At 45.2% G+C, this 143,699-nt stretch overlaps 1 protein-coding gene and 1 long non-coding RNA gene across 4 annotated transcripts in view; both read left to right on the top strand.

The window, feature by feature from the left end:
• Positions 1-2,831: 2,831 nt before the first annotated feature.
• KLHL3 (kelch like family member 3) lies at positions 2,832-120,107 on the top strand. Of its 3 annotated transcripts, XM_078067472.1 has the most exons (15): positions 2,832-3,293; positions 17,185-17,304; positions 33,180-33,286; positions 43,969-44,090; positions 52,942-53,104; positions 66,105-66,214; positions 80,337-80,453; positions 84,304-84,453; positions 99,604-99,721; positions 100,129-100,326; positions 101,806-101,907; positions 104,963-105,091; positions 109,062-109,202; positions 111,195-111,338; positions 115,485-120,107. In XM_078067472.1, exons 1-15 carry the CDS (start codon positions 3,238-3,240, stop codon positions 115,511-115,513), a joined length of 1,806 nt encoding a protein of 601 aa, XP_077923598.1. In that variant the 5' UTR covers positions 2,832-3,237; the 3' UTR covers positions 115,514-120,107. The 3 variants fall into 3 exon arrangements, with proteins under 3 accessions (XP_077923598.1, XP_077923601.1, XP_077923600.1); XM_078067475.1 differs by lacking the exon at positions 33,180-33,286; XM_078067474.1 differs by lacking the exons at positions 111,195-111,338; positions 115,485-120,107 and adding an exon at positions 109,571-109,765.
• Positions 120,108-121,869: 1,762 nt separating this feature from the next.
• LOC144381139 (uncharacterized) overlaps positions 121,870-143,699 on the top strand; it is a 107,209-nt gene continuing 85,379 nt past the window's right edge. The window contains exons 1-2 of the long non-coding RNA XR_013445834.1: positions 121,870-121,985; positions 125,030-125,106. This is a non-coding gene — a long non-coding RNA (uncharacterized LOC144381139). The remainder of the gene's footprint in view (positions 121,986-125,029; positions 125,107-143,699) is intronic.

Consider the following 143,699-nt stretch of genomic DNA (forward strand, 5'->3'; position numbering starts at 1 on the left):
TTGCAGCGACGTGGATGGAACTAGAGGGTATTATGGTAAGCGAAGTAAGTCAGAGAAATACAATTATCATATGATCTCACTCGTATGTGGAGTTTAAGAAAGAAGGCAGAGGATCATAGGGGAAGAGAGGAAAAAATAAAACAGGATGAAATCAGCGAGGGAGACAAACCCTAGGAGACTCTTAATCACAGGAAACAAACTGAGGGTTGCTGGAAGGAAGGTGGGTGGGGATGGGGTAAATGGGCGATGGACATTAAGGAGGGCACGTGATGGAATGAGCACCTGGTGTTGTAGGCAACTGATGAATCACTGACCTCTGCCTCTGGAACCAATAATAAATTATATGTTAATTAATTGAATTTAAATTAAAAAATAAATAAGAAAAAAAAAACCAGTTGGCTTTACTGTCTCTAGATAAGCTATGCTGTACTGGCTCCTTGGGGAGAGATGGAGTGTGGAGAAAAGAACTTTGTAGACCAAACCCAGTTAAAAAAAACAAAAACAAAAACCAGTTTCTTTTACTCACGTAGTTTCTTCCTGAGCCACATAAAGCTGAAGAATTCTGCACAAACTTGGTGTGGATGGCTAGGTTGATTGCTTTGGGATGGAGAGTTGGGGCCACTGGGTACTATTGGTAAACTGTGGAAGAAGCCTTGGGTGTGGGAAGGAGGGCTGGGAAGTGGGGTCAGACAGTACTGCTGGTCAGTCCAAGGATGGGACCTCTTCCTCCAGGCAGACACCTCTCTGGTTCCGTCGATTTTCCTCTGCCACAAGAATCCAGTTAGTATTTCTTCTTCATCTGAAGTTCAGGCAGGAAAATTAGCCTAAAGCAAATGAGTTCAGGCTGTGGCCCAGAGAACATTTGGGTAATAAAGTAGAAAATGGAAAATGTAGCTCTGAAGTGAGAGACGATTAGGGCAGAACTTTGTGTGAGGAATCCAGAGACTTTGATTCTTGACTCAGCTCTGCCCCTGGTTTTGCTCGATGACCTTCCCTGAGTGTTCTCTGTTCCCGGTACCTCCGTGGATAGAGCGAGTGGTTAATGAAGTGTGTAGGTGGTAGTAGTATGGTGTCAGCACAGACACCGTAGTGACACTGGTTAGGTTAGCACAGCTAAAGTAGGTTGCAAAGGCAATGCTGTGAAGTTTTTATACTGGCTGTCAAATAAAATCTGTATATCCTCAGCCTTAAGTAGTTCCTTTTCTGACCTTTTTCTTTTCTCTCTGGTTTGTTAGATGTGACATTTCCCCCCCGTTCCTGTATGGTGAAGTGGTGAATGAGGGTATAAGGTCATAAAAGAGAGACTTAGCTTAGTCTCATGTCCCTTTTATGAATCACCCAGTTGTCTTCCTGGTGGATGCCTGCACTCTGGCACGGATTCTGGGATTCAGTTTCCTTATTTGTGGTGTTGGGCTTCTCCTGGTCCCTGTGATTCACCTCAAGAGGAAATATCTGGAGCAGAGCAATAAGGCTGATTAGAGGAGGAAGGGACAGAGGGAGAAAGATACGAGGGGTATTGTTATGGAGAAGAAGTGGCGATCCGGGGCTGGAGGATGTAAATAAAATAACCCAGGCGTCTTCTCATTTGAGAGAGTTGGGGTAGTGCTCCCATCTCAGAGGACCCTGAGGGCCCGTGGGAGGTAATCTTTGAGAATAACACCCTGCCAGTCTGAGTTCAGGGAGGCTATATAAAGTTTCAGTGACTCCTCCTAGTTTCTGTTACCTCAGTGTCCCCCCACACCCTGTTCCACTGTTTCAAGGCTTTGTAGCAGTGAAGAAATTGAACAGGTCCAAATGATAACAGTCGTGGATTTAATGATCATCTCTCCCACTTTCATCCTCCCTGAAGCCCCCTACAAAATATTAGAGGCCAGTAAAAACTTCTTCTTAAGCATTCTCAGATGAACAAGAAAAATGGAACATTTCAGACATTTTCAGAATCATGTGATTTTTAGAGCTGAAAGGGACTCTGGACTGATCCTGTGTTATGGATGAAGGGCTGAGGTTCAGAGTAGGGAGAAGACTTGCTGAAGGTCACTCAGCTTGCCAGTGGTAGGTAGTACAGATCCTGAAAAGCCCAGCTGTGACATGGATGGTTTGAGAATAGAGATTTTCATGTATGATTTTTGAGGCATTAAGGAAGCTTCTGAACCCATTTCTGTGGCTAACCAATCACCAGTGGCTGATTGCTTCGGTTTCCTCTGAGCCTCTTGGCTATGGCTAGGAGACACAGACTGGCCTTGTGCCTTCCCAAGATGATGCTTTAGAGTTAAGTAAGTTTAAATTGAGGCTCAGCAGCTGGAGATTACAGGGTATGAGAGATCTTTGGCTGGAGATGGGGGTTCGGTGGGAGACTTATTAGTTGGAGCCACAGCTGAAGTTAAATTTCAGTGCTTTAGGAAGATATTTTAGGGTTGTGCTATGAAATTTGTGGTCTTTCAGTATGGGGTAGGGAAATCAATGTGTGCAGTATTCATTGTCATTCCTTTGCTGCAATAGTCTTTGGCCCCTTGAGGCAAAAGAGCGTTTGTTTCAGTTTCACCTCTGTCTCCTGTTCTCTTTATAAAATTTCTCTCCGCATTCTCAGTTCTATCCGGCTCTTTTCCCCCTAACTTCTCTCCATCTGTCAGACTCTCAGAGCTACCGGAGATTTTGTGAGGCAGAATTGGAACGTGAGCTGTGACCTACAAGCCAATTTCCCCAGGTGGATAAACTCCACTACAAGCCACAGAGGGGCCTCCTCATTCCAGCGATCTGGCCGGGCTGACGGACTTGTAGCCTATGGGGGCTGGGGAGGGGGCGGGGGCCAGTATTCTTGGGCTGGTGAGGAACTGCCTGAACCTTTGCAGGATGGGCGCAGGAGGCGGGAGCCCCCGGGGTGGGCTAGTCGCCTGAGCTGGGGATGCCTGGGCAGATGTGGAGGCAGCTGGAAAGGTGGCACCGCATTTGGGTCGCTGGAGCTGCGCTGTTCCTAGGAGACCGAGGAGCGGCAAGCCTGCGGGGGAGGGGGAGCAAGTGGGTTGCTGCTTTTAGCTGCTGAAAGGGCTGCAGGGAGCTCTGGGTAAGACATTTTCTGCTGCTGCTGCTTCTGCGGTAGAAGCTGCTGGGAGTAAGTCAGAGGAAGGAGGATCGAGAGGGAGGAGGCTTCGTTTGCAGCCATGCTGAATCACTGTTGCTGATCAGATCTCCTGTTGGTTGGCCGGGATATCGGAGAACAGAGCTAGGATCTCCGGGTGCATGCACAGTTCAGCGGCTGCCACCCCGGCTGGGCCTCGCACAATGGAGGGTGAAAGGTATGTATGTATTAAATGTGTGTTGGGGTGTGTGTGTGTGTGTGTGTGTGAACGTGTGCTTGTGGTGCAGCTTCCAGCTTTTGTATCTGCATTGGCGAGGCAGGGTCGGAAGACCTGGCCACACTGATGGATCCCAGTGGGTGGCAGAGTCAGAGCAGGGAAGCCCCCTTTTCCAGAGATCTGGCTTCTGCCAAGGCAGTTCTGGGTTTGCTGGGCATTGGAGCCCCCTGAAAGAAGGGACTTCCTGGCTGGTGTTTGGGTATAGTTTTGCATGGGCTGGATCAGGATTGCCTTTCTCAGGCTGTTTCAAGGAGGCGTTTCCCTTTCTTGGGTACTTTCTGGGAATGGTTTTTCTTTGGTGGGGGGTTCCTGATGTCACAGCAGGGCTGGCCTGGCATGGACTGCTTACATTTTCACACCGAGGTGCTCAAATCTTAAGCGTGCTGTGCTCATGTCTATCCTAAAAGGATGTGTGTGTGTGTGTGTGTGTGTGTGTGTGTGCGCTTGTATACACGCACAAGTTCAAATAAGAAGGAGAGAAACCCATTCAGATGACACTTGCTCTGAACTGACTTTCATTTTCATTGAAAAGTTTATGAATGATACTGGAATGTATGTGCTTTAGAGAAACTCTTGCTTCTTCTGTCAGGGATTCCTTATGAAATAGGAAATCCACATAAGGGAATTTAAGTACTTCTGCTGAGCTGGATCTAACTAGCAAGAGTTTATTTTCTGGCAGGCACGTGCATGTACGTTTTAAACTATTATCTGAGGGACCTGATTCTTCTATTTTGGAGGTGCTTGATGCAGTGTGGGGGCGGGTCATTCCTCTGCTAAAACGTCTCCTGTTGTGTCAGCCTCTTCGTTCTGTGCATCTGCGGCTGGCGGAGAACAAGGCTTGCCATTTTCCTTGAGGTGGGGCGACGGCAGGCGGCATCAGGCAGGGAGGGGTCAGGTGAGGCAGTGCACCACTGGGCGGGGGGGCGCTGCTCTGAGTGGCCCGGTTTTGATGCAGATGATAACTGGCTGGTGAGATGATGACCATTCACCTAACTCAGCACACTTTCCTTGGCACATACTGTCCCGGAGTCTGCATCTCACGGGGCAGGGTGATGCCATTAAACATCTCTAGACCCTGTTAGAATTGGCACGGTGGTTGGGTGTCTTCCTGCCTGAAGAGGCCCCAGAGACTGCGTTTCTTGCTGTGACTCCCACAGGAAGAGTCTGGGACTTCTAGCCTGAGTGTGCTGCAGATGCAGCTTTTCCCTCAGTGCTGTCTGCAACAGGAGCTTAGATGTTGGACTCCATTTGGCCTGCTGGGCAGCAGAGCATCTGGAGCCCTGTCTTCTAGGCTGGGCACAGAGGTGCGTAGTGTCCTCACCTCCTGTTGGTCTGATAGCTAGCAGAAGGGCAGGGGTGATGTGAATGGCGCTTTGGAGATTCTGGATCAGGCCGATTTACTTGACCGGTGGCATGTCGGTCCCGAAAGGTCCTTGTGAGTCGAGCAGCAGCAGATCAGAGTACAGCTTCCTGAGCATTTTGGGGCATCTACTGTGTTCCTGTTCTCTTTTCAGAAATGTAATGAGCCTTTGCCCTCTAGGAGATCTCTTGTTTTTCGGCACTCTGGTGCCTCTCTGCTGGGATGGCTGATGTCCTGGCCTTTATGTCCCCTGGATTTTGTTTTTCCCTTACTGGAGGCAGAGAGTAGGCAAGCAATCCAAACTGAGCAGCTTCCAGTGTTTACCACGTCACCCATCTCGCTACCTTTTGTTCCCAGCTTGCCATGTCAGGCATTCACGTCTTCTGAAATCTGGCCCCGTCTGCGTTCCCTCTGCTCGCCCATACCCCCGCCGAGTGATGTTCTGGTCTCTTTTGTGACCACACATCCTATACTGCTCTGTCTGGTCCCAGATCCTTTGTTCTTGGAGTTCCTTTTACCTGGAATGCCTTTCCCTTCTTCTTTTCCAAGTTATCCATCTAACAAGGCTGTTTTAAAACCCTACTTTGTGTTGATAACCTCCGCTTTTCTAGTTTGAGGTGATGTTCTTCTGAATTCTAGTCTCTCCAGTTTGTAGCCATAGTTGGATGCTGAATCATAGCCCCCCCTCCCCACCCCCGATGTTTTTCTGCTTTTGTTTCGTGTATCTGACAAGTCCCCGGGCTCAGAGACAGGTCCTCAAGGTTAAGGACTGTGTCCGTACCTCTGAATACTCCTTACTCATTGCTGTGCAGCTGCATGCATAGTAGGTGCCGCATAATTATTTGGCAATTAGCTGATAACTTTTGAGGGGAAAGTCTGATAACTAAGAAGAAAGTTGGTGAGAGATGAGATTGAAACCTTTGGCCAATAGGTTCATCTCTGGCTATCGGCCTTATTATCTCAGCACGGGTCATTGACCCAGTGGAATGCTTTGTAGGCGGAGAACAGGGGAAGCGGCCTTGTTTTACAAGTTACCTGGGAAACCCAGACACCCCCCCCCCCCCCGACCCCCGCCCTCAGAAGCTGAAGGACTGGCCTAGGATCACATGTCAAACCTCCAGCGACTGGAGGAATCCTGAATCTGTGCTTGTTCCACACTTAACCTGCTACAGCTTAATTGGGGCTGTTTTTAAGCATTAACATTTTTCAGCCAAGAGATTTTTAACGAACAATTTTCTTTCTTTGCCATGAGGGTATGAAAATAACTTCTCCCTTAAAAGGCTCTTAATCGAAAGCATGGGATTTAGAATAACATAGACCTTGCCGTGAATCTGCTTTATAAACCGTGTGACCTTGAGTGTGTCACATTTTTTTCACAAATAATTTTTTTTTTGGTATAAAGGGAGTAATAACAGTATCTCTCATGGAGTTGTTGTCATGATCAAATGAGGTAATATGTAGAAAGCATCTAGTAAAATTTTTGTGGCACAGACTATCAGGTAAATGGTACTTGTTATCTCTGGTATTCATCTCTTGCCCTGTTGTACCCCATGACTCGTGCTGGGATTCTAACTGAAGCTTATTTTAAGGACTTTCTATATTTATCATCTGAAGCAGACTACATGAGACTTTTCCCATGAGAAAATTGGGGAGAGCTTATCAGGCCCATTCTCTTGCTTCTACCTGAACCATCCATCTCCTCATAGTGAGATACCACAGGGGCTTGGCATTTCCTCTGCTAGGTTTCCCCAGCACCTACCTTAATCCTCCTTTTTATAGATATCCCGAGGCATCTGGATGCCTTAGTAGTTTGGAATCATGAACCCGATATACTTTTGTTCAGCCAAAATCTCAAGAAGAACCTATGAATTTGCGCTCACCTTTGCTATATCCCCCAAGCTGTCCAGCTCTCTAAAGAACCTGCTGATGCTAAGATTGCCATCTCCCTTTGTGAAGAATCAGTGTTTCTTCATCAGTCAGAGGAAGATGACCCTGCCTTCTGTTCTGTGAAGGAGAAGGGTCTCTGGCTCTCAGCTACTCCAGTGATAAATTGTGTGTGTATATGGGCCTCTGTGTTTGTAGAGCAGATAGTGAAAATGGCAAGTGCTCTTGCCATTAGGATTTTGTTTCAGTTCTCAAAATCAGCCTTGTGGGCTAAGCAGCCTTATTTATACTCCAGAGATGGATGGTGGTGATAGTTGCACAACAGCATGAATGTACTTAATGCCACTGAATACACTTAAAAGTGGTTAAAATGGAAAATGTCATGTTATATATATTGCCACAATTAAAAAAATTATTTTCCAGGGGTGCCTGGCTGGCTCAGTCGGTAGAGCATGCGACTCTTGATCTCGGGGTTATGAGTTTGAGCCCCCCATTGGGTATAGAGATTACTTAAAAATAAAATCTTATAAAATTTTTTTTCCAGGCACATATCTGTAAGACTTGCAGAGAACAACAACTTTGGGAAGAAGCATCATAAAAAGGGGGAGTTAGTTGTCCATTTTTCTTAAAATCATGGTTTTCTTCATCAGAAGCAATGGGGTGCACCTGCTTGAGAGGGGCACCATGTGCCCAGCACTATGACATGATTTGGTGGGAGCAGTTCCCAGGAGAATGGTTCATCCTTACTAAGGAAAACTTGTTCTGGACTTCAGGGAGCTTCAGAGCCAGAAGAGCTTTTTTTTCACCCTTGATCGATGAAGAGAAAGATCATATTTCTTGCGAAGACATGACTTAGCTGATATTCTCCAAATGCTGAGTTTTGCATTGCCAGGTAAAATGCTAGCAAGACCCGGGGAAGAGCCAATACTAAGCACTCTCACCTTTTCTCTCTTCCCATGGCATGTCCTTGAGTCCTTTCCCATCCCGAGTAGTCATGGATAGAAACTTTTGTAGACATTTTTGGGCATCACTGCTGCCTGAAGCAGATGTGCATTTCAACCATGGTAATTGAAAGCAAATTTTCCATTTTGAAAATATTGGCAAAGTAAGGTTTTTAACTGCAAAAAACAAAGTCAGTGAAGCCACTTGATTTCCCCATATCCAGATTTGGGTTTTCAGGATTTTGCTTGCTAGGTTTTAGATTGTTCAGACAGAGGCAGGCAAGAACATTTTGGGGTAAGTTTTCTAAAGCGAGTACTTTATTTGATGAAATTCACCATTGTAGAAGTGACCTAGTTCTTTTCAGTTGCTGGATGAACCCTAAAACTAGGTTAGACTGAAAAGAGCATTAATAAACAATAAAAAATAACTTGAACATACCTTATTCTTAGACTTTTTCCCGTTCAACAAGTTCAGTTGTTCTTAAGCTAGACATCTGTAACTTTTGATCATTTATGAGGATTTTCAAACTCTCAGCACAACTCTCCTGGACTTTTCTTTTTAACTTATGAAAGTCTGTCATAGCCTCTATCAAAACCACACGCCTGGAAGAGCTCAGCTCTCCTGTTCAACCCGAGTAGAAGCTTGGCTCCCCAAATGCCACATAACAAGGGGTGTTTTTCTCTTAGTCTTCCTCTCTCTTTGTCTCATTCTGCCTGAACACAAGTGTTTCTCTTGTGTTTTACATTTTTACACAGCCCATGCAAGAGACACCCCCCTCCCCCGCCCGAACCGCCACCCCCGCCCTGGGTTTTGAAGGAAACTGCCTATGAATTGGGCTCTTAGGAATGTGATTAGCAACATACCTATTCTTGAGCTGGTTTAGCAAGGAGCACATCGTAGGAAGGGCAGCAGCTGCTCGCCAGCTTTGACAAATCACGATGGACTTAGGTGAAGGCTCCAAGTTCAGCACCATTAATGGTATCAACTCTAATACACACGGCAGTTTGCCTGCAGTCAGTGGAGTGAAGCAGTGCTATGTCACAGGTCCTGCAGGGTTCAGTCCTTTTTGTTTGGCCTGGTTGGGCTGCACAGTGAAGAATCTCAGAGAGTGGGGCATAAGGATTGAGCTCTCTCGGCCAGATAGGCTGTGGACATTGTCCCAAGTCAATGAACATTGCTGTTAGGGGCATAGGCCCTGCAGTTGGACAGACCTGGGTTTGAGTGTTAATTGTCTAAAGTAGTTACGTGGGACTTTGAGACAAGTTTTATCTCAGTGCCTAAGGAGATAATAAGGCTGCTTAATTTTTTTATAGATTCTATTAATTTATTTGACAGAGAGAGAGAGAGAGAGCACAAGCAGGGGGAGCGGCAGGCAGAGGGAGAGGGAGAGGGAGAAGCAGGCTCCCCGCCGAGCAGAGAGCCTGAAGTGGGGCTTGATCCCAGGACCCTGGGGTCATGACCTGAGGCGAAGGCAGACGCTTAACCGACCCAGCCACCCAGGAGCCCCAAGGGCTGTTCTGAAGATAAAACGAGATCATGGAGTCAACGTGCTTTACCATATTATCAGCTTTAGTAAATGCTGTTATTAATTGTGAGCCAGGAGCTATAGCTTACAATGCACATCTTCCATGTGTCCATGTGGGCTGTTGCAGGGTGCTGTGAACAGAGGCGGCACCACTGAAAGGGTATGAAGAATAATGGGGCTTTATAGCGGCCCATGTGTAGGTGGTGGTTCTTAATGCTAGGACTGCACAGTCTAGTCCTGACTCCTGCTGCCTGGACATCTTCAAGTGACAGGTCCTTTATTAGCCCAGAGGTAGAAATTTAAATTTGGTGATTTTGGCCTTGAACTTTAAGATTGGGATACCTGCTAGATCTGTAGTTGGCCCAGAGCCCTGGAGATACAGAAACCCTGTTTTGTCACTGGCCCACTGCTGCCCAGACTTGGAGAAGCAGAGTCATGCTGATGAACTCTTCATGAGAACTGAAAGTACAACAGCCAGAATGGCACTTTATTAATTTGCAGTGAAGATGACTGGCAAGATGTTCCTGAGGGCCTGCTACCGCTTCCTCGCTTCCTTCTTGGAGGAGGACCAAATTGATCAAAGGCTGCATAGTGAGCTAGGGACTGAGTTATGGCATTCGAATGTTTACAGGCTTCAAGCTTTGTAACACGGATCCGACCTGAGGCTGAACCAGGTCAGACCATGATGATTAAATCATCTCTTTCCTAGATAGTGTGCGATGAGCTTGACAAGGGGCTTTCTCTGTCTGATTCTTGTTTTTCAGTTTCCCTTTCTAAACGAACCTTTCTTTGTTGGGGATTTTAGCGATTTGACATAGTCTTACTCTGACTCAGAGCAAGTTTTGCCTTCTTTAGGTGACTTGGCCTCTCTTTATTCTCTCTCTTCTGTAGCTTGAACATAATGTGCTTGGACTCTTTTTATGTGCCCAGCGTCAGCCCACACTCTCTGACCTTCCTTTGCGTCTCTTGAAGACTTTCAGAGGGGATGCAGTTCCTAATGCTCAGCTCAGCAGCATTTCTCGGTCTCCCCTTTCCTCTCCTCCACACTCTCTCATACCCTAGATCCTCTGGAGCTCCTCATTTGGCAGATCCCCCGAACTCCCTGCACATCCGACCGGCTCAGAGCTGCTAACATGCTTTCTATAGAAGTGTCCTCTCTTTTCTATTCTTTGTATGAATTTTCCTCAGGAATGAAAAGAGCCTAAGAACTGACACAGTAAGTAACCACCCTTCTTGCTTTCTTCCCTCTTCTCTAGTTGATGATGCCTCTCTCTCCCTGCATCCTCTTTATTCCGTATCACCAATGCAGGGGACTAGACTAGCTAAGAAAGAACCCCACCCCCTTCTATGGGGGTACAAAGAGGGGAAGTTGAGAGGGACAAAGCCATAATTATTTTAATGAGGAAAAGTGAGGAAAGATTGGAATAGTTGGTAGTTATACCTTATTCACTCACCTATCCAATCATTTACTCAGTGGTTATTTATTGAGCACCTGCCATGTGCCAGAGGCTCAGAATACAGAGGCAAATAAGACACCATCCTGGTTCTCATGGACCTCAAAGTCTAAGGTTGGCAGTGGTGTGCTGGAACCAGCACTCACCCATTTGCAAGAGCCGCTTTTTAAATTGTCAGGAATTTTGTGAGTCATTCTATGAAGTATAGCCTTTATTAAAAATAAATTCTATAACTAAAGAATAAATTATAAACGAGTATAATAAATACCCCAAACTCATCTCTTCCCAGTTATTTTACTATGGTCTGTGCCTTTCAGATCGTGTCTCTTGTGTCTCTGTAATGGAAATACTGTATAGGAGTATAATGGTGTGCTGTTACACATCGTTTTCCAACTCTACATGTTCAGTAAGATCTGTTGTTAGCTTGAAATCTGCCATGGTGGGAGTATTGACACCATGGAAATTGGCAAATGTTACAAATCAGGGCTCTCTTCCTCGCAACTAACTGTTAAACACGTCCCAGCAACGCGCTGTGTGGGAGAGACAGAAAAGTAAGAGGTAATTACAGTATTACATGGAGGGAAGCACCGAGTACTGTGGGAACACAGAAGGGAAATTAATCTAGTGGGTAGTGGAGGTGATAGGGAAGACTTCCAGCAAGAGGCTTGAAGGGCTGGTAAGAATGATAAGAATTAGTAGGGTAGGGCAAAGGAGCCTGGTATATATAGGCAGGTGAAAATATTTTAGTAGTATGGTAGCAAGAAGTCTTCAGGGCAATGATAGAGTTCTGAAGGGCCAGGCTAGGTCTCTGAGATTTATTCTGAACCCAGTGAGGAACCAGTGAGAGGTTTCACATAGAACATCCCTTGCTCACACTGACATTCTGTAAAGGTCACTCTGAAGTCAGGGAGCAGGTTATCTTAGTAAGGCAGGCAAGGGATCACGATGGCCTGGGCTATTGTTGTGGTTGCAGTTGCTGTGAGAAGGGAATGGAGTGGAGATAGATTAAAGGAGCACTTGGGGCTGTATGTGAGGGGTGTGAGAGAGAGAGGGAAGAGGTTATACCAGCCATGTCTGGGATCATAAACTGAGCATATCTGGGCCTTGAGAGAGTGGGAGTAGGCTATCTATGGGGGCTAACTAATGAAGATCTGGTACCGATGGAGGGAGAAAGATTTAGGTGGTATCTAACAACTCTTACTGAGCATGTGACCCTAGACTGAGGCATATGTGTGTGTGTGCATATATATATATACATGCTGGAGAGTGGAGTCTGTGGTGAGTATTCAAGTCAGACACCTGAGCTCAGCTTCCATCCCTGCAACTTACTATCTGTGTGATCTTGTACAAGATTCTTAACTTCTCTGAGCAGTCAGCCCCTCTCTTTCCTTACTTTCCTGTTCCCTGGAAGGTCGGTGAGCTGCCAAGAAGCTTGTACCTTCCAGAAACCAGGGATCCATAGTCTACTCCAGACTTCCCATGTTATCACAGAGGTGCAGAGCAGGGTAAGAAAGAGACCTTAGGATCTTTCTGATGTCAACCCTTGCCCCTATATCAAGGGTGGAAAGGGCTCTGGATGGAGCGGGGAGATCAGACACCCATTTCCTAACCAGCCCAATGGTCAAGCTGGCTTTGGTATGAATTGCTTTTTGCTGAACTTTAATCCTTTGAATAGACAATCTGTGTGTTTGAAACCTTTTGGTAAACACAACATTGTATTAACAGGGCTACTTCATTATTGGACCATTTTGGCAGGCCAGAAAGTGCAAAGAGCCACACAACAAGGAAGAGCAAGCCTTCCTGTTCACTAGTCACACTGGAGAGTGTTGTCAGTGTTTCCAAAATGGCCCTATTCCGTATATGTGAAACAGAACTAATAATGTCTGTCCACTGGGCTTTTAGGAGCTCTAATCTTATTAGTTCCCTGTCAAAAACCTTCCGTGGTTCTCTGATCAATACCAAATTATGTATTTTTCCCCTTGGCTTTTAAGTCTCTTTATAATTTGAAGACAGCATTTATAATGAATATTTGTGAAGTCTTTTTATAGTTTCTGGATTTATCCCAGGAATGCAAGTATGGTTTAGTTTTAGAAAATATATTAGTATCATTTACCACATTAAAAGATTAAAGGGGAAGGGACTGGATGGCTCAGTTGGTTAAGTGTCTGCCTTCGGCTCAGGTCATGATCCCAGGGTCCTGGGATTGAGTACCACATCAGGCTCCTTGCTCAGTGGGGAACCTGCTTCTCCCTTTGCCTGCTGCTCCCCCTGCTTGAGTGCTTGCTCTCTCTCTCTCTCTGACAAATAAATAAATAAAATCTTAAAAAGATTAAAGGGAAAAATCCATATGACCAGCTCATTAGATTCACAAATATATTTGATAAAATTCAGTATAATTTTATTATTAAAAACAATAAAATAAAAGGGAATTTTCTTAATTTGATTAAGGTCATCTGTAAAAATCCTACAATAAACATGAACAATAGGAAAACATTAGAAACATCATCTTTAAAATCAGGAAGATGACAAGAATATTTGTTAGCACACTTTCTGTTCAACATTCTGTGGCCATCCTAGCAGGGCAAAATTTCTTAAAAAAAAAAAATTAGAGGCCTAAACATTGGAAAGGAGAGAAAAAAAAAAACCCTCTGGCAGTATATGCAGGTTAATATGATTGTTTACATAGAACACCTTATTGAGGGGCACCTGGGTGGCCCAGTCGTTAAGCGTCTGCCTTCAGCTCAGGTCATGATCCCAGGGTCCTGGGATCGAGCCCCGCATCGGGCTCCCTGCCTGGCAGGAAGCCTGCTTCTCCCTCTCCCACTCTCCCTGCTTGTGTTCCCTCTCTCGCTGTGTCTCTCTCTGTCAAATAAATAAAATCTTTAAAAAAAAAAAAAAAAAAAGAACACCTTATTGACTCTTCAAAGAAATAGGAACGTTTGGTAAGGTGGCTGGATAGTAATTTGTGGAAATCAATGGCATTTTATAAACTGTAGCAATCAGAAAATACAATTCAAAGAAGACACCATTGCTATTGTAAAAAATCAACAAAAATCTTAAAGTACTTAATAAATTTAATTGAATATGTGTAAGGTCATCATATAGAAAAATAAAGAGGTTTGACATTAAAGAATATTAATAAATGGAGAGAGATATTCCATGTTCATGGACCAGAAGACATAATATCAGAAAGATGTCATTTCTAATCTAATTGATCTATAAATTCAATGTGGTTTCCTTCAGAATCCCATGAGTCTTTCATAGAATTGAGCAAACCGATACTAAAATTTGCATGAAAGAGTAAAGAAACTGGAATAGTGAAGACACATTTGAAGCATAATAGTAGGATTGAAGACTTGCCCTGTCAAGTATCAAGCCTTATAATGAAGTTACAGAAATAATGTGGTACTGGTGTAGAGACAGATAAACTGACCAGTGGAATAGCTTAGAGAGTCTGAAAATAGATCCCTGTATTTGGAACTTTGACATGTGACCTAAGGTGGCATGACAGATAAGTGGGAAAAATAAGTATTCAGTAAGGGGAATTTATGGGAAAAAATTAGATCCATATTTCACATCGTGACATAAAAATCAACATCAGATAAAATAACTGCCATTAGTCAAAAGCAAAATTGTTAAACTTTTAGTAGAAAATAGAAATTAATATCTTTCTAGCCTTGGTGTAGGGAAAGACACTGACTTTTTAATTTAAATTTTAGGTAGTGAACATATAGTGCAATATTGGTTTCTGGAGTAGAAATCAGTGATTCATCACTTACATACAACACCCGATGCTCATCCCAAGTGTCCTCCTTAATGCCCATCCCCCATCTAGCCCATCCCCCCCCACCTCCCTCTGTCAACCCTCAGTTTGTTCTCTGTCTTTAAGAGTCTCTTATGATTTGTTTCCCTCTCTCCTTTTTTTCTTTTCTCCCTTCCCATATGTTCCTCTTTGAAAGACACTGACTTTAAAAGAAATAATGCTTGTGGAATTTCTCATAGGAAAATTTTCACCTTTACTGGGTACTCCTTCACCTTGATCATATCTTCTTCTGTTTTTGAGATTTTTTTTTTTACCTCCTTAAACATATCATTCTAATCATATGCTTTTGTGCATCTCTTGATATTTATCTTCCTGTGCTCAGGTAACCTCCTTGGCCCAGAATTCGAATAGTCCCAAAGTTCAGATGACTGTGACCTTATATTTGTATGCTGAACTGAAGGTGGGGAAGGAAGCCAATGGAGTCTGTCATGGTCAGACAAACTGTAGGTCTTGCATGCTGGTTGTATTTGGTTTTTTTGTTTTTAAAGATTTTATTTATTTGTCAGAGAGAGAGAGACAGAGAGAGAGAGAGCACAAGCAGGGGGAGCGTCAGGCAGAGGGAGAAGCAGGCTTCCCGCTGAGCAGGGATCCTGATGCGGGACTCGATCCCAGGACCCTGGGATCATGACCTGAGCCAAAGGCAGACACTTAACCGACTGAGCCATCCAGGCGTCCCTGCTGGTTGTATTTGAATGTTCCAATAGTTCCAAATTTCACTGTAAGATCTGTAGAGATTATCAGGTCTCTGGAACATTCTCTTAACCACAGAAGCCCCTTTCTCCAGTCAGTTTGCAAGTCTAGGTGGTCGCCTGGAAGGAGGCACACCAGGCAAAGGCAAAGCAAACTATCTTTAAGCTAGAGTTTGAGTGAACTGTGAGTGCCCAAATCTACACAAGTGGAGAAGGTTCTGTTTTCCTCTTAGAACAGAGGTAACTCCAAGGTCCTGGACTTGATCTTGGAGCTGAATAGTTTCATCGGTTTGGGAAAAAAAAAAGTCCTTTTTTGGGTGTTCATTCTTTTGCTAATTTTTTCCACCCCCCCATAAAGCTGAGACATATTGCTCAGAAGTAGTTGGGCATCTAATTGGCATCCCATAGGGATTTGAGTGTTTTGTCTCCAGTACAGAGGACTTTGAAGTTATGAATGACTCTTGCTAGTCCCCACCTGCTCACTTAGCCCACACAGATAGCCCTTCTTTTCATAACAGTGACAGTCCCTTGTCATTCTATGGGATTATGGTTTCCCAGAAGCTTTCACTCCTGTGCCTTTGTTCTCCATACCCAAGCACAAATGTATTCACCTGCTTCCTGTCCCACTTCTCTCTCCTTTTGATGGCTTCTCATTGTCTCAGAAACTGCTCAGAAACCCAAACTCCTTAGCTTTGCTAATATGACACTCACAGGACTGCTCCATCTTCTAGCCTTTGCTTTTTTTTTTAAATTTTATTTTATTATGTTAGTCATCATACATTACATCATTAGTTTTTGATGTAGTGTTCCATGATTCATTGTTTGTGTATAACACCCAGTGCTCCATGCAGTACGTGCCCTCCTTAATACCCATCACTGGGCTAACCCATCCCCCCAGCCCCTTCCCCTCTAAAACACTCAGTTTGTTTCTCAGAGTCCATAGTCTCTCATGGTTCGTCTCCCTCTCCGATTTCCCCCGCTTCATATTTTCCCTTCCTACTATCTTCTTCTTCTTCTTTTTTTTTTTTAACATATAATGTATTATTTGTTTCAGAGGTACAGGTCTGTGACTCATCAGTCTTACACAATTCACAGTGCTCACCATAGCACATACCCTCCCCAATGTCCATCACCCAGCCACCCCATCCCTCCCACTCCCCACCACTCCAGCAACCCTCAGTTTGTTTCCTGAGATTAAGAATTCCTCATATCAGTGAGATCATTTGATACTTGTCTTTCTCTGATTGACTTATTTCGCTTAGCATAATACCCTCTAGTTCATCCACGTAGTTGCAAATCTAGCCTTTGCTTTTGAGACTCCTTGTTCTACTGAACTCCCTTGACTCTTTTCCTTTAGGTCTCTGTATCTCCTCTTTCCTCTGCCAGGATGCTCTCCATCTTCCTTTTACCTGCCCTTTTTTGCTCTTCCTTGAGATTTCTGCTCTCCCTCAGCTTCTGGGAAGTTTCCCCTCATCCTGTCAGCACTGCAGTCATTGCCCATCCTCTGCGCTTCTCTACCTCCTGTCCAATCACCATACTTAAGATAGGATGTTTAGGTTGTATAAGACTGATGAATCACAGACCTGTACCGCTGAAACAAATAATACATGATATGTTAATTAATTGAATTTAAATTAAAAAAATGAACATAAAAAAAGATAGGATGTTTAGGTGTTTACTTGACTTCTTCCTCTGCTGAGCTCTAAGCTTTGTGAAAGCAGCTGTCTAGACCTTGTTTGTTGTGTTTCCCTTAAATTTAAATACAGTGCCTGGCACATGGTAGGCTCCATTAAATGTTTGTTGGATGAACTTTCCCTGTGAAGTGAGTGGAATAGCACTTAATCTCCTTCCACATCCCCACCCCTTTAGGGCATGGTGGGTGGAGGATAAAGACTTCCCACAAAGTCACACAAGTGCTGGTAGAAGCTGACTGAGGACCTGGCTTCCACCAGAGGAATGTACGTTGCATTGGAAGATCCTGCAGAAATGGCTGACCCAGCGCATTTCTTTCCCTGCTGGGTCTGTGATGAAGAAAACAAGCTGACAAAGATGCTTCTGGTGGGTGGGCAGTTACGCTGAGTTGTGGCAGCTGGGTGAATGGGTTTACCAACATGTGATCCTCTCTTCACCCTCCCACTCCCTTCCTGTTCACAGCATCAAGCCGAGCTCCCAGCCCCCGGTTCAGGCCGGAGATGATGAGAAGAACCAGAGGACGATCACTGTCAACTCTGCGCATATGGGGAAGGCGTTCAAGGTTATGAATGAACTGCGGAGGTACTTTTCCTCTTTTGCCTGTGCCCTTTTGGGAAGAACTTATTGGGTGAGCGTCATCAGTGACTGAGAGCAGAAGTCAGAACACCACCTTGTGAATTCTCACTCTTCCCCACCTACTCTCAGTCACTTGGCTTCCCCTTCACGCTCCAGGCTAGATAGAAATGGCTTTCAGAAAGTGCTCTCTTTTCTTTGTATTTATTTAACACCTTTCATTTTACTCCTTAATCACAGGGGAATAATTTTTTTTATGGTTGTAGCAGCTCTGTTCATAAACTTGGTTTCCAACCAAACCAATAATAGGATGATTGCAATACTGTTATATAGTTGCAGATTAAAGATTGTGGATGCTACACATGTTTTTTTTGGCCTCCTCTCATTCCTTTGTCTAAACTTAGCTTATTACGACAGCTGAGTAAGTGGAAGAATACCTAGCTTCTTCAATGCAATTTAACTCTCCAAAGAAAGAAATGAAATGCAAATGGGCTCATCCTCTGTGAGCTAACGTTGAGGGATGTGCAAGCTATTTATAAGGCTGATAAGTACATTTGGTGAGCTTGTTGCAAGGCAGGTTCAGGACACTGGACATGTTTTTCTGTACAAAGGCTGTACACCCAATCTCCTCCTTACCAGAGAACCCAGAAGCCTCCTTTGCCCACGGCATTATTTACAGCATACTTCACCCTATTGTGAGCTATAATTGTTAATCTCCCTCTTTTCTCTGTCATTTATGAGCTCCCTGAGGGCAGGGGCAACTTCTGAATCATTCTGATCTCTAGCACCTGGTACTTCATGGGGGCCTCAAGGCATTTACTAAGGATGCCTAGAGGCACTGATGAGACTCTGGGATGGATATGAGTGAAAAATGTAAATAGTTCAATGAAAATAATTTTCTTACAGTACGGAATAGGTGTTATGAATGAGAAATGCATCAGGTGCTTGTCAGGTGACAGATATGCAATAATTATTTGTTCCCGAAAGGCTGCTATGAAAGCAAGTATGTCATACTACAACTTTGGAGAACACTTTCTAAAGGGGATGATGTTTGAGCTAAATCTTGAAAGACAAGTGAGAGTTAAAGAAATGACAAGTGGTGGGATTAGGGGGAAGTCTTCCAGGCAGAGAAAATGGCATAAGTAAAAGGTCATATAGCTAAAGATGTGTTTGTTGAGTAAGGGGTTGAACTGCTTTTAAACAAAAATTCTATCTGCTTCTGTATTTGTTTCCTCATTTCCCCTTTCTGCAGGACCCAGTCTTTGGCATTAAAAACAAGTTAAACTAAATTTGTCTTATGCACTACTGCTTGGTTTTTATTAGGCCTCCTGCCAGATTTCCTGGAAGCTCTACCTGCAGTTGTCTGAGGCAGTGGGCAGTGCTGATGTTCATGCTTACGGGTACAATTCTCTGGTCACTGAAGACTTTGTGTTTTGTTCAATGGATACTAGTGACCTTCCTCATTTAGTTCCCTTCGGTATGGTTTGTGTCGTTTGTCTGATGTAAGATTCCAGGTCTCCATACAAACAACCTAAATTTACATTTCAAGGAACTAGAAAAAGAAGAACAAGCTAAGCCCAAAGTTATCAGAAGGAAGGAAATATTGAAGATTAGAGCAGAGATGAATGAAATGAGACTGGAGAGACAATAGAAAAAAAAAATCAATGAAAGTAATAATTGGTTTTTTGAAAAGATAAATATAACTTTAGCTAGATTAACCAAGGAAAACAGAGCAAAGACTCAAAATTAGAAATGAAGGAGGATATTACAGCTGTTACCATGGAAATACAAATGATCATAAGAGGCCTCTATGAACAATTGTATGCCAACAAATTGGATAATCTAGAGGAAATGGATAATATCCTTGACACCTACAGCCTGCGAAGACTGAATCATTAAGAAATAGAAAATTTGAACAGACCAGTAATGATTAAGGAGATTGAATCAGTAATCAAAAATCTCCCAGTAAAAAAAAGCCCATGACCAGGTGGTTTCACTGGTGAATTCTACCAAATATTTAAAGAAGAATTAATGCCAGTCCTTCTCAATTCTTCCAAAAAACTGAAGAGGAGGGAATACCCTCAAACTCATTTTAACAAGGCCAGCATTACCCTGATACCAAAGCCAGATAAGGACACTACCAGATAAGAAAACTACAGGCCAGTATTCCTGATGGATATTGATGTAAAAATTCTCAACAAAATACTAGGAAACTGAATTCAACAGTACGTTAAAAGGATCATCTACCATGGTCAAGTAGGATATATCTCTGTAGTATAAGGATGGTTCGTTCAACATATGCAAATCAATAAATGTGATACATCACATTAATAGAGTGAAGGAAAAAAAATCATATGATCCTCTCAATAGATGCAGAAAGTGTTTGACAAAATTCAGTATCCTTTTATGATGAAAACTCCCAACAAATTGGAGATAGAAGGAACATACCTTAACGTAAGAAAGGCCATATATGACAAAGCTACAGCTGCCTTCATACTTGATGGTAAAAGTTTGAAAGCTTTTCTTCTGAGGTCAGGAACAAGACCAGGGTGCTTACTCTCACCATTCCTATTGAACAAAGGACTGGAAGTCCCACACAGAGCAGTTAGTCAAGAAAAAGAAAGAAAAGGCATTCATATTAAAAAGGAAGAAGTAAGGTTGTTTCTGTTTGCAGATAACATGATCCTATTTATAAAAACCCTAAAGATGCCACCAAAAAACTCTTAGAACTGAGAAACAAATTTGGTAAAGTTACAGGATACAAAATCAAAATATAAAAATCACTTGCATTTCTATACACGAACAATGAGCTATCTGAAAAAGAAAGAAAACAATTCCATTGACAGTAGCATCAAAAACCGTAACATATTTAGGAATTTAACCGAGGAGGTGAGTGATGTGTACACTGAAAACTATTATACATTTTTGAAAGAGATTGAAGAAGACAAAAATAAATAGACAGTATCCCAGTTTTATGGATTGGAAGAATTAATATTGTTAAAATGTCCGTAATACCCAAAGTCATGTATAGATTCAGTGCAACCTCTATCAAAATTCAAATGCCATTTTTTTTGCAGAAATAGAAAAAAGTTCTAAAATTGTATGGAATCAGAAATGACCCCGAATAGCCAAAGCAGTATGGTAAAGGCAGAGTGAAGTTGGAGATACCACATTTTCTGATTTCAAACTATATCACAAAGTGTAGCAATCAAAACAGTATGGTACAAACACCGACCAAGGAACAGAATTGAGAGCCCAGAAATTAACCAACACATATATGTCAACTAATATTTGACAAAGAAGCTAAAATACTTAATGGAGAAAGGTAGTCTCTTCAATCACTGGTATTAGGAAAACTGGACAGACGCATGAAAAATAATATAATTGGACCTCTTTCTTACCCCACTCACAGAAGTTAACTTGAAGTGGATTAAAGACTTAAATGTAAGACCTAAAACCCTACCTCTCCTAGAAGAAAACAGGAAAATCCCAATTTATACATGAAAGCATTAGATACCATTTTTTAAAATCACAGAATCCACAGAAGTAGTGTTTTCCCAGTGATTTGGGCATCTCTTAGCCCAGTTAATTTTCACATAAAATTAACCATTACAATCTTGTTCTTCCTTTTTTCATTTTTTTTTTTTTTTTTTCCAAATGGAGCACAATCTGTATATGTTTTGCCAGGAAATCTCTAGTGCAGGTTTAGACATAGATTTCCCTTTTATTTTTCTTTTAATTTAAAAAATTTCCATTTTTCTTTTTCTTTTTTTTTGGGAAAGGAATATATTATAGAACATTTAGAAAGTACGGATGAGCAAAAAGTCATCTATAATTTTAATACCCAGTGGTTACCATTGTTAACACTTGGGAGAATATTTTTCTTTAAAACATGTCTCAACCAGATTTTTTCTCTTTTTGACAGAGACACAGCGAGAGAGGGAACACAAGCAGGGGGAGTGGGAGAGGGAGAAGCAGGCTTCCCGCGGAGCAGGGAGCCCGATGCGGGGCTCGATCCCAGGACCCTGGGATCATGACCTGAGCCGAAGGCAGAGGCTTAATGACTGAGCCACCCAGGCGCCCCAGATTTTTTCTCTTAACACTGTATTGAACAAGTTTTTTTCCCTTAAATTTCTTTTTTTTTATTTTAAGTAAATTCTGTGCCATACGTGGGGCTCCAACTCAAAACCCTGTGATCAAGAGTCGCATGTGCTACCCACTGAGCCAGCAAGGCACCCCTATATTGAACAAGTTTTTCTATGTCACTAACTGTTCTACAATGTTAATTTAAGTGGATGAATGATTTTATATATTTTTGGTTAATTTTTGAAAAACAGTTCCTTGTTGTTAGATGTCTAGGTATTCCAATCCCTCATGTAAATAGCACCCGCGGTAATTATGTTGGGAGCAATACAGCATAGTGGTCACAAGCATAGACCCTGAAGGCAGGCAGCCTGGTTTCAGATTTTGGCTCCAGGAGTCCAGTTCTGTGACCCTGTACAAGTTAATTAATGTCCCTGACCTCACTTTTGTCAACCATAAAATGAAGCTAATAATAGTTCCAGGGTTGCTGGCTTGTTAAGAGGATTAGTAAGTCAAGTGCTTAAAACTGTGATAGCACATATATTACTGTTGTTAAATACTGGTGCACGTTCACAGTTATTTCTATAGAATTAAGTCCTTACAAGTAGAATTGCTGATTTCAACAGCGTGTAGCCTGGTAATCATAATACCTGTTCCTTTGATATTGTCATGAAGCCCTGGCACGTAGGGAACGTTCTGTGTCTGTTAGCTATCATTATGATGGTGATGATGTGCTAAGAGCTGTGCTCAGTTGCAGGAATATGGCAGTAGATTAGAGAGTGAAAGTTTTGTTCTCAATGAAGCTTGCATTCTAGTGGTGTTTAAAAATTTTATCAAATTCTATATTTCATGGCTTTTAAATTCTTTTAATTTCTAAGGTATTAAAGATATGGCTAATTTTTAAAACTAGAGTGGAATGGGTGGGTGAGGGAGAGAAAGGGAGCCTGAAAAGACACTTTATTGATCTGGGTGAGTTTAATGTGAACTGGAGGGAGGTGTACTTTGTTTGGATAAAGGCCTGGTAAAGCATCTTACCATCCAGCGACTAAGCTAATGAAATGTTACATGATATTCCAGGGACCTGGGGTTATTTCTTGCACTGTTTTCACATCTTCCTCCCTCAGTTTTAAGCTATTTTAGTTCACATACACATGTTCTATGCAATTTATGAATCACACAATTCATGAGTTTCCTATTCTTTTTACTTCCATGGTTGAGAATGGGCTGTTGGCATGGTAACCACCTAGTCTTCCTCTTCCTTTTGCATTTTATCGCTCTGCTCTCGTCAGACCAATAGCAGCTTCTGGGCAGCAGAGTCCTAATAGCTCTTTGGTTCCTGATTTACCAGCCAGCCAGCAAAAGTGGGGATATGGTTCTTTTTGGAATTGCACCCTGGTTCATTCCTGAAAAGGAGAGACAGTCTCTTCTATCCCATTTTGACAGTTTTAACCATCACAAACAGTTCTCTGCCCTCATCCTTTTTTTTTTTTTTTAAGATAATCTGCCACTATGCCTGTATTATTAGTAATGAACCATCTTAGCACATTGCTTTCTGTTTCTCTTTTTTTTTTGGTAATGGCTTTATTAAGATGTAATTCATATGCCATACAATATGACCCATTTAAAGTGTCAATTTAATGGCTTTTAGTATATTCACAGAGTTGTGCAACTCACGGTTGATTTTAGAACATTTTCATCATCCCCTCCAAAAAAAATCCTATACTGTATATTTTAGCAGTAATTGCACTATTCCCCCATCCCCCCACCATTAATCTATTTTCTGTCTCTATGGATTTGCTTATTTTGGAATTATGTAATACATGTCTTGTGTGACTTCTTTCTTCTTTTTTTTCCTCATTCAACTTTTGTTTTGATGGTTCTCAAAATTCTGTGACAGATTCTTGGTCAGGTTATTTCCATTAAAAAGTACTGATTTTAAAAACTAATAACTAATTTTTTTATTATGTTCAGTTAGCCAGCATATAGTACATCATAAGTTTTTGTTGTAGTGTTTAACGATTCATTAGTTGTGTATAAAACTGCCACACACACACACACACACAATAGATGGTCCACAAAATATTCTCCTTTCCTTCTGAAGGTTTTACGATGCACTGTTATCATTAACCAGTCTTTTACTATTAAACTTAAAAGGCCAATTGACACAAACAGTTCTGAGACCATTCTTCCACCACTGATTAAGACTGACCTGGCAGGTATTGGGGATAATATTCATTTAGCCTTCTGAGCTTTCTGGGCAGATGTGGTGACCTTGCCAGCTCCAGCTGCCTTCTTGTCCACTGCTTTGATGACACCCATAGCAACTGTTTGTCTCATGTCACGAACAGTAGGATGGTCCAGAGTAGGGCAGTCAGAGAAGCTCTCAACACATAGGCTTGCCAGGAACCGTATCAATGATGGCAGCATCACCAGATTTCAAGTACTTGGGACCATCTTCCAGCTTTTTTCCAGAACGACCATCTATTCCTTCAGCTCAGCAAACTTGGAGGCAGTGTGAGCTTTGTGATAATCCCGCACAGATACATATCCAGCACTGATTTGGCCTGGATGGTTCAGGATAATCCCCTGAGCTGTGAAACCAGCTGCTTCCATGGGTGGGTCATTTTTGCTGTCACCAGCCGCATTGCCATGACGAACATCTTTGACAGATATGTTCTTGACGTTGAAGCCCACATTGTCCCCAGGAAGAGCCTCACTCAAAGCTTCATGGTGCTTTTCAACAGACTTTCCTTCATTTGTAACATTGATTGGAGCAAAGATACCACCATGCCAGGTTTAAGAGCACCAGTCTCCACTCAGCCCACAGGGACAGTACCAATACCACCAATTTTATAGATGTCCGGGAGGGGCAAACACAAGGGCTTGTCAGTTGGAAGAGTTGGTGGCAGAATGCAATCCAGAGCTTCAAGCAGTGTGGTTCCACTGGCATTCCCAACTTTACTGGTGACTTTCCATCCCTTGAACCAAGGCATGTTAGCACTTGGCTCCAGCATGTTGTCACCGTTCCAACCAGAAATTGGCACAAATGCTACTACCCTGTTGGGGTTGTAGCCAGTTTTCTTAATGTAGGTGCTGGCTTCATTAACAGTTTCCTTGTATCTCTTCTGACTGTAAGGTGGCTCAATGGAATCCATTTTGTTAACACCAACAATTAGTTCTACACCTAGTGTGTAAGCCAGAAGAAGGGCATGCTCATGGGTCTGCCCATTCTTGGAGAAACCTGCTTCAAATTCACCACCAGCAGCAGCAACGATCAGGACGGCAGTCAGCCTGAAATATACCTCTAATCATGTTTTTCATAAAGTCTCTGTGGCCTGGGGCATCAGTGATGGTCACATAATACTGGCTGGTCTTGTATTTCCACAGGGAGATATCAGTGGTGATACCACATTCATGTTCAGCTTTCAGTTTTTCCAAGACCCAGGCATACTTGAAGGAGCCCTTTCCTATCTCAGCAGCTTCCTCAAATTTTTTGATAGTTGTTTGTCAATCCCACCACATTTGTACATCAGATGACCAGTAGTGGTAGGTTTGCCTGACTGCATGTCCAGTGACGATGATGTTGATAGGAGTCTTTTCCTTTCCCATTTTGATTTAGGTTTAGTGGTGGTTTTTCATGACACCTGTGTTCTGGTGGCAAACCCATTGTGAAAAAGCTTTGTGACTTCTTTCTCAGGATAATGTTTTCAAGGGTCATTCATGTTGTAGCATGTCTCAGTATTTCATTTCTTTTTATTGCTGTATAATAATGCATTGCATGGGTATACCACATTTGAGGCCAGCCATCTGGTTGTTATGAATAATGCTGCTAGGAACATTCACTTACACATTTTTGTGTGGATGCATGTTTTCATTTCTTTTGGTTGTATACCTTTTGGTGGCTGGGTCATACGATAACTACCTGTTTAACTTTTGGAGGAACTGCCAGACTGTTTTCCAAAGCACTGCACCACTTTACGTTTCTACCGGCAGTGTATAAAGGTTTCAACTTCTTCATATCCTTGCCAACACTTGTCATTTTTTGTGTTTTTGATTACAGCCATCCTAGTGTCTGAGGTAATATCTCATTGCGGTTTTGATTTGTATTTTTCTCTTATCATTAATGATGTTGAGCATCTTTTTATATGCTCATTGGCCATTTCTATATCTTATTTGGAGAAATGCCTACTTAGATCCTTTGCCTATTTTTAAGTTGGGTTATATGTCCATTTTTGAGTTAAGAGGGTTCAAGGTCTTTAGACATTCCACAAGCCTCTTTTCAGATATATGATATGCAAAGTTTTTCTTTCGTTGTTTGGGTTGTCTTTTCACTTTTTTGATATCCTCATGGTGTGTTTGGAAGCACAAAAGTTGTAAATTTTGATGTCTAATTTATCTGTTTTTTTCTTTTGTTGTTTATGGTTTTGGTGTCCTGTGTAGCGAACCATTGCCTAATCAGAAGTCATGAAACTCTACCCCTATGTTTTCTTCTAAGAGTTTTATAGTTTTAGCTCTTATATTTAGGTCTTTGATCTATTCTGAGTTAATATTTGCATATCATGTGAAGTAGGGGTCCCTTATTTTTTGTATATGATACCCAGTTGTCCTAGCACCATTTGTTGAAAAGACTTTTTTCCAAAAAAAAAAAAAAAGAAAGAAAAGACTTTTTTCCCCTGAATTGAATAGTCTTGGCACCCTTGTCAAAAAGCCATTGACTGGGGGCGCCTGGGTGGCTCAGTTGGTTAAGTGTATGCCTTTGGCTCAGGTCCTGATCTAAGGGTCGTGGGATCCAGTCCCGCATTGGCTCCCTCTCAGTGGGGAGTCTGCTTCTCCCTCTCCCTCTGCCCTCCCCCCTGCTCATACTCTCTCTCTCTCTCAAAAATAAAAAAAAATCTTAAAAAAAAATCCATTGACTGTTTTGTGCAGCAAAGGAAATCATCAACAAAATGAAAAGCCACCCTAATGAGTGGGAGAAGATACTTTCAAATGATAAATGTGATAAGAGGTTTATATCCAAAAGATATAAAGAACTTCTACAGCTCAACACCAGAAGAACTGGATGCCTGGGTGGCTCAGTCGGTTAAGTGTCTGCCTTCAGCTCAGGTCATGATCCCATGGTCCTGGGATCAAGTCCCGCACTGGGCTCCTTGCTCAGCGGGGAGCCTGCTTCTCCCTCTATCTGCTCTGCCTGCCGCTCCCCCTGCCTGTGCTGTCTCTCTCTCTCTGACAAATAAATAAATAAAATCTTAAAAGAAAAAAAAAAAAAACAACACCAGAAAAACAAATGATCTGATTAAAAATGGGCAGATGATCTGAATATATATTTTTCTTTTTTTTTTAAAGATTTTATTTATTTATTTTGAGAGAGAGAATGAGAGAGAGAGAGCACATGAGAGGGGGGAGGGTCAGAGGGAGAAGCAGACTCCCTGCTGAGCAGGGAGCCCGATGCAGGACTCGATCCAGGGACTCCAGGATCATGACCTGAGCCGAAGGCAGTCGCTTAACCAACTGAGCCACCCAGGCGCCCTGAATATATATTTTTCTAAGGAAGATATACACATGGCCAACAGACACATGAAAAGATGCTCAACGTCATTAATCTTCAGAAAGTACAAATCAAAACCACAATGAGATATCACCTTATACGAGTCAGAATGGCTAGTACCAAAAAGACAAGAATGTTGGTGAGGATGTGGAGAAAAGGAACCCTCGTGCACTGATGGTGGGAATAGAAATTGTTACAGCCACTGTGGAAAGCAGTGTGCAGGTTCCTCAAAACATTAAAAATAGAAATACCATATAATCCAGTAATTCCACTACTGGGTATTTACCTATAGAAAATGAATACACTAATTTGAAAAGATATGTGCACCCCTGTATTTATTCCAACATTATTTATAATAGCCAAGATATGGAGACAACCTAAGTGTCCGTTGATAGATGAATGGATGAAGAAGTGTGTGTGTGTGTGTGTGTGCATTCCATTATGCATATGTATATAGACTGGAATATTACTCAGCCATAAAAGGGAGATGTCATTTGTGACAACATGGATAAAACTAGAAGGTATTATGCTGAGTGAAATAAGTCAGACAGAGAAAGCCAAATACCATATAATTTCACTTATATGTGGAATCTAAAAAAAACATGAATTGAAAAACCCCTCAAAACAGACACAGGCTTGTAAATACAGGGAAAAAATTGGTGGTTGCCAGAGGAGAGGGGAGTGGGGGAATGGACAAAATAGGTAAAGGGAATTAAGAGGTACAGACTTCCATTTCTAAAGTAAATTAGTCATTGAGATGGAAGGTACAGCATAGGGAATAAAGTCAGTAATATTATAATAATGTGGTATGGTGATAGATGGTACCTACAGTTATTATGGCGAGCATTGTGTAATGTGTAGAATTGTTGAATCACTATGTTGTATTCCTGAGGCTAATACAACATTGTATGTCAATTATACGTCAATAATAAGCATTTAAAAAATAAATGATAAAATTTTTTAAAAATGAATTGACTGTAAATATGAGGGTTTATTTCTGGATTCTCTATTCTATTGATCTCTATATCTGTCCTTATATTATTACTACGCTGTCTTTAGCTTTGTGGTAAGTTTTGAAATTGGGAAGTGTGAGTCCTTCACCTCTGTTCTTTTTCAAGATTGTTTTGGCCAATCCAGGTCCCTTGCATTTCCACATAAATTTTAGGTTCAGCTTGTCAGTTTCTGCAAAGAAGCCAGCTGGGAGTTTGATAGAAATTGTGTTGAATCTGCAGAACAATTTGGGGGATTATTGCCATTTAACAATATTAAGTCTTTCAATCCATGAACACTGGAGGTCTAGGTCTTCTTTAATATCTTTCTTTCTTTTTTTTTTTTTTTGGTGGGCAGCAAAGGAAAGTTTATTGAATGATAGTACAAAGCTCCCAAAGAGGGAGGGGACCTGAGAGGGTTGCCCTCTTTAATTTCTTTCAGCTGTGTTTAATAATTTTAGAGAATAGGTTTTGTACTTCTTTTGTTAAGTTTATTCTTAAGTATTTATTCTTTTTGATGCTATTATAAATGGAATTTTTCTTAATATCATTTTTTGTTCATTGCATGTGTATAGAAATACAGTTGATTTTGTTTATTGATATTATATTCTGCAACCTTCTTAAACTCATTTGTTTTAATTTTTTTTGGTGTATTTCTTATAGGATTTTCTATATATGAGATCATGTCATGTATGAATAGAGATAGTTTTATTTCTTCCTTTTCAATTTGCATGTTTTTCATTTTCATGTTCTATTTCATTTTCTTGCTTAATTGCCCTGGCTAGCAATCCTAATCTTCTCTTACTTATCAGTAGTATTTGGTATAGTTGGTTATTCCTTGCTTTTTTGTAGCCCTCTCTTCACTTGACTTAATGGACACCATGCTTTTTTTGGTTTTCCTCCTGTCTCACTGTTACTTTCTCATTTCTTTAGCTGGTTCTTTCTCTTCCCTCTGACCTCTTAACCATCTCCCACCTTTGAAATTAAGACTCATGTATCCATTTCCCTACTTGATAAACCCTACTTAGATGTCTAATATGCAGCTCAAATTTAACCTTAACAGTTTTAACTTAACTGCTAATCTTAAATGAAGTGTTTTGTGGAAAAAAAGAAATGTTAACATTTACTGAATGCTTACTATTAGCACTATTCATTATCTTGTTTATAACACATCTGAATTCTGATATCCAGGGGACACGCACCATGGTCACTCTGATTCCAGGGCCTGAGCTCCTTCCTAACAGCTATCACAAAGTATATAGCCCTACTTTTTTCTTCTTGAGATTGTTCTTTGGAGTAGTGTGTGTTACACTGATGTGTTACACTACTCCAAAGAACAATCTCAAGGTACAGTAGTCTGTACCTCTTAATTCCCTTTACCTATTTTGTCCATTCCCCCACTCCCCTCTCCTCTGGCAACCACCAATTTTTTCCCTGTATTTACAAGCCTGTGTCTGTTTTGAGGGGTTTTTCAATTCATGTTTTTTTTAGATTCCACATATAAGTAACTATATGGTATTTGGCTTTCTCTGTCTGACTTATTTCACTCAGCATAATACCTTCTAGTTTTATCCATGTTGTCACAAATGACATCTCCCTTTTATGGCTGAGTAATATTCCAGAAAAAAAGAATCCTATAAGATTTCTAATAAATGGAATTAGAAATGCTTCTGAGCCATGCAGTGCTTTAGAGCTTCTTTTCTTTTTCATACAGAGTGGATACACTCCAGTGTGCAGACAGGCTTTACCATTCCCAGGGAAAGCTGACATTGAGTTTCTGGCGAGTTTGTCTTGGTCACTTTCCTAGGCTGCAGTTTTTCTAGCCTTGAGATACACTTCCAGTCCATCAGAACCATTCTCATTCATTTGTTTAACTGGATTCTCCATCTTTATTCCTCATTCCTTCTTGTCTCTTTCCCATTTGTTCGTGAACAATCAGCTCCTCTGGGTTTGTGCAAGACATCCCACTCTGACATTTCCCTTTTCAGCATCTGGCTCAGCTTTTGCTCACCATTTCTGACTCATCTGTTTTACTTTTCCTTATTAAAATACTGATTATGAGAACAACAACAACAACAGTTGTACTTTTTGGTCAGTTGTTCTTTTTTTTAAATTGAAGTATAGTTGACAAGTTACTTGTACTTTTAAATAGTAGTGATAAGAGAACTCCATTGTCTCCCTAAAATTTTTAATGAAAGTGAAGTGAAAATGTTGGGAATACATTTTTACAATAAATTTTGGCCAGATCTATAAAGAACTTATCAAACTCAACATGCAAAGAACAAATAATCCAATCAAGAAATGGGCAGAAGACATGAACAGACATTTTTCCAAAGAAGACATCCTAATGGCCAACAGACACATGAAAAAGTGCTCAACATCACTCGGCGTCAGGGAAATCCAAATCAAAACCTCAGTGAGATACTACCTCACACCAGTCAGAATGGCTGAAATTAACAAGTCAGGAAACGACAGATGTTGGTGAGGATGCAGAGAAAGGGGAACCCTCCTACACTGTTGGTGGGAATGCAAGCTGGTCCAGCCACTCTGGAAAACAGTATGGAGGTTCCTCAAAAAGTTGAAAATAGAGCTACCCTATGACCCAGCAATTGCACTACTGGGTATTTACCCCAAAGATAAAAATGTAGTGATCTGAAGGGGTACGTGCAGCCCGATGTTTATAGCAGCAATGTCCACAATAGCCAAACTATGGAAAGAGCCAAGATGTTCATCAACAGATGAATGGATAAAGAAGATGTGTATACACACACACACACACACACACACACACACACACACACACACACACACACTGGAATATTATGCAGCCATCAAAAAGAATGAAGTCTTGCCATTTGCAACGACGTGGATGGAACTGGAGGGTATTATGCTGAGCGAAATAAGTCAATCAGAGAGAGACATGTATCATATGATCTCACTAATATGAGGAATTCTTAATCTCAGGAAACAAACTGAGGGTTGCTGGAGTGGTGGGGGGTGGGAGGGAAGGGGTGGCTGGGTGATGGACATTGGGGAGGGTATGTGCTGTGGTGAGTGCTGTGAATTGTGTAGGACTGTTGAATCACAGACCTGTACCTCTGAAACAAAGAATACATTATATGTTAAAAAAAAAGAAGATAGTAGGAAGGGAAAAATGAAGGGGGGGAATCAGAGGGGGAGACGAACCATGAGAGACTATGGACTCTTAGAAACAAACTGAGGGTTCTAGAGGGGAGGGGGGTGGGGGAATGGGTTAGCCTGGTGATGGTTATTAAAGAGGGCACGTTCTGCATGGAGCAGTGGGTGTTATACGCAAACAATGAATCATGGATCACTACATCAAAAACTAATGATGTAATGTATGGTGATTAATATAACATAATAAAAAAAACTAGCCTGTTCTCAGATGGCATTTGCAATCTTATTTGGTCCCCACGGTCAATGGACATCCACTAAGAAAGATGAGAATACTGTGGTGAGATTGTTTGTCCATGTTCTCATAGCCAGTTAGGGGCAGAGCCAGTTCTCTTCCCAGTTGAGCTGGTTTATTCTGATAAAATTTATATTTAGAGCCTGCTGTCCACTGTAGGGTGAGGTCCCATCCCCAGGTTTTGCCTCTTGCTGCTCGGAGGTCTCACCCTTCCCAGAAGCCCCCTCATGGGGACTTTATTCTTTTCACCTTTCCCTCTTGGGGCTAACTTATCTTCTGTTGTTTTCTCTTTCAAAGTATCAGCCAATCATGAGTCATTATGGTAGTATATCCAGAGTCAGAACTAGATTCAAGACTCAGCCTTCCGTGGTTTTGGGCCACCTCTCTGAATGTCATAGATCATCTGGCATTTACAGCTCTAGCCTTTTCAGGCCTTATGATTCTGTTTCTCTGATAAGCAGTCTTGGACTAATGTCTGAATAGTTGGCAAAGGTTTAATATGCGACACCAGGGCTGACAAATAGGTAGCTTCTATTCCATCAGTTGATCCTGGCAGACTCATTATATTCATCTTATTGCTCTCACATGGAGCCTAGTCATGACTCAGACTTTTCAGTCCAGTGTAGTGCACTAAGTAACCACTGCCACTGGATCGCAGTTGACATGTGTTTGTCCTGTCTTCCCTCCCACCTCTAGTGCTTCACTCTGAAGGAGGGATTAGTGGTGACCGGGTTACCTTGGATGTTAGGAACATGGGTTCTGGAATTTAGCTACTTCCATTCAAGTCTTGTTTCCACTACTCCCTTTTTGTATGAACTTGAGAAAATTACTTAACTTCTCTGGGCCACAGTTTCCTTTTTTGTAATATGGAACATAATAATAACCCTATCTCTTGGGGTTTTAGAGAGGAATGAATGAAATATTAGGTATAAAAAAGTGCTTAGAACAGTGCCTAGCACATAGAACTTAATAAATGTTAACTATTGGAAGGCTGGTGGGAGAAAAATTCTTGGGTTGAAACGGTCTTGTGGAACCTTTTCAATCCTTCAAAGTAGTCTAATATTCATTCTGTCTATGAGTGTGGATTGATCCCTTTTCAGAGTTTATTCATTTATTCATTTAGTAAAAACTTAGGGCTTTCTATACGCTAGGCTTGCAGCCAGGTGTTTAGGATATAACAGTAAACAAGTCCTTTTCAGAGGGCACAGTGTAGTGGGGATGACAAGTAAAAAGGTAGTTACAGTATCCTTAACAATTGCAAGGATTGGAGTTTGCACAGGGTCTTCAGGAGTAACCTTCTTGGTGATAATGTTAAATCTGGGTGGGAAGATGAATACTTGAGGCCTCCAGACCTGGCTTGCCTCTTACCAGTATTTCATAGATATTGGATCCCCTGGGGGATTGTTAATACTTGTTCTCACTGGTGGCACGCCTCGGTGGCATGCTCCTTGGCATTCAGCCAGCCACCCAACGCATAGCCCCAGGCTTTCCCCCTTGCTCTCTGAGCTGCTGTCCTCCCCCCACCCCTTACCATCTCAGTCAGAGCTGCTGGAGTTGAGGAGCAGAGATGTGAAGACAAATGAAGGAGACCTGAATTGGCAGTACGGGGTAGTTGGATCTCTCTGTGTGCCTTAGGAAAGCATGAATGCCAGGTTTATCAGGGACTTGGAAAAGTCGATGAGTTCATCCCCCTGCCTTAACTTGGCATGGCAAATGTCTGTGACAGCCTTGTATGGTGGCAGCGTGGAATCTGGGTGGAAGAAAAACATATCCTTGTGTGGCTGGGGGTGGGCATTGGTGCTGTGACCCATGCTGTCCCCTCACTGGTGTTTTACAGTAAACAGCTGTTGTGTGACGTGATGATTGTGGCGGAAGATGTCGAGATAGAAGCCCACCGTGTGGTCCTGGCAGCCTGCAGCCCCTACTTCTGTGCAATGTTCACAGGTACGGTGAGGGGCAAACAATAACCCACAGTTTCGGGCCCGCAGCCCCGCTGAGGGAATATTTCGGGTGGTGGCATGAGGGGAGGGCGGAGAGAGAATGCTGTGACACTCACTGTGAGGAGCTTCTGTGTGCCAGAGACTATGTTTTGCACCATGGAGGACTTGATGCAACCAGCCTGGTGTGCAGCCCCTTGCCCACTCTGAGGAAAGAAGAGGTAGAATCAGGTTATTAGTTCTCAGACTTTGGCATGCACATCATAATTGTGTAGGGGAGCTTTTAGACGTGTAGGCTCTTGGCTCATCCCCACGCCTCTGATCTTCCATTTTGCAGATGGGAAACACTAAGGCTGAGAAAAGGGAAAGGGACTTGCCCCAGTTCACACAGTAAATGAGTGGAACTCGGTTTCTTGATGCCTGGCCCCATGCTGGACTAGCTTGTCCTTCCCTAGCCATTCCTACCAGGCAAGGTCTTCGAACCTCTTTGGGCCTTTACAGGAGTGTGGAAGAGATTAGGGAGAAGTGGTGGTGGGGCTTGGAGGGGAGAGTAAGACAGGAATTTTCGCCATCTGGCATTCAGTTTCAGCACCTTTGCCAACTTTCTAGAGAGTCCGTGCTTCCTGTACATGCCAAATAGCCCTGTCCAACTAGTTCACATGTGAGACTGAATTCCTTGAAACCCATGGGCGGAACTTCCTGTCTGTAGTACTTCACAGCACCTCCCCTGAGCTATAAATCACTGCTGACCGAGGGCCAGCTGGGCTGGGTGAGACCCTCGGACTGGGTCAGGTGTTCCTTCCCACGATCGCCAAGTACCCAGTGCTGCTTTTGAGCATGGTCACCATCCCTCTGTGTTCTTGTTTGTTTCCTGGGGTCTGCTGTGCCTGTGCTCAGGCGTTTGGTGTATCGGCTGCTTCTCATCCTGCAGTTTTTTTAATTTTTAATTTTTTTTTTAAAGATTTTATTTGTCAGAGAGAGAGAGGGAGAGAGAGTATGTGCACAAGCAGGGGAGGCGGCAGGCAGAGGGAGAAGCAGGCTCCTCTCTGAGCAAGGAGCCCAATGCGGGACTCGAACCCGGGACCCTGGGCTCATGACCTGAGTCAAAGGCAGATAGATGCTTAACCGACTGAAGCACCCAGGCTTCCCTCATCCTGCAGTTTACTGCTCAGGTGTCTCCTCTGAGAGGCCCCCTCTGACGATCCTTGCCATAGTTCTCCACTATATATTTTTTCATAACATTTGTCTCTGTCTGAAAATCCTGTTGTTGGTTGTTGATGTGTTTATTTATCTTTCTCTCCTCATTAGACTGTAAGCTCCATGAAGACAGAGGTGTTGTTTACTATCACATCCTAAGCATCTGGTACACAGTAGGAGTCAGATGTTTTTTAAATGAATGAATGAAATGTCTCCACAGTTGATGGTGAGCTTTGAGCATTTGAGCACCATGTCTTGTCACAGTTGAATCCTCAGAGCCAACCACAGGGCATGGTGTTTAGGAGAAGTAAATAAATGAAGTTTGAAAGAATGAATGTGGGCTTGCTAAGAATGGGTGAGTGCAGGCACCCAATTTTTGCTGAATCCTGGGTGAGAGTGGTTCTAGTTGGGGGTGACTTAGCACTTGTGTTTTGAGAGTTCCTCACCTGGGGCTCCCTGTTGGCTCCTCATGTGAAGGAGCTGGTCTCAACTTGGAGCCATGCCTCTCCCAAGCAGACCAAGACACTCTTACCTCACTGTGAGCCTTGGGCTGGGAATTAGTAGCCTGGAAAATGTGGCTTAGAAAACCAGCTAATTTTACTACCTGGAAGGTTTGAGCTGCATTCTCTTTGGCATAGTTTCATACTCTAGTAGTAAGGTTTTTATTTCCTTGTTCCCCTCTCTCCTTCCTCCGTCTCTCTGTCTTTAAAATAATTCATTTTGTTTGTAATAGTTACTTAGCTGCCCCTTCACTAAGTAGCTCTGCCCGTCCTTCTTCTCTTGCCTGTGTGGCTTGGAAGGTCCAGTGTTGAGAGAGGAAATCTGTTTGGAATTGTAGTTTTGGCTCCACTTGTGGCTAATGAGCTTGCCTCTGGGGTAGTGCAAGCGCCTAACCGAAACAAGGTGATTCTGTTAACAGATAGAAAAGATGCTTCTGGAGCAGATCTTGGAGTCTAGTCATTGAAGGGAGGAAAAAAATCAAGAAGAAGACAGTCTAATGTGATGCCCAGCTCAAATCTTCTGTTGAATCTGGTTACTGTCCATCCTTGTATCCTTTCATATATCTAGCCAGCCAGCCAGCCAGCCATCTGCCTGTCTCTCCACCCACCCATCCATCTACCCATCTAAATACTACTCACATATGTTCATTGCAGGAAAAAAAAACGAGAAAATGTAGACAAGCCAAAAAACAAAAATAAAAATTACATGTAATACAACATACAGATAAGATTATAGTGTATATCCTTTCAGACTTTATATTTGTAAATATGTACAGATACAAAATAATTTTTAAAAAAGATTTATTGAGAGAGAGAGCATGAGCGGGGGGGGGGGGAGAAGCAGGCCCCCTGGTGAACAGGGAGCCCAATGTGGGGCTCAATCCCAGGACCCTGAGATCATGACCTGAGCTGAAGGCAGATGCCTAACCAGCTGAGCCACCCAGGCACCCCCAAAATAAATTTTTAATATAAATTCATTTTGTATATACACAGTTGATGTAATGTGTATACTTAAAAAAAAGTTGCTGTTCATCGCCCTGGAATGTTCTTCCCACTGCCTCTCTGCCTGTCTAACTCCTTTTCATCTTTCATTACTGCTGAAGCAGCACTTCCTCAGATCGGCTTTCCCATGATCCCCTTGGATTAGGTTAAATTCATTTGCTATTTACTCTTACGATACTTTGTGCTTGTCTTTAGTATTAGTGCTTATCTCATTATTTCCTCAATATCTGATTGCTCTGGTCAGTCAGTTAAGAACTGTACCTGAATTCACTGCTGTGTCCCACTGCCTGACATGATCTTCCATGTAGTAGGTGCTCAATGAAAATTTGCTTAATTGAACCAGCAGTATATGGTCAATATATTTTCATGTCAGTGAAATCACATCTACATCATCATTTTAATGGCTTCATAAGATTCCATCATATATATCCTAATTGAAAATCCATTTCCTCTTTGGTTAGAAAATACAATTCTTTCTAATATTTTGCTACTATAAGTGATACTAGAATGGGTAGCTTTGCCTCTTAATCTTATTTACCTTCTGAATATTTCCTTAGCATAGATCCCTAGAATAAGGGTGTGCACATTTTGAAGACTTGTGAGACACATGCCGGAAGTCCACAGTTCTTGGAACAGTTGTACCAGCTTATACTTCCATCAGCAATATATGAGATTTGTGTATTTTTCAAGGCCCCTTGATTTTGCTTAAACCTTGATAAACAGGTACAAACAAAAAGTAACATTGTAAAATTTTATTCTGATGATCAGGTTCAGCTTCAAAATCCATAAATTTAGTCATGAAGAGGCCCAGCTGACTCTCATTTAGTCCATTTCTATCAGCATGTTTAAGGCCAAAATGAAAAGGAAATACTCGTGACATTCTTCTGACTCGAGTGGTGTGATTACGATCTTTTTACTCGGGCTTAACGTGTTTTTATTTTTTTGTCCTCTGAGTTCATATTGCCCAAGTGTCCCAGATATCAGCTCTGTTCCTTGACCATGTCCTGCCTAGAATAACATGGAATAAATGTGAAACAGGTCTGAGTGCACACAGGAGAGTGTGGAGAGGCAATCAGCTTGTGAGAAGATCTGGGATGGGCCATCACTCAAACGGTCCAGCACTCTTTTAGCATAGACATTGGACAGGCCAGTGATGCTGCATTTTGCCCATCTTTGTCCTGTGAATATGGAATACTTTAGATTCCCCTGCTTCCTCCCTGTGTAGCAACTCCATTACCAGGGAAGCTGATTTTACCCAATAGCTGAGTCAGTTTTTGTCTTCTTTGTTATCATGCCCTTCACTATGGGTTCTATTTACTAGAGTATTTGTACTCCATGTGGGTCCCTACATGTCATCCAAGTACATTAAAAACAGCCCTCTCTTATGGTGTTAAAGGAACCAAGTTTTATTTTATTTATTTATTTTATTTAAGAGTCTTTTTTTTTTGTAAGATTTTATTTATTTATTTGACAGAGAGAGACACAGCGAGAGAGGGAACATAAGCAGGGGGAGTGGGAGAGGGAGAAGCAGGCTTCCCGCTGAGCAGAGAGCCTGATGTGGGGCTCGATCCCAGGACCCTGGAACCATGACCCGAGCCAAAGGTAGACGCTTAACGACTGAGCCACCCAGGCGCCCCTAAAGGAACCAAGTTTTAAAGAATATGTGGGCTCAGGGTATGAACCCCCACCATCACTTGACCTGATAGAAGTATGGGATTGCTTGAAGTCCTAGGCTCTGTGTGGTTTTTGGAGCTGTCTAGGTACAAGGTCCTCAGGTATAGCCTGAGGATTTAAAGAAGTTTAAGACCTAGTCCTTAAGTCCAGGCCAACATCATCTTTCACCTAATTTCCTCCAGCAACCTTTGAACTGGTCAACCTGCCTCCTATTTTCTTCCCTTACTCCTAGCCCATTTTCTACACTGTAGCTATCACATCTAAAATATCAATCTGATGTATCTCTTAGCTTCTTAAAATCTGTCAGGGGCTTTCCATTGCTCTCAGGATGAAGTCTGAACTCCTTGGCATGGCCCACAAGGCCCTCCAGTGGTCTAGACCCTGCTTATATCTCCAGCCTCGTCTCCCCGTTCCTCCCTTTGCATGCTGTACTTCTGCCACATTCAACTTCTTAGGGACCTGGAACAGGTCATGTTCTTTCTTACTTCTCTTTGCCTGGAATATATATTCTTCCCTCATACTCACCTCTCTTCTGAATAACTATGACTCCTTCTTCAGATCTCATTTTAGATCAATGGTTCTTAACCATTATGAATTAATCTGATGAAAACAATGGACTCTGCCCCCCAAAAACAACTATGGGCTCTTGTGTGATCATTTGGATTACAGTTCAGGGTGCAGGAATCCCTGCTTAAGAACCCTTTTTAAGCTGAGCCTTTTTTCTAGTATTTAACATACTTTGTAATTGTTGGTTTACTTGTCTCTTTCTCCACTGGACTAAACTCCATGAAGGTAAGGGCCATAACTTATACATCATGGTGTCCTGTGGCCTAGCACAGTGCTTGGCACATAAGGACTGTTTGATACACGTTTGTTGAATGAATGAATGAGTGGGTGAATGAATGAATGAAAGAACAAATGAAAGAACGAACAAATATCTGCCCTTGCTTGGATCATATTCTTTTTGGAAGAACAGTACATGCAAGGTACAGATGACAAGCAGACATGGAGGGGGCTAAAAATATGTGCAACTAACAGACATTTTCTGAAAGTTCAGAAACTGAACTTTCTGGGCTGGGCCTCTTGGGAAAGATAGAAGAGGAGGGCTCTTGGGTTGACCTTGAAGATGGAAGGACTTACAGGGTTCATGTTTTGTTTTCTAGGAATATTTTGTCAGAGTAGTGGAAGTGAGGAAAGGAGCAAGAATGACCAAGCCTTTGTTGGTTTCTGCCCCTCAGGAATTGCTGGAGTCCATGGAATTATGAGATATCAAGAGAAAGCCCCTTTTCTTCCTTCCTTTTTTTTTTTTGTTTGCTCCAACAAGTATTTTTTAAGTGCTTGTTATACGCCAAGAGCTTTGGTGTCGAGGATATTTTGGCAAATAAACTTGACAAGATCTCATCCCTCTTGGTTCTTGCTTGCCTAGGTCTTATGTACTAAGTTGTCCTTAGAATTTGGACCAAAGCCTTGTTTGGGAATACTTTTATCAAGGTCATTAGTTAGGGTGAGGTTTCAATTACACAGGGATTTATGAGAAATGAAATGCGGTCTATAGTTAGGCCAAGATGCAAATCCCAGCCCTGTCTGTCGCTAGCTATATGCAAATACCTTTTGAAATGCCAGTTCTTTAATTTGTAAAGTGGAAATAATATCTACCTTCTGGAGTTGTTACAAGGATCAAATGAAATAATGTGTGCCAACCCTTAGCAGAGGTCCTGACACACAGTAGTAACTATTATTGCTACCATTTTCAGAGTCTGTTTAAGCTGAAGCCTTAGTTTAGTGCAGTAATTTCTGCTGGTCTGTAAGAAATACTTAAGATCGGATTTGACAAGTCTGCGTGACTTATACAGGTTTCCAATTTCCTATAAGGGAACTTTGTTTTTTTTAAAAGATTTTATTTATTTATTTGACAGACAGAGAGAGAGAAGAGCAGGGGGAGCAACAGAGGGAGAGGGAGAAACAGGCTTTCCGCAGAGCAGAGAGCCCAACACAGGACTCGATCCCAGGACCCTGAGATCATGACCTGAGCTGAAGGCAGACGCTTAACCGACTGAGCCACCCAGGCAGCCCTATAAGGGAACTTTCTTAAAACATAGGTTTTGTTTTTGAGGCCATGGTCTTTCTTTCACATGTTTTTTTTCCCCTTGTTTATTGAAGTTCTAAGTATTTAATACAGATAATTAGAAACTTCAAAGTCATGTTAAAGAAGCAAGAAAAAAATCTCCCAAAGTTCCACCATCTAGAAAATTGTGTCTTAATGTTTACTGTACATTTGACTAATAAGAATGATCTTTCAACCCCCAGAAAAATAAAACTTTTGACCATATATACTAATATTTTCATATAATTTTAGGAGTTTCCACTTGTTTACCCCAAAGTTACAAAATTGACTAATATGACTCCCAAGTACAGATTCCACAGAGAAAAAACAATCAAGCTGGGCTCTGTTTTCACACTCATATAAGGGCTTCTGAATCTCTTGGTTCTTGTGTTCAGGTGCTTCTTTTTTCAGTCTTTTTTCTAAGGCCCAAGTTCTTAACCAAAGAATTGACTGTCTGTAATTATCTTTTGCATTATAATTATCAACTGGACTCTTACTGATGAACTTCTTAATAGCTATTTATTTATTTAAAGATTTTATTTGAGAGAGAGAGAGCAAGCACACGAGTTGGGGGAGGGGCAGAGGGAGAGGGAGAAGCAGACTCCCCACAGAACAGGGAGCCAGATGTGGGACTCGATCCCAGGACCAACTGAGCCACCCAGGTGCCCCATTAATAGCTATTTAGAGAGAGAAGTTGAACTTCTGATTTCCTTGGGTGTGTGTTTTATTTATGTGTCTTGGAGTAAACTCAAGAGGGAGATTGTGAGAGCCTGTCTAATGGGTGCAGTAGAAATCCACTGTCCTTTCCTGTTTCCTGTTAGCCTCTTTGTGCTGCCTCAGGGCCCTTTATACTGAGGCCTTTTCACTGGCTTCTACCAGCAATCAGAGAGAAGACAGAACACAGTGGAGGGTTTCTGGTCTACCTGATCTGGCAGTGGAGGGAATGGGCAGGATTCGGAGTGGTTTTCCTCCCTTTCCTCCCTCTTCCAGACTCATTCAAATCTCTAACTGTGTCAGGATGGGAATTGTGGATTGGTGGAAGAATCATGTGCAGCCCGTGCAGCTTGGAGGTGGGCGTCTGCCGCCCACACGCTGTACTGTACTTTATTTTCTTGGCTCCATTGCACAAATTCCACAGAGAGAAAACAACTACCCAGGCTCTGTTTTCGTACTCACACAAGGGCTTCCGAATCCCTGTTTCTTGCAGTCAAGTTGCCCTTTATTTCAGCCTACAAAGACTCATGCCTAGCCTGTCTCCTGCTTCTGAAATCAGCAGCGTTTGTTGAATGAGCCTGGCTATAATAAACCCATGTGCTGTCTAGAGAGCACAGGCTGAGCTCAGGGGCCTCAGGACTGCAGATGTGGCGCCACGGCTGCCCTAGTTCACAGGCTCTGTCCTTCCTTTGTTGGATTATTATCAGGGCCTCCCAACTGTTTTCCCTGCCTCTGATCCAGCTTCCACCATGTGTCCAAAATTTCATTCAGAAATGCCCATCTGTTGATGTCATTCTCCTGTTTATAACCTTTCAGTGGTGCTACACTTAGGAGAAAGTCCAACCTCATTTGCATGGCTTACAGGGCTCTGCAAGGCCTGGCCCCTGGCTACCCCTCCAGCTTCCTCTCACTGTCACCCCGGACCAGCCTCTCACTGTTCCCCAAATTTATCCTTTTGGCACTTTCTTGCCTTTACACCTAAGGTTCTTACCTCCAGCTCATGCTCCCTCATCTTTGCTGCCTGTGGAAATACCCAGCTTCAATGTGACCTCCTACTAGGATGACTTCCCAGGGTTGGCTGCTCCATCTTCTGCATTCTTGGGATTTAGTATAGAGCAGTGAGTATGAGTGTGGGCTCTAGGGTTCTACTCCCTGGTTTCAGTCCCAGCCTGGCCCCTTCCTAGATGTGTGACTGTGGACAAAATGAATACCCACCCTCCTGTGCCTCAGTTTCTTCATCTGTAAAATGGGGGATAATATTAATGAAACTCATGAGTGGTTGTGAAGATTGAAAGAGGCACCACTTTCTTTTTTTTTTTAATTTAATTTTATTATGTTACGTTAGTCACCATACAGTACCTCATTAGTTTTTGATGTAGTGTTCCATGATTCATTGTTTGTGTATAATACCCAGTGCTCCATGCAATACGTGCCCTCCTTAATACCCATCACTGGGCTAACCCATCCCCCACCCCCCCCAAAACCCTCAGCTTGTTTCTCAGAGTCCATAGTCTCTCATGGTTGTCTCCCCCTCCAATTTCCCCCCCCTTCATTTTTCTCTTCCTACTATCTTCTTCTTTTTTTTTTTTTTAACATATAATGTATTATTTGTTTCAGAGGTACAGGTCTGTGATTCATCAGTCTTACACAATTCACAGCACTCACCATAGCACATACCCTCCCCAGTGTCTATCACCCAGCCACCCCATCCCTCCCACCCCCCACCACTCCAGCAACCCTCAGTTTATTTCCTGAGATTAAAAGTCTCTTATGGTTTGTCTCCCTCTCTGGTTTCATCTTGTTTCATTTTTATCCTCCCTTCCCCTATGATCCTCTGTCTTGTTTCTCAAATTCCTCATATCATGAGATCATATGACACTTGTCTTTCTCTGATTGACTTATTTCGCTTAGCATAATACCCTCTAGTTCCATCCACATCATTGCAAATGGCTAGATTTCGGGTTTTTTGATGGCTGAGTAATATTCCATTGTATATATATACCACATCTTCTTTATCCATTCATCTGTTGATGGACATCTTGGCTCTTTCCATAGTTTGGCTATTGTGGACATTGCTGCTATAAACATTGGGGTGCACGTACCCCTTTGGATCACTACATTTGTATCTTTGGACTAAATACCCAGTAGTGCAATTGCTGGGTCGTGGGTAGCTCTATTTTCCAACTTTTTGAGGAACCTCTATACTGTTTTCCAGAGTGGCTGCACCAGCTTGCATTCCCACCAACAGTGTAGGAGGGTTCCCCTTTCTCTGCATCCTCGCCAACATCTATCGTTTCCTGACTTGTTAATTTCAGCCATTCTGACTGGTGTGAGGTGGTATCTCATTGAGGTTTTGATTTGGATTTGGATTTGGATTTCCCTGATGCCGAGTGATGTTGAGCACTTTTTCATGTGTCTGTTGGCCATTAGGATGTCTTCTTTGCAGAAATGTCTGTTCCTGTCTTCTGCCCATTTCTTCATTGGATTATTTGTTCTTTGCATGTTGAGTTTGATAAGTTCTTTATAGATTTTGGATACTAGCCATTTATCTGATATGTCATTTGCAAATATCTTCTCCCATTATGTCAGTTGTCTTTTGGTTTTGTTGACTGTTTCCTTTGCTGTGCAAAAGCTTTTTATCTTGATGAAGTCCTAATAGTTCATTTTTGCCCTTGCTTTCCTTGCCTTTGGTGATGTGTCTAGGAAGAAGTTGCTGCGGCTGAGGTCGAAGAGGTTGCTGCCTATGTTCTCCTCTAGGATTTTGATGGATTCCTGTCTCACATTTAGGTCTTTCATCCATTTTGAGTCCATTTTTGTGTGTGGTGTAAGAAAATGGTCCAGTTTCATTCTTCTGCATGTGGCTGTCCAATTTTCCCAACACCATTTGTTGAAGAGACTGTCTTTTTTCCATTGGACATTCTTTCCTGCTTTGTCGAAGATTAGTTGACCACAGAGTTGAGGGTCCATTTCTGGGCTCTCTATTCTGTTCCATTGATCTATGTGTCTGTTTTTGGAGGCACGACTTTCAAGTGCTTCGCATAGTGCTTAGTCCCAGTTAGCACTCAGTAAATGTTACTTTGTATTGTTGTTGTTATACTGGTACTTTGTATATATCTCTATTAAGCTCAGATCATCTCATATATTTTTATATATCTGCTGTGCTAGACCATGTTCTCCTTGAGGACAGGTGCATCTCTTGTTTACTTTTCCTGGCCCTGTGTATATAAGCTTACAGGAAATGTTAGTCGAATGAGTTACTGCACACAGATGTGCTTCAAAATGGAAATGGGCGACAGAGTGGGGAATGTTTCAAACTGGTTTGTGGATGATCACAGATCCAAAGTTGGTGTGACCCAGATGTCGGCTGTTTTATACTCCTCTGTGCCCGAATCCTTTCTGCTGCCTGCTGGTGCTTTTATGTTGCTAAGACAGGGCAACTTTCTCTGTGAAAGTTAAGCACCAAGTTTGTGTCCATTTTGGTTTTGTTTTGGACTGTAGGTGACATGTCTGAGAGTAAAGCCAAGAAGATAGAAATCAAGGACGTGGATGGGAGGACGCTGAATAAGCTAATTGACTACATCTATACGGCAGAAATTGAGGTGACCGAAGAGAATGTCCAGGTAAACTCAGCCCCAGCTCACATCTCATCCCACACTCAGGGACATTGTTCTACAGCCTCATTTCACTGAACCCTTGCAACAACTCATTTGGTACCTGGAGAGGAAACTAAAGCTCCAAAGAGGTTAGGTGACTTGCCTTGCATCACATGGCATGTTGGTGGGTGAACGACCCTCAAACTCATGCCTGCCTGACTGTGGCACCCATGCCCTTAACCGCGAAGCCATGATACCTCTGAATGAGCTTGGGCCCCGAGCACAAAGTCTTTATCTCATGTTGGTTCAAACTCTGGGTGAAGGAAGAACTAAAAGCCTGGTTGACCCCACTTATCCCCAGTCATCATCTCATCTCAGGGATTCTCAGTGTGGATTGTGAAGCTGTTAAAATTTTTTCCTGTTTCAACATTAGTCAGCCGAGTTTCTCTGAGCGCTCATGCTCAGAGATGGAGGTGCCAAGCACCAGGTCTGAGCCTCAGCAGGGGTGTGCGGCTGCCTTTTCCTCCTTTTGCTGCCCTGCCCTCATCCTCGGCAATCTGGAGCCTTGAAAAGAGGAGCTGAAGACACTGCTTCACCCAAAGATGTGTGTCTTTACTGTGGGGACACGATGCAGCATCGACATGCTTCAGTAGGGGAGATGGTTGAGGGTGTGGCCCACTCTGGAGGCCTCCAAAGCCCTGGGTTAAACCCAGACACAGGACAGACTATTTCTTGTCATTAAGGGCCTTACTATTTCAGTAAAGTGCTGGAAATTGCAGGTGATAATGAAGGATTTTCTTTTCTTCTTCTTTTAAAAGCACAGTTCTACCTATTCCCCTTATCCAGAACGACCACCTCCTTTACCAGGAGGTAAAGGCGGCTGAGTTGGTCATCATTTATTCATTCAATTCAACCCGAATGTCTGAGTCCTGTTATGTGCCCGGCACTTTGTTGGGCACAGTGATTGTGACAGGAGCAGTGGCTGCTCCATTGCCTGCTGTCATGCAGTTTGTGGTCTAGGGGTGAAGACAGATGCTCGTCAAATAAGCACACAGTAATGTCTGTGCACAAATTGTGGTAAGTCCTTTGAAGGAAGGGAACATGATAAACACTATCAGGGGGACTCAGTCTGGATGGATGAGGCGATCTGGAAAGGGCGCTTTTGGGAGATTGGATTTAAGCTGTGGCCAGCACATGAGTGGGAGTTGCTTCTGGTAACAGTGTGGTACAGGGTGCTGGTGAGGGTGAAGGGGACATGGTATAGGCAGGTTGGGGGTGTGAGGCGCCCTGCCTTTGGTCCTGCGGAGCCTGCCTCTCAATAGAGCCTGCCTTTGTCTCTGCCTCTGGACAGACTCTTGGATTGTTCAGTGATCTAATCTAATAATCCCCTGCCCTTTTAAAAATTGAGGTATATTTTATACACAATAAAACACATACCCGTCCCCTTTTGTTTCTGGTCTTTTTCATCCAGAATGGAGTGGGCAGCGGAGTGTTCACATCTTAGGTCTAGGAGCAGAATTGAAACAGCAGAATAACTTTTGGGCAGTAACAGTGAGTGCAGAGTAATTTGGTATAAAATGAGTATAGTGCATGTGTTGAAAAAACATGTTAAATGGATGATGGTTATATCATCGTCACATTAATGTTCACTTGGATATTTTAAAAAGTGATGTAAATAATGAGATTTACAAGATGCAAAAAATTACATCTTTTGCAACTATGAAAAATGCTAGATGTCAACCTAAAAATGTGCAGGGGGTAAATAATTTTTAAAAATCTTGCATTAGGGTCTAATCAATAACTTTAAGAAAAGATTTATTTATTTTAGAGAGAAGAGGGGGAGAAGGACAGAGGGAGAGAGAGTCTCAAGCAGACTCTGTGCTGAGTGCAGAGCCTGATGTGGGGCTCGATCTCATGACCCCGAGATCACGACCTGAGCCAAAACCAAGAGTCGGGTGCTCAACCAACTGCACCACCCAGGCACCCCTAATCAATAACTCTTAATCCTATAGTGTGGTAGGCAGAGTAATGACCCCCCCAACAAATGTCCTAATTTCTGGAACCCGTGAATATGTTAGGTTAACTGTCAAAGAGGAATTAACTTTGCAGATGGAATTAATGTTGCTGATCAGCAGAATGAGGAGATTACCTCAGATTATCGGGGGGGGCGCATGTAGTCACAGCGGCTCTCTAAAGTGGAAGGGGGAGGCAGATAAGGAGAACCAGAGAGATGTGACCCGACAGAGGCTCAACTTGATGTTTCCATCTCTGAAGACAGGGGAGCCATGAACCAAGGAATGTGGGTGGCCTCTAGAAGCAGGAAAGGCAAGGAAACATTCTCCCTTAGAGCCTTCAGAAGGAATGCAGCCCTGTTTACACCTTTATTTCAGTCCAGGGAGACCCATTTGGGACTTAGGACTTTCAGAAGTGTCAGAAAATGAATTTGTGTTGTTTTAAGCCACTAAGACAAAACCAACCCCCCTCACCCCCCAGAAAAAAACCCACAACACTGTGAGGTTGTAGATTGTATGATTGGAACCAGCTTTTTCTTCCCTTTTTATCATATCACGAGTAGTACCTCCCCCCACCCCGTGAAGAACACGTGAAGAACAAAGTGTTTACAAACTTGGATAATGAGAAGATGTTCCACTCTGGATCCTTATCGCCTGGCCGGGTGTTGATCTTTGCCGCGTTGGTCTAACCCAGTGGTATTGTGTACAACACAGTGTTCTTAAGGCGGGAGCAACAGACTCACCAGAGGACTGTGTAGAACTTGGCTTCACCATTGCTTCTGGTAAAACTACTGTATAGGGGCAGGGCAGGGGGCCAGACTGAAGATGTGCAGGTTCAGAGGGAGAAGTAGAAGTAGTGATGGGGCAGGAGTTGAGTACGGATGGAGGCCTGGCTCCACGCCTTAGCCTCACCACTGATGGGCAGAGTGCTCTTACTCTAGCCCTGTCGCCCTGCAGGGTGTCAGTTTTCCCAGCTGTAAAGTGAAGGCATGGGTCTCAGCGAGCTCTGGCCAGAGGAGACACTTACTGTGTCAGCTTCTGATCTGTGTTCCCTCTTCTACCGGAGCCTCTCTGATACCCCACCAATAGCCTGCCTCAAGGATCAGCTTTCATAATAGTACCCATTCTGTTGGGTGGTCATGAGTCAGACTGCATTCAAATCCTGGCTCCACCATTTTCTAGCTGCGAGACGCTAAGCAAGTTACTTAACCTTTCTGTGCCTCAGTGTTTTCATCTGTAATATGGGCATAATACTAGCACTTAATCTCAGAGGGTTGGTGTGAGGATTAAATGAATTAATACAGGTAAAAGCCTTAGAACATTGCTCCCCTGTGCTGGCAGAGGTAGGGGCACTCTGAGCACAGAGACCCTGTCACTAAGGAGCACATGGTCTGAGGCTGGAGACAGATGGCTAAGCACCTGGGTCCTCTCTGCTTTGGTAGGGCCAGGGTGGAGGTACCCAGGACGCAGGGAATGGCCATTGCTGCCTTGGTGAGGATCGTCAGGGGGGCAGCCTCACTGAGGAGGTGTTGTGTGGGCCCCATCTTGAAGAAGACCGTGAGGTCAGGCTTTCCTCCTCTGCCTGCATGTCTGTGTGCCCACTGGTGTATGGGCCCCTTGAGGGGCCAGCTGTGTTCATGTGTGTGTGTGGGGGGGTGGGGGGCATGTGCAGGGGCTCCACTGTGGGGCACAAGGCAGAACTCAGGGAACTGTGCATTACTCGGCATCAGTGAGATATACTAACTATTCGTTTACCTTGTTTCTCCGCACTTTAAAATGTGGTTTGGTTGGGCTGACCTGGGGGAAAACAAAACTTAAAAGGTTGAGAAGAGAAAGTTGGGATCAGATTGTGGCTGCTTCTTCATGCTGTGATGTATCTGCTGAGGCAGTTGCTCACAAGCTAGGAAGACACCCTTTGTCGAGGATTTGGTGCACCACGGAGGAGAGCGTGGAGGCACCGGGGCTCCCCTGAAAGCCTGAGAAACAATGGTCAGAGATTTGGGGCTTGCTTAAATGGCTTGCAGAGCTCCACCCTTAATTCCTTCCCAGCCACCCTTACCCTGGAGAGACGGCATTGCCCTTCCATGGTGGAGGTAACTGCCATCAGAGCTGACACTTAGTATTACTGGTTGTAAGCCAAGCATGTGTTGGTCACTTCATGTGCATTATTTCACTTAATTTCATCACTACCAAATGAGTATTCTAATATGGTCCTTCTTTTACAGTTGAAGAAGCTAATGCTCCCCAGTGGTTAAATGGGTAGTAGCTTTGGGGTTTGAATCCTGCTCTCTCCACCTCACTGTGCTCTGTTGACGTGGTGAACTTGAGTTTCTTGTTAAATCAAGGATCAGAATCTTGACTCCAGCTCATGATAATCAATAATAATAAAACCTAATTTAACTGAGCCCTCCCTGTGCACCAGGTGCTTTGTTGCCTGCTTTAAATGTATTATCTCATTTGATTCTTGCAACAGGCCTTGAAGGCAGTACCATTATGGTCTTTATTTTATTGTCCAGGTGGCAGAGCACAGAGAGGTTAAGTAATTTGCCTTTAGTCACATGGCCCGTAAGTGGAGAAGTTAGATTCTAAGGGACACTTTTAATCACAGCAGTGCTAGTTTGTTAGCTCTCCTGCTCATCTCCGACCGCTTTCCCTCTCCCTCCTTTCTTCCCTCCCTCCTTCTCTCTCTCTCTCTTCCCTCCCCCACTTTCTTTCTTTTTCTTTTTTTTTCCACATATTTTTATTTAACAATGTTTCTGTGCCAGGCCTCATGCCTGGTGTTGGCAGAGACAGACCCACTGTGTGGCTGGGGCCTTAGGCCTGTCACCTGGCCCTATGGTTGGTGGTCTCCCTCCCTCTAGGCATGGCCCTGCCTCCCTGAAATTCCAGGAGTCGGTGCTTTCTGAGGCAGGGCATTTCCTTTTGTTTTTGTTAGAGGAAACAAACTCAGTGACGGGATATCCTCTGCTGTGTTTTCATGTTATCCGAGGGAGAGAAAAAAAACAAAACGGGGCCTGCTCGTGGAAAATGGAGGGGAGGCCATTTGCAAGCTGGAGGGAAACCTGTAAACTCTCTGCTGAGGGTCATTCTAGAGTCTGTCTTCCCAGAACTGAAATGCTGGGGTGGCAAGAGGCAAGCTGAAAGCTTTTTGACCTCGAGTCTTCTTGCATCCCCATGGTGGTTCCAACCAGCAGCTCCTCCAGTGTTGGCCCCCTCCTTCCAGGCGCCAAGCGGGACTGCCCCAGTGATTCCACCAAGCTGAGGACCTGAGCTTGGCCTCTTGCTCACAGCCTGTTACTGCTGCCCCTCAAGGGAGTCGAGTTGCACGTGAGATAAGAGAAGAGGAAATCCTCCGAAAGCCCTTGTTGATGTGGGAGAGGGAAGCGAGGACAGCCACCTTATGGATGTTTTGCTCTCTTTTCTTTCACAGCCTCTGGGGATTTGTGTCTGTTCGCATGGTGTGCAGCCCCCAGAACCCCAGCGGATGGGGCCCCCATTTATCCCTGAGACACAGAGTGGGAGCAGTGATAAATCTCCCAGCCTCCAAACCTTGCCCTCAGCTTTCTGACTTTACTTTTCTTCACGCCTTCCTGTATGAAGCAAGTAGTGGGAAGAAAAGGCCCTTTGAGTCATAGCTAATCACAGTGTAAGATCAAAGAGAGGGAAGGAGCAATTAGAGAAACCACAAGCCCCCGTTCACTTGAGGAAGTCATCTTGGGAATGCTTTTGGGCAGGAGTGGACCTAAACAGGATTGGGGGGGTGTGGAAAGGTGGAAAACTTTTATAATTTTTGCCTGCTAAGTGTGTTTTGTGAACAGTAGGGAAAAGCTATGTGGGTAGCTCTATCCAGGGAGGTTTTAAAAACTGAAAGTATAACCTGAGGAATATGTTCAGGAAGTATTTATTATTTAATTTCTTTGGCCGATTGTCATGAGCTTGAGAATTTAAGCACTGACCCGTGCCGCTGTCTTTGTGGGGAAAAAGAAGGCAAGGGGGAAGGGGCCTTGTGTCCCTGGCATGCTGTCATCTTGGCTTGGCTGGGAATGCAATCTGGGGGCGGACTGGACTCTCAGAAATCCTCCTCTGTGGGGCTCAAAGGGCTGCCAGCCTGACCCTTTTGGGGCTTGCCCCACCGCTGAGTAGAGTGTGTGCTGGACAACATTTGATTATTCCTCTCCACCAGGGGTTCTTAGGGTAACTGGTTAGACGTTCCTGGCCCCGAGTGTGAACAACCACCCCAGTTTGCCAAGGACTGAGGGGTCTCCTGGGACAGAGGACTTTCAGTGCTGAAACTGGCAAAGTTTCAGCAGACCGGGATGATTGGTCAACTGGTGGCCTCAACTGTAGAATTTGTAGCTAGTTGCTGGTCCAAGGGCTATCATAGAGGTCATTTGGGGATTTGAAACACAGCTTTCCATTCCTGCTATGTATTCAGCAAGAATGGTTAATGGTTGTCTACTTAACTAGCAGGCCGAGACTAATCTGGTCCTAGAATCTGTTTGGCTAGGGTGAGCAAGCTCACAGGTTAATTGAGGTTCCCAGTTTATAGCTGCTTGGTGGCGATGGAGCTCAGGTGGTCAGATTTGGAGCTACCTTATGGTCTAAAACTCCCAAGAGTGCGTGCTTTTATCTTTCTCCGTTTCTGGAATGAACCAGTGGCTCAAAAAATACTAAGGACATGATGTTAATTTACTGTTGGGGACATAGGAGAGTGGAAGAGAGAAAGGAGAGGAGCATACTTTCTTTAACTTCCTGGAACTCAGCTGCGTGAGGGAGGAAGTTAAGCGCATAGGAAGGAAAAACTTGCCTTGTGGAGAGTAGGTGCTTAGTTCGGGAGTACGACCACGGGTGGTGGAGGCTCTTGGTGGTTTCTGCAGGTGGGCAGGGATGAGGAAGGGTGACCAGCTGCCCAGGTTTTAGCACTGAAAGTCCTGTGTCCTCGGTCCTAAGAAAACTTAGCTGCTTACCGTAGTGGAGGGACAAGGCCCAAGAATGGACAGTGGAGCAGGGTTTTTGGCCTTATTGCATGGAGGCATTCAGATATGTTTTGGGAGAAAGTCAGGGTCTAGAATTTAAATTGCTTAAAAAAAAAAAAAAGACTTTTGTAGTGCCCTGAATCAAGAAAACAAATGCATCTGTAGCCCATGTCTTCCTGGGCAAGCCCTTGTGGATGAGAACAGCAGGAGTCTAGCTGGTCCAGATGCTCTCTCTGAAAGCCAGGGGAGCAGCTGAGAACAAAGGCCTGGGATGTGGGGGTTGTTTTGGGGTGAAATGGATGCTGGGAGCCCTGAGCTCAGCAGCCTCAAAGAAAATATAATGCTCTGTGATTTTTTTTTTTTAATTTCTTTTTGTAAAGTCACTCTCAGACTGTCTACCCCTTCCCTAGGGCGGGGGTGGTAGGGAGCAGAGCTGGGGTCTAGTAGGACTGTGCCATTTCTTCTGGATTTTTGATCCAGGGGGCAGGCTTTGGCAGCTGTGGGAAAGTCCTTGGGAAACTAGAGTGGGGTTGGCGGTCTGAGCACCCCTCTGGCCTGCTCAAGCCAGTCTTCCCGGCTTTTAGGAAAAACACCTAAGCAGGAACTATTTCTGTTTTCCAAGATACAGTGTAAACATCCATGTGTTCTATGACCTTTTAAAAGGAAACTATTCTCTCCTTTGTCTTTCTCTGAGGATGTACCCAGGGATGTTCTTTACCATTTATCTGTTGGATGGGAGAATACAGTGTGACTGTCTGAGTCTCGAGGGATTTGAGGGTCACTTTTTTGTTCCAGTAGATTGCAAGCTCCATAAGAGCCGGGGTCTGGCTTACTGTGCTTACCACTAAACCCCAGAGCCTAGACCAGTACCTGGCATATACAGATGCTTAGTAATTAAGTGGTGAAGGCAGTAGTGAACAATTTAGTAAGCACCTGAGTGAAAATGGTACGCTAAAGGCTGTAGGGAAGTGCTTTCTCAAACTTGGCTGTACATTAAAAACACCTGGGGAGCTTTGGCAATGTCTCACTGTCCAGGCCACACCTCATACCTCTGAAGTTAAAATCTTTGGGGCTGAGACCCAGGCATCAGTATTTTAAAAATTCTCCAGGTGATTCAATGTGTAGCCAAGTAGGAGAACCAATCTGTCTTGGTCAGCTTGGGCTGCCATAACAGAAGACTATAGAATGGGTGGATTAAACAACAGAAATTTATTTTTCTCCTGGTTTTGAAAATTTGATGTCCAAGTTCTAGTTGGTTCAGTTGCTGGTGAGACTCTTCCTGGCTTTCAGAAGGTTGCTGTCTCCCTGTATCCTTACATTGTAGAGGGAGCAAGAGCTCTGGTGTCTCTTTGTCTTCTTGTAAGGGCCCCATCTTTATGATCTCATTTAAACTTTATCACCTCTTCATAGGTCCTGTCTCCAGATACAGTCATGTTGGGGTTAGGGTTTCAACATACACATTTAGGGGAGGAGGGCACAAACATTCAGTCCATAAGGGGCTTGTTACTCAAAGTTTGGTTCTTGGGCCAGTAGCCGCAAGCATCACCTGGCTTTTCATTAGAAATGCAGGCCCCCAGGCCCTACTCCAGACCTCTTGAATCAGAATTTTAATAAGATGCCCAGAGATTTCATATATACATGAGTGATTGGGAGACACTGCTATGGAATGTAGGGATACAGAGACTCTGCTGGTGCTTAGGGCTGCGAAGTGGAGAGTCGTGGGAAATAAGGCTCGGCTGCCCTGAAGGAAGTTTGGACTTAGTTGGACAGGCAGGGGAGGGCCACGCAAGGACCTTGAGGGAGGGAGTGCTCTGATTGGAACAGTGCTTTAGGGCGATGAGGGCCTGCTGGAGGGGATCTGGTGTCTCAGCATGTCACCTTCTCCTGCAGGTGCTGCTCCCAGCGGCCAGCTTGCTGCAGCTCATGGACGTTCGGCAGAACTGCTGTGACTTCCTGCAATCTCAGTTGCATCCCACCAACTGCTTGGGCATCCGAGCGTTTGCAGACGTGCACACCTGCACTGACCTTCTGCAGCAGGCCAACGCTTATGCAGGTAACGGGGAGCCGGGTGCCGCCCCTCTCCCGAGCTTGTGGATTTAATCACCTGGTCTGCGGTGGACTCCTCAGTTGTGAGAAGCGCACTTTCCCATGAAGCAATTGTAACTTAGGGACTCAAGACATGTGGAAAGATAGAAGATAGAAGAGTTGCGCTCGTCTCACCAAGTGGAATAGGATTAATTGCCAGACGTTTGGTACCGACAGTCGTTTTCACAGGAGATCTGAGAAGACTTTGTGGAGGGAGGAGTCATTTGAGCGAGGTCTTGAAATAATCTTTGTTGTTGTTTAAGAAAATTTCGTTCTTGATCGAAGTGTTCTATGGGTATGATTTTAGAAGTCAAATACTACTGCATGTCTTCTAAAGGTAAGCCAGAGGCCCTGTTCTGCCTTTCCCCAGCAGGTCTTCTTCTGTAGGGCCACTAACTCATCTCCAGTTCTGAGAGAATTAAAGTGCGGGTTCTGACTCCACGGAAAGCTGCTTCATCTACTTTTTACCTCCATTTATCTAAATAAAATGTTTGTATCACTATTTCGGACTTACTAGTTTGAGACAGAGCTGTTGACTTTTCACAGAAGTACAAGATTGAGCTTTCATGGACTTTCCCTCATGGATACACGCTCTACGCTCTTCCCCATTGTATTCTCCTAATACCATTTCTACAACTGAGCTGAGTAATAGATTATAATTAGTTTTTTTTTAAATCAGAATTTTTTTTTTTAATCAGAAAGGCAGTTAATAATTGTCTTTTTCAGGCCGCAATTTTATTCAACTTATAATCTCGCAGACATTAGAAAACATCTAAAGAGTGCTGGTTAATAGGGAATGAAGGGTAGCAGAGTCGGTACTAGGCATAGACTATTGGATCACATTGTGCTCCTTTGTTGGGGAGTGCGTTTATTCAACAGTGACTTGAATGCCTACTGCTAGACACTTTTTAGGTGCTGGAGAAATCATGAAAAACTAAACAATTGAAGTCTCTGCTCTCATGAAAAAGAAATTGCCCTTTTCTTTTTTATAGTGAGCGTTCCTACCACTAATTCTTTTTTTTTTTTTTTGTATATGAATTTTCTTTTTTTTATTTAAATTTTTTTATTGTCCACTAATTCTTATAAAGCAGATTTTTGTAAGAATTGAACAGTAACTGTTCATCAGATAATGTGCTGATTCCAGTTTGTTTCTCTGCTAAAGCTTGTCATCCTCTCATTTTTTTAAATTTAAATTCAATTAACCAACATACAGTACATCATTAGTTTTTGGTGTAGTGGTCAGTGATTCATTAGTTGTATATAACACCCAGTGCTCATCACATCTCATGCCCTCCTTAGTGCCCATCACCCAGTTGCCCCCATCCTCCCCCCCACCTCCCTTTCCACAACCCTCAGTTTGTTTCTCAGAGTCCAAAGTCTCTCATGGTTTGGCTCCCTCTCTGATTTTTTCCCATTCAGTTTTCCCTCCCTTCCCCTATGGTCCTCTGCACTATTCCTTATGTTCCACATATGAGTGAAAACATCTGATAATTGTCTTTCTCTGACTTATTTCACTTAGCATAATATCCTCCAGTTCCTTCCATGTCGATGTAAATGGTAGGTATTCATCCTTTCTGATGGCTGAGTAATATTCCATTGTATATATGAACCACATCTTCTCTATCCATTCATCTGTTAAAGGACATCTCGGCTCCTTCCACAGTTTGGCTATTGTGGACATTGCTGCTATGAACATTGGGGTGCGTGTGCCCCTTCTTTTCATTACATCTGTATCTTTGGGGTAAGTACCCAGTAGTGCAATTGCTGGGTTGTAGGGTAGTTGTATTTTTAACTTCCTGAGGAACCTCCATACTGTTTTCCAGAGTGGCTGCACCAGCTTGCAGTGTCAACAGTGTCAGATGGTTCCCTTTTCTCCACATCCTCACCAACATTTGTTGTTCCCTGTCTTGTTAATTTTAGCCATTCTAACTGGTGTAAGGTGGTATCTCATTGTGGTTTTGATTTATATTTCCCTGATGTCATCCTCTTGTTTTTAATGGGGTTTTGGGAGGGAGTATAGAGATGGACATGAATGTTCGGTCCACCATGTTTAACTGGAAAGAAATCTTCATTTTTTTTAAAGACTTTATTTATTTATTTTAGAGAAAGAGAGCACAAACGGGGGGAGGAGCAGAGGGAGAGGGGGAGGGAGAGAATCTCCAGCAGACTCCACACAGAGTGCAGAGCCCGATGCAGGTCTTGATCCCACAACCCTGAGAGTGGACCTGAGCCGAAACCAAGAGTCTGATGCTTAACCAACTGAGCCACCCAGGCCCCCCAGAAATCTTCATTGATATTTATTTCAACTTGATGACAAAGAAAGATCATGAGTGGCCCAGGTAATGGGTCTAGTTCTTTTAAACAATAGATTCAGGCAAGGCCCCCTCCTTCCCTTGCAGTAAGGCATCTCATTCTTCCCCCTGCCCAAACAAATACTGTTGATCTTCTGTTCTGTGTCTCCTGTCCAGCCCATGACTGGAAATGAGCTGAGGGCCTGCTGGCTGTCCACCTGCCAGCTTCCTGTGCTGTGTTAGCCCCTTAGTCTACAAGACACTGAGCATGTGCTCTGTTTCTTAGAATCCTTGTATTCCTTTATCAACCCCCAGACCCCAGGAGCCTGCATAGATTCTCATTTCTCCCTGACGTCTGTTTCGGACCCAAATGGGGCTAGTTGTGAAGATGATGATTTTTGTGAAGGACGTTCCCCAGTTGGCCCAATTCTGAATTCTGATGACTCTTCCTGACTCTGACCCTTGACTCTCTTGTTTCTCTGCTGTCCCTTCCCTGCCTTCTTTTTCATTCCTCTCCCTCATTTTCTTTCTACTTTTTTCTCAAGGAGCCCTTTCTCTCCCTGGACAGGGCTCCCCGGCCCAGCCTTTGAAGAGGTCACTTTCTTGAGGGACGTGCGCAGGCTTTGCTTTAGCAGGAGCCAAGAGCTTGGCCAAGGCCCGGGTCAGCTTGTGAGCATCTGCTGGTGCGGGGGCAAAGGGAGAGTACTTAGATGCCAGGAATTCTCTTTCTCTCTTCCCTGTCCCGCCCCCAGCCTTCTTCCTCTGCATAATGTGTACATGCACGTAGGGTTTTGTGTTTTGCAGTTGGCTGATGCAATTTTCTGAGGTTTGGGCTCTGTCCTGAAACCCCAGCTTTGACAAGGCTCCCTGCTTCTTCTAGCCTGGCTTTCCCATACTTTCCACAATCTGTGTTTTCTTCCTTTGGCCCTTTCACTGTCTAATGGTGACAGACACCAGTGGGAGAATGGGGAGTATGCAGTTAGAACACATTGTGGGTTTGGTACTCCCTGGTCCTGATGCTGTCACGGGGATTGGGTGCTGTCAGCGTTGTGGGTGTGTGTGCACGCAGATGCGTATGCAGATACCCTGATAAATTATTTTTAGTTGGCATTTACTGGGCTGTCACTATGGGTCACCCCCTGCTAAGTATTTTAGACACATTATCTCATTTAATGCATGCAGCAGCTAAGGAAACTAAGGCACAGAGAAGTGTAGTAATTGGTTGGGGTCACACAGCCGGTTGAGACAGAGGCAGGGTTCAAACCCAGATAGCATTGACTCCTGAGCCAGTGTTTATAACTACTACATTCTTTGGCTTCCAGGCTCCATTTGGACACAAGGCAGCCCTGTGGATTGGTAACCAGTGAGTGTTGGTGACTAGAGTTGACATTTTTCATTGGAAGTGTGAGCCTGGAGGACCATACCATGTAGTCACCAAATCCCAGCAGCCAGACCATGTAGACAGATGACCAGCTTCTCTGCTAGACTTGGGGGGTTTAGTCATCTTTGGGTGGGGAGGTGAGATGTAGATGTCTTCTGCTCCCCGTTGGCAGGCTGCCCTCTCATGGCACATGCGAGTCCTCCTACTGTCCCTGGCATGGCTAGCGTGACTTCAGATTGGGAGTCTCCTCCCTTTGGTGTAGGCCCTCTATGGAGCCCGTGACGATCTCCTGCTTGTAGCTTTCTCTGTAGCCCTCAGCCGTGCACATTGGAGAAGTCATGGTAATGCAGAGGTTGGTAAGACCTGGATGGGAAGATTTTAGGAGAAGCAGGGTGAAGGTGAGATTGTGAAGTGTTTAGAGAAGGATATATAAAATGATTATCCACACTTAATGCCTACCCACGGATGTGAGTCTGCTTCATTTTTTTTGGTCTTGTACCTCCTGACTTTAGATGGAACCTGGCATTCTCTGCCATCACTGCCTCTTGAGACAGAGCTGATGGCTTGTCTCAGTCCCATTATAAGTGTGGGGGTGTGGGCACTGACGAGGGTCACATACAAGGGGCAGGCAGTGTCAGCCCTTGTGGTCACAGGCTTCCCTGCCCTATGCCTCGCATTAGGAGGTGTTTTAAACCAAGAAACTACAAGGAGACCTTCCACTTCAGAACTAGGGATCAGACCAGCCAACACTTGGAGCACAGCTTCCTCTCTGTGATGGGGGTAGTACATCCATCATGCTGTGTTTCCAGGACGGCCTGGGGGATGGGAGGACAGGGAGGAGAGCTGCCTGCAGAAGTAGGTGTCCCCAGGGGCTGTGTGCCCAGGGCTCCCTGCTGGTCTCATGATCCGCAGTAAGAGGGCCTCCCATCTGGGTCCTGGTGGACAGATGAGGCTCCTCGGGTCACCACTCCTGCTGCTACTTACGGTGAGAGCCATTTCCAGAGCTTCTGATTTTGGTTTCTCTTTATCCAGTTGCTCAGGCAGGTATGTCCTGCTTCCCACGCCCTCTCTGGTCTCTGGCTAGCTGGCCTCTGCCTGTACTTGTCCACGACCCGCAGCTCTACTTCTGAATTCTATTCTGTTTTTCTCCTCTAACACAAACTTTCTTTTGCTCTTGTTATTGCTTTTGTTACTGCTGTCTTAATAGTAAACCACCCCTGACGGTTATAGAAAAAGCAGACAGGCAGAAAGAGCAGGAAAAGCACCACAGTCCTACTCAGAGAGAACCACAGGCAGCATCTTGATATAGAGTTATGCCCATCCTTACCATGGCATGTGTATGTTTTACAGCTTAAACAAAAATCTTCACATGAGGAGCCTGGGCGGCTCAGTCGGTTAAGCGTACAATTCTTGATTTTGGCTCAGGTCATGATCTCAGTGTTGTGGGATTGAGCCCTGTGATGGGCTCAGTGCCCAGTGGGAGGTCTGCTTGAGATTCTCTCCCTCTTCCCCTCCCCCCCTGCTTGCTCTCTCTCAATAAATAAATAAAAAAAATTAAAAAAAAAAATCTATCTTCAAAAAAAACCTTAGAGTATTCTGAACACCCTTCCATGTTAGCAGATACATTACTATACCATTATTACTGAAACAAATTTATTCAATAAAATTCAACTCATCATAAACATATACTCATCATAAAAAAATTCAAACAGTACACAGAGTTATAAAATGCAAAGTTAATCTTCTCCCAGGCCTTCTCTCTGAAGGGGACTGGGGGACTATCTTGGGTAGCCCTATGGAATATATATATAATATATACATATTATATATATATAATGCTTTTTAACATACCTAAATAGAAGCATTCTGTACTCATTGTACTTTTTGTTGACTTAATACAAAATCTTGGAGTTCTTTCCAGACCCTTGTGCATGACTGTATCTTATTCTTTTTCTCTGCTGCATCAGATGGATGAACTATATAGTTTACTTAAGCAGTCCTCAATTGATGGACGTTAATGTTACCAATGTTTCCCTTATAGAAAATGCTTAAGTGAGAATTGTTGTACGTGCTATTTGGAGAACACTTGCTAGTGTTTAAGTAGTAGTACGATTGTACCTGTCCAGTAGTACCAGCTTAGTAGCCTAAGGCAGCTCAAAGAGAGTGTGCACTAAAAAAAAAAATGATGGATTTTGCCAAATTGCTCTCCAAAAAATGAAACTATTTTTAAGGTGAGCTCGTGCCTTCTGCTAATTCATCAGCCGTCTGGTAAAGGCACTGAGAGGTAGACACAGTACAGCTCTGGGAAGACTGGAGCACCGCCTCTCTCCACCCTGCTGCCTGTTTGCTTTCCTGTTTGGAATGGCCCCGTCTCTTCCTGCTGTGGCAGTCCCCTTTGCTTCCTCTGGGTCCAGTTTCCCCCTCAAGGTTATGCCCCCAGATTTTTTGCTGTGATATTTTATTCTGGGGTCGGGGAGGGTTGTCGCGTGTTTAGAAGCTGACTGCTTAGACCCTTGCCCCCAGCTGATGGGGTCGCGAGCAGCTGGGAAAGGGACCCTGGCCTTTTATGCAGCCTGTTTCTTACACCTCATTTTTGTTTCCAGGACCGCTTAATCTTTAACCTCATCGGCCAGGGCCCAGGTTTATGGGGACTCTGTTGCTTGATAATTGGGCAGCCCTGTCCTGGGCCATCAGCAGAGCTGGTTGGGAGGGATGTTAATGGGACCCCATTAATGAAATGGCAATTAAAATTCTTTGGCCATGTTGTTTACATCAGTCTGCCAAAGCTGAGCTGAAGGCCTTCAGCCATGGGATGGAAAAGCCATCGGATTTCACGTGTTCGTGGAGAGAAATAGCCTTCTTTTGACTGAGTCACTGGAGATCGTGGAATGAAGTGATTAAATTAAGGGCGACGAAGATCGTTGACAAATCATTTAAAAAACATGAGCCTCTGACTCAGTGAGGGTTGTCTTATGAAATTGCCTCCTCCGACTTGGCATCATGAAATGATGACAATGATGGGTAATGATGATTGTAGGAGTTTTTCACCCTTTCTGAACACTTGCCGAACACAGGCATGGTGCTGCACATTCCGTAGGCATTACTTCATTTTGGCCACGTGACTGTGAGAGGTGGTTATTATTTCTCCAATTTATAGATGAATAAACAGAAACGCCAGGAAGCGATTATTGTAACTTGCCCAAGATCACACAGTTTGTGAGTGGCAGTGCGCGCATTCACAGGGAGGCTGTGATAGCAGAGCCCAGAGCACAGGCTCGGACAGCTTCTCTGTCTGTGGTGCCTGCCTCACTCCCGCCTCCCCCTGATTTTCTGCTGCTAACTCGAAGGTGGCAAATGAAGCAGGAGTGCAAGACGTAGCTAGTTTTTGGAGAATAAGTCTCTTTTAGGAAACTCCCCTTATCCTTCTATTCCCTGGGTAACAGGGAACTCTGGTGTCGAAGCAATAACACTGTGAACAGCGCAGTTTTGATGTAGCTCCTTGGTGTGTGTGTGTGTGTGTGTGTGTGTGTGTGTTTGTGTTAGAAACGGGGAATTAAGTCACCCAGGAAAGAGAGCTCTTATGCCACCATCCCCAGGGAGGGGAGAGGTAGTAATATTTAGGGTCTGAGGGCTGGTGGTTATGACCCTTGTGGGACATGGTCAAGGTGAGAGCCCTGTTATTTTCTGTGAGACTTTCCCTGCAGCAGGGAAATGGGGAACCCTGAAAGCCGAATCCTGATTCAGGAAAGCTTTTCTGCCCTCCAAAAATAGGGCAGTAGGGGACAGAGGGATTTAAAGCGGTTCTGTTTTATTGTGTTACCCTACTAAAATGTTTTGATTCTGTTTGTGTGTCCACCTGTGTCAGCCTGTCTTTCCTTGGTGGGCGGTGGGGGGGAGGGAGGGGATGGTGACCAGTAGTTAAAGTCAGAACTACTCATTCCTATTCCCTGGGGCTGTTGGCTCTGGAATAATGGGGTTCATTTCATCTGTGCGGGTCAGAGAAGTTATAGATGGGCTTAGTTCCATTTGTTCTGGGCTTGTGGTTTAGATGAACTTGATTAAAGGCTTAGTTTATTTCATCCCATTAAGAGGGAGGAATGGGTTTGGGATTAACTTGGGAGGTTGCCCAAGTCCTAGGCACTCCTGAAGAACGGGCAGGGAAGCGCAGGACATACAGATGTATGGACACTGAGAATTCAGCTTCGAGTAAGACATACTCACACAAGATAGACCCTGCCCTCATGGGGTTCACAGCCCCAGTATGAAGGAAAGACCGCACATGATAAAACAGCCTGATTAGGGCGATGATATTTTTTATTTTCAGTTTTGGGTTCTTTGGAAACACAAGAATATCCCTTCCTCTAGCCTGGTGGGCAGGGGGATTAGGAAAGAATCTCAAATCAGGGGTTAGGTCTAAGATTTGAACCCTGGATTGATGCCAAAGTGTTTAGAACACTACTCTTCTAAGGTTTTGTTTTATTTTTAAAGGAAGGTTTTTAGATTCATATTTTTTTTGTCTCTCTACAATAATAACCCTAAGAGGGATTCTTAGGGTGCTCTGACACCTATATTGAATTTTACTACCATGGCCTGCTTAGGACGAATTATCATCATCATGGGGACCAAGAATATTTGTTGTCATCATATAGCCTTGGTTTCAAAACCTGGCTCTACCACTTAACTGCTTTGTGATCCTAAGCACATGGCTAAATAACGTTCTGAGCTTCCATTTCTTGATTTGTGTAATGGGGATATTGATGCTTCAGTAGGACTTTGGGGAGAAGTAAGTGCCTAGCACAATGTTAGCTGCTATTAGGAAATGCCCTCAGCTTTCTCCAGGCCTGCTTCCTTGAAAAGGTGGAGCTGTGCCCCTGGAGCTAGCCTGTTTTCATCCTTTCAGCTTTGGGAAGATGTGTGTGTGTTGGTTGGTAGGGAAAGGACATCAGGTTATCTGGTGGTTTCCCCGCCCCCCCAACCTCCATAATTTCTCATCCAAATGGACAGGAACAGACATACAAAACTTGGAACTTAAAACAGTGCTTGTTACTTATGGTAAAGGCTGGTTAATTAGGACTCTTAACCAAAAGTCTTAAGTGGCTTTTCCCCCACCCCTGTTCCCATTCCTCCTACGAAAAAGAAGCAAAAAGACTAGAAGAGTTAGAGTTTATTATTGGAGAGCTCCCCTTCAAGGGGCTAGTCCATGGTTAGAAGATACTGTGCTCCCTGCGTACCCCACCTGTCCCCTAAGATCTAGCCTACCTGCCTCTCCATTGTATCTCCTAGAGCCTGGCACAGTTTTTCAGTGAACATGTGTTAGAGGAATGAAGATATAGCCTAGGCTCCAGCTAGACTGGGCTGTTGTTGTTTTCTAGACATGCTCTGCATTTTCCTGCTTCCATGCTGTCATTTATACCTGGAGTGCCTCTCCCAGTCGTGGCCCTGTGGATTTGGGGTTGAAGTTACTGGCGCCTTGTCTTATGCCTCTTATAAGCTAGTAGGCTCCTTGTAGGCATCAGCTCTGCTTTCTTCATTTTTGAAGAAACACTGCATCTGGTACACTATACATTAATGGTTATTGACCATTTGCTGTGATCTCAGTAAATGTGAGTTACTTCTATTTGCTTATTTAGTGCCCATACACCTTTATGAAACAGCTACTATTATTAGCCCCATTTAACAGATGAGAAAACTGTGTAGCCTTAGGAAATTGAGTATCATATCACTAGAAAGTTTGTTGGACTTGATGGAATTAAAGTGGGTCTCTAAGGCCTTTGGGGTCCACAGCCTTATCCACAGGACCTGCAGTCCCAAGGGATGTCTCTGATGAAGTGGAAAAGCTTCTCTCTTGGAGAGCAGTGCTGCCCACAGAACTGGACTTTGTGAAGCAGGAACATGGGCTGATGTAATATTCATCCTTCATTTCTAAAGAGTTTCTTTTTTTTTTTTTTTTTAAAGATTTATCTATTTATTTATTTATTAGAGAGAGAGCATGAGACGGGGGAAGGGCAGAGGGAGAAGCAGACTCCCCGCCAAGCAAGGAGCCCGATGTGGGACTCGATCCCGGGACTCCAGGATCATGACCTGAGCCGAAGGCAGTCGCTTAACCAACTGAGCCACCCAGGCGCCCTAAAGAGTTTCTTAAAGAACTCAAAATGGTATCATCAATATACGTATTGTCGTCTCTGAGCTTCCAAACAAGCTTGAGACCTAGGTCAGCTATTACAGTCCCATTTTATGGACAATGAAGCCAAAGGCTGGAAAGAAGTGACTGTAAGAGGTGGAGTTAGGACTCAAACCCCGGCCTTCTCACTCTTAGCCAAGGCTCTTGACTGCATTCTCCTTTAATACACCAAAGCAAACAAAGAATCCACAAACAAACAAGTGTTAAAGCTAGAGGATTCTCAGGGAGGTATCTTCTGGGAGCAGAGGTGTTCCTTTCTGGGAAGCGGCTGGGGAGAGGGCTGACTTGAATATAAAGTCTGCTGGGTAACGTGTGTCTCCCAGGAAATCAAGTTGGCCGGAGTAGCCTGTTCCTGCTTTTCTATCTTGTTGAGTGTTGCTAATAGAAAGGGGGCTCTGGGGGCTCCACCCTGTCTCCTCAGACAGAGGGGGAAGGGAAGCAGTTTCCCTCTTTGCTCCCTTTCTCTGTGTTTCCCTGCTCACGAATCTCCTGGGTCCCAGGGTGCTAGTCCTGGGTGGGAATCTGCTGCCTCTCCCTACCAGCTGACCCCTCCTCACCAGCTGCTGCTTCCTGGGAGGGTTTCTGGAGGGATTTCAGTGGGAGGTTCCAGATGGGCAGGACAGCAGCCCACTTCAGAAAGAAGGGACCTAGATTCAAATTCTGTTGTGCCCCAGAGACTGAGAGATGGGGAAGCGTGGGGGCTGACTGTTTCCTGCCTTGATTGATCTTTGAGAATTTCTGGTTTGTTAACCAAGCCACTTAGAATACATATCGCTGCACTTCATCTTCCTTTGCAAAATCCAAGCCCATCTACTTTTGGCTTTATGAGCTTTGTGGAAGTACTTTTCACACCTTGGATTTTAACTTCTTACCTCCCCCTATTCTCTTCATTCTTTGCCCTCCTCCAAATGTCAGGTTTTGGTCAGCCAAAGAAAAGGCAGGGAGGCTCTGTGTGGCTCTGAACCACGGGGATGTTGGTGCTGGTTTCCCTGACTCTCCTGCTGAGCTCAGCCTTGGCAGGTCCACAGAGTCTTGATGTCCGTCCTGCATTTTGTTTTGGTGTGGTGACTCCACACCAAAATTTTCTCTCCACTATTTCTTGGTGTTGCCAACAGATGGAGGTCTCTGGTCCAAAGACTTCTTGGAACAGAAAGGGCATAGAGGGAGAATCCTGTTGCTTTCCCAGGCCTCCAGGCCAAGAAGGCATTCCCATCACCCAAAGGAGATTGTTCACGTGTTTTTATTTAAAAATTTTTAGGAATAGACGGTTTAAAAAATAATACGATCTACTCTTAAATATTCCCTTCGTTAGGGAAGTCTTTTAAATGTCTAACCGAAAATCTAACCAAAGGCCTTTTCCTGTTCACATATGGAGAAGCACGGCCAGCTTTTTACTTGATGGCATTTGCTTCCCATTGTAAAGGATCTGCCTTTTAAATTTGTTTTTGTTATGTCCAAACATTCCTGAGTTTCGGGATGGACAAGGCTTAATTGTGGGCCCAGTGATCTCAGTGGGCCGCGGGGGAGCAGGTGGGGAGCCCTTTCTGTCCAGTGAAAGGCGGACCAGATTGTTTGTAACTGGATCTTTGAGAGTAAAATACTGACATTTGGAGGCTCTGGATAAAGGGTGTATGGGAATTCTTTGGGTCCAAAAGTATTTCAACATAAAGTTTAAAATGAGTTTTATAAGAAATGATTTAAGTTTTCTTTGTTTGGCTTTTAAGAAGCCGATGAACGTGAGAGCAGAGCTGAGCATGCTCTGGTTTCCGTTTCCATCGTGCAGCTAGCTGCGGCAGACCTGCTCTGTCCACAGCTTCCTGGGTACGGAGCACTCTGAATCTCACCCAGGGGCTGGCCAGGCCATGTGGGGGGTAGCCCTCACTGGCAACTGGGAGGTGTCGCCTCTAGAATTATCCAAGAAGCTACGAGGACAGAGAGGGGCTGCCGAAGAAAGAAGAGAGGGGGCCGGGAACCTGGAGGGCAAGGAGCAAAGATGCTCCTGGGGGCAGTGGGGCAGAACCACAAGAGAGCCCCAGAAAGGGGCACATGACAAAGGACCCTGTGATCTCCAGAACCTGCTGCACCAGGAATTGTCAGCTCTTGGGCCACTGTACCTTGGCATAACTTGTGAAAATACTTTCACACTTCCTTTCCCATCCCAGCATGGGAGTGAAGCAAGATGAGCCGTTGTATCCCCATTATACAGAGGGACAGTGAGGCCTAGGGAGGTGAGGCCATTGGCTCAGGGACATGTCTTGCAAATGGCAAAGCCAGAATTTGAGTCTAGTTGTCTTCTTTCTGAAGTGTACACTCCTTCACTGACATTTCGCTGTCTCTGTAATAGCAACATGGTGGCCTGGGCAAAGGTCGGGGTAGGAATTGCACTTGGCATTTCCCTTGCGTGGACATCCGGCCTGTGTGTTTTGTCTCGGTTTAGGTGTCCCCAAATTCCCCTCCATCTTAATGGTTCCCACTGGCCTGCCTGTCATGGACTGTTGCTAGTGGTGGGGGGCCCAGCTGTGTTGCCTCGATGCCTGGACAGATGCTTAGTTGGGCCTCCTTGTGAATCAGAGACCGTAGTAGGCTTGACTTTGGACACAAAAGGCTGATGCCTTCCGCCAGCCGTGAAATGTTGACTTCGTACCAGAACCCCCGGAGACTTCCAGCCACACAGCAGTTCTGACCCACTTTTGTTTGGCTGAGCTGCAGGGGGCACCGTCTGTAAATCTGCCAGCTTGCGCCTTGAGGGGAAATGAGCTCAATTAAGTAGGCAGGTCCCAGTGAGGCTTTTTTGCAACGCCATTAATAATCGCATGGAGCATGGAAAAAATATAACCTCACATCTCTCTGCCCCATTTTCATCTGTGTCGATGTTCAGGGTGGAGGATCACACAGAGGGATGTCTTTGCTGCCAGATTGAGGCTAGTTTCCCTTCAGCCAGGATGTGCTGTCTTTCTGTCTGCCTCTCTGTCTGTCCCTTTTCCTCATGCCTGCCCCCAAAGTGCCCAAGACTCCGCTGTGAATTTCACAGATTGCCAGGGCCATGGAAGGGCAGCAGTGTGTTATAACTTTGTTTTCTGAACTTCTGCCTTCTTTTTTTTTTTTTTTGGAACAGAGCAGCACTTTCCAGAGGTGATGCTGGGGGAAGAGTTTCTTAGCCTAAGTCTGGACCAGGTGTGCAGCTTGATATCCAGTGACAAGCTGACCGTTTCTTCAGAGGAGAAGGTACGGCATGGCCCCTCGGTGAAACAGGGCCCTCACGCGTGAGGCGGCCATGGGAGGGACAGTGAGACCTTGTCTCTTTTTCAGCGGAAAAAAAAAGGAGCTCATTTTTTTTTGTCCCTTTAAATAATTAGAAAAGGACCTTCCGGCCCATGTTCACTACATTTGCTGTCTGGACCCTTTGAGGAAGAAATAACGCTGGTGATGATGATGGTGACAAAGCTGCCTCCATTAACTGGACATTTACAGTTTGCCAAGCACTCTGCTAAGTGCCTTGTTCTCTTCAGTTCCCTCAGCCTTCACCACAGCCCTGTGAAGCAGGCATTGCCCTTGTCCCCACATTGCAGATGAGGAAAACTAACTTGGAGGAGTTAATTAGCTTGTCTGCAGTCACTCGGCTGGTCACCGCAGAGTTGCAGTCTTCCTGTCACCTGGTCTTAGTCTCTGTCCCACATGGCCTCTTGGGAACATCATTGAGCATTTAAGCCAGAGCTGACCTTTGGGAAACATCTATTCTAACGGGGGATTGGAACTTTTACTGTTGAGGTAACTGAGGCTCAGAGAAGGGATAGGGTCTGTTGAAGGTTCCACGGTGAGTGACTGTGGCGGAGCTAGAACCTGGGTCTCTTGACACCTAGTGCCCCAGCTCACCGACTGTATACCCCTTCCTCGTGCTGCAGGCTTGATTTCTGCCCACTGCTTTAGCTGACCCCTGGGGGTTGATCTGTCTACCTCTAGGTCTTCCTTCTCACTGACGCTCCGCTTGGATTATTCTCCCCTTTCCAATGTCACCTGTTGGAAACCAGTTCCCGTTCCAGTTCTGTCAAGAAGAACTTCTTTACTCCAGGAGATGTAGTCTCCTATATTGAAAGTAACATGCACTTTGGTGTTGGCCAGTCGGGTCCAAATCTTCTCTCTAGTATTTACAAATTAATTGGTGACCTTGGGTGAGATAGTTTGCTTCTTCATCTGTTTCTCATGTATAAAGTGAGAATGGTAACAGGACATACTCCAGGGGTGGTTGTGGGGATTAAATGGGGTAAGGTGTGTCAAATGCCTGGTGTCATACCTGGTACTTGGTAGGTGCTCATTCGGTGGTAGCTGAGTTTATTATCGACCATGTGTCTGGAATTTATTCCTTTCTCCTCTGTGTTCCAGGATAATACTCACCTTGTTCTGTTTTTTACTGCAGTTAGTTTTGAGCCCATCTGACCTCCTCCACTTGACCATGAGTTCCCTGATGGTAGCAACCACATCTTACTCTTCCCTGCATCCTCAGAGATGCTCAATACATGTTTCTTGGGTTGTCTTAGTCTGCTCATTGTGTCCCAGCTTGAGGTCCTTTTCTGAGGAAATATTTAAGGAAAAGCCTTTAAGAGGGATCTTACATTGGAGATGAGTGTCCAAAGCCACATGTCCAGAGAATAGGGTGGCATCACAAGCCCCTGCCTGTTGTCCTGCAAAAGGTTGATCCAGAAGAAAAATAGTTGTGGATTGGAATCATGGGCTGCCCCAAGACTTCAGAGGGATTTCCAGAAGATTGACTGGCACAACTAGCTGGACTGTCTCTTAGACTCAGTGAGGCTTCTACTTTCATTAACTGATCTGAGATATCACCTGCAGGGTAAAGGATGCCTCTGGCCAGGCCATGGCCTCTTCCTGCTCCAGCCCCAGCAGCAAAGACTCCCTCACTTCTTGCCAAGCCCTGTTTAATGTCTTCTCCGGATCATGCTACTAAATGGGCACAGTTTGAAGGAAGGAACTAGTTAGTTGATTGACCATGCGGTAGTTGGTGCAGTTGGCCAGTTTGGGGCCTGCTTGAGTGTGTCCTCAGGTGTAGTCTGAGAAAATGTCAACAGCCGTATAAGCAGCAGGATTTGGATTGTCTTGGGGGTATTTGGGTTGAGAGGGGGGACCCTGCTACCTTTAACTCCTGCGGGCCCATCCTGCTCTGAGATCATAGTAAGCTTTCCTCAGGTGAGGGCTTATCTGTGCTTGCTGTGTCAGGGTGGTGGTGGAGGTGGGTTGTTAAGAGGGAGAGGCATTTTAGTGCCCTGGAAACCACTTGGGCTTTGGACTCAGGAAGACCTGTTTCCATGCTCCACTTGATGCTTACTGGCTCCTTGATTTTCAGAAGTCACTGGTCTCTTTGAACCTTGATTTTCTTACATGTAAAGTGGGACTACTAAGAGTACCTCCCTTACGGAGTTAGGAGGATCACAGATACTGGGTGTAAAAAATCAAATATAGTGTTCAGCAGGTGCTAATAAATGGCGGCTGTCATTGTAATGACCATAGTCCTCTGGTTTTTTTTTTTTTTTTTTTTGAAGATTTTATTTATTTATTTGACAGAGAGAGACACAGCGAGAGAGGGAACACAAGCAGTGGGAGTGAGAGAGGGAGAAGCAGGCTTCCTGCGGAGCATGGAGCCCAATGTGGGGCTCGATCCCAGGACCCTGGGATCATGACCTGAGCTGAAGGCAGACACTTAACGACTGAGCCACCCAGGCGCCCCCCATAGTCCTCTGTTTTGAGGCACCATTGACAATGATCATGGTATCAGTGTTGCCACTGATAATGGTAAAATAAGCCATGGAGTTAATTGCATCTTTCCAGAAGCAAAGAAGCATGACATTAAATCTACGTGCTTAGAACATTGTCTATAGTGGCTCTCAATCATTCATATGCTTACATAGGAGTTGCTTGTTCTGTGTAATTAGAGTTTAGAGTAGAGGTATTTTTTTTTTAAAGATTTTATTTATTTATCTGAGAGAGAGAGTACAAGCAGGGTGTTGGGGGAAGGCAGAGGGAGAAGCAGACTCTCCATTGAGTAGGGAGCCTGACGCGGGTCTCAATCCCAGGACCCTGAGATCATGACCTGAACCGAAGGCAGATGCTTAACTGACTGAGCCACCCAGGCACCCCAGGAGTAGAGGTATTTTTCACGTTAGCGAAGTTGTATATTATATTTGGTTCTCAGAAGTTATTTGTAACTTCAGAGTTATGTGATGCTTTTCATAAAGTAGATTGCTGTTGATCTTGATCCCTTTGGTACCTTTAAGGTTGGCAGTATAGTTTTTTTTAATTTTAAAGGTTTTATATTTCAGTGACCTCTGTACCCACACTTGAACTCACAACCCCTAGATCGAGACGCATGCTCTACCGACTGAGTCAGCCAGGTGCCCCCTAAGGTTGACAGTATAATTTTGAGGCTTATCAAAGAATAGTGGGGTTTGGCCCGTGTTTTCTATTTCTAATTTTATTTCCCCTAATTGATTACATATTTCTGGAAGTTAAATAGCTGGAAGCTTTTGACAATTGGATGTTTGTTGTTTGAATGCTAGCTCTTAAGGCTTTGAAAATTCTGTGATGTGTTCCAGGAGATTTCGTGATTTCTACTTCCTTTAGTTACATTTCATAATAAGTAACCTCTTGCATATACAATAGCCTTTTCTTTCACTATTGCATTGTAGTGAACTTAATGGAGTATATTTGAAGTAATATAAGGGATCTTAATTTAAGCTAAAATTCAACTGCATTTGATGTTAACATTTGCGGGGGCTGCGTGGCTCAGTCAGTTAAGCGTCCAACTCCTGATCTCTGCTTGGGTCTTGATCTCAGACCCCGTTCAAATCCCACATCAGGCTCCATGCTGGGGGTGGAGCCTACATTCAAAGCAAACCAAAACAAAACAAAGAAAAAACCCTCCAAAAACATTTGCAGAAAACTGAACTGCACTGGTAATCAAATAACCTGTATTGAGCTAAATCCATATTTGAACAGTAAATCAGCTATATTATGATTTACTTCTTTGTCTACAGCCCACAGATTTCTTTTGCAGCCAGATTTCAGATATTAAAATGTGAAAAAACTATGCATCTGAGAATAGAGGAAATGTGGTATTTTAGTAATGAGGATTATAAGTGGCTGTGGCTAGGCCCAGGCAGTTTGCTTGTCGGGAGTTTGAAAAAGTAGAGGTTCTGTGGTTGAAGTGGCTGAGTTCCAATCCTGCCTCCACTGCTCTAACAGGCTGAGTGACTTTGAGCAAGTGACTTTGAGCACCAGAATGAATGCACCATATACAGTCATGGATTTTCTCCGTCTTATGGTCACTGCCAGGGTGGTATTGGTATCAGGTTCACGGTAGACACATAAACAAAGACCATTTGTTGAATGAATGAGTAAGAGAACTCTACGTCTCAGTCTTCTCATCTGTAAAAGGGGGGCAATGATAGTAGAGTGCCTATCTGAGGATGAAATCAGATGACACGTGAAAAGTTCTTAGCCCACAGGAAGTGTTCATTACTGTAAGATATGATTATTGCTGCTATTATTATTACCACTATCCTCCTCCTCCTCCTGCTCACTGTTGACTGGGGGCATTTCTCAAGGGGAAGCTCTTCCCAGAGGCCATGTTAGTCTGGGTGGTTGTGTGACCTGGGGCTTGGTGCCGAGCAGGGACAGAGAGTGGGAGTAGCCTCTTGCTCTCCAACATTCCCAGCTCCCTGGGCCCGGTCTGGGCTTCTCCCAGGGCTCAGATACTGTTCTTCCTCCAACATCACTTGCTGTTACCCGTGCCTTTGTCCTCCACTATTCTCAAGCTCCTGAGGGCTGCGAGGGTGCCTCAGCCATCCTTGTGCCATGGCAGGCTGACCCAGAGCCCTCGGCCAGCTCTGTGGAGCTGCTAAGCAGATATGCCCTGAGTGACTGGGGCCGGATGCCGCCCTAAGCCAGCTGAGGTTGTGGGAATAATCGTCACACTTTTTCAGGGAATAAGGACAAATGTGGGAACTAGAGGTCAGAGGACGCATGGATCCCTGCCATTTTCTCTCCTGTTTTTCCTTCATGTAGTTCTGGTTTTAAAATTCCTGGTATTTGAGGGAAGACAAAAGGACCTGGTAGGAGTTACAAAATCACGAGTTCTTTGGGTGGGACCCCTTCCCTCTGCTGCCCCCTACCACTCCCCTACCCCAGGACAGAGCAAAGGCACACCGGAATAAGCCCTTCACAGTCACCTGTTTCTTCCATAGGGAGTTGTCTGGGCTCACAGCTCAGCCTGTGAGCAGATAGTCTGTTTATTGTATTCGACTTTGAGACCACGGAGTTCACCCCCCACTGTGGACAGCTTCTGGGCCCCAGGGGCAGGCAGGGTAAGCAGCCCTCCAGGGCAGACGCACTCTAAGGAGAAGAGTGGTGACTCTCCAGTTCTAGTGCAGTTTTGCCACGGAATTGCTGGTTCTGAATCTGAATCTTCGCTTTCTTAGCTGGTATATATATCTCTACTTCTCAGGAATTCTCTGCCTCCTTATGAAACACTATTGAAGTTTTCAGAATGAGTACTAACGGGGAAATGGCCCACAGTTTAGATACAGGTCAGGAAGACATTGGTTAGGTCTCTTAAAAAATTAGTGTCAGGTGTGTATTGAAATGAGAACTACCACTTAGTTTCTCTCTGTGAGATCACCTATTTGATGTGCTGTTGTCCCCTAACCCTGTAATCAGAAGCCAAATTCTGGTATCTTCTGAAATGTCTCCCAGGATCGTTGGTGTTGCATGCCCTCCCGTCTGAACTCCTAGCCTCTCCGGTCAGCGGTGGGTAGAGGATGCCGGCTGGAGCTCCTTGACCACTAGGTTAGACTTGAGTGCTTGCTGCCCGGGTCTTACCCAGTGATTTAGCAGGTACATCCTGCTGCCTCGCCAGAGCTGTTGGAAGCCCCACCTTCCTGTGAGGTCAGTAGTTAGAGTTGCCAGCTTCTCGGCTTGCAAACAACCATCTGGCCTGGTCCCTGGTCACAGCATTACTCCTTTCACTGTTCTCCTTTGGAAAGTGCAATTCAGTAAGCACCTATGAGCAGAACACCACAGCACTATGACCAGAAATCGACCTTGACTGCCCACCGTTCCCCAGGTGCATTTCACACATCATTTTTTTTTTTTCAAAGTGACATTTGTATTGAAGTAAGTTCACTGGGACATGAACAAAGTGAAATAACCACTGAACTAGGTCATAGATCCAGTAACAGAACCCCAGAAGTCCCTTCCCGTCACTGCCTCCCACCCTGAGGAGCATGACTACCATTTTGACTTCTCATGGATCAGTTTTGTTCGTTTTTGAACTTTATGGAAATGGAATGCTGGTGTGTGTATGCTTTGCATGTGACTTCTTTGGCCCAGCACACTGTGCAGCACATCATTTCTACTTCTTGCACAAACTCCCAAGTCAGAGATTATTGTCCCCATTTTGCAGAGGAGGAAACTAAGGCATGTTGACAATAAGTAGCTTTGTGGTTTGCAGCTGACTGTGTCTGCTTGCCGGGCCCCTGCTCTCTATGAACACATGCCCACCCTGACAGGGACATGGGGGTGAGTGACCCTTAGGACTGTTTCAGAGCTTGCAGTCTGGATACGAAACATGTATCCTTATGTGGCCGAGAGAAGTAGTTGCCTGTAGTCAAAGTTCAAGGAAAGCGCCCTGGAGTGTTTTGTTCCAAATTGTTAGGTGGGGAAGACCTCCTGGAAAAGGGAATATTTGAGCTAAAATTTGGAGACTAAGAGGAGGATTTTGGAAAGCCATTCTGGTCGAAGGGATTGTAGGAATCCAGACGTGGAAGTTTGGGATACCTTATTCTATTTGGGGGAATGGTAACTGATGGGATGAGAGTCCAGGGTCTTTGGTGGGGGTCATGGGAGATGGGGCTGGAAATGGAATAGGTTAGGGGGTGAGGACTTTCTTCTCTAGGTCAGTGTATATCCCACTGTGTGCGGTAAAACGGCAAGGTTTGTGAGATGTTCTCAGGTCCGACGCATTTAGGAGACAGTGACCAAACACAGGAACCAGGTTAAGAAGCTGAAGGACTTGTCAGAGCTTTTATATGTTAACGAGTTCTGTGAAGCTCTGAAGAAGATTTGGGGGTGTGCATGATGTGTTCTGCAGGCTCATTTGGTCCCAGAACCTCCTTTACTACAGAATGTCTCCTGCCCCTAGTATTCTGAGGACCACATTATGGAGAATAGTTTTGAGGCTGATTTTCTTCGGTTGCCCCAAATATTCTATGATTTATTGATTTTCCTTTTTTGTAGTTCTTTTCATTAGGGATGTATAGTTTTTGATTATGAGACCATCTTCAGAGGATGTTTTGTCCATGGGAGTCTGGGTTGCCCTGGGCTGTGGAAGTGCACCCCAAGGGCAGCTTTACTGGCTTAGAAACTGTTTCTGTATTCTTTTTTTGTCTTGAGTATCCACTGTACTATCTGGATAATATCACTTCAGACCCCATATCTGTATGTGGTGTGAGCCTGAGGTTTTGATTTCTTGAAGATATATGGTTTTTAACTTCCTAGCCTCCAGGAGATGTTGAGCTCCCTTCCCCCTTCCCAGAGCAGATGGATGGAGTTCATCTAGTCCCAGTACACGGGACTGTAGGTGGGTAACACTGTCCATGGAGAGCCGGTGGCATCGACATTCTACCTGATAAGACACCAGTTCTGAACCATTCAAGTCCATGTCTGAATTGTACGGGCCTGTGACCCATTTTGGCCTTAGCTTCCATTCAGCTGCCAGACTTGCATAATAAATAAATAAATAAATAAATAAATAAATAAATAGGAAAAAGAAAAAAAACCACTCAGGCACTTCCCTCTTTCTTTTGACTATGGCTCAAATCTTTATTTGTTGGTAATATGTCACTTTTATGTGTTTGGAGCTGTGGGGAAGATTCTTTCCAACTCAGCACCATCCGCCATATTGACTGCAAGGCATTCTCCATCCCTGTGTCACGCTCCATTCATTTGTAGAATTGGTGCCATGAAATAGTCTTTCAGCTTGCAGGCATTCCTCTCAAACCACTGTGCTCCAATCCTTCTCCTTTGCAGAATCAGACTGCGTGTCTTTATCTTGGCTATAGGCGGTAGTGGAAAGCTGAACAATTTCCAGGCAAGGCGATATCCCTCTTTTAGTTTTGTCATCATTTTTGTTGTTTATATGAAGTCACATATTTGGCAGTATGCTGTCATAGGGAGAGAACCATACACCCAATCATTCCCACTTTGACTAACTTATTCATTCTCTCAGTAAATATTTATTGAGTGCCTTTCTATGTGGCAGATAGTATGTTATTCACATGAGAGACATTGGTGAACAGATCAACAGAAGATCCCTGCCTTTGTGGAACTTAAAACCACATGAGGGAGATAGATTTTATCAAAAATGTACAGAAATAAATATATAGCTACAAACTATGAAATGTGCTATGGACGCAGTGTGGTTTGAAAGCCAGGGATTGTCATTGCTGCCCCGTTACCAAGTAGCTGGGTAATGTTTGGGCAGACCACTTCCCCACTGTCTGCCTCGCTTTTCTTTTACATGAGTGACTCTTGCTGTTCCCGGGGCCCTTGTGGGTCTGAGATGAAGCAACTATAAGAAGGAGCTGTTAAGTGCCCTATAAAACCTTAAGATGATGGGACTGTCAGAAAGATGAGTGCAGCTGAGTAGGTTTTCTAGAGTTTGGGGAGCCTTCAGACCAGGAAATCTTCCAGCCAGTGTTAATGCTGGTAAATGTTTAACAAGGGCCTCTGCAAAAAAATTCTGAAAGCCCTGATTTGTTTACTGATTCATTTGCTAATTTCCATGGTGTAAATATTTCCACCAAGGCTGATTCAAACTGCCAGTGTAATGTCACTAAACACCAGGATGGGAAGACACGTGCACGATGAGCTCCAGCTCCAGCACACCACTGCTCCCAAGGGTCCCTGGTGTGGTGCGGGACAGCAAGGCAGGGTTCTGGTTCATAGAAGTCCTTTTAAGCTTCAGTTGAAGAAATAACACAAATCTGACAGAATCATTCTTGTGTCTAGTAGTGCTTTTTTTTTTTTTATTTTTTTAAAAAGATTTTATTTATTTGAAAGAGCGAGAGAGCACGAGTGGGGGGAGGGGTAGCAGGAAAGGGAGAAGTGGATTCCCCACTGAGCAGGGAGCTCAATTCAGGACTCCATCCCAGGACCCTGGGATCTTGACCTGAGCTGAAGGCAGGCGCCCTAGTAGTTCTGTCTTCTTGATTGAAAATCATGGCAGTTAATTCACCAAATGCTATTGGCTCAATCCCTGGGAAAGAAAAGAGTATCTGGGGGGGGGGGGTGTCCTAAGAGCACATGGGGGGTATACTTATGATTATGGGTTTAGGAATATAGTTCCCCAACTCAGTGGTCTGTGCAGGCTTTCTAACTAATTGTGCCTCTGAGATGGAATATTGCATAATGTTAGAACTTGAGTTTTTGGAGTTAGAGGTGAGTTCACATCCCAGTTCCACTACTTCTTGGCAGCGTGACCTTGGACACTAACCTCTCTGAGGCTGTTTCCTCATCTATAAAATGTGAACACCGATACCTATTTCACAGGATTTGGGGTGGATTAAAGGAGATCTTGCATGTAAAATGCATAGCACTGTGTCTCTTGTTATTTAAAATTAGCCTTTCTCAAATCTTGAGTAACAAATTAAGTCCATGTGCAAAAACCTAGTTTTTTCCTTGATCTTGTCAAAACTGGCTTCTTTTCCTCCATCCTATGTTTTGCCATGAATCACCCTCCACTGGACCTTTTCCCTTGCCAAGTCACCGCCCTGCCTATTTTTAACTTAAGTCCCCCTTCTTGATTTTCAGAACACGTTTTGAAAGCAGTTGTAAGTGCCCCAGCGCTCTGCACTCTCCTCTCTGGGTGTAGGTACAGTGTGGTGCGGCTGCCTCCCTCACTGGAGGGGTGGTAGGTATAGGGGGTCAGCTTCATCTGGTGTTCTGGCCAAGGCTTGTGCTTACATCAGAAGTGTGGGGAGCCAGGAACTGTGAAATTCGATTTTCTCTATCCTTTTTCCACCTAGCAACCTTGTGGCACCCAAGAGATTGGTTTTGGAATATAAAGCAGTGAGGAAATGATGCTCTTTTTGTTGAAAAGTAAAACCCTACGGATGCCTTGCGGCAGCTGGTTTCATCATGGGATGCATAAAAAGTGTTTTCATCTGAGTACACATCACCCTGTCCTGTGATCAGAGCCACAGGGTTTCTGCTTAGATTTCATAGACCAGGAGTTGATACCCTTTTCCTCTAAAGCACCAGATAGTAAATATTTTAGGCTCTGTGGACCATAGAGTCTCGATTCAGTTCCACTGTTAGAATGTGAAAGCAGCCACAGACAGTATGTAAATGAGTGAGTGTGGCTGTGTTCCAGTAAAATTTTATTTATGAAAACAGGTGGCAGGCTGAATGTGGGCTGTAGTGGGCCAGCCGCTGCTGTAGGCCCGTGACAGACAGCTGAGAACGGTGGGTAAGAGCATGAGTGCTGGCGTTGGGTCTGGGTGGACCCCAGCCCTGCTGCTTTGTGGCTCTGGGCCTGGGTGAGTCACTTCATGCAGTTTCAGAGGATCTGCTCCCTGGACTGTCCCTGGAGTCCAGGCTACCAGCGTCCATGAAGCGCGTGGCTCAGGGCTTGGCGCCTGGTAAACATCGGCTCCTGCTGCCAGTCCCTTAACAGGAGGTGCTCTTGGGAATGATTTTAGGCACATTAAGGCCTAGAGCTAGCTGCAAGTTTATTGGCTTATTTTCTAAGCATGGAGCCTCAATGAAAAAAACCCATGGTGCTGCTGAGAAGGTCACTGTTGTTGCCGAGCGCTGGTGGCTTTCACAGCTGAGTAGGTAAACAGTGCAACTGAGTGGAACCAGTGAGACAAGCCAAGTCAAAAATAAAGATAAGGTTAAATATCGACTTTATTAGACTCAGCTTGCTTTTTATCTTTTATAACGAAGAGGAAGCTGGTTGATGGGGAAGGGCATGATCAGGAAATCTCACCTCCTCAAGGACTTGCGGTTCATTCTTCAGCAGAGATTTGTCACCTGGCCGCCGGCTCTGTGCCCGGTGTTGTGCTAGGTGGCTTGCAAGAGCTCCCAGTCTAGTAAAGTGGAGCAGAAGGAAGTTGGATAACCACATTGCAAGGCAGAACAGGACTGTGGTTGCCCACCAACTCATCCGGCACGGTCTGACTTCCTTTGGTCTCCAGCTTCCATTGGTCCCTGCTCTGATTCCAGTCCCCCTTTCCCCAGCCTGGACAGCTTCCACTGCCTCCGTACATGCTTGTTCTGAACTTATCGGTCCATTCATTCATTAAAAGAATATTCGAGTATGTGTTATTTGCCATTAAATAAGACAAGGTCCCTGTTCTTATGGATCTGAAAGGCTAGTTGAAGCAACACAGTGATTCACAAACTAATGCTATGAGGGTGAGGGATAAAGCTCTATGAGAGTGAATAATCTAAAAAAATAAACTGGACAGGGAGGATTTCCATGGTATGTGAATGTTTATGTTTGTGCACATAGAGGTTATTTTTTGCAGAAGTGAGGGCATACTATCCGGAGATAGTGCTCCTTTCTTTCTGTTCCATTCCATTCTTTTCTTCCCTTTCTGATCGATTCTTTGCCTATTTTGAGTATGCCCAGCCTGACTTAAGTTTATATTTAGGAAATAGGACCAAAGCATCATTAACATATCAATACACACAAACTATTCTTAGGGTTAGAAAAATTAGAGATTTTTTCCACCCCTGGGAGTTAGTTTTCATTTCAACCTTATGCCACATAAATTTTGTTGTCATATTTTCCTTTTCCCTTAGAATTTCTTTTCCTCTCCCCTCTGCTTTTCATTTTGAAAAATTTCAAACCTATATTAAAGTTTGAAAGCATGCACATTCATATACTCTTAACCTAGATTCACCAGTTAACATTTTGCTTCATTTGCCTTATTTCTCTCTCCACATATTTAAACTTTTATTTTGCTGAACCATTTGACAGTAAATTGGGGACATGATAACACTTCATCCCTACTATTTGAGTATGCACCTCCTCAGAACAAGGAAATTATCTTTATTTAGCCATAAAACCATTATCATACCAAAGAAATTTAACACTAATACAATGATATTAGCTAATACATAGTCAGCATTCATATTTCCTAACAGTCCTTTATGGCTGTTTCTTTTAAATCCATGATCCAATCAAGGATCATGTATTGCATTTAGTTCCCATGTCTCTAAATCCCCTTAATCTAGAACTATCTCTCAGCCTTTTTTTTTTTTTTTATCTTTCATAATATTAATGGTTTTGAAGAATTCAGGCCAGTGTCTTGCAGAATTGCAGAATGTTCCAAATAGGGAGTTGTCTGATTTGTTTCCTTACTATAAGATTCAGGTTAAACATTTTAGGAAGAAACTACTTTAGGGGATGCTGTGTCCTTCTCATTAAGTCACGATCAGGAAGATAAGTTTGTCCTGTTATTGGTGGTGCTAACTTAGGTCACTTGTTCAAGGTAGTATCTGTCAGATTTCCCCATTTGAGGCTGCCCCCACCCCTGCCATCATGGAATTAGTAAGTCATCTGTGAGGTGATACTTTGAAAACTATCCTGTTCCCCAACAATTTTTCATGCAGTGATTTGAGCATCCACTGATGAATTTTGCTGAATTAGTTATTACATTTGTGGTTGCAAAATGATGTTTTTTTTCTGTCATTCCTTCTCCCTTTATCGGCTGGCATTTGTCTGTGAAGAAGAGCCCTTTCCACATTTTTAAAAGTATCTTTGTGGATTCAATGGATTCTTTTTTGTTCATTGTGTTATGATCCATTACTGTGTTTTTCTTTCATTCTGAGAATGTTTTATTTAATTAATTAATGAATTAATTAATTTATTTATTAAAGTAGGCTCCATGTCCGATGTGGGGTTGAACTCACAACTCTGAGATCAAGAGTCACATGCTCTACCACCTGAGCCAGCCAGGCGCCCCTCTGCGAATGTTTTAAACTGAGTTATGACTTAGGCACCGTGAAACGTACAGATACTGCGTATACAGACTAATTAGTTTTCACAAATGCATATGTACATGTAACTCCCACCTTGTCAAGATACATAACATATCCATTCTCCCCAAAAGTTTCCTTTGTCACCTTCCCCGTCATTCCCCTACCCCACTTCATCAAGAAGCACTAATCTGATTTCTTCATTATTCTCTTTGATGTTTTGTCCCAGATGTTGGCAACAAAAGCCCCGTTTGTTGGCTCTGTGTTCATTTGACGTGTCCATCTTAATCTTTGAGCACTTTCTTGGTTTCTGGTGCAAGAAGTTGTTTTGTTTTATTCTTTTTACCAGCTGAAAATATCCCATAGTGTGTATACTAGTTAAATAATTTCTCCATTAGTGAGCTTTAGGTTGCTTCCTTTTTTATTTTGTTACAAAAATGCATCAGCAAACATCCTGGAACACATATTCTTTTGTGAGCACCACCTTTTTGAGTATTTTTGTAGGCTAGATCCTAGAAGTGGTATTTCTAGGTCAAAGAGTATGTACATTGAAATATTTGATTGATACTGCCAATTCTTCCCTCCCTTCTTAAAAAGCTGTGTTAAGTTTCCAGAAATAGTGCTGGTTTCCCTGCAGCCTTATCAACATTGAATTTTATCCATCTGTGTGTATATGATTTTGGATTTCTTCTTGAGCATGGTGAACATCCAAACCAGAGGGCCTCCTTTTTGGTTTCGAGCCCGATTTTCATTTGTAGAGAAATGAAATCTCTCCTCAAGGGAGAGGTTAAACCAAGGAGAAATTTTTGACGAGAAATTCTCTGTCATTCGCTGACCCACTCACCATTTTACAGCCAGCTTTTGGGCAGATGATATTCTTATTCTCTTGATTCTGCATTAACCGCACTTGGGAGATGAATGAGGAGAGGGATGTATGCGAGGGGCGTGGTGGCCTTGCCCCAAAGTCTTCTGGTCTTCCTGTGCAGTCTTTGGTTCAGAGTTCCTGCTCTGTATTTCTATCTTTAAATAACCGTGAGACCTGATCTTTATTTTGCAATGAACTTGGTGATTCTGCATTTGGGGTAGTAGGTTTCTTATAACCTGTGTGTGTGATATCACTCTGAAGTCAGCTAGCAGACAAAATCTTTCCATTTTTCTTTTATTGTAAATGTTGAACCTTAGGTTAACGACCTTTGTGGATGATTTGGACATTGGACTTCTTTTTTTCAGATTGAGGAAATTGTTTGGAAGCTCTTCTCTCTGCTACAGTTACCTGTGTTGATTTTCTTGATAGGTATTTGAAGCTGTGATTTCATGGATCAATTATGAGAAAGAAACCCGTTTAGAGCACATGGCAAAACTGATGGAACATGTCCGTCTCCCTCTCTTACCGAGGGATTACCTGGTCCAGGTGAGTGCTGTGTGAAGAACCAAGGGCTTTCCTGCTCCCCCAGGCCTCTTGGAATAGCTGCAGGCAGCCCTGGTTGGGTGGGGTGGTTGAGGAGTGTTATGGGTCTTTTGTACAGGTTGAGAGCACCAACCCACTGGCCTAAGTGTGAATGAAGCCTAGTAGTGTAAGGGTCTTTTCTTAAATTTTTATTACTGAAGTATAGTTGACATACAACACTCTATGAGGTTTAAGAGTGTAGGTTTGAGAATAAGGCACTTAGGGTTTAGTTCCTGCTCTGCTACTTGTTAGCTTTGAGTTTTTATTTAACCTTCAAACCTTAATTTCTTCTTTGATAGAAGGGATATTATATGAAAGCCCCACAGGATTGTTGTGAGGACCAAAAGAGTTGTAAATATGCAAGTCAGGTGTTTAGCATGGAGCTGGGCATAGGAAATGTTCACTGGAAGTTAGCTGCTTTTACTGTAGGGGACCTAAGCAGGAAGGGTCATTTCCACGTTGCCATGTTCTCTTTACCTTCATGTTAGGCAACTTGGAGCCCAATTCAGGACTGCACAAACCAGCTCCTCATACGTGCCTGCGATACATATTGCTTCTACTTCCTCTGAGGAAGGAAAGAAAAATTAAGAATTATGGGATCCCCTTGTGGTGCCACATATTTAATTCTTATAATAACCCTGGGAGGCAAAGATAAATAACCCTCTTTTTACAAGTCTGGGCCTTGAGGTTTATGGAGGCTGAGAATTATTTGGCAGTAGAAGGCAGGGTCAGGATTCAAATCCAAGTCTGTTGACCTGGAAGCACCCGCCTTTCACTAAGCAGGCTGTCACCTTTAATACTCTCTGTTCTGTTGATCCATTGGCTTTAGATAGTCTTGTAAATGGGCAGAGGGTAAAACTTAAATATATGAACAAAACAAAACACGAAGGCAGTAGGCCAACCCTCATCTGTTTCTAAGAAGTTTCTGGAAGGAATGGAAGGTGTGAAGCAAGGATAAGAGAGATCTGGTTTAGCAACCCAGCGGCTTAGCTCTGTCACTTCCCGGCCATCTAACACTGGGCAAGCGGTCAATCTTTCTCAACCTCAGTCTTCTCATCTGGTAAAAATAGCACCTGTCCTTATAGGATTGTTTGGGGATAGAATGAGATAATGCACATAAAGGCTACAACACTGTGAGTGAATGCTAGCTGATATTACTACCATCTTGATGACCATGGATGCTATTGGGAGTCGCGGGAGAATACTGTATCCTCACAAACACTTGTAAAATCATCAGCTTGTGACTCTGTTGACCATAGGTCTAATGGATCAATGAGATGTTCTCTGAATCTCTGAACCTCAGTCATTCTCAGGTGCGGAGGCATGCACTTGCCAGCCCGTGTATGCGCCCTGTGTTTTACACTTTGGGTGGTACCACCGCCCCCTGGTGGCAGCGTATCCTTCCTGTAGGGAAGGTTCCCTAAGCAGAGGGACTGAACTGGCCTGAGCTCCCAGTGTCGGAATCAAACCTCCTTCTGTCCTATGGGAAACTGACCAAAGGTAGAGGTAGACGTCTGGCCTCCGGCCCAGCATCACTTGCACAGGAAGGTGATCTGTGGACCTGAGTTCCAGGGAAAACTAAAGAGACCTTAGAGACCCTTGGTCATGACCTCGATCTGGTGTCTACAACTGAAACTTAAAGATAGTGGAAAATAGTTCTTAGGTTAGTATGGCAAAGTAGGGCTTAGATCTGGAGAAGAAGGCGGTCAGAGGCAATGGGCATGAACACTGTTGTGTGGGACCCCCCCGCCCAACTCACCTTTTCAAAGGACTCTTTTCAGAACACCTCTGGAGTGTTTCATTAACACTCATTTGACCTTGAAACTTAAAACTAGTATAACCTGCTGCGGGTGGTTGATCTTGGTGGGTGAGGACACAGGGAAAGCCCTGGGCAGACCTGCACCAACACTGATTTCTGGGGAAGATGTTTTTGTTTGTTTGTTTTTTAACCAGTAACATTTATTAGGCTTTATTAATTATTGTGAAATGTAGATGTAATATGCTATATCTTAAATTTTTTTAAAATTGTGTTTATATATATAGTATAAAGTTCATCATTTTGGCCATTTTTAAGTGTACAATTCAGTGTACTAATTGTACTCGTCATGCTGTACAACCATCACTATATCCATTCTTAAAACTTTCTTGTCACCGCAAATTGAAACTCTGTATGGTGAAGCATTAACTCTCTGGAGGAACTTTTCATTCAAGCTGAATGCATTCTTTGGGAGAAGTAGCTGTTTAGGCATCATTTCACCTTCCATCCAAACTTTTGAAGCTATCTTCTCTTGGGGTGCCTGGGTGGCTCAGTCACTTGAGCCTCTGACTCTTGGTTTCTGCTCAGGTTGTGATCTCAGGGTTGTGAGATTGAACCCTGTGTCAGGCTCTGCACTCAGTGGGGAGTCTGCTTGTCCCTCTTCCTCCCCCTCTGCTCTTCCCCTTGTTTGTGCTCTCTCTCCCTGTCTCTCAAATAAATAAATAAAATCTTTAAAAAAGAAGATACTCTCTCACCCCTTTTAATTTTTTTAACTGATCCTAGAAGCTTATAATTTGTACCAACCTGGATCAGTCCTTCAGTGAGGGTGGAGTGAGTGGGGAAACCGTCCCCGAAAATGGGAGTGTTCCTGGGGATCACCTCTGGGGAAGGAGGTGCCCAGTGGTGACAGAGGCTCTATCATGCCAGTCCTTCTTTTCCTGCCAGCTCCAATGCTTCCGGGCAGGTGATGGCCTGGCCACATTTCTGTTTCTAGTTACAGGTGAGGCTCAGTGACGCCTTGTGCATGACCAGCTTGAGGGCTGAGGTAATTGAGGTGGGGAGGCCCTTCTCCTTCTCTGACTGGACTTGAGTGCCTCAGAGTCACAACCCTTGTCTTGTTCATCTTTTTCTTCCCAGAGTGTAGCCCCGGGCTGCCCAACAATGAGACATTCGATCTTTGTTAGTGTTGAATGAAATTGATCTCTCCTGCTAGCTCCTAAACACTCCAGCAAAGAAAATGTGAGGTGGCCTCTGAAGACCACACTACCCCTTATAGATACGCCACACGGCAATCTGACCTAGGCCAAAGGACAGAGATTTGAGAGTCAGAGCACCAGCATGGTTTCACCCTTGGTCTTGGTCATGAGATATTTTGGCTTATACATGCTGAGCATCTGCTTAGGTCCACATAGCTCTGCAGTATGTGAGGAAGCCATGGTTCCAGCTTAGATAGGGTCCAAGATGAAGTCAGTAGGTGGGACTTTGTGCAGGACATTCTTTCTGCTCTGGTATCACCACTCTGTTATAGAGCACCTCGTTGGCCAGTTTTGCCCCTGAGGCTTTCACTGTAAGACAATGGATGTGAATTCTTCTTGACTCTCGTCTTGTTTGACTCCATGCCTCCAAAGGTTGGCTGATGGGTCCTGCTCTCTTCCTCTTTCCCTCCCTCTCCTCTCAACTGTCTAACCATTTGCCCTAAACATTATAAGGCACTCAAACCAGGAGGAACGTGGATGAAGGCTTCAAGACAGCTAATTGTCCTTGTTTTGTGTAATTCCATTTAAGCCTACAAACTAACATACCAGTCAGACACAGCCAGTGAGGTTATATTCCTGTCTGTTTGATGCCAGAACTTAACCACTTACTCTACCGTGCTCTTGAAATGCAGGAGGTAGGCACTCAGTTGAAAGTCTGTGATCTTCCTTTTGGGGTCTGAGATGATGTGGTGGGTGTTTAAAGGAGTGTGGGAATACAGAAGTGACTCAGCCTTGGCGGGGGGCAGATTGGGAAATACGGCTGAGCTCTGCTCCTGGATCACCTGTGGGTTGTTACCTCCAGACGGTTGAAGAAGAAGCTTTGATAAAGAATAACAACACCTGTAAGGACTTCCTCATCGAGGCCATGAAATACCATCTGCTCCCTCTGGATCAGAGGCTCTTGATTAAGAACCCGAGGACCAAGCCCAGGACTCCAGTCAGCCTGCCCAAGGTAAGCCCCAGCCCAGTCAGTGCCAGCAGGCGGGACTGTGTTCTGGGCAAATGGCCTTCTGCTCCTGCCTCCAAGTCTAGCCTCACCCATGGCTGCCCTGCTTCTTGGTTGCATTTACGACCTAAGAGATGGAGTCTGCTGGTTCCTTTTAAATCTGCTGGTACCTCTCTCTTCCAGGGTCTTCCTTTCCTAAGAATTTCCAGGTAACCTCCAGAGTCACCAGGGAGTTTTGAAAATAACTCAGAGCTCTTTCCGCTCTCCTCCTTCTTTGTCCTGGGTTCTATTTCTTTTGGAAGCAGAGGAATGGCTGGGTGGCTCTTGATTTAGTGATGGTCCTACCAGTCCTCTTTCTAGGACATTATTTGAATCAGAATAGTTCTACTCTGGTCCTTTCTCTCACTGCAGAGCTCTACAGAACAATTAGGGCCACCAGATGTGTACTGGCTACCTTGGTTCCTTGCAAGGTCCTTCCCTTCTCTGGGTCTCCTGTCCTTCATCTGCAGAATGAAAGGTCCTGCACTAGCTGGTCTCTACAGCCCTTCCCAGTTTGGCATTCCAGTAGGCTGTCTAGGAGCCAAACATACTGACGTCTCAGGAAAGGTCCCAGCCACCCGAGGAGGAAAGGTGAGCAGATTGGAGTGAGTTGTGTTGACTCATTGACTGCACAGCAGGCAGCACCAGGGAAGTATTTAGGCCTTTGCTTTGTCCTCCTCCTCCTCTTCCTCCTCTTTGTGGCTGGCTGCCATACTCCCTGCCTGCTGCTTCCAGGAAGGTTTTCAAAGTGCTAGAGGAGCATGTTGTCTAAGACCAGATGTTTGGATTCTCTGCGGTCTGTGGTTCCTATCTCCACTCTGCTCTGTGACTCTGGGTCACGGAGAATTTAGTGAGTGCCATGTGAACGAAGGTTGTCCATATCCCACAAAAGAATAAAGGCCGCTGACATTTCCTGAGTGCTGCTTCTGTGTCAGGCAGTAAGCGGAGGGTCTCACACGTATATCCTCGAAACAGCCCTGTATGGGGGAGGCCGGGATCCTAGCTCTACACAGAGGAAACTGGAGGTCAGAGAGATGAAGTGAATTGCCCAAGGTCAACACAGCCAAGGTAGGAGAACCAGGGTTTGAGCTGGGTCTTTCTCCGCCTCCACACCTGTTCTGGGAACCCATACCATCCTGTACCTGGTTTCATCTTTGTAAACCTGAGCCTACATACCTACCTGTCTGCTTCCCGTTGCCTCCTACAGGTCAGAAGGGGCAGCCACAGGGCAAGGGCCTGGGTCCAGCTGGCCATGTGCCTTGTTGCATGTTGACACTTAGGTTTTCTTTTATTGAAGTATTGCATTGAAACTACTCCATATTTTTCAAAATGAAAATAACTTCAATTACAGAAATATATGCTCATTGTAGACTATTGAAAAGATACTGCCTTTTTGACATACAGTAAAAATCACCTGAAACTCCTCTACCCAGGGGCAATCACTGCTGTTCCCTTGGTGAATTTTCTTCCAGACATAGCTCTGTGCGCCTATTCATAAACAGATAAAAATGTACCCTTTTAGATAAATGGGATCTTGCTCCACAAATTGAAATCATTCTTTATCTCCTACTCAACAGACTGCTTTCATCCTTATCAGTATGGGTGAAATCAGCATTGAAATTATAATAGGTACATGATATTTAATTCTATTTATGTACCATTATTTATTTAACTGCCCTCTGTGGATGGGCCTTCTAATAATCTCCTTTTTTTATATTATAAACATTTCTGTGTCAAATATCCTTTAAAAGATGGCATCTTGTTTTAGTTTGCACTTCTTTCATTGTGAGTGACACTGATCTTGGTTTCCTATGATTATGGCCTCTGTATTTCTTGTTGGGGAAATTTTCTATGATGTCCTTTGCCCATTTTTCTATTGGACTATATGTTTTTTATTAACGGTTTTTAAGGGCTCTTTTTATTTTAAAGAGGTTAGGCCTTTGTATGTATTTCCAATATATATATATTTTAAAGATTTTATTTATTTATTTGAGAGAGAGAATGAGAGACAGAGCACGAGAGGGAAGAGGGTCAGAGGGAGAAGCAGACCCCCCGCTGAGCAGGGAGCCTGATGTGGGACTCGATCCCGGGACTCCAGGATCATGACCTGAGCTGAAGGCAGTCGCTTAACCAACTGAGCCACCCAGTCGCCCCTGTATTTCCAATATTTTTTCTTCATTTGCATTCTTCCTCTAAACTTACTTATAACATTTTTTTTTGAATCCCCAAAAACAATTTTGAGTAGTCAAATTGATCTTTTTCTTTAGAGCTTAGGTTTTACATCCTGCTTAGAAATGTTTTCCCTGCTCTGAGATGAAAAAAAAAAAGACCCCCATGTTTTCTACAAGTACTTTAATGATTTCTGGTTTTACATTCAAATCTTTGATGCACTTAGAATTTATTTTAGTGTAAGGAGTGAGGGTAAGAATCCAGCTTTATTTGTATGACAAATGATGAGCCGGTTGCCCCAAAGTCATATTATTGAATAATCTCCCTCCCCCTCTATTAATCTGAATACCACCTTTATTAGGACCTAAATTTCCACAAGCTTGAATACTGAGGTCTTGAGAATGCTGATTCTGAGGTGCAGTGCTGTTCTATGTGGAGGAGGCTTCTTCCATGCCAGGTTCTCAGCTGGCATTGTTGCATGTCTTGGTGACTTTTTTCTTTGGAAAAGGAGGTTCTTATCTTATATCAGGTTACTGACATCTTTTCCTGGGGAGTGTGTTCTGGTGCTAAGGAAATGCTGCACAGCTGGCCCAGTTTCTCTGTGTGGAGACCATACCCAGTGACCTTTCCCTTTCTAGATTCCACATCTAGCTTTTACCACACATACCTGCAAGAAGACAGTTTTAAAAATCAAAGCCAAGTTTGTGCCTGAGTCCCCACTCAGCATGCTGAGACCACTCCCCCCTTTCCAGATAATGAATCTATGGTTGAGAAACATCCACCCCTCTTTCAGGAGGCCAGAGTTGTCCTGCTGTCATCTCTACTCCTTAGGAACCACTCTTTTCAGAATGAAAATCTTTAGATTCTTGGACACCTAGACTTCTGCTGGCAACCAGAACCAAGACTTCTTGCGAATGAATCTGTTGGAGGGATTTTAAAAAAAGACATCGCTGCTCTTTGCCTCATTGTCCCCCTGACTTTAATCCTTGAATGGTTTAGGGTTATGTTGTCCAACCTGCTTCTCAAACTCTACTCTGTCACCATTGTTGGGGCACTTAAATTAGTGAGGGTATCCCCACTATGGGTTTGAGGAGTGGGGTGTGCTAAGGGAAACTATCACTTTGAGGATTATCAGGCAGTACATTATCTCATTAAATCATCACAATATTAGGGCGTTACTATTCATATCCCTGCTTTACTAAGTTTACTCAGAGAGGTTAAGTAACTTGCCCAGTTACACAGCTAGTAAGTGCAGAGCTGGGATTTAAGCCAAGGTCTGTTCCACTCCAGAGTCTGTGCTTTTTCTCTTATACCAGATTGCCTCCCAGGGACAGGTTTTCAGGTTTTGGTGGCAGATGAAAAAGATCCTTTTCTTTTCTTTATTATTTTTTTTAAATATCAAAATTACTTTAATTGAACCCTATAACATCCCATTCATCTCATGAAGAGATGCATTTCCAATACATTTACTACTTTTTATTTTCGAATTAAGACTTTATATTTTTAGAGCAGTTTTAGGATCACACTAAGATTGAGGGTAAGGTTAAGAGATTTCCCATATACCTTCTGCCCCCACACATGCATAGTTTTCCCCATTATCAACATCCCAGATTATTTTCTTTTAAATTCAGTTTTATTGAGGTATAATTTATACACAATAAAATTCACTCTTTTTAGGGATATAATTTGATGAATTTTGAGAAATGTATACAGTTATTTAACTACCATCCTAATCAAAATATGGAATATTTTAAGCACTCCAAAAGGTTCCCTTGTGCTGCTCTATAGTCAATCCCCTTCTTCTATCCTTAGGCCTTGGCAACTACTGATCTGATTTCTGTCCTTACAGTTTTGTCTTTTCTAGAATGTTATATAAATGAAATCATGCCATATGTAGCCTTTTGAGCTTGCCTTCTTTCTTTTAGCATAATGCTTTTGAGATTCATCCATGTTGTTGCATGTATAAAGAGTTCATTCCTTTTTATTGCTGAGTAATATTCCACTGTATGGACGTACCATAATTTGTTTATCGTTCACCTGTTGATGGACATTTGGGCGTCCATTTTTGGCTATTAAAATAAAGCTGTTTGAACATTCACTTACAGATCCCTGTGTGGACTTATATTTTAATTTCTCTTGGGTAAATACCTAGGAATAGGATTGCTGGGTTGTATGGTAAGTATATGTTTAATTTTATAAGAAATTGCTAAACTGTTTTTCAAGACAGCTGTACCATTATGTATTCCCATCAGCAATGCATGACAGTTCCAGTTACTCCACAGCCTTAACACTATTTTTATTATCTATTTTTAAAGATTTTTGCCACTGCAGTAGGCATGCGGTGGATCTCACTATGGTTTTAATTTACATTTCTCTAATGACTAATGATGTTGAGCATCTTTTCATGTGCTTATTTGCTGTCTCTATATCTTTTCTGGTGAAGCCTGTTCAAATTTTTTTTCCTTTAAAAAAATTGGGTTATTTTATTCTTACTGATTTCTAAGAGTCCTTTGTATGTTGTGGATGTAAGTCTGTTATCAAAATTGTATTTTGCAAATATTTTTTTCCCAACCTGTATCTTGTCTTTTCATTTTCTTAGAAGTATCTTTGGGAGAGCAGAATTTTAAAATTTTGTCAATTTTTTCCTGTTATGATTTATGTATTTTGTGTTTTATAAAAAATTCTTTGCATAATCTAAGATCACAAAGATTTTCTCCTATGCTTTTTTCCTAGAAATTTTAAAGTTTTAGGTTTTGCATTTGGGTCTATGATCCATTTTGAGATTTCTTTTTAATATGGTGTGTGAGGTAAGGGTCAAGGTTAATTTATTTTGTATTTGAATGTCCAGTTTTTTCCACAGCATTTATTAGAAAGATTCTCCTTTCTCCATTGCGTGGGTTTGGTACCTTTGTTGTAAATAATTGACTACATATGTGTTGGTCTATATCTGGATACTATTCTGTTCCTTTTATCTATTTGCCTATCTCTACACCAATACCATGTTGCTTTGACTACTAGCTTTATAGTGTCTTGAAATCAGGTAGTATGAGTCCTTCAGTTTTTTCTTTAGAGTTGTTTTGCCTATTCTAGGTACTTTGAATGTTCATTTATCTTTCAGAATCAGCTTGCCTATTTCTACAGAAAAGCCTTTGATAGGGATTGTGTTAAATTTTTAGGATCAGTTAGGGGGAATTCACATATTAACAATACAATAGTCCCCTCTTATCCTGGGAGGATATATTCCAAGACCCCCCATGAATGGCTGAAACCATGGATAGTATGGAACTCTATATATACTATTTTCTTCCTGTACCTAAATACGTCAGATCAACTTTAATTTATAAACTGGACACAGTAAAAGATTAATAGCAATAATTAGTGATAAAATAGAACAGTTGTAACAATATACTGTAATAAAATATGTATATATGTGGTTTCTTTCTCTCAAAACATCTTATTGTACTGACTCACCCTTTTTCTTGTGATGACAAGAGATGATAAAATGCCTATGAGGTGAGATGAAGTGAGGTGAATGACGTAGGCTACTATTGACCTTCTGACCATACGTCTGAAGGAGGATCATCTGCTTCTGGATCAAGATTGTTCATGGGTAACTGAAACTGTACAAAGCAAAACTGTGGATAAATGGGGGGGGTCTGTTATACTAATCTGATCCACTATCACAGTGTATATCTCCATTTATTTTTGTCTTCTTTAATTTCTCTTAGCAACATTTTACAGTTTTCAGCATATGGATCTTGTAGTTCTTTTGTTAGATTTATTCCTAGGTATTTCATAGTTTTTGATGCCCTTGTAAATGTTTTATGTTAAAGTCTCGTTTCTAATAGTTTATTGCTACTATGTAGAAATACAATTGATGAGAAAGACATTTAATGGAGGGGAGGTCAGGTTGGTGATGGCTTCATTAGTTTCTGAAAAGCAGGGGCAGTAGTTCCAGAAGGTGACCCTATGCCCTGGGCTAACACTTCAGGGAGGTATTCAGCATTCTCTTCTAGAGTGTTACCTCCTTCACTAAACTATAGGTTCCATGATGGCAGGCATTACTCATCTCTGTCCTTGGCACATAGCCTGGAGTCTGGCACAGAGTGAGCAATAGTAAAAGTTTACATGAATGAAAGATATACATATATGTGTGTGTGTGTGTGTGTGTGTGTGTGTGTGTAATATACATATATATGCATATTAAGATTTTATTTTGAAGTAATATCCACATCCACTGTGGGGCTCAAATTTACAACCCTGAGATTAAGAGTTGCACACTCTACTGAGCCAGCCAGGTGCCCTGAAAGAGATATATTTTTATTTTTATTTATTTTTATTTTTATTTTAAGATTTTATTTATTTGAGAGAGAGAGAGAGAGAAAGAGAGAGAATGCGCTGGTGAGGGGCAGAGGGAGAGGGAAAGAATCTCAAGTAGACGCCATGATGAGTACAGATCCAACATGGGGCTTGATCCCATGACCTTGAGATCATGACCTGGGCCAAAACCAAGAGTCAGATGCTTAACCAACTGAGCCACCCAGGTGCCCCAAGAGATATATTTTTATTTTATTATTTATTTATTATTTTTATTTTATTATTATTTTCTTTGGAGAGAGAGAGAGCATGAGATGGGGGAGAGTCAGAGGGAGAAGCAGACTCCCCACTGAGCAGGGAGCCCAATGCGGGGCCTCGATTCTGGGATCTGGGATCATGACCTGAGCTGCAGGCAGATGCTTAACCCACTGAGCCACCCAGGCACCCCAAGAGATATATTTTTAAAGAAGAAATAACCTCATAGAGATTTAGTATTGATCATTTCTGTCACCCCTGGTTGTTTTCTAATCCTGTCAGCATTCATACATGTGTTTTTGCATGGATGTAGTGAGGATTTATGCCCTACTTCCTATTCTCCTTTGATCACTAATGTAGATTGACCCTAGGACATGTGGCTCAGCCCACAGGTCCAATATCGAATGAATCTTGTTGTTGTTCCTGGGGAGTTAGATAGGTGGTGAAGCATTTAGATTAAAAAAATACCACCAGCAGTAAAGTAATAAACCATGATCCATGCATTAGGTCATTGATTTATTAATTCACTCATTCAACACACTTCCACTGAGAAGTCACTGCTTGCCCGGCGCTGGCCTTGGTGCTAGAGCCACAGAGCCTCATGTGAACTGGTCCCTTCCCCACAGTGCTCCAGACTCAGGGGAAGGAAGACAGACGTCAAAGGACAATTACAGTGGACCATGTAAGTGCCACAGTGGAGGTTCGGGCAGGACACTCTGGGAGCATGGAGAGGGGTGAGGGTTTGGAGAAAGCTTTCTGCAGGAGCTGAAACCCGAGCTATCTCCAAGGTCAAAAGGATGTTGTCTATGAGAGTGAACATCCAGAAACTGGTTTACGAGACTGCAAGAGAGGAAGGCTAGCTCATCACCTCGGATGGCCACTTAGAGTAAGTTGTACTTGGTGCTTTGTTCCTTCCCTGGGTTACTGTCCTTATCACCCAAGGATAGTTTTAGGATTGTTTAAATATGGTTTCCTTGTGTTTTAGACAAAGCACTTTATATACATTATTTTATCCTCATAACAACTCTGGAAGTTCTAATGTTGGAAGAAACTCTATGTTGGAGATTCAGTGGGGTGGAATGACTTGCCCGAGGCTCCACAGCTAAGTGGCAGTGTGAAGACTCGATCCAGGTCTGGCCGACTCAAAGCCTGTACTTTTTTTTTTTTTTAATAAATTTTTTTTTGAAGATTTTATTTATTTATTTGACACAGAGAGACAGAGTGAGAGAGGGAACACAAGCAGGGGGAGTGGGAGAGGGAGAAGCAGGCTTCCCGTGGAGCAGGGAACCCGATGTGGGGCTCGATCCCAGGACGCTGGGATCATGACCTGAGCCGAAGGCAGACGCTTAACGACTGAGCCACCCAGGCGCCCCTCAAAGCCTGTACTTTTTGACCACTACACAATACAACTCCACAATGATGAGCACAGCAGATAATGATGATAACCCCCCCAAATGTGAGCCCTCAGAATGTGCCAATCCCTGGGCTAAGTGATGTACATTTATTATCTCATAGGATTTATATAATTTTAATTATCCCCATTCTACACATGCGGAAATTGGATCTTGGGTTATGTCACCTACGCATTATGTATTAGTTATGTATTTCTGCATTACAAATTACCCTAACCTTGGTGGCTTAACACAGTACATGTTTATTATCTCAGTTTCCGTGGGCAGGAGTGCTGGAGTGGCTCTGCTGGGTCATCCTGGCTCAGGGCCTCTTGTAAAGTTGTAGTTGAGCTCTTGTTTAGGACTGTAGTCATCTCAAGGCTTGTTTGGGGTTGTGGGGTGGGGGGATCTGATTCTATGCTCACTGTTGGGGTTGCTTGTAGGCCTAAGTTCCTTACCCTCTGGGCCTCTCCATAGGCTGCCTGAGTGTCCTCACGACATGGAAGCTGGTTTCCCTTAGGGTGAGAGATTCTCTCGGAGGGCAGAGAGATTCTCTGGGAAGACAGAAGCTGTAGTCTTTTTATGACCTGTTCTCCAAGTGATGGGACATTGTATCTGCTGTATTTCGTCTGCTGGGTGCAAGTCCGTAAGTCCAGCCCACACTCAAGGGAAGGGGAAGTAAGTTCCATGTCTTGAGTGGAGGAGTCAGATAATTTGTTATGTATCTTTAAAGCACAGCTAGTAAATAGCTGAGCTGAGATTCAAACCCAGGAGGACTGACTCCAGACCCCGTAGTTTGAGCTGTTCTATTATATTGCCTCCATATTTCACAAAAGCATTTTTGCTGGGTACTCTGTGGAAAGAAACTCAATTCCTGCCCTCTGGGGACTTTTAAGAAGTCCTCTGAGAAAGTAAGGTAGAAATACACAAGTGGATGGGGGGCCTGGGTGGCTTTGTCACTTAAGCTTCCGACTTTTGATCTCAGCTCAGGTCTTGATCTCAGGGTCATGAGTTCAAGCTCCATGCTGGGTGTGGAGCCTACTTAAAAAAAAAAAAAAAAAAGAAATACATAAGTAGCCAAATAAGTAGAGGGAGAGAAGTAAGGAAATAATTGGACTAGTTGAAGGAACAGCCACAGGAATTGCAAGGGCAGGCTAGTTTGGGCTTTCATGAATTCAGTCCAGATAGGCTTTCTGACTGAGCCCACTTTGTGAAACACAGCAGTGGAGAGAGAGTTGCCCTGTCTTCAGCAATTCTCAGCAGCGAGCTCTGTTTGCCAGCCAATCCCCTCCTCAAAAGAAATGGGACTCTGCCTGGAGATAGCTATAGAGGCTAATGAGAGTGTTTTTTCCTGAGCCATATACGCACAGATCATACTGACACATTCAAGCCGGAACAGCTAATAGCATCATCTGGGCTCCCACACATTCACCACCCAGCACTTCCCTGAGCCTGGGTTGCCATGGACAACCAGAGGCTGTCTCCCAGTCTCTCAAAACACTCCTACGTAACCCTGTTCCACAGATGGCAGCAGAGAAATGAGGTCCCAGCAAGATGCAAATGAACCTTTGGAGATGTACTGAGCCTGGCACTTTTCACTGTCATTTCAGTTCAAGTGACATCTCTATTCAACTCTTTAAAAATGACACTGAAAAACCATTTGGGCCAGAAGTAGGCGGCTTCCTCCTGAGTTGGGCTGTCCTGCTTTCAATAGATGGCGCTGGAAACAAGGCCCTGGGCAGGGTGGGTAGGGTGACTTCTCAGCTGGGCCAGGCCCCTGGGTGGGCACTGCTCCTCTTCCATCGTGATCCTTCAGATGGACCCAGGCCACACCTAGAAAACACCCTGGGGTCCTGAAAAAGCCCCATCATCACCCTGGAATTAGTGGGGCTCAGTCTCCTATTCACAGATCACAGGTGTCCTTTTCTACCATTTATGGGGAGTCTGTTTTTTAACAACTGCTTTAAACAATAGTAATGATGCTGGTGTCAATTGAATAATAGAAGCTAACATTTAGTGTGTGTGATGTACCAAGCTGTGTGCTACGTGCTTTGTGTCCTTTAAGGCTCCTGACACCCATGAGAGAAACATCCTATTATCCTGATAATACAGGTAATGAAAGTGAGTTTGGCAAAGTTAAATTTCTTGCCCATGGTCACACAGCTATTTAGTGACTAGGCTGATACCTGAGCCCAGATGTGTCTGACTCCAAAATCCATATTCCCACTCCTTCTCCCTCCCCTGGGTCTTGCTCTCACATTGCTGGTTCTCCACCCGCCACACTGTCTCTGCACTTTGGCTGTCGGTTCTTGCCTCGAGCACCTGTTGCTCAGGAACCTGCTGGGACAAGTCTTCTGCCTCGACCTCGACATGCTCCTTCGGATGAATTGGTGTTAGCCCTGCGGCCCCACGCACCAGGGTAAGAGAGACTCTCGCTTCCTGCCCTGGCCCGAGGGACCGACTGGCTGGGCCTGCCTTCTGCCCAGCTCACCGGTCATGGAAGAGAGTTTGGACACACCCTCCACTCTTGCCTGATGAAAAAAGTTTACAGAGCCCAGATCGTTCCTCTCACCATAGTGGAGAGTCTAATGATTTAGAGGTTAGGGTCGTGACTGACAGGTGAGCCAGAAAGCTCTGCTCTGTTCCCCTACTGCACCTGTCCCTGGCTAGTCTCGGGTACCAGGTACCTCATGGCTCTCACACAGACTAGTTGTCATACTCATACATGCCTTCACTTCCCCCGGCACGGTGCTGCGGTCTAAATCCTCCATGGAAGGAGACAGCCGTATATATTTATTTAAAAACCATCTTGTTAGGCTGGGAGTGAAATTTCCTTCCTAAGGAATCAGGTAGTCTTTCCATGATCTCACTAAGCTCCCTACAATAAATGGCCATTGGACTTTCCAAAATGAGAGTGTTTCCCTTGGGGGTTGTCCAACAGCCTTGCCGCCCACGGTTGAGTCTGGCTCACCTGTATTCTGTCAACCAGAATTCTCCATCCACCAGAACTTCTGCAGCCTTCAACACCGTGGCTCTTGAGACTTGGGGTTAGGACCCTGCGGTGTGCTGCCAGACTCCCAAGTACACTGCACTTCTTGAACATGAGTGAATTGTGTTTGGTCTAGCATAATTGTTAGCCTGGAACCAGTTCTTTATTGTGATGCCTGTATGACCCCTGGTAGTTCTTTCTCAGGGTTACCTTAAAGGATACATGTTAAAAATAGCAATCATTTAGCTGATCGGACTCAGTAATTTCTATTATTGGCATTACAAGTCTTCAGTAAATTGGGACTCAGGGGTGTGGGGGACAGAAAGAAATATGCTTGGGAAACATCCTGGGCCTGAGTTTTTCTGGAAATGTAAAATGAGGGCTTGCAGGAAAGAACTGTTTAATTGTCTTCATGCCCTGACATCTTACGGTCTTCCTAAGTAGCTAGAGGTTTATAATTTTAGAGATGTCATGCATGTAGACTCGGGGGAGTACTCATTTTTGTCTAATTGGTTGCTAAGATCAGGTATCTATGGAAACAGTCTTCCGTTAGTATTCAAGATAGGAAATGTATTTCTTTTACTCTGCACGATTACACGAGTATAGCGTTCCTTGTGTGATGGCTTCTTGCAAGGCCTGCCATAGAAATTGGATTTCTTAGGCCTGTGAAAGAAGCAGAAGGTACACCTTCTCCTCCCCCTGCCTTGAGCTACCTCTGCATCTTCAGAAACCAATGGTCCTACCCCACAAAACCTCATAATTACTCTTCCCAGATTATTGTACAAGTTGAATATTAAAAGTCATGTCTCAGCAGTGGCTTTATAAACTCCAAGGCAAGTTTATTTTCAAAACCTTGTTCTGTATTACTTTTGTCTTTCTACTCAGGTTTTACCTTACCATTGACATTTTTTTGCATTTGTATAATGTGTTTCTGTGTGACTCTGAAAATTCTCAGAGATGAGTACTGGATTTTCTCCAGTACGAATATACCTCCCTACCCCCGGCATAAGATGGTTTCTGGGGCATGGTGAGGTTCCTTGAAAGCTTTGCCTTTATTTTGTTTTATTTTTTAAAATTTTATTTACTGAGGAAGCCTGTTAACTTGTACAGGGAATAAGCAGTCTTTCTCCTGGTGGTTGAGTGAAAAGATGGGAAAAGTTCTCTTTTTATTTATTTTTTTTCCTCTCAAATTCTGTCTCCAGAATTGTAATCTAGTGTCCAACATATCTTAATCCCAGAAAGTGACATTCTAGACCGTGTATTTTCTTCCATTTGACTCTGTATTTTTTGGTTTGGCTTTTTGCATATGCTACTAACCATTCGTTTGTTCCTTATTCCAAGTATCTGAGTCCTACTTTTACCTGACACCATGAGGCCCTAGGATTATCTTGGTGATTGAGGTAGATACATTTTCTGTCCTGGCCAGGGTCACCATCTCACCAGGGAGACAAGGTAGCCAGGCAGTTACAGCACAATTTGGGGCAGTTTTAATGAGAGAACCCAGGGCATGTGTGATCGCAGAGAAGGGACAGTAACTCAGATGTGAGATCAGAGAAGTCCTCTTGGAGGAGGTGACACTTGGTCAACTGACACCTGAAAGATAAGCATGTGTTAGAGCAGAGGGATCCAGACAGGGGAAAGAATGTTTCATGGAGAGGGAACAGAAGGTGTTGAGTGCCTGAGGTGTTTGCAGAAAGAAAACTAAAACCTGGTTTTGTTCTTACTTAGTCCCCCAAACCAGATTTCATAGAAAATTATCACAGTATTGTGCCTTCGCTTTAGCTTTACCAACTCAAAACCAGAAGGACAGTGCGCGTTCTAGGCATGTTTAAGAATGTGCGGCAAGTCACTGGGCCCCGGAGGAGTAAGGTGGGCATAGTCTGAGTTTGCCAAGAGGCTGTGTTCTTTAACATCCCCCTTAAACTGTTCTTGGATGCCTAAGCAAAGAATTACAGAAGGGAAGTAATGTCGAATTCAGCTTTTCTCTGACAAGGGCCCCTCTTGACACAGAGCAGCAGACCCCCTGAGCTGCCTAATGGAGAGTCAAATGTAGAATGTTTATTTCCAGAAGTAGTCACAGTAGCTCTAAGCTTGGACCGTGTGTCCTGGGTTCCTATGGAATGTTCCAGAAGTCAGAAGTGACTTCTGAGTTTTTGAACATTGGACACCCACATTTGACCACAGACGGCTGTGACCACGCATGTGGGCAGTGGGTGAGCCTGGATCTGGAATCTTGGGGCATAAATGGTGGATGAGCACTAGTTGTCGGCTCCAGTTCTGCCTCCTGGTGTAGATGCTGTTCATCTGAGGCATGTACTCTTGGGAGCTCACATAGATTTTGATCATCACTCCTCTCCCCAAACATTTGTTGTGGAGAAGTAAAAGTACTATGGTAGTTCATAATGGCAGAAATTGTTAATGGAACATCAGCAAACCCTGTGGTCCAAGGGTGAAAACAGTAGTTATCAAAGTATGAATCTTGGAATAGCAGCATCAACCTCAACCAGGAACTTGTTAGAAATGCCCATTCTCTGTCCCACTCCAGACCTGCTGAATCAGCACCTCTGGCAGGGGCCCAATAATTTGTGTCTTAACAACCCACCAGGTGATTCTGATGCACACTGAAGCTTGAGAAACATAGGAGTAAATAATACAAGCTACATCCTGAGACTCCTACTGATGGGCTGCCTGTGATTCCCACCCCTTTCTTGCCACAGAAGAAGGCATCTTGGAATGCCAGTGAGCGTGATGTCCTAATGGGGGCGGCCATGAATTTGCACAAGTTTATTAAAATGTGTACACTATTGTTAACTTGGCTACTTTATTCTTTATTGATGAATAACGTGTGACAAAAATCTCGGCAACAGGGATACCACAGTTAAATGCTGTGGTTCTGTTACTATAGCTGGACCAGTGGCTTTCATTCTTTCTTTCTTTCTTTTCTGATGATACCCTACAATAAGAAATACGTTTAAATTGTTATCCAGGAGACACCTACATGTGTGTATAACCCCAACAAGTGTTTCATGAAGTAACACCCTTATTATATTTTCTGTGCTGCTCTATTAAAAGTATGCCGGTTGCAATGCATAAAATTCTTCTCATGACCCACTCATGAAATGTGACCTACGGTTTGAAAAACATGGATATAATGAGCTGTCTTTGCGTGGACCCTGCCTCTGGAGCAGGAGAGGGGTGGGGCTGCCTTCACCTCCAAGTCAGGTAGACTTGGTTTTCGGTCTCTGTTCTGCTGCTCTCAGCTGTGTGACCTTAGGCAATTTACTTATGTTCTCTGAGCTTTAACTTCCTCATCTGTCAATATGGATAAAGCTCCCTCATGGGGTTTTGGTGACACGTAAATGACAACACATTTCACATGGTGACTGGCACTGGTAGCCACTACCATACTTGTGGGAACAGTATTGTTAGCACTGTTTTTCAGAGCATCATCAGTTACATACATTTCTGTGGTCACTACCCCAAAGCAGTCTTTCACAGTTTTGCCCCAGACTACAATGAGTAAGTGTTCCCTGTAGTCTGTGTATTCAGAAATATTTTTGAGGTAATTTTCTCCTCAAAATGCATCCAAGTTCTGCACTCTATTCCAAAATAGATTCAAGTTTTGATATATATTTTGGAATATTTTGTTTTGATACAAAATTTCATCCCCCCGGCCCAAATCCTTGAGGGCAGTGAGATTGTAGAGCATGCCCTGAGTGGCTACACGTACCACCAGCAAAGCCCTGAGCATAGGTATTTGGGAAGTGTAGACCTTAGGATGGTGTTTCTGTGGCAAGATGTCCTTGTTAGACTTTTCTTGAATCGTCCTGTTTGTTGGTGATTCGGGGTAGCATCTCCATGTATGTAACTCTGTGAACTGGCATGTCAGGTCACTCATGGACCCTGGGCAGTTGGCGTGTGCAAGGACCAGGGATTGATCACACATGCATCCATTAGCTGGGGAGACCCAGCTAATGTCTGTTTGTTTTTCTGGAGGTCATGATTGTGGTTGGTGGCCAGGCCCCCAAGGCGATCCGCAGCGTGGAATGCTATGATTTCGAAGAGGACCGGTGGGACCAGATTGCTGAGCTTCCCTCCAGGAGATGCAGAGCAGGTGAGCGGCACCATCTGTCATTTTGCAGCCTGCCTTTCCCCAGCTTGTCTCTGCTTACTGCCGGAAACCCTCCCCTGCTCCTTGTGTCCACAAACATCTATGCATTTACAGACTCTCCTCCTCTCCCTTCTCCACTCGCCCGATTTCTGGCTGCCCCTTCTGGGGTCGGTTCTTATGTGCTCAGGGACTTCACGCTAGGACACGTATTTGCTTGAATCAAACAGCATTGGAAAAGCATATATGGATAGAAATCCAGTGAGCCCCATGAACACTTCCAGTTCTGTAAAGTTGGAGGTCACTGTGGTGAATTATTCATGTGACTGCCTGGCTCCCCTGTTGTCACATCGTCACCGCGTGAGTGATCAGCCGCCTGAGATGACCTCCATGCCTTGGTTTCCTGTGCGCAGGTGTGGTGTTCATGGCTGGTCACGTGTATGCTGTGGGCGGGTTTAATGGCTCGCTGCGAGTGCGAACCGTGGATGTGTATGACGGGGTGAAGGACCAGTGGACATCCATCGCCAGCATGCAAGAGCGCCGGAGCACTCTGGGTGCGGCTGTACTCAATGACCTGCTCTACGCCGTGGGGGGCTTTGATGGCAGTACTGGTAGGTCTCCCAGCCTGGGACGTGCCCTCAGTGCAACCCTGGTTGCTCAGCCAGTTCTTGGGCCAACCTTCTGTCCATCCATAGCTCCTTCCTCAACAGCATACTCATCCTGCCTCACCTCCTGCCTTGCTTGCCAGAGCCAGGCCTTCCTATACACAGGATATGTAACTGCCCACATGCTATCATTTCTAGGACTCTAGGAAGGATCCTGCGCTCAGAAGAGGTCCTTTTCGCCTCTCTGTTATATGGGAACCCATTTTTTCGAAAGACAAGACTTAGAAAGAGAGCATGCTCAGCTGCAGGGTATCTCAGGACTGTCCGAAGCCTCTGCTGGATGGACAAGAGAGCTGGGGTTCAGCCATGGGAGAGACCTGGCTCGGGCCCTGCCATCTTTGTCCGTTGCCTTTTTACTGTCCCAAGAAGCTTTGCCTGGCTGTGTCACTGCAGGAGCGTCCCCTTGCTCCTGGCTTCTGTGTCACTTGAGAGTTCAAATCAGAAACTACAAATAGATGTGGACTTGGAGAAATTATCTCATCTCTCCTATGCCTCCAGGTGAAAGTCTCTGTAGACAGTAACTCTGTTACTGAAATGCCCACAGGGATGTGGAAAACAATATTTTTTACTTCCCTGAATTTTCATTTGTGTCTTTACCACTTGGTAACCTTTCCCAGTCTTCTCTTTGCCTCACTCATAAAATTCCAGGGTCTGCAGTTCCTCCAGGGGCTGCTTGTAGTGGGTAGGACCTGAGTAATAAAGAGAAAAAAAGGGAGTGGAGCGTTGTTTCTTTTAGAAATTGCTCTAAGCTGCAAGTAGAAAACCTCACCAAACTGTGGCTGAAACAATTGAGAGGTAACTGTTTTACCCATGAAACAAGGAGTCTGGAAGTTGGCAGTTGCTCACTTCATCCCCTTGCTCAAGAATATTGGGGCCAAGCTCTTTAAACGTCCCTTGGCTATATCCTCCTGATCATAAGATGGCTGTTACAGCTCCAGCCAGCACACTGGTATTCCAGGTAGCAGCAAGCAGGTTGGTGTTGCACCTATATCAGAAAAACAAAGACTATTTCAGAAATGCCCATGAGACTTCTGCTTGGGCTTCATTGACTGGGTCACCCCTAGGGAGGCTGGGAAGGTAAGTGTTGAGATTTCTAGTTTCTAATGTAGAGGAAGAGAAGGGAAAAGAAGGTGTTCGGTGAGGCAACCTCCTATTTTCCCTCCATTCTGTAGGTGTAACAGTTTACATTTGCAGGGCAGTTCTGTTGCACCCCCGTGTCCTCTCATGACCCGCCCTGAGTCAGGCCTCAGTGGACCTCTCAGGTACTCACTGTAGATGTGCTTCAGGGAGGTGCCCCAGACCACATGGCAAGGGAGAGGAGGTGCTGAGCCTCACAAGTGGGTTTCTCACCCTCTCCCAGCCTCACTTGGGCACACTGGGTGAGGCCTGGCACCGTAGAATCCTCATGAGTCTCTTGTCTCCCAGGCCTAGCGTCCGTGGAAGCCTACAGCTACAAGACCAACGAGTGGTTCTTCGTGGCCCCGATGAACACGCGGCGGAGCAGCGTGGGTGTGGGTGTCGTGGAGGGTAAGGAACGGCAGGGGGCAGCCGCCCATCCGTGCCCCAGCCCATGGGTCTTGTCCTAGTGCCCTGGCCCTGTTCCTCCCATCACGGCTCTGAGTCAGGTACCAGCATCCTGACAGAATAGGTGAGGAGGGTTGAGGCGCAGAGAAGTGCAGCTACTGGCTCGAGGCTAGCGGGTGGCCCGCCGTGTTGGGAAGAGTAAGAGGAGCCTAAGGGGGAACACTGGCCTGTCCCTTTGGCTACTTGTCACCAGTTTTGTCGCAGGTTGAGGAATCTAGAGTTAACATATAACCTGGGAGTATAATGTGGTGGGGGTCAGAGTTCATTTTGTTTAATTTTGTCCTCCTGTTCCTCTGTTGACCATTAACACATGAACAGAGCCTTGAGTGAGGTGGGCATTTCTTCCCAGGTCTGATTACTGTCACTGCAGGACAGGTGGGTGGGAGAGTCCTGCTCTCGTCAGGAAGAGTGTGTGGGTGAGGCGGGTGGGAGGGATGAGGTCTGGGGCCCAGTTAGACAGGGCTCTGTAGTTTATAAAGGGCTCTTTTATATACAAATTTTGTTCCCTAAACCTTTTGAAGGAGATAGGCAGGGCTTAGATTTTCTCCATTCTGCAGATGGGGACGTGGAGTGCCAGAGGGACACGTGCTGTGCCCATTGGTCAATAGCACAGCCAGTCCTTAACCCCGGGTCTTCTGACTCCCAACTCAGGGCTTTTTCCATTATGCTACACTCTTTCAGACCATTAGCAAATGCTAATAGGGAGTTTTATAAATACGTGTGAATTCAGTGTATTAAAGCATAGAGTATGAGTTAGACAAAAATATTATCCTTTGTAGGACAACACTGATTCATTAGCCTGTCCTGAAAGGGAATTTAGCTGGAATATCTGTGCATTTAGACTTGTATGCAGACATTCTCTCTCTCTCATGTGCGCCCCCAAGAACACACGTACTTGCTTTGGGGAGAGTGTAATGTGCAGCGATTAGACATTAACAGAAATATTCTTTTCTCTCCCTGCTTTTCTTGGTTTGTACCAGTATTACATAAATTTCCATTTAAAAGTACATATCATTCTAACATACTAAATAAGTCATCTTGGGGAGTGCAAGGATTTTGTCCTCCTATCAAGATAAATTGTTTTTTTTGCAATCTCATCCTCCTGGTGGAACAGAAATTGATTTGTCTGCCAAATGTAAGTGCTTTGTCTAGCCACCTTCCCATTTCCCCCACCTTGTTCCTCAGCCAGGAATATCAAACAATAGAGTAGGGGTTAAAAATAGCAAGTCCCTGTTAATAGACTCAAGGAGAAACCTTGAGTGGGTATTTTTGCAGCTGACGCAAGGTTGAGATGGTTGGTGGGGGTTCGAGAAGTTGCCTCCGTGGTAGTGCTTTGAAATACTCCCCTTGACAAGGGCTCCCGGGAGCACGTTCTGTGTGGGAGGAATGCTGTCTTGTAGAGTGCCTGTTGCCACAGAGGGCAGCCTGGCGATGTGTTGATCTTGTGCATCCTGACTTTGAAGCCCTTTGGCTGTGGGTCACCCTGGGGCAGCAGAGGGTCCTCCTCACAGCGCTTAGGAGAATGTTTCAGGAGGATCTCATGGGGCCTCTGCTTGCCTGTGGCCTTGTAGTTTCGGCTCTCCACTTTGTCACAGTACTCTCCTCCTTCTCCCTGTCTCCTTCCATGGCTGCCTGGTCTCAATGACTCTGGGGTTGCCCTCGGGAGATTCTCATCTCCTCTACACCCCAGGCCTTCCTCCTCCCTGAGCGACTTAGGCTTTGGCGAGTGGTGGGCAGCTGGGTGGGTAGGTGGTTGTGTCCTGGCCAGCGCACGTCGCAGGAGCACCCTGGACCCTGGAAGAGCTTCTGGATCAGGCATTTTTCTTCTGGCTTAGATGAGGGCAGAACTGGGGAGGAGGGGTCCCTTTCTTTTAGAAGCTCCACTGGAGAGGACTCTGGGGCAGAAAACAAAACCAGCCTCAATGACAGAGGAAGAAATAATTTTACATTTGATACGTCAATAGTCATGATGGTCCAGCACAGTTTTGAGCCTCTTTCTAACTTAAAAGAATTGCAGACTTCCAAATAATAGTTGTACTTTCGTTATCTCTCCCTTAGTAAAGCACATAGTGACAAAAAAACCTCTTTTAGTTAGTAACTCTATTAAGTGGATTTGCACTGGGCGGTGTTCATTTGGTCTACAGCTAGTGTTTAAGATCTTTGTTATAACTCACTTGTTCCCCATCGGTCTATGGCCCACAGGTGAGGTAGGACTTCCCCTGCCACACACACACACACACACACACACACACACACACACACACACAGGCACTCGGTGGAGGGGGAGGGTAGAGAGAGGGGGAGGAAGGGAGGGAGGGATGGTGGGAGGGAGCGAGAGGAGACCCTCCATATTTTAATCTCTGCTCTGGGAGCGCTCTCATGCCAATTTCCTGCCCCTTGTCCAGCCTCATGCCCAGCTCCAGGCAGAAATGATGCTTTTGGGTAGCAGCTTACAGTATTTTTATTTAAAAAATGGGTAGTGGTGTTTCAGGGATCTTGTGCATGGCTCCAAGCCATCCACATGCCCCATTTGCTGGCATTGTGGACACAGCACACGACTGATGGTGAAGACAGGGATTGAGTTCTCACTGAAGAATATTTTCCCATATTTGTTTTGTCTGCTCTTGTGAGCCTTTAGCCAGAAAGTCAGCCTGCCTGCCTGTAGCTGGGGCCCTCTAGCTTTTCCTGTCTTTGTCGCCTTATTCTGGAGAAGTTCTCATGTAGTGCACTGGCAAGAGTAGGCTGAGCCCCAGAGAAGCCAGGCCGTAGCTTTGCATGACTATTTAGGGTGCTGATTTAGAAGGTTGCTCAGTACTGCTTCAGGGAGCCTCATGGCTTACAAGGAAGTAGAAGGCAGATATGTGAAGAATGCCTAGTCTGGTTTGTGGTTCCTCTGGAGGAAAGGGACCCTGAACCTCTGATGGAGGTGAAGGTGCCCCCCGCGAGTTAAAGATGGAGTTTCAGCCGGCACCACCCTCAGCCACTGCGTCTGTTGCAGGGAAGCTGTATGCTGTCGGGGGTTATGATGGGGCTTCCCGCCAGTGCCTGAGCACCGTGGAGCAGTACAACCCGGCAACCAATGAGTGGACGTACGTGGCAGACATGAGCACCCGCCGCAGTGGTGCAGGTACGGGGGGAGCCTCAGGGCGCGGGCTGTGTCTGATCTGCTCTCAGGTGGGCCTGGAGACCAGCAGGTGCACATTCTACCTTATTTTACCTTCTTTCCTTTTAATGTCTGTGATCCCACTGGCACCTTCGTAGCTCAACACGAGCCCCTCCCAGGGGATATTCTCTTCGCCGTCATCCCTTCCATTTCCATGGAGACATCTGCATCCCTGGAAAGTGAAGGCTCACTATGTGCCATGTGCTGTCCCAATAAGCACCTTCTGTACTTGAATTTATTTAATCCTCACCACCGCCCTAAGAGGTAGACACAACATTAACTCCACTCAACAGAAAGTAAGTTGATCAGGGGGCGAGTAATTTGCCCAAGGTCATATAACTGGTAGTTCGTCTCCAAACTCAGCTTCATCTCCAAAGTTAGCATTTTTGGCCTCTAAATTATTACAGCCTCATTCTTAGGCAGTAGTAGGGTGAGCACGGCTGTCCCAGTCTTGGCGGATGAAATTAAAGCCTGCCTGTCTGGGGTCTCTGTCTTGGGGGTTGAAAGCCAAGCTGTCGGTGTTCCTGTTTGGAGATAAACTTCTCTCTCTGCCTGCCCTCCCCCCCACCCCCGTGCCCTCTTCCGCGCATGGAAAGGGAAGGCCTTCACAAGTGTGGCTCACTTCTGAATCCTGTGGGAAGACTAGGGGCCGTGTGCTCCTTGGGGATTTTCCAGGAAGTGGAACAACAGCCCCCATCATCTTAGAGGCCCAAAGAAAGGGTCTGAGAGGACAGACAGAGGCACTGGACACTGGACACTGGGCCCTGGCTCTCCGTTCTCATTCTGTTGGGGGTGGTGAGTGTTGACCAGCCTGGGCCTGGTGGGAAGGTTGTGTGACGTCCACGAAGGGAAGCTGCCTTTGGGAGTTTTCATCCACAATGCTCTTCCTTTCTCTTTTGTGTTTTTTAAAATTGAGGTGTAACTGACATACAACACTATATTAGTTTCAGGTATACCACATTATTACTTGGTATTTGTATATATTATGAAATGATCACCACATACATGAACATCAGTTACCACACATAGCCACAAAATTTTTTTTCCTCGTGATGAGAACTTTTAAGATCTACTTTCTTAGCAACTTTTCAAATGTGAAATGCAGTATTATTAATTGTAGTTGCCATGTGGTATAGGACATCCCCATGACTTTTTTATTTTATAACTGCAAGTTTGTACCTTTTGACCACCTTCACCCTTTTGGCCCACCCTCTAGTTCCCTGCCCTTGGCTACCATCAGTCTGTTCTCTATACTGTGAGCTTTGATTTTTTTTTTTTTTTAAGACTCCGCATATACGTGGAGATCATCTGATATTTTCTCTGTCTGACTTATTTTACTTAGTATAATGCCTTCAAGGTCTTTCTTTTATATATGTATTTTTTTCTTCTTTGTATTTTTGAAGATTGAATTGTGATCTCACTTTATAGTACCAAACACACGACCACTTCTTCAGCATTCCTTAAAAATCATGCTGTTTTAATATTATTCAAAAACCTTTGTGTGCTTGCTAGTTAGAAAAGAAAAAGAAAGGTGTATGGTCCCATTTAAGAAGCATTTGTGTTTGGAATGCTATTTTTAGTGGGCTTGTTTCTGCTGATTCTGACCAGTTGGCCCTTCCTGAAAAGAACATGGAGCAAATGCCTGAAGTCAGGACACCTCTGCTTCAGTGCTGGGTCTGCTCGAACTTGCCTTGTGACCTTGAGCCTGTCCCTTCCCCTGTTCTGGCTTCTGATTCCTCAAATGTGAAATGAGTGGGTGGTAGTGGGAGTTCCTTCGGGGCCAGTGCAGTTCACACATCTCGTGGCTCCTCTCCCTTCACAGAGCTCTTTCAGTAATTGTGGTTTATGGAGTCTTGGTAGAGTTGTCTTTGTACCTCCTAGGAATCCTCTGTGACTTGAGGTGTGAGAGCAAGTTCAAAGCTCAAGGATGTAGGGACAGTTCGGGAGGAGTGGGGCAGCCCCGAGATGGGGGCTGCTTCTAGGGATGTCTCCAGCAGAAAGGGTGGAGGGGCAGCCCCGTGTGGAGCTACTAGGAGACCTGCCTCAGCTGCCCTAGATCTGCCTCTGGAGGCCAACCGCTGTCTCGGACAGGCTTCCCAGGGGTTGTTGCTGTGTGGAGTTCACCTGAGCTGCTCTTACCTTTACCTGGGCTAGAGGTCCTCGACGGTGGCATCTCTTCTGCCTGTGTCCCTGGGTGAACTCAATTTAGGGGATGCTCTCTCTCCCAGAGGTGGACTCTTTACTCACCTTACTGTCAGAGCCCTGGCATCAGGCTCCCAGGTCAGCTTTCATTTCGTGCTTCGTGTCCCTGAGATTTGGGAAAGCCGCGCCTCTGGAGTGCAGAACCCACATACTTGTGATGGTGGGTGTTCTCTGGTGGCTGAAGACTCAAAGACTCTGGCCTCTGGCTGCCTCTGGCCCTTTGAAGTGCCAGGAGCCCCCGTGGCTCAGGGTCCAGGAAACGTCTGTGTGAACATTTGTGGAAGAGGCTACAGAAGGGCAAGGGGGACCCTGAGGGCCTGGAACGCTGCTTGCTTCTTCAGTAGGGCGTGAGCCATGCTAGCAGATGGTTGGGAGGGTAAAGAGTCCATCTCTGGGACCCAGGCTGAGCTAGATCCTGCTGAGCGTGCAAGAGGGGCCATGAGGCTGCTTTGGAACACACTGAGTTGTCGTTAAGCCCAGGCCTGCTAGCTAGCCGTTGTTGATACAACACCACCATCTGCTGTTAGGTTCAGGCAACTGTGAGGAACCGCTAGCACGCCAGCATAATTGCTAGATGGCATTTTACATACTGCGTCATTCAAACAATAAACCCAGTACCGTCAGGCCCAGGAAAACAGATGAGACAAGACAGACAGGGTCCTTGTCCACGGGAAGCTTATATCCTAGAAGCCAAGCGGTCGGGTCTGACGCCTGGCTGCACATCCCCAAATCACCTGAGGTCCTTGTTCTGATTCCCAGCCAGGGTCTCTGGGAGTGAGGCTCTGGAATCTCTCTTTTCAAAATCTCCCCACCTGATTGAGATGCAGCCTGTGGTGGGGCGGAGTAGTCCGTGGTCCCCTGGAGCTACCCATGCAGTCCAGCTCCCTCGCTTTGCAGAGTGGAGAACTGAGGCCTACAAAGGGCAAGTTAGAGACACAGATCCAGACCCCACGTGTCCTGGCCACCAGGTCTGTTGCTCTTTCGGGGGTCCTGTGCCACCCTCCTTCCTGCTGGCTTTGACTCCTGTGACTTGCATGAAAGGATTTTAAAAGGTTATTCTAAATCCTGTCGGCGATGCCATTCTTTGGCTCAGGCCTCTCAACATCAGGAGTGATGGAAGGCCTCCCTCCCCAGCAAGCTGAGAGGAGAGTGTGGGGCAGAAAGAACGGGTTCTGCCTCCCAGGCAGGGCGGTCTGCGTGGTCAGTTGCACGGCTCGTTTCCACTTTGCACCCTTTCTACGCAACCAGTATGATAGAAGGCTGCAGAATACGAGTAGTACGGCATGGTAGAAAAACTCGGCCACACAGACAGCCCAAAGGGAGGCCAACTTTGACCCTCTGGAAAAACTGCTCCTGAAGTTTTAGAGGGTGTCTTTCAGTCTTTTTTTTTTCTTTTTTCTTTGCATATGAACTCTCTCTCCCCCGTTTTATACCCACATACATACACACGTATATGTTACGTGCATACGTATAGTTATGTTTCTTTAAATAGCCACGGGGTGATTTTTGCTTTATCTGTAGGGGATTCTCAGGTTGACAGGCTCAGGAGGCGGGCAGGGCGTCATTCTATGTGTTTTACAGCTGAGGGTCCTGAGGTCCCGGGGGGGGGGAGCAAACCAGCACTCCCCAGGCCGCCCTGCTGCTGACAGCTGCCCAGGACCGGACGCCAGGACTCCTGGCTTCTGGTCGTGGTTGCCGGCCCGAGGCTGCGATGCTGTGCTCTGCTTTTCAGGGGTCGGGGTGCTCAGCGGCCAGCTGTATGCCACGGGCGGGCACGACGGGCCCCTGGTGAGGAAGAGCGTTGAAGTTTACGATCCCGGAACAAACACCTGGAAGCAGGTGGCAGACATGAATATGTGCCGGCGAAACGCAGGTAGTGCGACTGCTCTGTCCTTCTGCCCTTGTGGGGTGTGGGTGCAAACACCAGCTGTAAGAGAAAGGGGGAGGGGAGAGACTCCCAGAACCTGGGCCCGAACTTGTACCCCGAAGGGGAGTATCCGTTTGCCAGGTAGGTGCTGGGCTAGCAGAGGGGAGAGCTGGGGAACACGAACGCTAGCCAAGGGGTCCCCCGCTTAGTTGCAGGGGGCTGATGAATTTCACAGTACACGCATGGACACACACCCAAATAGCCCTCTGATTGCCCCCCAAGCCCCCGGCCTACTGGCTCTGTTGGGTAGCTAAGCACAGGGCTGTGTGGACCTGGCCAGTCAGTGACACTCGGTTCTGTGTTTTCTTTGCCAGTACCGGACTCTGAGAACCTCTCGCTTCCCACCTGAAACCCATCTCCTTCCTCTTGGGGGTCACCAGGGCCCTAATTCCCTCTCCTGTGGGAGCGCTTCCCATATTCCTCGCTTTGTACCTCCTGTCTCTCTGTCCCTCCCTCTTTTCCTTCCTGTGGGAATGATTTATCTTAGAGTGTTTAGATTTTTATTCCGGCAGCCTGACATCCCTATTAAACTCTTTGCTTTAACAACTTTGCCCTATGGATCGTGTCCTCTGTTGGTATATCTTGTTTTATGCCTCTTTGCTCTAGGAATGTGTTGGCTTGCTTAGCTTCCCAGGCTGGAAAGACAAACAGGTGACTTTCAGGCGGATTTATTTCCTTTATACTCAAATTACCTGTTTGCTAAACTCATTTGTAGCTCACATGTTGCAAGTGTAAACAGAGGGGAGTTTATTAATTTGCCCACTGCCTGAGCCTGCTGTGATATAACTTGGCATTTGGCCTTAAGCCCCATGAGCAAGGGATTACAGAACTCCCAAGTCAGCTAGTGTATCAAGAATCCAAGAATTAAGTTTAGATGAAAATGTGTATATATGTACACATTCACATAGAGATAGTTCTATTTTTTTATAGCAAAAGTGGAATCCTACTTAATGCTGTTTTATAACCTGCTTTTCTAATCCACTTTACAATCTTTCATGACTATCTTTTTATAACACGAAATAGATTTACATGATATTTTAAATGGCTATATCACAATTTAAATATCTACTATTGGACATTATTTCCATTTTTTTGATCAGTAATACTGTTTTTGTTATTGTAAATGGTCCTAGGGCTAATCAGTGCACACATCTCAGATTATTTCTTTGTAAGTCCAGGAGTGAAATTTTTGAGCCTGAGGGAGCATATTTGCTTTCAGTACCATCCAGGAAAGTGGTACCTTTTATCCTCTCACCAGTATTTGAGATTATCTTCATCAGTACTTAGAATTACTGTTTCTTGCACATCATCGACCCCTTCATGTAATTTTAAAAGAAGACATAGTGTATTAGACTATGGCCTTGCAAAATAGCATTTTCCTACCCCTGGCTTCCTGCAGCATGAGACTTTGCCCTCAAACCAGCTCTCTGTGAGATCAGTGGGAGGAATGCCTTGTAAACTGCGTCTGGGTTTAGATCTAAGTCACATGGGGGCATCACAGACATAACCATTAGCCACACAGTATGGATATCAGGGCCTTTATCAGGGCAAACTTACAAGCAGGAGTAGCATGTGTGAGATTCCCTGAGCATAGCTCAGTCTGCGCATGGGAGGTCTGCAGGCTCCAGTAGAGAGGGGCCCGTACCGATAATGCTCTAAGTATTTATAGGGTCAGGGGCCAGGAATGTCCATGGGAGCATGTAGCAGTGAGAGCTCCTTGGTCAGAGAAGGGACCTTCTTAGAAAGGGGGGGTCCTTGGGCCCCACGGGTTGTTGTTGGCATGCTCTCCCATTGAGCAAAGTCAGATCTATGAGCCGGTTCATTGGGCTGCCTTGAAGGGGAGGAGGAGCGCCTCCAGGGCCATCCACGTTTGTTTCCAGTCCTTTCCGCCCCCTTTGGAGCTCCTGTGTAATGTCTCCTGTGGCCTCCACTTCCCAGGAGTCTGTGCAGTGAATGGGCTCCTGTATGTGGTTGGAGGGGATGATGGATCCTGCAACTTGGCTTCGGTGGAGTACTACAATCCTGTCACCGACAAATGGACGCTGCTACCAACCAACATGAGCACGGGGCGGAGCTATGCAGGTCAGTGTGCTACACCCCGACTTCACCTTCACCCCCACCCCACCTCTGCACAGGTGGAGGTAAGTTTGCTTAACTTGGGGCTAAGTGCCTCCTCCAGGGATGGCGGATAATTGTCATGTGTCACCAATCTGTCATTCTGTACCCACGACAGATACCCCTAATGAGCACGGGTTTCCCCAGCGAGCCTGAATGTAGGCCCAGAATTCTTTTTAACACCTGTGTTCCCGGGAGCCACTTCCAACTGCTCTCATTTGTCCTAAGAGGTTTTAGAATTTCATTGCCATTTCTGGGCTCCTATGTAGACTAAGATACAGTTCTTGCTTTCCAGAAATTTAATGGGAAAGATAAGATCTGTCTACATGAAGTAGGACATACAAGGCAATACACACATAACTTCTCAATAGAATGTGTTATGCTGTCCGTATTTTAAGGCATGACAGGTGAGAACTTCCTGGAGGAAATGAGGCTTGATCAACTCTGAAGGTGGGAGCTGCCCTTTGCCAGGGGTTCCCTCCCTGTGCCGAAGGGCGGTGTGTTAGGTCCAATGTACCCATTAGCTGTCATCCTTTCAAGAACCCTCTGGGTGAGTGGGACTGTGTCCTTCATTTTACAGGTGAGGAAACTGAGGTTTGGAGAGTCAAAGTCACCAGCCCAAGACCACATGGCTAAAAAATGGCAAAGTCAGAATTCAGACTCAGGTCTGACTCCTGAGCCCATGCCCTTTGTACTACCCCAGCTGAGGGGGAGAAAGCACTCCAGGCAAGAGGTGGAGGCAGGAGTAAGGAGCGATGCTGCGGCTGGGGAGTGTGTGTGATGGGTTCGGTGAGGTTTGGGAGGTCTGACCGAAGTTGGTGCTGCTGACAACAGGGGTCTGTAGGGAGACAAGCAGACTCGTACACCCATGATGCAGCTCAGCAACCTGTACCTCGTCTTCCAGAAACTGGAATCGTTAGAGCTAACGCTTATTTACTGAGCACATAACAGTGTGCCAGGCACGACCCTAAGTATTTGCCAGCCACGATCTCCTTTAGTGTACGTCACGACTCCAGTGGTATTCTGATTCCCTTTTTGCAGTAGAAGATCAATCATTCTGTCTTGTTTGGATCCAGTGCAAAGGAAGGTTGTGCCGGGCAGGCTTGAAGGGGCTTGTATCCCGTGTTGTCAACACAGGCCCTCAGTTGCAATGAACTGATTTTATTTTTTTCTCTTGTTTAGGCTTTTTCTCAACTAAATATAAAAGATTTTAGAGGCATGTTGGTCTTTGAGTGATTCTTTTCTCAAGATTAATTATTAGAACTAGTACTTTCTTTTCAATACTATCGTTGGAAGAGCAGGGCATTTTCGAGTACGAGGCAGCAAGGCCAGTGAGGGGTCCTCTCTTGGCTCCTAGTGGACCTTAATGAGAGGGCAAGATTTAGGTGTAAGTGGTTAGAATATCACGTATGTGCTGAATATTTCATGTCTACCTCTTCATTGTCTGTCCACTCTAGAAGTAGGTGGGAAAGAGACAAGCAAACTTGCAATTTGTCTTCAACTCCATTGACTGAATCCTTTTTTTTTAGAATCTAAAGAAATTGCCTGCATGCAGAGACAGATGGATAGTTACTCATTTGGAGTATTATTTGTGATAGCAAAGAACTGAGAACTACTTAATGTCTGACATCAGGGAAATAGTTAAACTGTGGACTATTGGTACAGTGGAAGTGTTTTTAATGCCATGAGAACATGTTCGTGGCAGGCTGTGGGTTTAAAAGGGAGGATGCACAGGGTATGTAGCATGCGAGCTCAGTCACGTGGTCCTGCATCATGGACGTTTGAGTAGCGACAGCTCAAAGAAGGGGATGTTGGCATCAGATCTCAGTTTGAGTTCCAGCTCTGTCACTTGGCCTGGGACTCTGGGCAAGGGGATCGGTCTGACTGAACTTCTCGTTTTCTCATTTGTAAAATGAGAATAAAATCATAGCAAGTCTCTTACTGCTGTTGTGCAGAACTGTTTGGAGGGTGCTTAGTTAGCACAGTGTCTCCTGGCATGTAGCAGCTCCGCGGTAGATGATCACGATTATTTTTAGAAGCCGGGAAATAGTCCAACAAGATAATGGTGATTCTCTTTGTATGAAGGGAGTCAAAATGTTTTTTCCTTGTGTTCCTCTGTGTTTCCCAAATTTCCCAAAATGAGAATATTTTACTCTTTTTTTTAGAAAGATTTTATTTATTTATTTTGAGAGAGACAGAGCGTGCGTGAGCGGGGCGGGGGCAGAGGCAGGGGGAGAGAGAGAATCTCAAGCAGGCTCCCCGCTGAGCAGGGAGCCCTATGTGGGGCTTGATCCCAGGACCCTGAGATCATGACCCGAGCTGAAATCAAGAATCGGCCGCTTAACTGACTGAGCCACCCAGGCGCCCTAAGAATATTTCACTTTTATAGTCAAAAGAGGAGGTTTATTTTATTTGTTTTATTTTTTAATTTTTTTAGATTTTATTTATTTGAGAGAGAGAGAAAGCATGCATAAGCAGGGGGAGTAGCAAACAGAGGGAGAGGGGGAAGCAGGCTCCCCGCTGAGCAGGGAGCCCAACTCAAGGCCTGATCCCAGGACTCTGAGACCATGACTCGAGCTGAAGGCAGATGCTCACCCGACGGAGCAACCCAGGTGTCCCCAAAAGAGGAGGCATTTTTATATATTGTTTTTATATAAGCAATTTTATATATTGCTTATATAAAAAAGCAATACAGGACCCTGCTTTAAAAAAAAAGTGCTACCCTACAAAAGAGTCCTGGGGTTCAGGTGAGGTGTTGTCAGGTCAGGCAGCACATCTGGGTCTGGGGGCTGTGGAGCTGCCCACCTCTGAGCTTTTCTATCTGCACCTTTCCAGAACTCACATGCAGTGGGTGTCTTAGCAGAATCTCACCCCTGGGGTATCCTGGCATTTCTTTTAGCAGTGTTCTCTCAATCTCATCTGCAGCCAGAAGATTTTATAGTCGTGGGAATAAGTTAAAGTAAGGCTCCAGTCAGGTACACCGTACCAATAGATCTTACCTGTAAATTAGGATTTTGTTCAGAGGAGCAGATAGGTACTTGCTTAAGTAAGGAGGGAGCATACCTGTCTCAGGCAGAAGGAAGTCCAGAAGTCCAGGGCTGGCCTAGGGCTCAGGCTGTCGTTGAAAAACCAGGTCCGCCCTCCCTCTCCTGTTTTGTCGGCTTTGCCGATAGCTGCCACCGCCGTGGGCCGTGTGCGAGCCTTCTTCCAGGCCGGGCAGCAGACAGAGCCAAAGCTGCAGCCCGGCCAGACGTGCACTGACAACGGTCCGGGCCAGGCCCGGGGCACCCAGCACACCAGCGGCAAGGCAGTCTGGGAAGCTGAGTCGATAACATGCTGGTCTCTGCCGTCGCGGACAGCAAGGAGAGGGGAGGTTGGCTGAATCCACCTACAGCGTTTGCCACCTTCCAGAGACACTCTGGGTCATCTGTGGATTCACACAGTTAGCCGTGGAGTATGGTTCACTTTGGCTGAAATCGTAACGCAGACAGACATGTCTGGACTGTTTTTCCCAGTACAGCATTTAGCACGGGAGGGGTCTTTCCGTTGGGTGACATCAGACAGTATGGGAGCTGAGCCTCAAGAGGTCAGTGGACTTGCCTGAGGCCGCACTGCAGCTCGGCTGGTGGCAGAGCTAGGACTGGCGGGCAGTTTTTCTGACTTGCATGATGTCGGTTCACGGTTCTTCGTGGTTCATTTCAGTGTCTTGTAAAAGTAGGCATGAATCACTGTCACTTCTCTTACAGTGATGGAGAGGTAGAGCCATGGAGCTGCCCCCAGGCGTCCGGTGCCGGCGCCGTGTCGTGAGGCTGAGTTCTGGGCTTGGGAAAGGAGTCCTTACGATAGGAACCGTGTCCACGCGATGATGCGAGGGGAGACCACTAGCTGTGGTGCTGAAGGACTGTGCGTGCGGGTTCAAGTGTCCTGCCGGGACTTGGGCGTAAGAGTGGGAAAGAGCCCGCCACGGGCAGCCCGAGTTCTCGGGCCCTGCGGTGCTTGGATACCGACGGGCCCCTTTCCCTTGACTGGGGCTTTAGGGTGGCTTGGACTCATGAACCCCGTGGCACTCTGGATACCTTTGAAGAAGCTGACTTTCTCTCCCTTTCGTCTTAGGTGTCGCTGTGATTCACAAGCCCTTGTGACCCCCACGCCCACGGCCAGGAGGTGGAGGAGGGGAGGGGTGCTGCCTGTGGCTCAGAACAGCGGCACCCTGACTGCCACTCGCCGCTGGAGTCCGCAGAGGAGCGAGAAGTGTCCTCCTCCGATGTGGCCAAGTGGCGTCCAGCGTGGAGACTGGCGACCGCCCCCTGCCCCTCTGAGGTGTTCGGGCCTCCCCCCTGAGCAGTGGGTTCCTGAGAGCTCCAGGCAGCACCTGGGGGCTTTTTTGTGTGTTTCTACTGGAATACCTGAGAACCTGGGTGTGTGTGTGTGTGTGTGTGTGTGTGTGTGTGTGTGTAGAACATGGTGTTTCACTAAGTTGGGGGATGTGTGACAATCTACTGGATTTCTTTACTACTGATCCTTCTGTGCTAAAAATCAAATCACAGAAACCTCTCTTCTGGATGTGCCCCATGGGAACCCCGAGATTACTAAAGCTGCTGTCTTCTGGAGGTCTGTTTGGACAGGCCAGGAGTGTCCAGAAATGACTGGTGACTGGTGTGGGGGCGTTGCTTTGACCATGCCCACAGACTGGCTCTGACCCCTGGCACGGTCTGCAGAAGAGCTGGGCATTCTTAAATCCGCACTGTGTCTTCTGTGTGCTAGAACTGGGAACAGATGGGGTCCCCAGCCCCTCCACTGGGTGCTCTTCCTTGGGCTCTCCTCCAGGAAGCAGATGAGAACTGCCTAGTCCTTGGGGCACTGGTCTTTGAGGTTGTGGATTCCAGGTTTGGGATATTTTGTGTCTCTTTTGTTGGGAAAACTAGCTCTTTGGAGAAGCCCCGAGTATCACACTGGAAAAAAAAAATACATATACGTACATGAAAAACAAAAACAAAACAACAAACCAAAGTGGTAAGGCAGTTGCTGCCTAAAATGGTCTCAGAGAGGATCCTACTTCTGGGTTTTCCTGGGATGGGACACTCCCCATCTATACTTACTATCCAGGCTTAATTCTTCACAGCATCCCATTTTACTCTCAGAAGTATTCTGGTTTGGAGGATAAATAAAAGGTCACCATACCTCCAAACCCAGAGATAGTTTGGCCCCTGCCTTGGGGGTCATATGTGATCTAGATGGACATGGATGACTTCAAAGGAGTATACCAGCTGGGGCTGGCCCTCAGCACCAGATGGCGATGGTCAAGTCTGTCTGAGGGCCTCGTCTTCCTTTCCTGTGCTCTCCCCCTGTTCCAGGGCCTGTACTCTCTCCAACCCTCAGAATACTCCTTTCCTCCTTGTTTTTCCTGAGAGGGAGGAGATGGTGGTAAATGCCCTGGATGTGTGATCTCTCTCAGGGATACTTGCATTTTAAAAGAGAAGCTTGGTGAGAGCTTTGCAAATTCACAGGTAAAAATTAATGACAGAACTTTAAGCATTTGGGGGGGGGTGGGTATTTGAGGGCACATGGAATCATTTTCATTAAAAAAAAAAAAAGAAAAAAAAGAAACGTGAAACCATTCCTCAACTTGCAAGTCACTTATGTTGGAATTTGTGGCATAAGGAGGGAAGGTCTTGTGTCTGAAGAGTATGCTCACATCATGGGGGCTGGGCTTTAATGCTCCCTGATTTTGGGGTCCACTTACAGGAGTCAAGGGGCTTTATGAAACCTGATGTGGGACTTCTGATCTAACTGGGCTCCTTCCAAGCAGATACTGCGGGAGACTGGCATCCCCCCCAGCTCACCCCTGCAGCTAGAAAGCCAGTAGCCTCCCTAGCTAGTTGGCCGCTTTGTGTATTTACTGTATATTTTTTTGTGCACTAAACACTCAACTCTCTCGAAGAAGAAACGTCTTCTGATGTTGAGGATGTTGAGCAAATGTTATCTCAGTGAGACATTTGGAGGGCAGCACCAAGGCATCCGGAATTCTTAGTGGCTTCGGGAAGAGGCTGATATATCCAGCTTTGTTGGGCCTGGAGGCAAAGTCTCCAGCGGATTCAAGGCATGCCTTTGTTTGGGTGCTGTGTTCTCACCTGGCCCTGGAGATGGCTGTGGTCTCAGAGCTCTGCCTTGGCTTGGAGGCTGATGGGATGAGCTTTCTGTGCAAATATTCTTCCTCCCGGCCTGAGGAGAGTTTGGGACTTTATTTTGGTTTCTGATGGGGATGAGGCTGGGGGGTGGGGTCCCATGTGTGCTGTTCACACAGCTCCTGATTTCAGACTAAAGGTGAACTTCCCACCCTCTTTCCCAACACCTAGGAGCTGGACTTTGATGCATATGTGGGGGAGGTTCTTGTTTTTTATCTGCCCAGAGCGGGTCCCTTCCCTGAGAGCTCGCCAGCCATGTTTTCTGCTCTTGGTTGCACCTCATGTCTCCCTTCCCGGGAAGCACCGCCCCCCCCTGCCCCCGGTAGTACTGCTGAGGCCAGGTTCATCTCCTCCTCACCCGTCCTTTCTCATGGGGACTCCAACACTGGTACATCACCACCAAAAAGCCATTCGGCCTCTAGCTGCCCACAGAGGCCATTTAAAACCTGCTGTCTCTCTATCACTAGGTACGATTCTCTCTCCACAGTGAACACAGCTGACTTGATTTCAAGTCTGTGCTGGTCACATTGGTAGGCAAACCCCCTGCCCCCCCCCCCATTTGGGTGGCCGTAGCTGCTTGTGAATGCAGCTTTGCAGGTGGTGTATCTGAAAGCTGATCACAGTGATGAAATGGAATTGCGGCCCAAGGTTAGAAGCCGCTTAGATGCCGCTTGGATACTGATTTGGACAACACAGAAGTCAGACTCTGAATTCCAAAGTTCCTTCTCCTAAGTACCTAATGGCATCTCTCCTTCTAAAAAGTTGCAGTATTATGCAAATGAAACTGACCTCATTTTCTGCTATGCAATAAGAATACTTAATTCTGTTTCACGACAAACCAGTTGCAATATCCCCTGACATGCTTTTTGAGCTGTGTTACTTTGATATCTGTTGTGTAATGTTTGTATATTCCTGAGCCAGAGCCTTTCAAAGATTGCCTTTTTATAAAACTGAAGCTATAGAGTTCAGGCTAAACTTTTAATGTAGATATTTTTATAAGATAATTTTTTAGGATATTTGAATTGATTTTTATTATCCATGATAATGAAATGTTCTGTTCCGTAAGTCATTCACTCTCCTAGTTCATGCCTGTAGCTATTTTCCCTTTGCTTGTCACCCTCCAAAAACTGATTTTTCAGTAGTTCCAGATAGATGAGTCTTTTTGACTTTGAGTCCTCTTTCTTATACCATATTCAAAGGAGATTGCTGGAAAACACAATCCCTGGTGTTTCTGGAATTGCTTCGGGACTAACGTTTAGCCTGACTCAGCAATTACCCAACTATATTGCCTGGCCACTTTTTTTTGGAGCCCGCTCTTTGCAGGGGGGAGGCTGGTTGGCCCATCTGCTGGTGGCTCTCACTGCCTGGTGCTGAGCCTGGCACGCTGTGGCGTGGAGAAGCTCCAGAGAAAGGCCTGCCCTACAGTGCATACTCCTAGGAGTTTCCTAGGTCCGGCAAACCAGTCCTCATTCTTTTCTGCCCCTTGTTCTTCGGAAGCTTCCACCAGCTAAAGGCCTTTGCTGCTGGATGATGTCCCTTTTGGAAGCATCTTCTCTATGGACTCTAAAACAGGGGTCAGTCCTCATGATCGTTAAGAATGTGTTAAGCATGTGCTTTACAGATGCTCACACTACCCCTAAAACTTGTTTCTTGAGCTGTGTCTACACTCCAGGCTCTATTTTATGTATTTATCTGCTATTAGCCTCATTAAAACAGTTTTTTATTTTTATTATTATTGGGACAGGTGCCATTTGAATTGCCTCCATGCTCCCCATTTGCACCTTGTTGGATCAGGTTGGGAGGTTTAGCAAACTCATATTCCAGTTAGCTGGAGTTTTTAAGGCTTTGTTTGCCTGGAGAAGCAAGGAGGTTGGAATTTTTTTTTTTTAAGTGTTTGCACTATTTAGAGTCCTAAGCCCCTCGTGTTTGGCCGTGCTGTGTGCAGTGTGGCCGAGCAGGTGAGCCAGCAGCACTTTCGACATTTGGGAATGGAAGAGGCTTCTATAGTGGATAATCACCACCTCATAGCCCTTGCACAGCCTTTGTCGTGGGGCTGAGTGACTCGTGGGTATGACAGCAGCCAAGGCAGGAATGCATGTGACTGTTGCATTTGGAGAAACAAATTGCCCTAGTACTATGTTCTTGCCTTTGGCTATGAGATTGAAAATTATTTCCCCCCATTTTTCAGTGGCAATAAAGGACCCGGTTGGACTTTTTGTCTAATTTGTATATGATGTATAAAATATGTTGAAAGAAGACTTAAGATGCTGAATGTGTATGTCTGTGTGGGTGCTCTGTCCATGCGGTTGTCCACAGGCAACCTGAGTTGATCGCTGATACCCTGTGAACACACTGCATCGGTAAGGTCCTTGATCTCCTATTCTCTGCTTGGATGTTAGAGCCCATCTATCTTGTGAAAGAACACTTGTCATAGGCTCCATCAGTTACAGCGATAGCCGAAAAAACCGTTCCTCAAGTGAATTATTTCAACAGGAATCAAGTTCTAGTTTCCCATACTTTGTTAATTTTAATAAAAGCTGAACTGTGAAAACCTTTCTCAGGATTTTATTTCCATAGTCCAGGCTCTCCACTATGTCTTATTCCCACGTTATCTTCAGGTTAAAAAAAATTTTTTTTTCTTTAAGATCCGCTGGACGGGGTCTGTGTCCCAGGGTCTCTGTTCCCTGGCCTCAGCACAGTGTCACACCCACCAAGACCTTCAGGGAGGCCCAGAGAGGCCAGTCCCTCTAGTAGGTGTTTGGTGGTGTGGGCATCTATCCAGTGATCATCGTCAGGTGGGTGTGCTGGTCTCAGGCACGAGAAGAGGAAACAGACATCTGGCTATAAATAAACATCAATTTTTAGAAGTTTTTTTATAAGACCTATTGGTTTTATAGATGCAATGTTTTTATTACATATACAAATATTAGTTATATTTTATTAAATATGTACAACTTTTAAATGCCTGTTTCTAAAATATCAACATATATGAAATAATACTAGGTAACGTTTACTGAGTATGTACCATGTGCCAGGCACTTTTCAAGTGCTTTACTTCTTTCAATGCATTTAATGCTCATCATGGGTTGCTGAGTTAGTATTATCTTTTACAGACGAAAATATGAAATGCACAGAGGTTAAATAACTTGCATAAGGTAGCAGAGCTGCAAAGGAATGGAGCCAGAATATTGGTTGTACTCTGGAGTCGTGTCCTTAGGCATCTGTTGCTGCATCCTCGAGGAGGTCATGAGGGGAGGAGGGGGTACTAAAAAGCACCTAGGAGTCCCTGGGAAGTACAAACATGGCTCAAGAAAAATACTGAAGCCCAACTTTCCCGGCCATTTGGACCAACGATGTCCCCATCGTCTATCAATGGTAAATAATCCTATTTGTTGCTGTGATGATCGTAGCAGTAGCCACATCTGGTTAGGTACTTATTTTGTACCAGACACCCTGCTAAGTACTTTAGAACTTGGTCTTTAATCCCAGTGACAACCTCTGAGGGAGGTGGCATTGCCTTTTGGAGGCTGGATGTTTCCAACGGCTGCTTTGCCTTGCCCCTTTCCCCGCTCCTCCTCTTGAGTAACTGTGGTCGCCAGGAGTCCGATCGGAAGAGTAAAATGATCCGCTCAGCTGAGCTTCACCATACGGCAGCTGAGCCTCCTATTAAGTGGGCCTGGGGACTTGGTTCGGCGGCAATTCTCAAATCCACCTGCTCAGGGATATGGGTTCCCCCCCTGGTGAACAACTGGACCGTCCCAGGATCCTTCAGGATGTCATTGGTCCTGCCCTGTTCCAGGTGACAGGCAGGCAGCTCAGAGGGGTCAGGCTCCTCTCCAGGCTAGAGAGACCCAAGGGGCAAGTGGGAGCCTCTTAGCCAGATCCTTCCCCACATTTGGAAAAGTGGATTTTGAGCTCCCAGAGGACGCGGCCTGCTTGACTCTGAGGTTATGCCCTGTGCCTAGCACTCGGTTAGCGCTGAGGAAATATTTACAGGAGAAGAAGGCATGTGAGGAGGGGCCAAGTGGTGGTAACCAGCTGGTTCAGTCTGGGGTGTTAGTGGGGGCTGGGGTGGGGGAGGCGAGAGACACGTGCACCCAGAGACGGGGGGGGGGGGGGGGGGGGGGACAAACTCACAGAGACCTGGGGAAAGGGGTGTGAGTTTCACGCCAAGTGAGAGAGAGACCAAGAGAAAGAGAATGAGGCACAGGAAGACAAGCAGAGGGAGACAGAAACATAACGGGAAAGACGCACACACGCACATGTGCAGATACAGCCAGACACGAGACGCCGCTCCTACGGAAACACCGAGACTCAGAGGGAGGCGGGGGCGGGGGGGATCATTTCTTAAAGTGGCAGAACACCGGTCAGCCCAGGGGCTCAGACCAGAAGCATTCGTCAGGAGATGCGGGTTCACACGTGACCTCTGGTAAGCGGATGGCATGGCCTTGAGCCAGGCTCTAGCTCTCAGCGTCCGCTTTTGTGAGCTTGTGAAGAGTCCTTGAGAAGGCCCTAAAATATGGAAGGCAGACCCTCTTGGCCCCGGGGAGGCTGGGTCTGCGGAGCGGCTTCTTGAATAGGAGACCCAGTCTCGGGCAGCGACAGCGCTGAGAGCCTCCCGACTGCACACAACCCCCGAGCCCGGGGTGTGGGTGCAGGGAAGGAAGACACAAGAGAGACGAGCTCTCTGTCCCAGGGTCCCATCTGGGCTGGCGGGACACCTGGGGTTTATTTATTTATTTATTTTATTTATTTGAGAGAGGGAGAGAGAGAGAGAGAGCACAAGCAGGGGCAGTGGCGGGCAGAGGGAGAAGCAGACTCCCCGCTGAGCAGGGAGCCCGATGCGGGGCTCGATCCCAGGACCCTGGGATCATGACCTGAGCTGAAGGCAGACGCTTAACCGACTGAGCCACCCAGGCGCCCCTGGGGTTTAATTTCTGAAGGAGGCCCTGAAGCGCAGCAGTGCAGAAGGGCCTGCTTTTACTCCACAGGCACTTACTCAGCTTCTTTGTTTCCTCCTTCCCTCTGAGTGGGATGGGGGCATGTCTCCTGAGCTGACTTTCTGCTCCAGGGGTGCAGAATCTTCCTAGCTTTGACCCCATTGACTCCCGGGAAAGGAGAATTAGTAACACATGTGTAACTGTTTATCTTATTACGGAACTTCAAGGAATTTTTTGTTTCTCATAAAAGCCCAGTGAGGCCGGTGTTACTTTGAGCAGTACGCCTCTACCTGGGGTACACCGGGGGCGCTTTCTCAGGGCAGGGGCAGGTGCATGTGGAACACTCCACGGGTGAGTTATTAGCGGTAGGGGTAAGAACCACTTCTCATTATACAGATGGGGAAACAAGCTAGGTAGAGGTTAAGCTGCTTGCTCAGATTCCCAGAACCAGAGCTTGGACTCCATCACCCGAGATCGTTTGGCTCCACAAGGGAGCAGAATGACTGCAGTGGTTTAACCACAGAGCGGGTTAGGGTGCTCACATAGCCGTGAGTCCAGAGGTCAGCAATCCAGGATGGGCACAGCAGATCCATCCTGTCATTGGGATCCTAGGTCCTCCTATCTTTTTGATCTTCCATCCCTTACATGTTGCAAGAGAGATGCTCCACAGCTCTTGCCACATCTGCACAAAGGCATGAAAAAGAAGGAAGGGGACGGTACAAGGGGCAGTGCCTGGAACAGGAAAGAAAACCCTTTCCAGAAACCCCTAGTAGAATACCACTTAGATTTCCAGAAGGGTCCTCAGCTGCAGGGGAGTCAGAGGAGGTAAAGGCTTTTACCTGGGCACATTGCTCCAAACGACCGCAAGAGTTGCACCTGGGAGAAGGAAGGCAGCATGGACATTGGGTAGGCAATGAGCAATGTTGGTACAAAGCTCCTCTTAGCCTCCCGTCTCCAAATGCCATGTGGTCCCTCTTCACCAGTTTGTCCATCCTCCCACTTCTGCCCCTGACATTTCCTTGGCTGAGCACTAACCTTATGCAGGGCTCCTTATTATTGAGGGCTAATGGTGCTCCCTCTGCACTGGGCACCTGCTGAGGGGACTGAGTGGGTCTGTGGGGCAGTGCTGGGCCTGGAAGTCTCCTCTCGGAGCCTCACTCAGCTGTCTCCCTTGCTATATTGGCATCAGGGGCGGCTGGCTCTCCTGCAGGATGAATGAGAAATCCTAAGCAATGCAGACCTTTAGGAGCCCGTCACTGGGGCTTTAGAGACAGCTCATTTATCAGCTGTGGAAGTTTCCCTGAAGCGCTGATTGAGGAGGCCTGTCAGCTGCAAGATCTATGACCTTTATCTCAAGAGTGACCCATGTAGGCAGCACCATAAATCTTTCTGAGCAACAAACTGGGAGGCAGGGGCGGTGAGATTTGGTGTTGGTCTCTTAGAGGCGATTTTCCCAATTCCCTTGTCCTCCAGGATGTCCTCACTTTTAATGGTGGCCCACTAGGTGGTGTCCAGGGCTGTGCTGAGCTGCAGGAGGTCATGAAAGTGACGTGCACGGTCTGGCTGCCAAGCGGCTGTCCTAGGTCTGTTCTTGCTGGGGCCCAAGCCCAGGCCACAGAGCAGGATGAGAGGCTATCTGAGCTGCAGAGCCTGGAGCCTCCCTGCACCTGGCTGGGAGGCTATGGGCGGTGTAGAGAGGGTGGAGGGGGGAGCCTGGAGACCTGGTCTCAATTGACAACATAGCGCGCTGGTTAAGAGCTTTGAATCTGAGTTAGCGTGGATTTAAACCCCTGTCCACCCATGAGCAGGCCCTCTCCAGAGCCTCTGAGGACAGACAGGTCAGCACAGACTCCAACCCTGAGGGAGCCCACACTCTGGGGAGCTAACAGCCCCCTCAAGGGCCGTCCTCTGGATCCAGACCTTACCTCCACCTTTAAACAGCAGCCTGGATCTGAGGCGAGGGGATCAAGGCGGGAAAGCCTGGAGCTACAGAGGGCATCCAAATGTATTTTTTCAGCTCCAGATCCATCATTTTAATGTAACCTGGCCTCCTATTTCAATGATTCACTAAGGAACTCTCTGTCTCGGCGCCTGCGATTTCTGCACAGCCCTGATAAGGAAGCCCATAAAATCATCTTCAGGCACCCAGAGGAGATTTTATGTATGTCCCAGAAAGGGTGGTTTGATTTCTAGCAGCTTCTAACAGAAACTTCCTGCCTGGATTTGGGAGGCTGCTAGATACCAGGATCCTGTGAAGGCAGGAGGGCCGCTCCCAGGTGGATTCAAGAAGGCCCAGGTGGGCACGGTTGGGAGGAGTATCAGAGCCGGGCTTTGCTGTGGTGCTGACTACGGGACCTGGAGGTGCCAAAGTGGGCTCCAGACCCTGGGCCTGCATCACTGGAGTCCTCCCCCTGTTGGCCTCTTGTGCACCCCTTCCCGAGGCAGTCTCTAGTTAGTCACCGCGTTCTCTGGCTGCTTCTGTACTTTGGGTGTATTCCATATATATTAACTCATTCAATACATATTTGCCCAGCTCTTCCCTGGATGTCAGGCTCTGAGCCAGCTCTACAGATATGGTGTGTAGTAAAGAAGGAATCACCATACACTATGGTAAGTAAAGAAGCCTTTGGACTCATACAGAAGGGTCGGGAAAAGTGTTCTGGCGGAAGTGGTGGTAAGCTAAGACCTTACTTTGGTTGGATGATGGGTGTTGGCCTGGTAAAGGGACAGGTGGAGGTGTTGGGGCGAGAGGAAGAAGGAATAGCAAGTGCAGAGGCTCAGAGGCTAGAAAGGTGGCCTTTTGGAGAAAGCTCCAGTACTTCAGTGTGGATGGATCCTAGAGCATAAGGAGAGCATAGAGAAGCATAAGGGTGGAGCTTTGGGCGGGAGCCATGTCACAGAAGGGCTTGAAACCATGGAGTCGAGGTAATTCTTTTTTCTTGAGATCATTGGGAAAACATCCCAAGTGCCTCAAGTTGGGTTCCCAAGAAACAGACTCTGGGGCTCTGAGATAAGTATGCTGAATATTACTGGTGAGCCTACTAGCAGGAATGCCTGTGAAGGAGCTCGGGGAAGCAGAATGAAGCAGGGGGAGAAGTTAGACCACCATATGCACTTGCGACAGAGGTCTCCGCCAGTCCCCTGGAAGCTCTGGAGCTGGGATGGCCTTTCAGTGTTGTCCTGAGTTGACACAAGGGAGATGAACTTTTGTATCTCTGCAAAAATCAGTTCTTGACCAAATAATAGGTAAATTGGACTTCATCAAAATTAAAAACTTCTACACTTCAAATGATACTGTCAAGAAAGTAAAAAGACAATCCACAGATGGAAGAGAGTGTTTGTAAACCATGAATCTGATAAGGATCTAGGATCCAGAATATATAAAGAATTCTTACAACTCAACAATAAGAAGATAACCCAATTAAAAAATGGGCAAAGGAGTTGAATAGACAGTTCTTCCAAAAGATAAACAAATGGCCAGTAAGCACATGAAAAGATGCTCAATATCATTAGCCAGCAGGGAAAACTAAATCAAAAACCATAACGAGATACCCTTTCTTTCTCACTAGGATGGATACAATAAAAAAGACAATAAAAAGTACTGTCAAAGATGTGGAGAAATTGGAACTTGTTGTACCTCATGGTGCGGGGTGAGGATGGGAATGTAAAATGGTGCAGCCTCTTTGGAAACAGTCTTGCCATTTCTCAAGAAGTTAAACCAGGTTTATCATATGACCTAGCTGACTCCACTCCTTGATAAATATGCAAGAGAAATGAAAACATATGTCTACACAAAAACTTGTACGTAAGTGTTCATAGTAGCATTATTCCTAATAGCCAAAAAGTGGAACTTAAATAGTCATCAGCTGATGCATGCTCCAACATGGATAAACCTTGAAGGTATTATGCTAAGTGAGAGAAGCCAGAGACTAAGGTCTCCTATTGTATGGTTCCATTTATATGAAATATGCAGAATAGGCAGATCAGCAGAGACAGAAGATGGATGAGCGGTTGCAAGGGCATGAGGGGAGGGGAAAAGGGAGTGACTGCTCATGTCACTGGATATCTGAGGTATTTGGAGGGGGTGATGACATTCTGATATCAGATAGTGACAGTGGTTTTATAATTTTGTGAATATACCGAACTCCACTGAATTGTACTTTGCAAGGGTGAATTTTTATGGTATGTGAATTAGAACTCCATAGAAAGGGTCACTGTGGATGCATACCCCCAACCCCCCCCAGGTCACGTAACCTTGAGTGAGACAGCTCCCTCAGGCAGAGCCTTGTCTGCGGAGGGGCTCAGCTGTGAGCAGTTAGCAGGCCACACTCCGAGAGGCCAACGGAACTCGTACCTCCGGGTCTGAGTTACCTCCCACAGCAACCACTACAGAAGGCTTCCGGGGTGGAAGTGGCAGAGTTAGAGTTTTCCTTCAGCACGTAACCTTCATGACAACTCTAAGAGGCAGGCATTATTCTCCCCCTTTTGAGATGAGCGAACTGAAGCTCAAATAGGTGAAGCGACTTGCACGGGGTCTCCATAGCTAGTGGAAATTTGAAGAGGAGTGTGAACTCGTGTCCACCTGGGGCCGAAAGTCAGGTTCTTCATGACGATTCTATGCTATTTTGTGCTCAGTCATTCACAGATTTATTGCCCCTGAAAAATTAATTGGCTTGAAAGCAGGCCCGTGTCTGAATGTATCTTCAGCGCCCAGCACAGAGCATAAAAATGTGCGCTAGACTGAAGGAGTTCCCTTCCCAACTCCTGCAGACACCTCGCCCCTGCTAATATTCAGCAAAGGTCGTTTTCTCTACGTCACAGGAAAAAATTAATGGAGTGAGCAGATTTTCCCCATTTTTAATCCTTTTTTTGGGGGGGGATGCAAATTCTTGCTTACACTTAGACAACTTGTTTGTGCTAAAATCTAGTATCAGAAGGCATCTTATTTTATCAAAAAATTTGTAGGCTTACCTTCATCAATATTTCAGTTTCCTGTCAGAGGCTCCCACACCTAAACACATTCCCTTGAAGACATGAGGAGAGTTATGGATTTCAATAAATTGAAGTCAGGGCTGACAGAAGTGCAATTTGACTGTTTTCCCCTGGGCCTTCCCATGAAGCTGCTTCCTTGTGGCTCATGGAGGATCAGGGACTTTATCCTCAACGTATATGCCGCCAGCTCCCCCTGTCAGACCTGCTGTTTCCAAGGCCCCACGCTGCTGCCTGTTGGGTACACCCTGGCTAGGGGTAGGGTGGGCGTGCATGGGTGCATCTGGGTTACCTCTGGTTGGTTCTTCTCCCTGTGGGCGAGATTGGGAGGAGGTGCGTGGGTGGGGCTTGCTTAGCTGGGGGACAGCACCTGCAAAGGCACTTTTCAGACTAGGTGACTGTGGGATGATTCTCTAGAACCCAGGGAGGACCACACTCTGCTTGCTTTGGTCTGAAGTTTCATCCTTAGAACGCAAAGAGGACCTCGATGCTGTTAAAGTGATAACATCCCTGCCTGTCAAAGTTGACAGCCTCCACAGGTGTTTCTGTCTGGGCACGAATGCCGAGGCAAACTTGCAAGGGGAGGAAGCCAAGGGCTCTGGGGACCTGAGTGGGGGCCAAGAGGGCTGGGAGGGAAAAACTGGGGGCAGAACAGCATAGTGGTGAAAAGCGAGGCTCCCGGGACCTGCTGTGTCACTCGACCTCCTGGCTCTACTGTTACACGCTCTTTCCAGGTTGTTACCTGGGGTAATAATAGTCCTCAATGGGTAGGGTTGTTGAAGGGATAAAACGAGGTAGAACATGAATGGCAGACATAAATGGAAATACAGTCACAAGAACAGAGAGAATGCACTGTCGTGTTCTTGCACGGTGCTCTGATTTTCCTCACGAGTCTTCCACCTGCTGGCTGGTGTGGAGGGAAAACCCTTCCATTTTAATCTAATCTGGTAAATTTAGTCTTATTCAAAAATGTGAACCATCCTTATAGGTAGTTGTCAGCGTCTCACGGGTGTCTGGTTCCCTTTTCTCTTACCCCTGCTGGTGTCCATGAACGTGAAAGGTTAGGTCCTTGTGCTGGTGGAGGAGAATTGCTTCTGGTCTAGTCAGGGTCCAGTTGCAAGCGAGGGACATACCGCGGGATGCTGAATGGCTTGTGAAATTGTTGGGAGAGGTAAAGACACAGACTCGAGGCTACTGTGACTCTCTCCACGCTGTCCTGCAGAACAAGCGCCGCCTCTCTCCCAGGCGGGAAGCTGCAGAATCAGAAAGAGCTGTCACAGCTCCTGGCCTGGGCCACAGTCCACACCAGGAGCACGGACACCCCACTCCTCTCCCCATGTCCTTAGAGCCTGATCCCTGTTTTGTTTCAGTGCATCTTATTAGCAGAACCTAAATCACATCCAGAAACCCTAGCTGCACATCAGTCTGGGAAATGTAGTTTTTGGCTTCCTAGCCTCTGCACTGTATAAGAGGGGTTGGGATGCCTTTCGTGCTCTCAGTCGTCATTAACTGCGACATTCCTTCCACTCGACCACTTAACATCCATGCATGTCCTTTCCCCCAAATGTCTAAACAACTGTGGCAACAAAGTTGCCCCCACCCCCCTTTTTCTGAAGTAGGCTCCATGCCCAATGTAGAGCTTGAACTCACAACCCTGAGATCAAGTCACGTGCTCTGCAGACTGAGCCAGCCACGCGCCCCCCACAAGTTGTTCCTTTATAACCTAATGCAACTACCCTCGGCAAAAATTAAAATGTGTTTACCTTTTTTTCCCCTCAAAGGGATGACCCAAATTTCATCAGTCACTGCATCTCTAGGTGTCATTATTCGTCTTCTAGTTGAGTGACGATTCTGCCTTTATATCATATAACCCGAAGCCTCAATATGTACTGAACAACCACAATTTATACTAGAGCCTATAAAAGTAGAGAAAAGGAGAGGAAAGGGATGATTGGGGCCTGTGTGTGTATGCACATGTGTGCGTGTATATAGTGTGTGTACGTAATATGCATGTATATACACGTCAGTGTTTGCTGCATAACAAGGAACCTCAACACTTAGTGGCTTCAAACCATTACCATTTATTATCTGTAACCATTCTGTGGATTGGCTGGGAAGTTCTGATCTGATATGGTTTGGCTAATCTTTGCTGGGGTTACAGGTCAGCTAGTGGCTGGATGATCTAGAGTGGCCCCACTCAACTAACTGGTGGTTGGTAGGTTGTTGGAGGGGGTCTCATTTTCCAGCAAGCTGGCTCAGGTTTGTTCATGTGGTAGTTCCGGAGTTTTTAGGCTCCATAGATCAGGCTGCAAGGGGCAAAAAGTCTCCAGTCTTTGCTTATGTCACATCTATTAATGACCCATTGGCCAAAATAAGCCACATGGCCAACCCTGAATCAAGGGATGGAGAAACAGACTCCACCTTTTGTTCATAGGAGTAGAATATTATGGCCATTTTTTCTACCTGTCACAATATATATGTACACCAAGACAGACCATATGGAGGCCATGAAAGACGTCTCAGTAAATTTAAAAGGATTGAAATCATACAGAATCCATTTTCTGGACACAATAGAATTAAACTGGAAATCAGTAGAAATAGGATATTGGGGGAAAGCCGCCCAAATACATGGAAATTAAACCACGGTCCTTATCAGGTTTGTAGGAGGCTGACAGGAATCTGTCTTTACTTTTCTTCATCCCTTTCTAGTCCTAATTTTTTTACAAGGATGGCAAAGATTTAGGAAATTTGTCAGCTACTGATTCTTTATTTTCTTGGGCACAACCTGTTGGCATGTTTGCTCATTTTTTACCCCCAAATGTTCTAAGGATCACTACTGGAGTCAAGTGACAGTTTGTTAAAATGTGTATTAGGATTCTCCAGAGAAACAGAACCAAAAGAATATATAATATATATAATACATATATAATTTATAATATATATAATACACATATAATTTATAATATATATAATACATATATAATTTCATAGGAAATTTATGGAGGCCAAAGGGTCCCACAGTTTGCCATCGGCAAGCTGGAGGACCAGGAAAAGCGATGGTTTTCAGTTTTAGTATGAAGGTGTGAGCCCTGGGGGCCAATGGCATAAGCCCGGGTCTGAACCTGAAGGTCTGAAAACCAAGAGCACCAAAGTCCAAGGGCGGAGGACGGATGTCTCGGTTTAAGTCAAGAGAGCGAATTCTCCCTTTTTGTGGGAGAATTTCCAAAGAATTGGAGGCCACCTACCCACATCTGTGAATGTAATCTTCTTTCCTCTTTCCACCAATTCAAATGCTAATCGCTTCTCACAGACACCGCCAGAAATAATATTTCACCAGCTTTCTGGGCATCCCTTAGCCCAGTCAAGTTGGCGCATAAAATTAACCATCACAGATGCCTCTCATCATGTCCCACTTGTCCAAGTTCGGTTCTTCCATTTCCTCCTGCAGCGCTAAGCACTGGACCATTTCCGTCCTGCCCACAGTGTCTTTGCTCAGGCTCTCTCTCCCTGCGTTAGCAACTGCTGAACAGCATCTGGTCCTTACCCTGGTCTTCCTCAGTAGCTGGAGGATTAGCATAGAATCTGTTGATATCAAAAACCTATCATGAGAGCTCTAGGTACCCTATTCCGAGCCCAAGGCGGGCATCACTAATCAATTATGACACGGTCTCACGGACTTCTGGAAGGCAAGGCACGGGCAGCCCCTGCCAATCAACTTGGAGTTGGCACCAGAGATGAACCTGATTTTTCATCTCAATTTTAAGTACTTGCCCTTGTCTTCCTTTGTCCACTGTAACCCTAATACGTTGCTCTGATGTTCTGGGTATGGGCGGGAAGGGGCAGAGAAGCCCATATCTTAGAAATATGCTATAATTGTCCAAAGTGCAGGAAATGGGCCACACAAAATAGTGAAACAAGTCATGGCATCCCCCTCACCCCCTGCAATAGTGTAAGATTTACAGTGTTTTTCAAATTGTAAAAAATCTGTAAATACCATACGCTGTGCTGTGTGGGCTGACTTAACATCAGGCTGCCTGTGCTCTTCCCCAAGCATTTTTCTCTCAAAGAGCTGTCTTCTACCCTTATTTCCAGAGATCCTAAAAGCGTTTCCCCTTGTGTATGAAGAGAGTCTATAGATTTTAAAAGTCAGTGCTGTCCTACAACTTAAGAAAATACCTTATTTGCACACCAGAGGCCCCTCTTTGATTTAGAAATACAAATAGTGTAATAGCTACCAGCTCTTGAATTTCTTCTGTGTGCGGGCACTCCCCGAAATTATTTATCTTCCTCAGCTCCTTTATTCCTCACCACAGTCCTGGGAGCCTCTTTCTCCTGATGATGAAATGGCCCCGAGGTGTCAAGTAATTTGTCCCAAATTGCACAGCTAGAAAGTGGCCGGGTTAGAATTCGAATCCAGGTCTGTGTGGCATCAAAGCCTTAACTAATACTCTTCCTCGCCTCTCTCTTAGGGGTCATAGCGCTCTTGCTTTTGGGGGTCTTATAGACCTCTCTGTTTTTTTTTCTTGCTTTCCCCCTACCTTATTTAGCTTGCACTAAGTCAAACACTTTTCAGTCTCTCTGTTCCCCTTCCTCCCCCCGCCCCTCCATCCTGGGGGCAGAGAAAAAGGCCTGAGACCTAAGGAAGCAGTGGTATGAGGTCCGGTTGGGAGAGCAGGATTTGAGAGAGGGGGGAGGAAGCTCAGGAGGGGAGGGGAAGAATGGGAAGGTTGGAGGTGGAGCCCCTAAGTCAAGTTGCTCTTAACGTCACAGACCTCAGGCCTTGGACCTCCAGAGTTATTCTTTGTTTATCCTCTTCCCACACCCTCCCTTGAGCACCCCTTGTATGCTGAGCTCTGTGCTGGACTCTGGCCATCCTCAGAGAACTAAGCCGGACCCCTTGGAAGTCAGAGTGGGGAGCAGGACAGGTGCACCCGGATGCCCGCCGCCGCTGGAGAGGTGCTTTCAGGGGAGGAAGGCAGGAGAGGGGGCGAGGAGGAAAGAGCCTCTCTTCGGAACTGGCTCCTCTCGGCACTGGTCACACCGGAGCTTCAGGCCACGCTCTGCAGTTTTCCTCTCTGCTCTCCGGCTGGTTGTGAAGATCAGTAAACCTCTTGAGGCCCAGGTCCGTCATTAAACCTCATGAAGTAAGTACTTACTGGAGCTCCTCACTGCCTGGGAAGAAACTGCTCTCTCACAAACCCGATTCTGCAGGCTGGGCGTCTGTGTTGGGGACTTCAGGTTTAGGATTCACATTAAACACTCCCCTTTGTTTTCTCTGCCTGTAGTGTCTAAATATTTTACCCGAGAGGCTGGTCCTCGGATGTGAATCATTGCACTTCATTTTCCAACTGCTTTGGAGGAGCGGGTACCTCTTCTCGGTGCTTCCCAAATGGCTAGAGTGTGTCCCTGTGTTTTAAATCAGACTGCCTCAAACATACTCTGAAAGAGAAGGAAAAATGCCTCCAGTCTTTTAGGGGTGTCTTTTAATTTCCTTTCTGTAGATACTTGACGGCACTCTCTGCCCAGTTTCTTTCATCCTTGGGAGCGGCCTTGCACGTGGTTTGCTAGAGTCCATGATCTGGCAGAACTCGATTCTAGAAGCACCCACTGGGTTGCCTCTCCCCTTCCCCTGCAAGCCCCATCTTCCACCTTCTTCTGCTCCCAGCCCCCCGGGGTCCAATCACACAGATTTGGCTCTGAGCCCACTCCCAGTTTAGCCCCGCAACAAAATGGGAAAGCCTCAGCGTCCCCAACTGGACCCAACCAGAGAGACAAAAGCACACCAGAACCACAGTCAGAAGAGGCTGCCCTTCTTCTGATGCTGGTTGTTCTGATTTCCTTGAGACCTGACAGAGCTTGCTTGGGACTTCCTTGGCACTAGCCATGCTCTCTCTGTTCCCCTGCTGTATGCTCCGTGGCTTGATACTTAGTATTAGACCTGGTTTCTGTTGTCCCTTGGAGAAAACTCACAGCACGGCCAGACCGCGTGGGCATCTGCATGCCCTTGGCCTCTGCCTCTGGTGCGAGCCCCGGGCTGACGAGTCCAGCACTGGCTTTTTGCAGAAGTGCTGTTTCGAAACGGCAGGAGAGAGGCAGCGTACTCCCAAGGTTTCAGCAGAATTTGGTTTTATTACGAGGGTTTTCATTTTGATGGCAACATTATTCTTTTCATGGAAGAAATTATCTTCGAATTATTTAATCTTACTCTTCTATCTCTGGGGATACTTTGGGGTGTATTGCTGCAATCTTTACGGGTTGCTGGAAAATAGCGGGCCTCTCATTTTAATCATTTGCACAGGCCCACATTTGGCGGGGGGGAGAAAGGATCTTATTATCACAGACATTTGGCCCCTGAAATAATCCTAAAATGTCTGCTTTCCAGAGTAGAAACACTCAGGTTCTTTTATCACTCCAAAGGAAAATATTATCAGCCTACAAAGAGCTGAAGTTTCCTATCAAGGAAGGTTCTGGAGGAGATAGACTCAAGCATCTTTCTTGGGGTAGCATGTGGTACCATGAATTTTGCAGATCCGGGGCAGAATACTCATTTTAATTAAAAAAATTTTTTTGGCCTGAAATATAGTAAGCATTAAAAAAATAGTAGTTTTTGACAATAACAAAGCAGCTGAATAAGCAGGCTCAGTGAAGCCTGGGGAGGACCCTGGGGCTGGGAACAGGACGAGGCTCTGACTCAGCCTGGCCCGCACAGGTGGCGCTGTGGTCCCCAGCTCCTGGCCCAGAAGCAGCCCTGGAGGAAGCTACAGGTGAGGGTTTCCTGTGCATCCGTGGCTGACGCTGCCTGGGGCTCGTTGGCTTCTCCAGCCAGGGTCAGGAGCCAAGTACACACCCGGACCACTGTGGCCTCCTAGAGGAGAGCACGTGGGGGATATCGTGCCTAGGAGTTGGGTGAGTATTAAGGAGCCTGAGGAAAGAGCTGGGGCAGCTGCTGCGGATCAATCAGGGGGAATGCTAGGAGAGTGGACGAAGGCACCATGCAGACAGGAAGAGACAGGAACACAAGTGTAGGTGCCCCCGCCCCCTGCCCCCACCAGGCCCTTGCGTTACCTCTCAGATGCCTGGGTCCGGATCCCCTTCCCCAGCCCTGCCTGTCTTCCTGGCTGTGCTCTCTCTCCTCCTGACAGACTCTGCTCTCCTCTTTCCAGCTGGGGTGATGACTGCCTCTTTTGTGTCAGTGAGGGATCTTGGCAGATGCTTCAGGCTCCCTCCCCTGGAACTGCAATCATCTGTATACACGGGCATGTTCATCTTTGAGAGCAGAGCCAGCACAGTTTCTGGCCCAGAATATGGTCTCAATAAATAAATGGTAAAATACTTCCTGGCATGTTTTAGATGGGAAGGCACAAAGGGAGGGTGTGAAATAACGGAGCGTGCACTGGAGCGGGGTCCACTTCTTCCCAGGGCAGTCCTCGCTGGCTGTGTAGCCGTGGCTAAGTCATTTTGCCCCGCTGAGTGTCTGTTTCCACATCAGCGGGGCTGAGAAGGTGATTGCTGGGTTGTCTGGTGAGGCTCCCATGGGTTCCCGATTGTGAGGGCTGGTGCTTTGCCCTGTTCTCCTGCAGGTGGATGTGAGCACACCCACATCCAGAAAGTCTCAGCAGGGCTCACAGGGTCAGTGCCAGATGCATGGACCCTTTTCCAGGGGAAGGTGTGGCGACCGCCAACACAGCCTGTCACGTGCTACCTTGACCTGCGCGGTCTCATCAGTTCTTGCAACAACCCCGTGCGCTGAGTGTTACTATTGTGGCTCCCATTTTGCTGATGGGGAAATTCTGGTTCAGAAAGTGGAAGTGATTTTCTCAAGCTTCCCAAGGTTGGGATCCCAGTGGTCTGCCTCCAGGGCCTCGACTCTTTCTGGGTGCCTTAGAGGAACCTGCAGGCCGTGGGACAGCCAAGTTAGACCTCCCCGCCCAAGGCCCGGTGGGATAATGCTGTCAGCCCCGGAGACAGGTGTGTGTTGGGGGGCGTCATCCTCAGCTTGGGTCTCGGGTGTCAGGCCATCCCTTTCTGAGAGCTGCGCTCCCGTGGCCTCAGACTGCCCAGCGTCCAGGCCGTCCACCTACAGCTGTGTGGTGTCACTCCTTATTTCAGCCCAGTAGGTGACAGGAGGCTTGCTGTCAGGCAGGGGGCAGAGTAAGGACTGTTACTCTCATTCTCCCTGCAGAACAGGATCCCTCCGGCCCTTCCTCCACTCCCCTGGCCACAGCTGATTTAGGCGAAGTACTTCCAGGAATGTCCAAGGGAGCCCAGCAGGAGGTTTAGCAAAGTGGTGAAGAGTGGCTCAGATGTTAGGTCTGGGGTTTGAGCCCTGGTTAAATTGCTTACAAGTTGCTTAACCTTTCTGAGTTTACGATTCATCGTCAGTCTTACTGGGATGACCCTACTTATCGGCATTGCTGGTCTGGCTCCCAGTAGACGCTCCGTAAATTGTAGCTGTTGTCAATATTAGTAGGGTTATGATGGAACCAGCAGCCCTTGGGTGTGTGTGTGGGTGGGGGGAAGGAATGTTAGTGGGGGCAGGCTTGTGGAGGGCTCAGGGCTGTCGTGAGGGGCTGGTGGGGAAGTGGAGAGCATCCTGGCCCCTGTGGAATGTTAGTGGGGGCAGGCTTGTGGAGGGCTCAGGGCTGTCGTGAGGGGCTGGTGGGGAAGTGGAGAGCATCCTGGCCCCTGACTGTTGGCTTCGCCAGGCATGGTGCCTCCCTGGGTGGAGTCATCATCCCCTCTCCATTTTCTGGATTCAGCCATTTGATTAGAGCCAATGTGTCTACTGAAACTGCCTAGAAAAGCTGGTTTGAGAGGAGATAAAGGATGGCATTTAGAAATGACGTTATATATTTCTGATGGTATTGGGATTTGTCTTTAATTAGAAAGAATTTATTTGGAGTTTGGGCTGGGTTTGAGTTGAATTTCCCTGACTCTTTTTTTTTTTAAGATTTTATTTATTTACTTGAGAGAAAGAGAGTGAGCGGGGGGAGGAGCAGAGGGAGAGGGACAAGCAGACTCTGTAGAGCATGGAGCCTGACTCTGGGCTTGATCCCACGACCCTGAGATCTTGACCTGAGCCAAAACCAAGAGTCGGACTCAACCTGCTGAGCCACCAGGTGCCCCTCCCTGCCTCTTGATATCTTGTTTTTCCCTTTTGTGGGGAAATTGGCCACAGACTTCCTCTCTGCAAAAGAAGGAAGTTTGCTTTTCATCTGTTTTCTTCTCAGGAGTCCCACCTCTCCCCCTGCCCCAGGGAGCACTGGTTGGGGGTGGCCAAATAGCTTTTGCGGGGTTCCCCACGTGAGGGAGAAAGGAGAGGGAGCAGGTACCCAGAGCTGCCCTTGGCTTTCTCCAAATGGGAAGAGGGGTGTTTGGAAAGGTTGAGACCTCAGATCACCCCATTTCTGGTGCTCATCCTGGTACTCATCTCTCCTGTAGCTTCCGCAAAGTCTGGGTGGAAGATATTGACTGGGCTCCAGCTCTTCCCAGTCATATTTTAATGCCCCCATCCTAATCCCTGCCACAAATGTCACCTGACTCAGCACAGATCTCACCACCTCCATCTGCTACCCTCCCCAGGCCACCCTTTGTGCCTACCTGGGTGAAAGCATTAGCCTCGTAACTACTCTCTCTGCTTCCAGCTTCCCTAAGCTCCCACCCATTCTCTGTACAACAGCTTAGTGACTTCTCATGGTGCTTGCAACGTAATGGAACACCCTAAGAACAGCCCTAGAGCTTTCCAGGCCCATCTGTCTTCCCCACCAGCCCTCCTTCAGTGCCCAGACTGCAGGACTTTGCACATGTTGTTCCCTCACCCTGTAATGCTTTTCCCACTGCCACCCTCCTTTGCCTTGACAAATGCCAATGCCTCTTTTATGCTTCTGCTTAAACATCTTCACTTTGGCCTGCCATGACCTCATCAAACTAAATCAAATTGCCGTAAAAAATACTCTCATAATGGACTTTTCCTTCTTGAATCCATCACAGTGGTTAGTGCCATATCTTTTCACGTTGCTTTATTCAGGTCTCTCCCCTGTGGTCTCTGTGAGCATAGAGATGGGTTCCCAGTATGTTTGTTGAGTGAATGAATGGAAGTTTCTCCCTTGTCTCTACGTGGGGTCTCCTGCATCCCTTTCCCCATCAAGACCTTTGGAGATGATTCCACTTTCTTTTTTGAAACTTGTGAATTTTGACTGTGTAGCGAATCAACCCTCAAGAAAAAAGGACCTCACATAAGTGTAAACACCAGGCACCACCCACCCTCTATCTGTATTCACTTCCGGCCTCTGGTGAGGGCCAGGGCTCATTTCCCTGGAGCTGTGTCCACGGTGTCCCTGCTGTTTGGAGCACTGCTTTTTTGGGAGCATTTTTGCAGGCATGTATGAGTTTCCTCCCAGAGCTCAGACACTCTCCCCTTGAAGGGCTCCTTGTCCTTTTACCATATGGACATGCTTGCTTTTCAACACACACTTGGTGAGCACCAGGCACGGTGCCAGGCCCTGGGGGGAGGCTGCTCAGAGTGCAAGCTGTCGGGTCAGAAGACCTACATTTGACTCCCGAGTCCTTCCCTTCCTAGCGGTGTGACTGTAGGCCAATTATTTCACCTCTGACCCTCAGTTTCCTCACCTGTAAAGCAGGGGTAAGCTCAGCGCCCCCAGCACGGAGTTGTGGAAAGGATTGAATGCCGCAGGCTGTGGAAAGAGCTTGGGGCCATGCTTGGCACATGGTAAGGGTGCACAGAGGGCAGCAGCGGCTGCTGTTATTTATACCAGGAAAGGGAGGTCAACCTCGGTTGGGTGGGACACTTGCATTAATCCCCTCCCCAGTGTGGCTTGGTCTCTGGGTGGTGGATTCCTGCCCTAAGGATGTAGGGCCAAGGCAGGTGGGCTGTGGAGAGGTGCACAGAAGGCTGGTGGCTCCACAGGGGCTTTCAGGATGTTTGTTCTGGTTGTGTGTATGGGGGCCTCCTGCTCAGCATATGAGGCTGCTTGGCCAGAAACTGCATTTCCTGGGGAATCCTCAGGCTAGTGCATCTGAGTTGTGCACAGAGAACCACAGGGATCTTTTACCTGGAGGGGGACAAAAGAAAATTCCATTGGGTTTCTTGCCTCTCAGAGAACAGCTCTTCCTCTTTGGCCTGGGATGGTTCCAGGGAGTGGGGGTTAGCCCCTGTACACCAGGGAAAGGGCCGGTGAGTGTGAAAGGAAGACCCAAGTGTTCCCCTCCACTGTGTGGTAGAGCAGTCTTTGCTTTTCTTGGAATCATAGATTCTTAGAGATGGAAGAGACCTTAGAGATCATCAAGTTCAATCCTTCAATTTCATAGATGAGGAAACTGATCCTCAATGTCATTTTACTTTCCTGTGACCCAGTTTCCTCATTGGTAAAATGAGGACAGTAGCATCTCTTTTGCAGAGCTGAAATGAATGCAATTGGCCCAGCAGAGTGGTTAGCTTGTAGTAGGTATTTGGCAAATTTAAAGTCCTTCCTGTGTGTATGCTACTCCCATGTTCTGCTAGATTTCTCTTACTGAATTGAGGTGATAGGGGATTTTCTGGGGGTATTTTGAATAGTGTGTGTGTGTGTGTGTGTGTGTGTGTGTGTGTGTGATGAAGAGCATTAGTACTAGAACCACTAAAACTGAATTTGAATCCTTGCCTGGTTACTATTGGTGGAAAAAAACCCCATAACCCAAACTTTTGGCAAGGCACAGAACTTCCTAGAAACTCAGCTTCCTCATCTGTAACATGGAAATGTCTGCTGACCTCACAGAGCTGGTACGAAGCTTGAGCAGAATGATGCACACAAAAGGACTTCAAAATGTACAAAATGCAGCAAGTGGCAGGCACCATCTCTCCCTCTTATCTGCATAGTGGATTTTTCTGCTAGAGGAATGAGTTCTTAGGGAATGAGTGACGAGCGGAAATATGAGTTGGAGTTTGATCTGGTCCTTTGAGTGAGTCTTAAGAGTATGCAAAGGCCATGAGCTGATCTAATTGAAATCTGCAGGTTTTCTCCTCCTTTCTCTTTCCTCTCCCTGATTTGTGTGAAAGCTGGGCCTTCTTGCCTATATTTTAATTCTGGTAATGATCTGTATAACCAAGAGTGAACAACTTCTGAATTGGATAGAAGTAATTCCAGTCTTATCAGGCAAGAATGTTACAATCTGATCCTGATTCATAAGAGCCAAGGGTTGAATTCCATTAAAAAGGAGACAAGTCTCTGGTTTATTTGCAGGAAAAAGGGGCAATTTAATCTGATGCATGTGATGAGGTTCTTTCTGAAAACAGCAATGCTAACTGCATCTTTCTCATGTACCCTTAATCACATCTTTTAATATTTTCCCTCTAATGGCTTTCATTCTTTTATCTTCCAGGCATCCTTGGTAAATTCCTCTCTTCTTTCTTATTAACATGTTCATTAATCCTGAAACACTTATTGTGCTTCATTAATCAGGTTAGAGGATTAACAAAAATTGGGATTTTGAGAAATTAAAGATATAGGGAGGTCAGAATCCAAAATAAAGAATTTCAGTCTGCTGATGGCTTCATTGACGAGCCTGGGTTTTGTGGATAAGGAAGCTGAAAGTGAAGGGCAATTTGAATTCAGTTTTCTTCCTGGCTTTTGGGGCTCTCAGCTGAGCCCCTGAGGCATTATGGGTATGGCAAGGTGCAGTCTTGCTGGTTCAAAACATGTTTGTCCTAAGAGGCCTGTTCCTAAGTGTAATCATCTCAGCGTCCATAACACATTTGGGTTTATAGTTGAAAAACAATTATTTTAAAATATTGTTCTCTTGTCAAGTCTTTTTGGGGCTCTAATACTTAGTTTCTTCACATTTAAAATGGAAATGTTGATGACACTAGTAATAATAATGAGAGTTGTCATTTATTGAATATTTACTATGAACCAGACACTATGCTAGGCACTCCACTTAAATTATCTCATTCAGTTCTCATATGAACCCAAAGAGAAAGGTTCATATTATGCCCCCTTTCAACAGACAAGAAATTAGAACACAGAGAAGGTGATTAGCTTACTCATGGACACATAGATAGTGAGTAGTAAAGCCAGAGTGGCCATAGCATAATAGAAGAGGCACTGGATTGGAATCAGAGCCTTGGATTCCAGCCTTGGTTATCTCATTAATTCTGTGACCTTGGAAGTCACCCAACCTCTCTGGGTTTCAGGGTTTTATTGTCTACTTATAAATGAAAACGATGGAAAACATGGACTTTATTTAAGCCCTTTCTATCTCTGACATTCTGGAGTACTGAGAAATTATATGGAGTATAAAAAGGGCCACCAAAGTGGACCGAATAGAATTATCTCCCATGCAGAACACTCCAGCTGGCCCTGATTTCTAGCTGTGACCCCTCTGTGCTTGTGCCCATGATTACTCTGTGGAGAAGTTCTTACCAGGCTTCTCAGCCATCTCTACATTCCAAGCCCCTTGAACATTGCCCTCAATTTTGCAGTTTCTCCTCATGTGCCCCAAAGCCCAGACGACATGTAAACACCCAGACCAAAAACGATAATTCTGCTTCTTGGTATTGAGGAGTGTATCAATTTTCTGTAATTCCTTGTAGCAGAGTGAGCATACATTATAGAGTTCAAGTGCTTTGAAAATAAGCTATGAAGAATTGCTACCTGCTGAAAGAACTGGCAATTTGTCAACTTTCAGTAGCTGAGCAGCTGAGTGTATTCTATGTGGTGTGTGCTCTCAGTGCTGGTCTCAGTGAGGTGTGGGCAAAGGAGGAAGAGGATGGGGAGAGGAATGGCCCTCAACCTCTCAGGGAGAAAAATAATTGAGTTGTTGGAGATGTGATAGGATTTTTACGAGAACTTGAAAGAAGCTGTGTATATTACAACACATGGGTCTCAGTTTACATCAAGATATAAAGGAAAAACAAGGAAAAATCATGGAAACTTTGGTATAACATAACTCAATCACACCATCTCTACTACCCGCTATTCTCATCCAGGCCCAAAAACTTATTTACTTGTGTCAACACCAGCAAATGTCAGCATCGCTTGGTACCCTTGAAACATTTCCTACTTTCCCTCAGTAACTTTGTAATTCATATTTCAGTTATTGTTGGTTATGGCTTCTTGGTAACTACAATTGTTTGAAAGATAGAATAATGTCTTCTTTTTTCCTTGGCTAATTAATCTTTCAGGGGTGTCCGCTTTTGCAATTTTTTTTCCCCTCTCTATTTCTCCCCTCCCATTTTTCTTCCCTTCCCTTCTCCCTCACCACTGCCTTTCCCTATATTTTTAAAGAACTCTTGGAAGAGGTTGCTCAATGATCACCACTATCCCAGGTTGGAAAAAACTGTATCTTAGCAAGCAAGGTCAGAACCATGGACAGCATCACCATCATGTGCATGCATCTCCAAATTCATTATTCTTTTTAATGAAAATGATTAAACAGTATCAGCTTGGGGCACAATTGAAATTTGTAGAAAAAATTATGTATTTATTTAGAAGCTACAGAGCTGAAAGTGGACCACTATCTCTCCTATTGTTCTAGGAAAGAAAATGTTTGATTCCTAGGATCCTGACAGCCTCAGCCAGAATTTGTGGCAGAAAGTTCCTGTGGCTAGCTTTGTGTAAGGAGGGAGGATATGACTCTTGGTAAGACTGAAAAAGAAGAAGAAGCCAGAGTTGACTGGCCAGAGGTGGTGGGGCTAGAGTGTGGCTGTGTATTCCTTAGTGGAGAGCAGTGAGTGGTTTGTCTAGGGATCTTGGTCCCATGGGCGTTTATAGGAGTCATGGGTGAGAAACTGGTGTACATTTTATTCTCATAGGAATAGAGCATCAAATGACACGCAAATTGGCAGCTGCTATTTTGCTGCCATTAGCTCATGTAGTTTACAGACTATCACAGTGCTAGGAGAGTAATAATGTAAATATAAAAAAAATTACCCAGAAGTAAGGGAGAATCTGATAGGATAGTCATGATTTTCCCAATAGTCATGATTAGGGGAGGCCCTCTGTCGAGGAGACAAAGGCTGAGATGCCTTAATGCCCAGAGGAACTTGTCCTAGAATGGATGGTAAGGTAGAGGGAGGGAAGGGAAGTTATGAGGACCATGTGATATCAGAGATTCAAAAACATTTAAATATTAATTATATTCTATATTTTTTGAATAGGCAGTACATGCAGAAGTTGTTATGTTTTCATTGTCATGTAGGGTCATTTTACTTTTAGATATTTGAATTTGTCAATCTGTTCCTTTATGGCCTCTGAATTTTGTGTCACATTTTAAAAAGTGTTTGACTTTAAAATGATAAAAATATATATTGCTATATATTTTGGAAACACTTCAATGGTTTTATTTTTTAAATGTTATTTTGAAAATTTTCAGGCATATCTCTCTGTTTTTCCTGTCTCCCAGCCATCCACTTCTACCCAGAGGCAATTTACTGTTATCAATTTCTTATGAATCTTTGGTGAGTTATTTTATGCATATAAAAGTATAGACCTAACATACATTCTCCTTCTTTCAACAGAAGTTAGCTTACTGTACACACTACAATGTATCTTGCTTTTTTTCAGTTAACAAAATGTCTTAGAGGCAGTTCCATATCAGTACACATCAAGTTGCCTCATTCTTTATAGATTTCATGGATCTTTAAGAGATGTGATTGTATTCAAGCTTCATATCAGCTCTGTGAGATAAGTGGGCATACATTCCTGTGATAAAGCTGAGGAAACTGAGTTTTCACAAAGTTCTGTGACTTGTACAAGTTTTATTTTCCCTAGTAGTAACACGACTTTGAATCACATTTAGGTCTTATGGTTCCAGTGCTAAAGCTCTTCTTCTATTACACACAAAAATTATACCAGATATGCCCTAGAAAGTTTCCTCTCAGCTTATTCTTTAAGAGTTGAATTCTCTCTGTTTTTATTTTTCCTTATTTTATGTAAATCTAGATTGATAGTAATTTTCTTTTGGTACATTTTACTTATAATTCCTCCATCTTCAGACTTCCATTGTTGCTATTGCTAAGTCAGCTGTCCATCTAACTCATTCCTCTGACATTTTCCTCTGAGTGCCTTTAGAGGTTTTTTTCCCTCTTTGGTGTTCTGTGGTTTTACAATACCACATATCAGGTAACTTCCCTTCCCTTCCTTTCCTTTCCCTTCCCTTCCCGTCCCTTCCCTTTCCTTCTTTTTTCTTTTTACTTATCCTTTTTGGGGTTTGTTGAG

This window comes from Halichoerus grypus, chromosome 2 (assembly GCF_964656455.1).
Source record: "Halichoerus grypus chromosome 2, mHalGry1.hap1.1, whole genome shotgun sequence".
Lineage (NCBI taxonomy): Eukaryota > Metazoa > Chordata > Mammalia > Carnivora > Phocidae > Halichoerus > Halichoerus grypus.

What these genes read in the sequence shown, in the direction of transcription:
- KLHL3 (XM_078067472.1), top strand. Translation starts at nt 3,238, where the DNA reads ATGCACAGTTCAGCGGCTGCCACCCCGGCTGGGCCTCGCACAATGGAG. An exon ending in CACCCGCCGCAGTGGTGCAG is followed by an intron (nt 105,092 to 109,061) that starts GTACGGGGGGAG and finishes TCTGCTTTTCAG; the next exon opens with GGGTCGGGGTGCTCAGCGGC. An exon ending in CACGGGGCGGAGCTATGCAG is followed by an intron (nt 111,339 to 115,484) that starts GTCAGTGTGCTA and finishes CTTTCGTCTTAG; the next exon opens with GTGTCGCTGTGATTCACAAG.